A 144,179-nucleotide genomic window follows, 5' to 3' on the forward strand; every position below is an offset into this window, starting at 1 on the left:
ACTGGGCTTATTAAATAGTTTTATACTTCTTTGAAGTAGATTAGGCTACTTTTTTTTAAGACCCATATCAATTAAACTAATGCAGATTTTGCATATAAGCAAATCCAATATCTAGAACTTTGTCTCCTGCTTATTCATATTCCATTTTAAACCATGCTATCCATTAATGTATTGCATTTACCAAATGGTAAATAATTTCAGAAGCTCTAACGTTTCTCAGTGTATCATTAAAAATGTCTCTGACCTAAATCGTTTATTTGCTGTATTTTACAGAACTTGCACTTTTATAAAAACATCTTAGTTTCATGGTTAATTTCTAGTTAAAACTAGATTAACAAAAACTTTACTGTTTTGTATATCAAAAATACATGGCGCGACAAGTGAAAAAATATATAAAGTGCAATGTCAAGCAAATTAAAGCTCAGTAATTTTACACTGAAAGAGAAAACGTTCTGGTTCTAAAAACAATAATTCAGAAAAAAATGTTTTTAAAAAATAACTTAAATTTACTTTATATTCTCCAAACCAATATTTGATGAGAAACAAAGGAAGAACTATACATGTGGGCAGATATTTCCCTTTTGTGACTGAAGTGAGACAAGCGGATACACGGATCTAAATACTGCAGTCTTATGCAAGCAGAGTGTATTGGAAATCCCATATTCACAAAAACTGGGCACTTGGGCTTTTGTTTTCCTACAGCTGCTTAACTTGTGCTAAATTCACCCCCTTCTATGATGGAAATACTTTTCTTATATGAAATAATATGAGTAGCAGATGGCAAGAAAACATAATTGCTTTTGTCACAGAGTTTAAAATAAACGTAGTGCAATTGCCAGCTTAAACTGCTGTGGAACTACAGTGTTAGGTTTTCACTGGTAGAGATCTAAATATAAAATAATATTTCCCAAACCCCATGACTAACAAAGATAATGTCTGGTTCCTTGCAAATCCAGGGGTGGCTGGAAATGCCACTGGGAAGTGATGGGGCAATGCCCCCTTATGAAAGCCTACTAATAAAACACTCACTTAGGAAGTGGAAGAGTTGGGAAAGAGTTGGAAAGAGCCTCCTTTACCTGGGGGTCAAACTCACATTGGCCTGGTTTTAGGGCTCTTTGCTGGGTTCCAGCAAGTCTCGGTAAAAGGACTTAGTTAAGGTTACAGGGCTCTGTGAGAGCCCAGATGGGAGCATGCTCCCACTGGCTGGTCGGGGAGCTGCAGCACGGCTCTGGAATGAGGGAAACCACCACTTCTATTTCAGCTCTGAAAATACTGTAATTTATTGAGTGACCTTCTGTAACATAGAAGTTCTCAAACAGTTTTATTTTATCTCTGAAAGAAAGAATATTCTTCAAAAGAGCATTCTGTACTGTGGGTCACGAATGAACGCAGATAACCACCTCCCTCAAAGCTGGACACAACAAACGGAGCATGCGCTCCAGCTGACAGCACACAGACTATGGTGGTAACTCCCTTCACAACAGGTTGGCTACCCTGGATCCCATTCTGAGAAACCTCCTCCTCCCTGGGCCTCGTATAGGTAGGCTGGATTACAGGCTGAATACCATGTGCTTAACAGCTCTTACATCTGTCAGTAAGTGACACATCCAAAGAACTGACACTTCAGTATTACTAGAAACTGAGCCAACATCTTCCAACAGCCATGCAAATATGCCTAGGTATATATCCATCCCTCTCACAAAGCCCAATAGCAAAATTCTCTTCTCAAGCACTCAGAAAGGGAGATTCACAATGTCACACTCCCAATTCCAGCGGAAATAGTCACACAGAGGAAAACCCAACTGCCTTCGTTCTACAACCGTTACCTTTGTGAGCAGTCCTAGTCAATGCACTTACTCACACGAATAACTGCAACTCTCCAAAGAAAATCTGTAATGCTTCGAGGGCTCAGCTAGTTACAATGCTACCTGCATTTTGCTCTTAATTGTGTAACGAGACTTTTTATCAGGCTTGTAATTTAAAAAACAAATCCAAAAAACTTCTGTAACTGACTGCTTAAGATCAGTTTCCTCCTACTGGAATCCAATTCTGAACAACTTTGTTTCAGGTCTTACCTGACTGGCTCAAGCCTCTTTCGACTCATGTCTCTAAATTTGAGTCTGTCCTTTGGCCCTTTGCTACAAGTCAGTCAAACAGGAAAACAACCAAGCAGCCTTCTGTTCAACAGATCTGATTATTACTGTCTTTCAGTTAATTCTGGACTCTGAGCTTAAGACAGAAACAGCCAGAGAGATGGGAAAATTATGTGTGTGTCATTATTTAACAGAAAAAAAAAAAGGTGTAAGATGGCAAGATACACCATACTTGGCAGTCTGTATTCTGTTGACCTCACAGTGCAGATGGAGAGAAGAAATATGTGAGCAGAACTTTTAGTTTGATTGTTCAAACCCTTTTCATAACTGAACAACAAATCCTCCATGTAATCTTTTCCTGCATAACCTTCTGCTTTCATGAACTCTCCACGTAAGGTGGAGCAGATCACGTTGCATGATCTCATTCAGACTGTATATGATGAAGAAATATCTCAATTTCAAAAGTTATTTTCAAAAGAATACAATTTCAAGCCAAGCATTGGTAATTTAGGAATGTCTTCACAATCAGAACACAAACAAATAAAACTCAATAATAAAATTCAAGAGACAAAGCAAATACTGAACACTGAAGTAGGCATTTTCATGACATCATGGGAAATTTCAGACTAAACTATCTCTGTAACCAAGGGCAATATATCTTTTTTTCTTTCAGTAATCTAGAATTTGTATAGCTTTGTAAAGGTGTTTTAGGGTACTTCTGCCATGTAAAACAACATACCACTATTGTATGTGATTTACAATTCTCCCTCTCCTCCTTTTGGTTCTTAGGAAATCCCAAATCCTGTTTTATAATGTAGAATAAATGGTCATAAAATTGTACCAACATTATCATTTCAGAGAGGTAATAAGATCCCAGTGCTATAAAAGTCAGGTTTAAAAGAGTGCACATTTCGCAGTGATGTACAAACACACACCGCTTGTTTCCGTAATTTAGCCCTTTGTAAGTATTGCACCTTGTTAATAAGGCTACTGTCTATTTTCTTTTAACACTAAAAATTACACATAGACAACATCACTTGTGGCTAAAAAGCACAGTATTCCTAAAGTTTTTAGGTAAACTTATTTATTTCCTTGCATACTCAGAGCTCCCGTGCCTCCAGTTGCCTGGAGGAGTGTTGAGCGTACAGGGAATACAGATGGAACGATATCAATTTCTGTAACGTGACCTGCTTGTCATGCATTTTTTTCCTGATGTGCTCAAGTTCCTTTGATGGCAAAGAGACACCTTTTACAAGCCTTAGCAATGCTTTCACATGCTGAAATGTACAGTTAAACTTGTCTTCTTTCTCACTTTCACTTTGCAATGCAAAAAAAAAATTTAAAAAAAGGATTCTCTAGATTTGTCTGGTCTTCTAAATACAAGACAAATGGCATGTAAGCAGAAACAGGTCGATCGTCTTACAAAGTGCATGTTTCAAACAAAGCTGTACGAGTATCTGCTCTTGCCACAGCCTGATTTCAAAAGAGCATAAAAAGGTGTGCCTAACTTTAGAAACACTGGTAGTCTCATTAACAAACCCCGCAAGTGAAGTTAAAGACATACTTGAGTGCTCTGATGAATCTGAGCCTACATTTTATTGTGGGAGTACCAGTAGTTCTACCTCTGCCCAGCCATACCTGCTAATTTATAGATTACGTGCACCCCTTCCCTGAAAGATTTGCTGGCATCACTGGAAGAATTAATATTAAATACTGATACTAAAAATTCTGATGCCAGGTGCAATTTACATTTATTGAAGATCACAATATTGAAGATTCTGATTTTTATTCACTTTGGTATAAATATTTGGGAATTTGCAGAATGGAGTCCCTGGACACAGGAAAAAGAGCCGACAGGAAAAATTCTTACAGACCAAAAATAATTTGTGTACAAAGAAAGAAAAATTTGAGAATTTGCATATGTATTCCTTCCAAATACCAGGTAACATGGTTCAATAAAATATTGGTTTTTTGCTTGCTGAAGTAATTTGGTAAGAAGTAATCCAATTAGAGACAAAGTATGCTTTGACCAAGCAACGATATAAACAAGAAGCCCTTATATTTACAGTAGATCCTGAAAAGATTTATACAAATATGTAGATTTATATTATAATTAGATTATGGTTCAAGCTCATTTTCTGTATTTTTATTTCATCTAACATTTTTTTTTTGTATTTGGAAGTTCATAAACTATAGCGTTAAGTAAGACTATGTTCACTAATTAGTGCTTCCTGCTGATCTTAATAATTCAAGTAGTGACATATTGCTCTTTAAATTTTGCCTAGAAAAGAAAAAAAATTTCTTAGCCATCTTCCATTCAAATAAACGTACATCCTGCCTTTACAGCCCTCTTACGTTCCCTGAGGAAATTTGTATTAACTTTTTTTTTCTGTCTTCCCAAGGCAGTTTTTTATAAACATTTTAGTAACTTTTGTTTATCTGACCATTACACATCATATACTAATTGCTGCAGGGTATAACATACTAAGGTAAGGACTTCAAAGTCAAGCCTGAATTTTTTAAGAGGATTGGCAAATGGTAAACACTAACATTCAAACATTTTAAAATGTTCAAATCCATCTTTAGCATTGAATTATGTCAAGAATTAGGATTTAATCTTGAAACTCTGCCTCATTAGTATAATATTGTGTATATGCCCAAGTAATAGGAAAGCTGCAACAGCATTTCTATTGCTAAATTAATTTCCCTCAAGGGTATATTAGAGATCTCACATTCAGATTCAAACTTTCAAAAATTCTTGGTGTTAAGATGTGTTAAAAAAAAGCAGAACACTGACTTGTTACTAAATTTATTCGTTCCCTTACATTTCATCAGCTGACTGGCCAAATGAATTCTTGCTGTGAGTACGGGCAAGCACAGGAGCAAACCGTATTTTATTTTGCTTGGTGCCATCAGAAACAGACAGACTCCTGTTTTCAGGGTCTTTTTGGATTGCTATTAAAAATGGTCAGTGTGAAGAACAAAGAACAAAATTAGTGTTTTTCGCATTGAGGAATAAACTCAACAAGGTGCAAGCAGAAGATACACATCTTCTTTAACCTTGCATTTGGCTAGACATGAGGGCATGGTCAATGCCAAAGCACTGTAGTCGAAGATGGATAAAACAGTTCAAGTGGGCACTATCAACCATAGGCGTACATTGGGTTTTTTGCAATCTTGATGCTTTTCAAGCTTCACGTAGATGCAGACAAGGGCTGCTTACATCTAGCAGACACAGAATGTATTTAAACCCTCAGCTGGATTAATTTTTTGCTCATGACTTTCTAGGTTTTTTGCTAAAGGTGCCGTGAAACTCTCCTGAACTTACACTAGAACAAAATCTATGCTATGATGCTTTGCAACAGCCCACAGTTATCTACCAGAAAAATCCTGACAAATGCAGATTAAATCCTATACTCTGTACAGGTCTCAGTTCCAGTGCTACCACCTTACAGGAAGATTGAATAAAGTGTAACTATAAGACCAAGATGAGACTTTACAAACGTTTCCTTATCAAAATATTTCTAAGAAAAGGTGCAGCACAACTTTCTCCAACAGATGCCTGAAGTTTGAACCAACAGAAACAAGCCTCACTGGCAACCTCTGCACATGTCTCCGCACATGGCTAGCAAGCTTCTGATTTCATGTCCTGAGATGGTGTTTCAACATATATACAGGCAGGGGAAGAAAGCAACTGTTTTGTATTGCCACACTTACAGCGATTGTCCTGAATTCTCAGCAGGGCCACTCTAGCTGGTCCCAGACCATAGCAAGAAGTGGGAAAACCATCCCAATGGCTTGAATGAGAATGAATGAAAAAATACAAAGTCAGTGACAAGGACATCTGGGATATTGCTTGGAGCTGGAATCCATTCTTGCATGCAGGTTCTAAAAGAACTTCTGGCTAAAGCTTTGCCTCCTGTTGTGTTGCCTACCTAGTCATGACCTTAAAAAAATGAAGGGGAGAAGGAACGAAGAAAGTGACGTCGTGATAGCGAACGGGGGCACGGAATCTGAAGATCATTAGATAGCTAACGTTCCTATCAGGGTAATGATTCGGAAAAAGTAATTCAACAAATGACAGGCATTCTGCTCAGCTTATTCACACAAGCAGGGCTTACAGGCCTGGCTTGCATGACAACAGATACCTGCTAGGTGACAACTGTTATTGGTTAAAAGTAAGTATAAACCCGCAAATTGGAATGGAAAAGTTTTCGCTCCCTTTGCATCTGGTGTATCCCGTTACATTTGTGCAAGGCACTACAGAATCAGGCACATTGTTTTGGGTGGAAACCATTTTGTAACTAAGATGATCTGAGTTTGTAACGTCCAAGTGCTTCATACAGGAGCAGTTGGAGCACAGTCACATTTTAAAAACTGCCATTAAAATTTCCCACTTCGAAAATTATCTCCTTTTCCAGATCTTCAGGGGATGGGATAAATGGGGAAGTAGGAAATAGGTTTGTTATAGCAAGAAAACTCCTGAAGAGAAATATTGGGGATCTATACAGTTGATCTCCACTCTGATACTGATGTTGGCAATTTTTGTTACCAGCATCAACACTAGTAAGTGGTTAAATCCAATAAAGTAGATCCTTCCATTTTTGTATCTCAGGTGGAAGTTCTGGCTCTTGACATAAATGAACCCACGCCCAAACCCCTGTAGCACACAGAGACTGTGTGATGCATTCAGGCCGTTCTTTCTGACTTCTCCAGGAGGTCAGACAGAATGATCTACCTCCCACAGAGGCACCAAAAACAGGGGAAACAGCGTGTACCGATGATGACAAATGACCACAGCATTCAGGCTAGCTCTTCCTTGAGAAAAGAAAGACATCTGACTCTTTCAGAGAGGCTGGTGCAGAAGTGTGAGATGAATCGGATGTCAGGAGGACAGCAATGTAGCTTAAAGCAACACCAAAGCAGCAGACTGAAAAATGGAAGAGATTATTCCAGATTACGCTTGTACTGCCAGCACAGGAAAGGCTTTGCTGACATTTCTGTTCTTGCTGGGTGTGACAGGAGGGCGAAGGGGATCTCGGTGGGCGCCCAAGTGCTCATGTGACGTGAAGTAATCTGAGTTCAAAGCACCAAGCGACTGGTGAATGCTTCATGCAGGTCCAGATGGCCGTGCCGTCTCGCTATCGCTGGCCATGGCTGAGACACAGTAACTCGAGGAGTGTCTACTTTTGAATCAAAATGCCACTGCCATAAGATGCAAAACTGATTTAATATAAACCGCTGATTAAAGGTTGTGTAAAAATGCTGGTAATTTAGCTTTGTCCTGGCAGGATTTATCAAGTATCTTCTGTCCTCTCTTTTGTTAACACCAACTTTCTATCTTGTTTTGATGATTTCTGGCTTTTGTGCCTATATGTAACCCATATCAAATTTGTACCAGAGGGCAATCTGGTCTGGTGACAAAAACATTCTTCTGTGCAGAAGTTTATAAAGAATAATCTTATTACAATAATCCGTAAAGTGCCCTTGGGAAAGGTGCTCACAATGCCATAACACTATAGAAACAATATACAATTTGATACGCCATTTTCAAAAAAATCCTCCAAAGCAGAAAGGGAAAATATAAAAGGAGGGGAACAACAAATATATAGGTAAATACTGTCAGCCTAACAATAGTCAAATTAATTATGGAATGCTTTATAATTAGTCTTGGAGTGCTTGTAAAAATGGGGGGGGTAATTGGCAGGATTATCTTGGAAAAGTCCCAAATTCTCTAAATTATACCAAAGTATATACACCACCAGCAAGCTCTGTGTTTGAAGATGAAATGACTATGAATCACTATAAGGTATTTTACTAAGGAAATTGAAAAAATACAACATCTAAAGAAAAGCCATGACCCACATTTTACTAAGAGGAAAGAAGATAATGCAGTGGCTATGTACATCCACTGACCTTTAGTGTCTTGTTTTTTATATTTATAAAGAAAACAATCTTTCTTCTCCCTGTTGACCCCAGATTTTACATATATATATATATATAAAAAACCTATATAATATCTAGTTTTTAATATATATATATACACACATAAATACTCATACACACATATACGTGTATATATTTCAGGGTCTTACTAGATTTCAGAGTCTATTTTTCTTTTTTTTTTTTTTTTATGACTTAGAGAACAGAATTGGGCAGAAAAATCAAGTAATTGCGTGCCTGCAAGCGTATCTTGCCACTTGTGCATGTAAATTACACAATTTGTAAACAACTGCAGAAATAGCGTGCTCAAATTAGGCAGCTGATTGCCCAATTAACTTGTTCAAAGAAAATCAGATGATAACCTTCGGTAGCTCCTATTATAAATTTAACTTCTCGCTACTACTTTACTGAATTCATAGCGTATATTTTAAACAACTGCGTTGTTATTTTGTGTTTTTACATAGGCATAAGCAGCTATGCATGCTTAATAAAGCTATCAAGTGAACTTTGGACCATATTTTAGAAAGCTGTTTAGAGTCCCCTTATTTCAGTGAGAATGAGCCAGTTTACAGAAAAAAAAAAAAGAAAAAGATCTGGTCTAATTTCAAATGGTACGGGGAAAAAAAAACCAGGAATTTGTGGGCCTCCATGCCTCTATTAATAGGCAAAATTTTGCTTCTGTGGCTTTGTTTGATATTTTTGAAGTGTCTTGTTTTCTTTAACAGGCAAGTATTATTTAACCATATACATTCATATCCTAGTAAATCCTTACTTTATTTCAATGCAAAAATAATCATTAATTAATAGTAATTCGATACAAGTTGAGACAAAACACCAGCTTGCCGCATTGTGCTATATACTTTCTAATGGACAGAGAAACTGAAGTGCCCAAATCTATCCAAGTACTGCAAGTAGAGAAACTTGTTAATTCGTATATCAAAATGAGTTAAGAAATGGACTTTTACCATAAATAAGCTGCTCCTTTGCTGTTGCACTTCTCTTTCTGAGATGATGTTGTGGAAAGGGGGTATTTTTTTTTCTTTACGAGTCTTTTGCATCAAATAAATCTTAGCAACTTTAATAGGGGAAAAAAAAAAGCTAAGCAAACATTATCGTAATAACAATCTCTCAAATAAGAGAAAAAGGAAGCAAGAGCAGAACTGCTGGGTTGGATCATGTCCCTGAATAGTTTTACATAGAATCCTAGTGGCTGCATTTACCAGTTCTTTACAGGCCTCCTGTAGCAACAGACATGCTGGTCCAACTGTTTGTCCTCCCTTGGAAATGGGAGAGCGGTAAGAAAAGCTACTGGACCCCCATTATATTCTTACAGCTTTCAATCAAGCATCACTGGATTTCTTCCCTCAACTTCTCGTTGTGACAATATCTGCTGGTGACTTTCCACTGCTGCTTTTCTTCCTCTAGAGGATCAAAATCCAATTTGGTACTTAAATTACTTTGTTCCACTCCACTGGTCTGTGCCTGGTTTAAAAATCTTCCAGGAGCACTGCTTGTCCTCCTTGCAAGTTCAGACTTTGCTCTTCTCCTATAAACAAACAAACGAAAATCCCAACTCTTCCCCACATCCTCTTTCCAAAAATATAATCTAATCACGATCATTCCTATCAGGAGAATTATTTAGCAGTCTCCAGTCTTAGTACAGCTTTTGTCGAGAAAACTGTAGCTTATACGACTCTGAAGTGTTTATTAGAAAGCTTTCAAAAAGAAATCTTCGTTTCAGGAAAAGAAAAATCGTTCAGTTTAGCAAATACAGACGTTCACAGCACAGAGACTGAAATGGTTAAAAATGATCCTAAGGAGCAAGCAGCTCACAGAGTTAGCAAAAAAATTAACTTTTTCCTTTCTTTTACAGAAAAACACTAATAGCTGCTCTGGTTGCCATACTTAGTAAGACAGAATTTTGTTGTATGTATGTTCTTGGTTTTACCTTTTTTTTTTTTTTTTTCTCTATTGCTCCACACAGGTTTTGATTAGTGCTTCTCCTTGGCTACAAGTGCTTCACTTTGAAATACAAAGCTCTTTTTTAAAAAAAAAACCACCCCAAAAAAACAAAACCCCCAACACCACATCACTGGAGGGAAAATGGGAGGTGATACAGTGCAGCTGCAGCAATCTGGTTCTGCTGTTGTCCTCCCCCATCCCCAAATCCTCTGCATAATTGCAAACTTTAGTCGATGAACCTTTGGCAGGCCTTCTTCCATCGGCAGGCAGTACACCACATGTCTCTGTTCTCCATCCCATAGACCTTCCGACACTTTTTCCCCTCCCCTCTAGGCTTCCTGTCAGAGAGAAAGGGAAGCTTGTTAATGAGATGCTTTCCTAGCTTTGCTTTATCACCCTAAGATCAGGACAACAGTCTCAATGGAGCACAGCAGGCAGAGAACCCCTGGCATTTCAAAGGGATTTGGGTTGTTTTCCAGTCAACTGGGAGCTGATGGAGCAGACAGACCTATAGCCGTGACTCCACAGCTCTGAGGGACCTGTCCTCCTCGCCTGGCTTCTACAGCCTCTGCAGCAGCTGCTGAGCCTGCTCCTCTCCTCCAGAATGATCCCAGGAACATACAGCCCTGACTTCAGCCAGTGACTAAACCCAGGCTAGATAAATGGTACTTTAGCCACGTTAAGTGCCAAGCTGTCAGGGACAGTCATAGCTATTCTACAGCGCAGTCCAGGTCACGCCAAGCAGGAGTCCTCTTTGCTGTAGAGCTGTGGTACGAATATTTTGCATAGCTCTGAGCAGCAGACCTTGACTACCAGCAGGTAGTAGCTATGCAAAAGAGGGGAAAAGCTACCCGCTCCTCAGCTTGCCAGTCCTTCCTGCATGGTTTGCTCTGAGCTCACTGACTGAAAAACAACAAAGTGATTGAAATAAAGTTTTAACCCTTGCCCTCATTTGCAGCACGTTCACGGGTGCTTGTTCTCTGTTGTCCGCAAAGTCAGCAAGGCAGGCAGTGTCTGCTTCTAAAGCTATAACGATTGTCATGTTTTCCATCATATAACCCCATTCAAAAGTTCACAAGTTTACAAAATGATCAAAGTAACAGTTAAAATGGAACTTTTTTTGATTCAATACGTAGCAAGCCAGCAAACCTGAGGAGCAATGCTACAAGAAGTAACCCAATGCTCGCTACAGCAGTGCCATCTGGCCTGGCGTATTTAAATCAAATCACTGTACAGACAGAATTGTTTAGTACCTGTTTACACGCTGCATGGCACACATGGAATTGCCTGGTGATTCCTCTCTTGCATACCTACACATTTTTTGGTTACTGATCATTCGTTAATGGGCACAATCCACGAATTAGGAAGATCCTACGTTTGGTTTGTAGCATATGCAATGATCTGAGAGTCATAAAGAAAATGAAATGTATGAAATGTTCGTTTTGTCTCATTTTAGGGTACAGTCACCTTTAGGACTGTGAGAAATAAGGAGTTTCTTTACTGTAAGAAAGTTAGTGTCACAGTTTGATTTTTTTAACATAACTTTTTGAACACTTTTAAAGCAGGCTCTGGTCAAACATCAGTTAGCTTTAATGGAAGCGAATGTAGCTTATGTCTAGGAAGAAAAGGTATAAAAAGTTTTCCTTTGATCTAATTTATTGTAAGACATGGTTTCTTATAATTCAGTTGAAGCCAAATACCATACTGACTGAATGGTGATGAACACATAAGACAGCCCAGCCTTTCAGGGGAAAAAAGCAAAGCCATGTAATGCAGTTCAGGATGCTTCAGCTGGAGCAGTGCAGCTGGGCAGCGTTGCTTTACAGGGCAACTTAGATCCGCATCTGAACTCCAGACATGCCTGGCACAAGGCCTGCAGTTTTGCTTCACAGTCTGCCTTTTTCATTTCGCAACAACTCATTTCTCCCCCGAACTTTACCTTTGATGGTAATGAAAAGCAAAATAGGTCCCGAACGCTTACTCTGAAGCGTTCTAGTAAGAAACTGCCAGACAACTGCAATCACAGTTGGTGGTGTGGTTTTTCTGTTTCTCTGGCCACTGACATCTTATTTACCCAATGCCTTCCAGGTTCTGAGGCTGCTGGTCTGTCAGCAGGAGCTAATGGTCCCATACCTCAAGCCAAATGCTACTCTAGGCGGTGATGAAAGAACTGTGTGAGACTGTTTCTGCTCTCCACTCCCTGCAGGACGATTATGAGTTGGTGAGACCTGTCAATACAGACAAAAAAGCTGCTTATGAAGAATGTACACATATGAATGCAGTATAAACACTTTTCCCAGAAAATGCAATTCATGATGCATGGTGGCAAGGATACCCAGGAAAGGTTATTACATAGCACACAAACGTAAGTGAGTTGCAGATCTATTTAGAAGCATGTCCATTTAGCATTAGGTACATTATATTAGCTCCATTTTGTTTCCCTGTACTTGCAGTCATCCTAACAGAGCAAACCAGAACAGAGATCAGCATCACTGCAGGTTCTGGGAAATACAGAAAATACATTCATTCTTATTTAAGAACTCTGACCAGCTCTTACAAAAATTTCTTCCAATTTAAGCAGAGAAAAAAACTGGAAAAACAAACTCCGGCCCCTGCTGAGATCAATACCAATAACCCCCTATGAAATAAAGGGATTTCACATGTTGCTCCCATCTGTGACTTGGCATTCTTTGTGGAGAGCAAGGCTTGGAGAAGGGGGTTTGCTGCAGGGCAGTTACAATGCGGCCCTCAGGGTTTTAATGGGAGTACAAGGCAGCCCTTCTGATCAAGGCTGCGAGTAAGATGCACTGGATTATTTCCTTTATTCTGCACTGTAAACCTTCTCAGCAGGTGTCTTCCTTTGTGAATGTTCCCAAGTGAAGGGTGTAGTTTGGTCTGCTGAGACTTTCCAGGCAGCATTATTCGAGTAATAACATGGCATAAAGCTTGGCCTTAAATAATTGCTAAATTACTTACTGCTAGAATTTTATTTTGCTCCTGGGTTGAGGCCACAACCACTTTACATCTAAAACACCAGAAAAAATTTATGAACACTCATTTTTTGTTACGTACAGAACGCAGCAAGCTTCATTTGGGCGTCTGGTGCACGGAGTCACTGCCTCCTGCAGCCAGGAACTGCAGATATTGCCATAGTTCCCTGAACCGCTACGACTTTTCACTCCTGCCATTTTGAAGTCTCATAATATATCTGGAAGAATGGGAACTGACCTCACTTGAAGAGGGTTACTGAATGTGCTTTGATTTTTGATACAAAGTCTATTTTACAGCTACTCCACAGTAGCAAAAAACTAATACTTGTAATGGAGCGCAGACACTCTCAACTTTTACTCTTGGCTGGTAACTACAGAAATTTCTGATTTAACTGCATGTGCAGCTCACACTCTGAACAAGTTTAGACCATTACTGATATATGAAATATATCTCCAAAACTTGAGAGAAATTTCCTCTCTCTCTGCCTGCTTACTATAAGTCATGTTTTATATATCCAAAGACCACACTAGCTATTTCTGTCCTATCACTCCAGGATATTGAGAGCAGCTTGTTGTCTACTTTTTTCCGTATCTTTTATCAATCATTTCTCTTGTTTTACCTAAGAATGATTGAAACACTGAAGATAAAATGCAAAGCAATAACATTTTTCTAGTCTTTGTCATTTACCACACACTGCACGGTTTTCCAGCCATTACCAGCAACCAGAGATCTCCAGGCAATTCTGCTAGGGTTCTTAAGCATTTTAAAAACCAGAATATTTTTATATCTACCACTACTAACTGATACTCAACTTATTCCCTGGTTATCATTGAACTAGAAAGTACTTTGATGGCCTCCTATGTTATAAGCAATTATACTGATTGCTTCCAAACACAGAACAGGCTTGTGCAGTAACTGCAGTGTGCAGACTGCATCTCCCCTCACATTCTCCAGAGAGGGTCTCTGCATGATGGCTTCCACGGATCGGCACACCAAGGCAGCTAAGCTGCACTGAAGTTGAGCTTTGTGTATTTCAATATGCTTTGCAGCAGCTCTAAACAATACCAGTTAGCTGTACTCCTTTATAGGCAACACTAAGAGCAGATTAAGAGGAGGGCGTGAGAAGGCAATCCTCGCCCTCAGAGGCTTTTCACATTTGAAGTGTTGTCTAATGCAGAGAATTAATGTGAAACGATAATGTTTGTTTGAAGGGAGGACCTGGAGTTTCCAGTTACATCTCCTGGGGGAAACTGTGGTTACAGAGAAGATTTATGATCTGTATACATCAGATTATTAAAGATCTCTCCTGTTCAACTTTTCTGGGTCTTATGAGCAGGCAGGTAAAAAGCAGTATCACACAGGGAAGATCATGCTGGCATTCAAGAAGACTTTTCTTCTACATTACATAGAAGTGGAACTATATGGTCATTATGTTAAGTCCTCCAGTACCTCCACCATTGCTCATCCCACTTGCATCATTTAATTCATCCCCCTTGTACATCCCCATGCTGTGCCTCATTTCTTCTCCTAGTTCAGTCTCAAGTGGTAGAGCAAACATGAACTTGTTCTTTCTGCTTCATGCAGAGAATGGCACGCATAGCTGTGCCAACACTCAACCTTCTCTTGCACCTGCAAAGTTATCTTGTGAAAATGGTAAGAAAAAGTGTATTTCCCACCTGCCTTGGGAATCTAACTTATGCCTGATTCAGAGCACAAAGTATAAGGACTTTGGAGGTTCCCTTAATTCTTCTCCTTTATGACTACAAGACTTCTAGATAATGCCTACGATTAGATGCTGCGAATACCCCTGAGCCTAAAGCAGCCATATACTGAACCCTGACTGATCTAGCTGTATGTACAGCTTGTTCTGAGGCGCTGAGGAACTTGCTGATAAGCACACTCACTTTCACAAAGGCCTTTCGGTGCTGCTCTGCTGAAGACTGCCCGAAAGCGAGGACTTAATGCAAGTCATGATGTCTGTCTGAACACCCCAGTTCCCATGAGAGCAAGCAGGGAGTGTTCAGTGTCATCAAAATTCAATGTCCACAGGAATGAATGAAGAAACACTAAGGTGTCAAAAAATCCACAAAAGAAAACTATGTTGAAACTTCATCTCTCTCGCGGACTTAATTGTTGACATACAGGTCTAGAAAGAAGCCTGTTCAAAACCAGGATTCAACAGCCCTCTAATGGGTCAAGGACAGAATGGCCCCATTCCAACATCACTAGTAACGTGAAGAAATGTGTAGACCTACGCAGTTTTGCAAAATCTGTACTTAATCCTGTACTGCTCAGTGGTTTGTCCAGGTCAAAAAAGTATCCCAAAGCCATTTTAGAAAACTACTTGAATAAATATTAAGGGTCAGGCAAAAAGCAATGGTTTGGACTTACTCTCTGAAGTTCCCATGGGTGCTACAGATATGCATCTAATCTCAGGGACCATGTACGTATACTATTGCATGAGTTTACAGTATGCTGGCTCTGTCACATAGTCTGGGCGTAAATAAACCTCGTAACAGAAGGAGAAAGTCCCCTATACTATAGCTTTCCTAAAGTAGTTACACTCAGTGTAAGGGTGGAAATTGACAGAGCCCTGTTTTTATAAGGCAATATCTAATTTAGGTTGAAACAGGAGGAATGAAAACTTCATTTAATATACAGTCATTTAACATCACTTTGCATTTGCACCCTCACTTACTGCACACAATTTTCCACTGCAGGCAAGCCTTTGTAATTCATAAATTATCTCACTGATGACAGACTAGTCAAATGTGTGCAAACCTAGAAGGTGGGGTTTTTTTTGGTTTTTGTTTTGTTTTGTTTTGTTTTTTTGTTTTTTTCTAAACAGCCTTATAAATGTTAGAGATATAAAGGCAGTTCATACGGTTCCCTGAGCGGTTTATAATTCTGCCACCACCACTGCTTCCCCAGGTTTTTGTATTGGGATTATTTTAAAATTGTACTTAAATCATTGGCATCTCCACACAATTCTCAGAAAGTGATTTGGCATTTCTTAAATTCTTTTGAGAACTCTCAACTCTACAGCCACAGATCAACATTGTTGCTCGAACAAGTAAACTCAACACATACGTGACTAATCCTGTCCTCTTAAGTGTCAGATTTACAATGTGGCTAATTGCATTTTTAGATTCCCAACACTCCTGGCACCAATTTCTGCTACTCCACAAAAGGAGCCAGTTTCATAATTACTCCGTATCAACCCCATTGTTGGGAAATCAAATTCTCGAGGAACTTTATGGATAGCACGCTCTGTCAAGGCACTCTAGCTCAAATTGCTGCCAGCATGATGTCTTTCACTGTTAGTTGTTCCTTGATAGAATTTAATAAATATTCATTGGCAGAGCGCAGTGTAATTGATTCAGCCACTTTCACTTCTTATCAGCCCTGCAGGATGCCACAGCCTCTGCAGAAAATCTCCAAGATTTGCCAAAGGTTGACAGTAAGAAGCTTTGGAGATTCACTTGGTGAAGAGAAGGGAGAGAAATAGTATCTCTTATCGCCATGCGTAATATTCACTGTCAGGAGGAAAAAAGCTATATGGTTCTTTGGATGAGCAATGTGCCTTATATAACACATCTTAAAAATTCATAAATTCATGAAGTGTAATATTAAATTAAATGTTATGATATCAAAAAGGCTTATGATTAGAGAATAGCAATTTATACTGAAAAATGCTTTCCAATAAAAATTAGGATATGTTACGTTAATATTTATTTATATTTATTACACAGAAGACCTTCCACTACTCATAAATGCTAGGCACTAGGAGCCTGATCCCTTTGAATGCTTGATAAAGGTTTTTAACTCCCCCTACAGTATCCACACCTATACTGTGTTACATTTAGGACTACTGGAAGTCTACGTTTAAGCAAACATCCCACTTCTGCAGTCCTGTTCGTGAAATTAGGCCTTGTACACTAGCTTTTTTGAAGAAAAGGTGAGAGCTGACTTTACATCTAACACATACGTCTAATACCTCTTCATTAAAATGTGCCAAACTGCAATATCTATTAATACCAAAATGCAATATGTATTGAACATATCTTCTGTATAAAAGTACAGAATTTTCTGATATCAACAGGGACTACATATATGGAGACTTCGCATTTCATCTTGTTTCTTTCAGTTGCCTTTCAAATATGCTTCATCTTCAGAGTTCACTTAGGTAACAGCCCTACTGCTTGAATCCAATTAGCCTGTTAGCATAACCATCACCTTGCTGATTTTCCACCCGGTTTTGTAAGAAATCTCTTAGTGGCACAAAAAGAAGCACATAGTGCCAGGCTCTGCACCTACCAGAATGTTCTTTTGTAAACATAAGAGTTTAAAAAATATATTCTATAGATCCAATTCTCTGCTTGTAGACACTGATACAAAAAAAGGTATCTGTACTGAATTAAAGAGACCGGCAGAAGTGTTAAAATCAGCCATTCTGGCAAAAAAAAAAAAAAATATTTAATTTGTTTCTTCTCAGTACCTGTTATGTCAAACTTACTTCTATCATAAGACACTGTGAAACAAAGCAAAAAGTTCTAAAAACTTATTATTATTTTTTCTTTCTTTTTTTTTGATGTCATTCACTTACTGGAATGCCGGTGAAGGTAACTGGAGGCGACTGCCAAGAGATGCTAAAGCTACTGCCATTGGGAGTGAATTTTGCTGACCCTGGAATGTTCACTGGAGGAGTGGCCTGTGTGAAAAGAAAATATTATTCCAGTAAGAAGAACCATTCCTCTTCCAAAGCATTTCAAGGGATCTTTCATTCCTTGAAACTGTAAATCTATAAAAGACTTTCCGAGGTGGAAAAAATCTGCATGGTGACAAGCATTTTACCCTTATGAGAGATAATCATGGATGAGCCAGTAAGGAAGGGACGTATTTATATATCACTGTTCTTAAAACCTTGTTTAGAGAAAGACAATAGCTCTCACAAGAATCCACACAAAACCCCTAAAATCTAGATCTGATAAAAAACCACACAAAATCAAACATCATATACCCTGGAGTCCCTCCAAGGAAAAGAAACGGAGACCACTGGATGCCTCCGTCTATGGCAGTGATGCTCTGCGGGCTTCCGAGCCTGCTGACAGCTCCAAGAGAATCCAGACAGACACACAGAGTAAACAATCACTGAGCTCCATAAAATATACAAACCTCGCTGAAAGGCATCAAGAAAAATTTGGCAAGACCAGATGGTACCAGTAGTGCTTCATCACAACCCTGTTCAAACGGGAAGGAGTGAATGACCACGGCGCTCCTGCCAGAAAGAACTGGAGACAGCTGGGTGGGGAGTGAGGCAGCACTGCCTCCTCTCAGCATCCCACAAGGATACCAGCTCAAAGCTGGGGTCAGTGTGGCGACTTCCTTGGGTATTCGAGTAAGACCCGCAAGAGGAATCCTAGATGCTGAAAGTGCCCGCCTGTAGTTCCTCTGTAGTTAAATTTAACAGGTGCAGGCACTAGTTTCGTAATGCAACATGAAGTAAGAGAGGTTTAAAATTGCTGTGGGTCAGCAAAATACCATGGTGCTCAATTCTTAGTTTTCTCAGTGCCTAAATATCTACCTCAGACATGATCAGATTTAGACAATCAATTTGTTTCCCAGATGTGCATCTTCTTTCATCACGCACAACTGCCTTTTTCAGGCTAACATCTTAGACAATCTCTTCCATAAGGTAAGCAACCATAACATTACCACGAACTGAAGAGCTTCTATATCCCAATCTCACTTTGCTTAGAGACCTCCATCTAATTTCCAGTTAAAATATATTAATGGTTAATTTATAATTATTTATTGGTGTCAACATTGCCCTTATATCTGAAACAGCACATGCTTGTCCTCTTCCCTTCTCATGTTTGCCCTCTCACTTTCTTCCCAGGCAGCAATCTCATCCTCCCCTCGCCCCTGCTTTGCCCGAGCTGTCAGTCCCTGGGCTGGAGAGGCCCTCCATGTCCTCCCTGCTCTCCCTCTTCACTCCAATCACCTTCTTTCTACCCCTTCTAATTGGAGCCTATCATCCTCAGACTTGGTTGATCAGAACTCTGCTCAGGATTTCAGTTGAAGTTATCCAGGGGTCTTGTACAACGGCATTAAAAATCCCTGTCTCTCCTAGATATTTCTTACCCAAGAAAGCTGACAACTTTTCTTCCCTTCACAGACCTGTTGTTTTTGGCTCACAGTCATTCTGTGCTTGATTAATGAACACAGGTTTCCTCCTCATGTAATTTTCTAACTACGCCAGTTTAGAGCAGAAAAATCTCATTAGTTCCTAAGGTGCAGGACTCTGCATCTTCCACCATTAAATTGCATCCAAAACCTATTATTCTTAAGATCACCCAGTCATGTAAGCATGATATACAAATCCCTGTACTGCTGATGTCTCTTGAGTTCGTTATCACTGAAGTTTATTATAGTATTTGTCTAGTACCAAAATGATTTAATGGAAATGAGATCAGGCCCAAATACAGCTTTTCATTCACCTCCACTAATAACATTCAATAGCCCTTTCAAAATAACTCACTGCTGTTCTCCCTGACTTCCCAGCTCCCTCTCCTACACTAAATTTAGTCTCTAGCCTAACCAATACAGCCTATGTGTTTTAAGATCAAATGCTCTCCTTGAATCCAGAGGGATTTGTTCTTCTGTACTGCTTCTTTGTTGTTTACAAAGCTAACTTGTCCAAGGAAAATGTTAGACTGTTCTAGCATAATTTTTCTTTGGGTTCCTCCATTGCAGTTCACTTCATTTACTCTACTTTTCACGATTTCTTCAGTTATTCTTCTAAATCTTTCCTCATCCATAGGACCGGCTCAGAGAAGAGAGTTAGGACTTGCCTGATCACTTCCCCTTTACACCTTTCTTACTAGAGGTATTATATGTGTCGTTTTCCAGTCATACAGTAAATGGCAATTCACAGATCCATTTAGGATTCCTGTGACCCAGCTTTGGGTTCCATATTTTTCTCTCTTTTTTAACAGGAATCCTGGGATGAACATTATTCAGCCTCCCTTATCTGAGTTCCTTGAGCTATGAATTTTGCTTCTTCACTCCCAATGAAGTTATTTCCACTTTCATACTCTCATTCGTACGAGATGTTGTCTTCATCACTGCATTCCCATTCAATACTTTGTTTCAGTTTTGATACAGGTAATATTTTTATTAGAAGTAAAGAAAGTTTTGAAATTCTGTATGTGGCTCACTCCAGCAAGCAAACTGCAGGAAATCTGGTGGTATTAAATATGCTGTCATCACCTTCTCTTCTATTCCCTTTTACACAACAGATTAGTCACAAGAATGCTTAAATGCTACGAGTGAAATCTGGGCTCAATTCCTCCTCTTGCTGATGAGAGCTGAATCTCCACCTTGCCTCCCGGAGAGTGCTCTTCTTGCTGGGCCAGAGGGACCCTAGCACAGGATGCCACTGACCTGCTCTGCAGAGGCTGCCTCCTTTGCAAGGGCAACCTGAATGCTTGAGCAGGGACCCCACCTCCTGCTTCCAACTAGAAAGCCTTGAACAGTGTGGCCTGTGTCACTCCTCGCTGCTGAAATGAAGTACTGAAACCAGAGCAACTCGAAAAGGAGACAGGGCTCAGACAGTTGTAGTCTCGTGTCGTGGAATTCATCAGTTCAAATCCAATTCAAGCAGCTTAAACACCTGAACTAGGATTTCCTTAGGCAAGTGCTTTACTCAAAGGCTGCTTATAAAAAAGGATTGAGTGAAACTCCAAACTGCAGTGAAGACTGTTACGACTGCAAATCCCAAATGAAGCGAGACTCTTCTCGGCAGCCTAGACTTGGTGCCTCACTCTGGGAGAGGCGGGGCTCAAGCTAGACTGAGAAGAAAGTCTTTCTCCTAGCTGGCTTGGTCCCCAGGTTGGTGTGCTACCTGATACAGCTCCCAGCTGAGATGCCAAGCTTCTGCCCATGCCTTCCACTGTGCACAAGAGTCTAAAACAAGCCTGTGAATTCTGTGTGGTTCCTTCTGCCCTTTTAGTGGGTCTGCTCCAGACACATAACAAAAAGGTTTCATATGCACAATGCTGTATACAAAAGTTATTGCATTTGATAAATTTAAGAGAGTTCAATTCTCCGGTGCATGCACAGGTCATGGACCACACTACTTCAGAGCCTCTATTCTTTTCTCATATGGTATCCAGACCAAAACATGTCAAATTTTAGTACACTTTTAAAATTAATGCTTTCTGTCTGAACCTAGCTGGAAGTTTTTGGAATAGCAGTTTTTGGATCTGATTGGATTTTTGCCATTTGCAAAGCATTACCTCTAAGAGTAGGAGGATACCATATGCCTTTTCATTCTTCCTGCTCTACTTCACCTATGCAAACTGACATCTCACACTGTACAAATAAAGGGAATGAATTGTTCTGGCATCCCTTGGGTACTTGCCTACAGACACATCCAGTACAAGCAGAGCTGAAATGAAGACTCTGGGAGGGATTTGGATGACTGAATGAGAATTTTTACAATGCAGGACACCACATCTGAGCACATCACCTTGGGCCCTCCTTATGGTCAGCGGAGAATTAACAGTCGGATACACAGAGCAACCCTTCTCAACCTGAAGTATGCACCTACGTGTGGCTGGATAAATAGCACCCCAAAATCCACCGGCTACGGTGGGAGCACAAACAAACAAACAACTAGCTCAGAAGTGGACATCTAAATTGAAATGAGACGAATCCCTCGGGCTGCCCTGAAAACTCTTCAACCCATTGAAACTAGACTTGGCTTTTTAAAACCTAGACATTGTGATCTGAGATTTCTTTACACATCTATGACATTAGTGTAATCAATGGAGTTCGCTCTCACTAGTGTTACCTGGTAAGCATGGTCCGTGTGTACGAGGTAGAGGTTGGTAGGAGCTGAGCGGCTCAGAGGTGTCATCAATTTAGTCTCAGTTTTGGCACAGGAAGTTTCAGGACGGATTGCATCTTGGGTGGGAAAGGAAGGAGGAGATGCTAGAGATGGAGACACTGGGGAAAGACTGCTTAAGCCATCAGCTACTGAGTCCGTGTTGAGCCTGATTTCTGTATAGTAAAAATCCTCCTCTCCATCACTATAGTCAGACTCTCCTACACGTCTGTATCAAGACAAAGAATGAAGGACTGATTAAATGAAAGCAAGAACCCCAAAGTAAAATTTAAGTTCTAGATGCATGAGCAAATATATTCATACTGACAATAAATTAATATTCCCAGTTTCAACCCTACCTACTTTATCAGCATTCTTGCTGCAGGAAAGGGGCAGAGGAAAAGAAAATCATCTAGTCTGAAGGGAAAAGAAGAAGGAATTAGAATTTTTTTCTCTCTGTGTTATTCTTGACTAATTCTTTGACCTTGGGGCAGATGTTTAACTTCTATGCTTCAGCTTAAATACCAGCTTCTCATTCCTAACTACTGAAGTTAACAAAAATCTCAATGCACTTTGACTTCAGAAATCACAGAGCAGCCACAGAGGGATGGGTAAAGATAACAAACACGGACAAGATATACTTCACTAATGTTAGGGCAAACAATATGTAATCTTATCATAGGTTACTTAATTAAACCAAATATAGTTATGGCCATGGGTCACCGCAACTTTCCTTGGCATAACAGAAGAAGCTGCTGCAAAACAGTCTCACCATGCAACTCACTCAGACACAGGCAGAGAAAGGACATACACAGCATGGCTAGCCAGTGCAGGATTTTCTGGTCCTACTCTCCAGAAGCAGACTTACTGAAGGAGGAGATGTAAAAGGTCTAGTTGCCCATGCATCCCTGGCACTATCTGCTGCGTGTTTGAGTGCAAGTGCTGGGAGCGAAGCAGCGCAGTCAAAGCAGTAGTTCCCAGTAGGCTATATCTTATCTTGGAAGTCCAAAACAAACCACTATTTTAGCACATTCACAATCCACATGCTATATAGATGTAACTCACAGCTCATAAATGTGTATTTTCTCCTGAATCTTCCATATGGGAAATCTGAGAGCCCTAAGTGTTCTCCTGCCTGCATGTCCATATCAGGGCCTCTCTTTTTCTAGGCATGCATCACAAAACCAGCCCCTAGCCAGTTCTTCAGCCTGCTTGCCCGTATACCTTTACCTGTGGTCCTCTCACCACCTTACTCAATAGAACTTGTTAAGAGAGCATGGGTTCAGCAGGTTTTAAATGCTCTACCAGAAGTACCATCCATCCAACCGTAGCCAGTCCCTCATCAAAACTCCTCTCTCTGGCAAAGTGACAAACTACAAATTCCAGGGAAGTTCTGCTCTTTACTTCTCCCTCTCCCATACCACGAAAAGGATGTCCTCGTAATATACAGGACAAAGCAACATTCGTAACTGCATTCTGAGAGAGATTTTCTCTGTTTCTGATAGCCTCACTCTTCAGAGACTAAGCCCAACAGCAATTACTATGAACTTTGCAAGACTCTCCTGAGCTCCACACCAGATTACTTCCTCATGGCCACCTTAATTTTTAAGCACTGGGTAACCTAGGCTTACACAATAGAGATGTATTTCCACATACCTAATATGTGAAGACCATGAGTCCCCACTGTAACTATATACGAGACAGCTAGATCCCTCTGCGAGTTGCACAGGAGATTTCAGTTGCAAACTAAAGCTCTGCAACAAGCTTGTGTCATACAAGATTCATTCGGTTTTGCTTCTAGTCCAACTAACATATACGTGGAATTGCAGCTCAGTTTCTTTTTCTTAGGTTTCTTAGGTTTGGGGGGGTTTTTTGAGTTAATTTGACTCAGAACTAGCACAAGCACCTGATCCGATGTGAAACAAAGCTGGAAAGTATTCATGCGAGACCCTGAAACCTGCTGTCTTTCGCACAGCGTCAGCCTGGACGTGACATGTGGATAGCACATATGAAGTAAATGCCACTGAGCTGCGCTGCCGTTAGGGAAGTGCAGTGTGACCTAGAGCTGTATTTGACCTTCTAGTAAAGTTCACAAAAGTTCAGGAAAGAAAGTGCCTCGCTGTTGGAATAAATTCCTGTTCACCTTGATGCACTACTCTGCAATTTCCTCAGAAACCTAGGGATCTAATACAGAAAAGCCATGGACAAGCCAGTTCACCCCTCCGGCCAAGTGCGACTGTTCCCCTTCTATACCAAATCCTTTAGACTTCCGAAGAGACTGCTCTCTTACCCAAGGTGAATGGTCCGTATGTGTTTCTGTATCCCTGCAGCTGTGCTCAGTACCTTCCCACAGTTTTTCCACAGGCATTTGAACATCACCTTCATTGAGTTCTGGAATTATGAGTAGAGCAACATTAGTTGCATGGAACATAGAAAGAAAATCAAAACACCCAAAACAGATATACAGTTACAAAACACTGTGAAGGTTCAGAGCCTCTAACTCTGAATCTGTAACGATGTAATAGTCTCTGTCAACAGTGTCATCCTACTGAACTGAGGAGAATCCCAGTGAAAAGCCACAGGAGCAACTTGTGCCAAAACTGTACCTCTCTCTGCTCTTTGCAATGGCTTTTTCATTGTAAGTTCCAGTTCCTGTTTCCCCACTAAAGAAAGCAGATGATATAAAAACTTCCTACACCTCTTTGGAGCCTTTCAAAGAACAACCGATGAGGACTTATCGCTTAATGTAAGGCATCTTCTTAAATTAAGATCTTCTTAAATTAAGATCTTCCTAAAGCAAGCTCTTATGAATATTTCTGCTCATCAATTTTGCAACACAGAAAAAATATTGTGCCAGAAAACCGTAGCTTCGCAATGACAATATTCACCCATGAGCTGGCAAAACCTGCTTTTATTTCATTCAGAAGCTGCTGTGACCCTTACTTGGACAAGAGAATGAGAAGCCATCTGGCTGTGTTCAACTAAAAGAATATGTGTATCATCTAATTTTAATATTCTTGTTATAGTCTTTAATATAACTTCATCGGCCTAAACTGAGTTATCATTGATTTAGAGCGCAGACAACAAGGCTATAACCAGCCCAATCTTCAATATTTTGAAGACTGGAGAAAACTGGTCTTAATTTAAAGCACAGTATGTGGTAACAAACAACACAGATGTTGCAGAACTGTATAGATTTTTTTTAAAGCTAATTTTACCCCAAAATGAAATCTACTTTATAAACCTTAAATAAAAAAAAAATCTAAATAATTTGTAATTCTCAAAAATAATTTTCTTCATTACAGAATAATTTTCTTTATTATTAAAGAAACATGAGGAAGAGCTTCAAAATACTGTATTATTATCCTGTAATTTTAGTTACATGTAAGATTAAATGAATATATTCATATAAAGCTCAATTTAAAAAAAAGGGAACAAGCACATCCTTAGAGTTAAGTACACGCTTCTCTGTGTCTTGAACAAAAGCTGACTTGGTGCTTTCTTCAATTTGGACCCTTTGGAACTGCATGCCAGTGGATGGTAAGTTTCAGCATTTGCTAGAAAGACAATGATTAGAATATAATTTTTAAAAATCTCAGCTGATGGGCTTTTTAAAATACAAGTTGATTGTAGTAGCATGTTCTCATAGTTCCTTGGCAGTTTAACATCTCCTGTTTGAAAATATGGATGCTAAGGGCTTTAAGATTTGAGGTACCTGATCATATTGTTTGTATGAAAATCTACTGTGGAATAAATTGCATAAATTCCCTCTGTAATTTTTTGATCTGATAATACAACTACCATTCAAACAGATACAGAACTCTCTTTTCTTAAAATTAAATGTAATCTATCTAGCAAATTCTGACAGATAAATTTCTTACTTTTATAACATAATATTAAATACTATCATCAGTTTGAAAACCCACAACCAACCACAGCGACAAGATCAACACCATGCTTATCAGTTACATCTTAGGAATTCTGATGTGACATCATGAACACCATATGAATCTTTATGAACACAGAATGGTTTAACATTGATCTCCAGTTTGATGGTAAAACCAATCTCCTAGCTCCACTGTGGTTTTAGCTTTATTGTCAGTGTAAGGACTCTGCAAAACCCCAAGCGTTTTAACATAACCAAATGAAATCTCACTCAGTACAAATACAGAATATAAACCATGCTTCTGTTTCTGACTAGTCAAAAAATTGCCTAATCCAGTTCAATAATTTATTCAAGAAAATAATGGAACATAAATGCTTTGGTGAGGAATAACAACATTTGCAGAAACTTTTAAGCAAACAACTTTCTCAATGGGAAGTGGCTACTAACACGAGATTTTACAAACGTGAAATGGAAGAAACTTTAATGAGTAAAAGTAAGGTTACTGATCACTCTATTTCCACGCTTATTCCTTCTGATTTTTGCAGCCCCGAAGAAGAAATAACCTGAACATTTTTATTTCAGCTTCTAAAGGTGCGAAGCTGTACTCAGACAAAATCCCATGTTGGGGCATGAGAATAAAAAAGCCTGCAGGAAACGCAGTTCATTTATAAAACAAAGTTTGGCAAGTAATGTTATTATTTATCTAAATTAAACATTTGCCATACAGAGCAACATCCCTGCAAAACAGAACAGAGAGTCCAATAGATCTGTGGTGGGCACATAAACAGAAATACATAAACGCAACTTACGTAACAATAAAGATGGCAGCTGCAAACCCATCTGTCTCATCACAGCTGAGCAATAAGAGCAATGCTAATAAGCTGAACTTTAACTGAGAAGTAACAGGCCAACCAGCACACTTCTGCATTCTTACTCCTCCTGTCCCACACCCCCCAAAATCACCTCTTAGTTTAACAGTCAGCTCTAACTTCTAATTTGTTATAACAAACGTGTCCTCCAAAATAGTTTTTTTCCTTTTTAGCAAGAAGCACAAACATTTTACACCCCTCTCCCACAAACAAGGTCAGAACAGGGTGGGTCACCAAATAAGCAACTTCTGGAGCAAAAGAATAAATCTGAACACGTTTAAACAATCATTAAAACTTCTTCCTGCTGGTGACGAAGCAATTAACTGTCTCAGACTGAGCCAGAAACAGTGTCACTAAGATGAATAAATTCTCTGTTTTTTCTCCTTTTTACAAAAAGCCCTTTTTCATCTTGCTGTGTAAAATCTGTCCTGTTGTGTTGGGAGGGAAGGAAACTTGGACTAGTGCCACCTCTTTGTCTTCTTTTTCTTCGAGAGAAGCTTGCTTGCTAACATAACAGTGCTTTTTTGGGCTTAGTTTTGGACTTTATTTTTTTACACTGTGTTTTATTTAGTCTGCTTTTGCACTCCTACCAAGGATAAATTTGGCCACTGCTAATACTGTATCAAAAGCCATCAGGTTTGATCTCTCTCTCCTCTTTTCACTCCATATGTTTGCACAGAGAAAGCTTCACAGTATTAAGGTATCTGACACACTGTCAGACAAACAGCACTTTCAGGGAACAAGAAGTATTAAGGCCATATCCAGTTTTTGCAAAGACATGTAGAGGCCGCCTGTTGCATCCTGCATACAAAGAATTTGTCAAAGCAGGATAGAAATCTCTTGAATAGCCAGAGGCAACACCTTCTAGAAATCCCTCTAGTGTTTTCTGAGCAGGAGGCTCTCTAGAACCTCACCATCTGACAGCAAATATGTGGTGCTGATGGCAGCATGTGTGTGCAGCAGGTGACTAGATTGAATGAGATATAGGGACTAGGCTAAGTACCTATGTTAATTGGATGCCAAGGAGAGATACACATACAGAGCTGTTTGGGTGACCTGTTCCTTTCTCACAGCAAAATAACTCTACCAACATCCTATCTGCCCATGGGTACAGAATTTAACATGAGGCTAACCTTTCTCTTCCTAGGAATGGGTTCATCAAAGAGAAGGTTGCTTGTTTCAGCTTCATCAATACCATCATCTGGCTGGGAAGGTGTCCGAAAAGCTTTGAAGCTATCAGCTGACAGAGGTGGAGACGGGGTGGATGGGTTGGACTGGTCACTGGGAGCGTTCCAGCTCCAGTATCCACTGCTGCTGGTACTAGAAGGCACAAATCCTCCTTCTTTCCAAGATCCATTTAGGGATTCTGTCAAGAACAACAGCCATCATTACAACAGCATCATGTGTTAGGGCTAAGCAGCTCTCTTAGATAAGGCTTAGATGCCATGTTGGTAATTAACTGCACGTTCAATAAAGGAAAGTGAAAGCATTGGATGTAGACAACCACATCTATCCCACTGCACACAAATTAAATAATCCACCCTTGATTTTTCAGGTTTTTTAAAAAACAAAGTATTTTTCTAAAAAAAATGCCAGGTTTGGAAAAATAACCTGTTCTGGAGCATAAACCACAATAAGCAGTCAGATATTGCATGCATGATTAAGGGAAAACATTCAAATACATCCTCAACTTTCAGCAGGAACACACGACTGTGATGGAGCATCAGAGCAAGCTCCAAGCCACCACACGGCCAACAGGAGATCCCCTGGAAAGGGGACATACACTCTGAGCCCCAGGACACTAACTGGATCTGCAAAAATATGATTGTCATCCCAGTACCAAAACACCACAGAAAACCATAATTACACTCTAATTGTCTTCTCATAATCCCCCAGTGTACACACCTCTGCCTAACCTGAATCCCTAATTGAGGTGGTACGTGTCCTCGGAAGGATATCCATTTTTCTTCATAGAGGTGTATCGTGAGGCATCTGGTTTCAGAAGTGGGATGCATAGATGCTGGATCACCTCCATGCCTACTTGCTAGAGGAACCCGCCCCTTACTGCAACAGTTCCTCTGACATTAGGTGGTAAGCAGATGCTCAGACTAAAAGGTTACTCTACAACACGGTGGACAGGAGTAACGGCACTGCTTTTGCAGTCTGAGGCACGGCTTGAGCCATGCTTCATGTGCTGAGGTCCCCAGGCGTTAAGACACTGGCACGTCACTCCTCCCAATCCCTACAGGGCTTCTGGCAGGAGAGGAGTATGTAGGCCATCAGCTCAGCAAAGGTATGGCCCAAGCATGTCCTGTGGTGCAAACACAGGCGGCCCTGCCTGAAGCTTCAGGTTCTCACAGGACTCAGGCACATGTGCAGGAAAGGTTCAGCTGCAGTTTCTCCCTAGCTGAGGCACTGGAAGCTTTTCCCAATGACACCGTAGGTGCCTGAGTATTGTGCAAAACCCAACTTTGAGTTGGCAAGCAAATACCATCTTATCTGTTTGTGAGACAGGAGTCTTTTCAAGCCAGCGCCTGCCCTTAAGAGTTCTGCAGAAGTCACTCCTTCATTCCTTCTCAATTTCTTACAGATAAATTTAACTAATGACATCAACAAGAAAATAATGTCTACCACCTGCTACCAAAAGCTTAACCCAAAAACCAATGGATTTTTTTCTCCTAATTCAGTTGGTTTTGGACAAAACCCGTAATCATTAACATCAGCTGCTCACAAAATAGAATGCAGTGCTCCATCATGTAAGCACACACATAAAATACCCCGCACTTACTGATCAGGGCCACAGAGCATAAATGGGATCAACCTTCGCCCCCTGCCTCCCAAATTCCTCTTTGGAAAAGGACATATACATTTCCGGCAGCTAATAAGTTAACATATGAAAATGTCATGTTTTGGTTCATGATTACAGCCTTCATGTGACTATAATGGAGGTGGGTTTTGCTTCTTTCAAGTATTTGTACTTGAGTCTCGTGCCAAAGCCAAGTACATCTGGTATCAACTTGTGACCTCAGCACAGCTTAAAATTTCCACTTCTTCAGAAAACCAAAACAAACAGCACTCTTTCAACTACTACTTGCTGACACATTTATGGTGGTACTTTGTATTCTCAGCGTTTACAGCTTCTTCTCACCTTGCTGAGAAAGAGATGTAAATTAAGAACACGTTTAAAGTAGTATGGAAAAGACTGAATGAGGTTGACAACAGGAAAAAAACAAACACTGGTTCTCATTAATACTAACAAATCTGTCAATGTAAAGAAGTTTAAAATATAAATAAATGCAACTTACTCTTATTTTGGGGCTCTTTTCACATTGCTGGAGTTGCGTGAAAGAGAACCAGACCAAATATTACACAGCTGCAGGGAAACAAGGGCCAAACTCTGATCCAGTTTACATGGGTGATCATCCCCAGTAATTCCAGCACAGATCAGACTTTAATATTAATGCTAATGTTATTTTTTTTACTTCCAGGCAAAATTCCATTTGTTTAAACAAATGTTCCTTTAATTACACTGCTACTTACTGCCCTTTTTTGGAAAAGGATGTAGAAAGAATTAATCATTAGTACATTTGTAGCTCGTGTTACTAAGATCAGAGCCTAGCCTTGCAACACCAAACGAGCTTTAAATTATCAAATCTTTACACTTTTATTTAAGTCTTTAGAAAGACTTCACTCAGGCAAAACTAAGATATTCAGATGCCCAACACCACCTTCAAAATCTTGTCTGTGACTATTAAAACACGTGAATTACTTTTCAGGCTAGTCTTCCCCCGTTCGGGAAACAAGCAGACAAGCTATGTGAAGAAATATCAAACAGCACTCAGACTGCAGGAAGAAATATCAAAGGCAGTTAACAGCTACCATTTACCTATTAGCAATTCAAAAGGGCTTGTTTGGAAGATCTTTCCAATCAACAGCTGCTAGCTCATGTGCGCTGCCGCTCCTGGCAAGTGTCATCTGCTCAAACTGTCTAAGGTGACAGATACTGCCTTGCCCCACACCAGAGGAGCTCCCTGTGACTGGGGATGCAACATGGGACATGTGCGTGCCTCGGCCACCTCAAATCCCTGCCTGGCACATCAGCACAAATCCATCTTCGTCTGTGGTTTCGGCTGTGAGATGAGAAGCTAGAGAGCAGGTCTGGTTTTACCCTTCCATTGGCCTTCCCTAGGGGCTGGCAACCTCCAGCCGGGAGGCAGGACAGTCACTGGGGATGTTACTGCCGGCGGTTTCCCAGGGCTCCTCAGAGCAGTGGTACTTCAGAAATATTTTTGGTTTTCAACACTGGAAAGTACACAAACAGGAGCCATGGGTGTTCATGGCTAGAATTCCAGCTAAATGGATAAAACTTACATTTTCTGGAAAGAAATGGAAAAACCACACTATTTGTTCAAAAATATTTAAAGTTGGGACATTTGGTACAAGTTCCTTTTAAGAACATCATTCAGGGGATCACCCCTGCTTCCATGAGGAAATGCAAAGACTACTTCCCTATTAATTCGCATGTCTAAGTAGTCCTCAAATTCCTCCAATTATTTACAGTAGGAGGGCATCTAGTGTCTACTTAACAGTTACAAGTGGGTCAGAAAAGCCAGTCTTGCAAACAATGCTGAGACACCCTAACAAGGCTATCCTAATTTAAATTACTCATTAAAATATAACACTTTTAAAAATTTCTTGTAACTCCAGTCAAGCCTGCATAGATTAATATCTCATTAGCAATCTCATTATTACCACTAACTTTTTAGATTTATTGTTATTTGTGTGACTTCTGCTACACCATGAATGGAGTAGTCTTTTAAGGGATTATGGATTTGATGGTAGACCGTCAGAGAGTTACAAAGGGCAGAGGAATTGAGGGCCTAATCCTGCATCGGCAGAAACAGACCTGTCGCTGTGCAGACTGCTAGTGCACAGTGTCTCAGCCAAGCGCTGTGATCTGGAAGTGCTTTGCCTTATCATAGTGTTGAGTAAAATCTGATCTGATTTCCGTGGGGTGGGGACAAGAACAACCGCTGTCATGTTTACTGCATATGTGCAAATGCAAATAAGCTGTTTGGAAAATTAGCATTTCAGTGAGGTCAGGAGACATTCCACAGTGCTCATCTCCCATTTATGAAACAGGGCATCTCCCATTTCATAAAATGGAGCTGCTCTATGGAGACGGAAAAGGTTTCTTCTCATTTTTGCCAATGCTGCACCAAAGACCTTGACTAGGTTAGAGCAAAGCTCAGTATGATCCCCAGCACACATGGGCCACAACTCCTGGAAACAAGCCCCCCCACATACATGGCCTGGGCACCCCTCCCTGCAGCTCCTGCCCAGGCGCTGCCCTGAAGGCTTACCGTTGGGTCGGACAGGAGGGCTGCGGACCAAAGGGCTGGTGGATAAACTGGTGAGTACCATGGCTGCTGTTACTTTATCCATGTCCAGTTCTTCTGAAGATTTTCTGAAACACACGGAATGGGAGGTGGGAAACACATCAGCAAATACTTAAACTTTTTGAGTGGGCTGGTTTGTTTTTTTTTTTAAATAACAGACCAAACCCTAAGCCAGTAACCAAAGCAAGCGACCAAGCAGAGTTCTCAAAGCTTTTGTCTTCTGGCAACCTGAGCATACCCAGTGGCTACTTTAAGCAAACCAGCTCATCATAAATAGGAAAAGCAGTGAGAAAAGAGAATACATCTTTTTATAAAACTGTCAGCATTATTGTGACCCTCTATTAGTTTGACCCTGTTCCCTTTTTTCAGAATTACAGCTATTCATATCCTTAAAGCTAAGTGTCTAAGTTTTTTTTTCTTGGATGAAGACATAGAGATGCAAAACCAGGTAAGAGTACCAGTAACACTAATAACATACACTAATCTCTGTATGGTGAGGAAGAACTACGAACTGGAATTGATGGATGTGATTTTGTTATTGCTTCCACTTAACACTATTAACCATCCTGTACTCTCTCCAAAAGACTGATCCTAAATTTTTCCTAGTCAGATTATAAACTAATTATCTAAAATAATTAGTAAATTGACAGAAAATAAGTGGGGGTGGGGGGTGGGGGTAGGGGTAGTCTTCTGCAGGTGTGATGGGTGCCTGAGCCAGCGGGACAGCACAGCGGAAGAGAGGGACCCATCGCTGCCTTAGCTCAGCCTCACTGGGAACCGGCCCTAAGTCGCTTCTTTGATTCATGCAGTTAAGACCAATGAGTTCTGGGGAAAAAAAAAATAAAATCAGGAGAGAGGCAGAGGAGAGGGCATGGGGAAGGGGTGATAAGGCAGAGGAGGGCAGCCAGCTTTCCAGGGGAGGGAAGAGAGTATTTGGAGACAACAGATGCCTCCAGAAACCAGGCTTCAGTGACCCAGTGCTCAAGGAGCAATGTTTTTCTTAGACAATGCAGAATTTCCATTGGCTGTAAAAATGTACATGCTATCACTTTTTTTTTTCCCCAAAGGAACTTTTCCTGACAGGTGAGCAGTACAATGTACAATTTCTGAAGAGTCAACGTACCAAACCAAAACCACTAAATCCACTAGGTTTAGCAGACTTCAGCCTTCCCCCATCCTTGTGGGACAGTGGAACCAAAGCAGACAGCTTCTTGTAAACGTTTGCTTTCAAACATAATTGATCATCCAAGACCATCCTCTCATTTACTAGAGATGAAGTTAAATCTGTTCTTACAGAAGGACACATTTCTCCCCTCTATTATGCATTGCAGGGTTTCTAGAATTTCCTCTGTGCCTTGCCAGGAGCTCTACGTAACCATCAGGTTGAGTCTTTACTTAAAGCCCAATATAAGAAGTGTTCAGCTACCTGACATTTTCTGTCAACTGTTGATTGGTAACTCACCAAATCACCATGCTGCTTGCAGTCCTCTTCCTAGAATCCCATTTCACCCATCAGGTTAAAGGCTCATTAACTGGAAACTATGCTACAGTCAAAGCCTCTTGATATTTTAGTGAGCAAACCTCAAACTTGTCCATGAAACAGTTCACAGCTGCTTTCTGGCTGATGCAAGGACCCACGCAGATGCCAATGAACACTCTCCCATGCTGCACAACAGCTTAGCTCTCATGACTGTCTTTTGCAACACATCAGTGCCTGGGACCGACATGCTGATGATGGTTCCTGCTGCATTCTGATTATGTCCACAGAAACCCTCTTTTCCTTCAGCCAAGTTTTTTGCAAAGAGCAAGAGCAGCCATCTGGTCATCACTGAGTACTGGAAAGGTCTTGGATATCTGCTATAATCAGCCAATATCCATCACCCATCAGGTCCTCTCGCCTGCAGAGCAGTATTTCACTCAGAATGCCAAATTCCTCTGGGCTCAGAGGACACTTCCTCCGGGATGACGTGGAGATGCTACATTTTCTGGAGACGAACCCTGTCAGATGATTTTCCAATTACCTAATATCCCAGTACGAAAATCTACTCTCTGAAAAGCATTCAGCTGCTCTGTAGTCCACTCCTCCAAGACTACACCGACTGTCCCTACTCCTTTATCCAGTTGTGGATGAAACACTAACATTTGCACTTTGGCAGCATATGAGGACAAAATGACCACAGGCTCCTGATACGCTGGAGAAGCTGATCCCTAGTGTTTGCAATCAGCCTTCCCACGAGGCTCTTCTGTCTGTGTGGCAACAGGACTAACGCGCTCCTGTCCCGGCCTCTGCAGAATTGCAAAATCACACTACAGCAGTTGTTGCAAGTGTTTGCCAAGTTGGGGTCAAGATGTCAGAGTCGGGACCCAGAGCTAAGCCCAAAGTTCCTCCAAATAGTCTATAATTTTAACTTCTTCTAGCTCTTCGGTATCGACATTTTTTTTTCCCCTTCTACAATGACTCAGACTGCTGCTCTGAAAAACTAACCTTTGCTCGAAATAATTTTGTCAATAATGCCCCAAAACTGACAGCATTGGCATCTGTGCCTAAGATGTAAGTTTCCATAGGTAGGCAAAGGACAGGTATAGTCATGAGACCCCCCTCTGCCATTTCTAGCCATGTAAAACCACAAGCTTGCAATTACTGGAATGCTTTTTTCTACCTGATCCAATTTAACAAGTTTTCAATATGGAAAGCCCAAATAAACAAAACTTTGAACTTCTTCTCTGCCCATTTTGAATCACAGTCATTTTTACTACTTACTGCTCCTCAGCTGCATCCAGCAAACATGGAATGCTCTGCTTGTACTTCCCAGCCACAAGAATTTTAGCAGCTACAAGTGTTGGCTTATGTGACTCTGCTCCCAAACACATTTTTACAGTTTGGCTCATAAATGTAAACACACATATTTCATATATCACTCAGCCAGCACTGCTGCAGCAACAGCAGCCTTTGAGAGAGAGGGAAAGCATAAAACTGAAGACAGGAACCACTTAAGCCATCTGCATTTAGTCAGCATCACATGCGAGTCAATGCCTTAAGACTGCCCCAGTCTTCCAGCTTTCCTCACTGGAAAGTTGAACCTGCACACAGCTGTTCAACAGTATTTGCACTCAGAGGGGTGAATAACTTGTTCATTACACATCGATTGTTCACAAACCATTTATTCCACCACTGCTAAGGTGATTTTCTGCAGACTGAATTTATAATCCCTGATGTTGCTCATACTATTTTTAGGTGCAATGAAATCTAAATCAGTTGTAAGATCATCTACTACATCAGCTATAAAGATTTCTTCTCTCCTGTAATCTCACAGCCCAGTCTCCAAATGCCATCTCCCAACTTCTGCACCGATGTATTTGTGTCAGCCCAGTCTGCATTTGAGACCAAGCGGTTTGGGATTATTTCCAAGTCTTTGTAAATCCAAACACATGCCAATAGCTGAACTATAATGAACCAGCTGAGACAGAAGCAGCAGAAGTTAGAGGACCTTGGGGAACAGATATTTTACCACCACCCCATGTGTCTCAGCTTCATGTCTCCCTGCTTCCTCAGCAGGGAGAATGGTTTCATTTCATCCCTGCAATACCCTAACCTAGTCAGCCTAGTATTTAAAATTGTCCTTTTCTTTAATAGCCAAGCTCAAATTAAACTTAGTTACTACCCTCACTTTTGCTTAATCCTTTCCTTGCTTTTGCTGATGAATATACTGCTTTTTTGATAATCATTTAACAGTGTTAAGAACTGTCACATCTCCCTCAGTCAGAGCTCTCTGCGAGGAAAGGCTGGGTTTAAGCTCCAAAAGATGAGCAGAAGAGGGTCCAAGATGAGTCCAAGTGTCTCAAACCAACACAACATCCGATTCTCCTACTGTCCCATTTCCTCAGCCACTAGCTGACTCCTCCTAGGATCCGTGTTTCCTTTTGGGACTGGACCACTCTTGGTGCGACTCCTCCCTACTAGCAACTTTCTAGCAAGGGGACATCTTCCTGTCCTCCCTTCAGAAAGGTTCACAGGTCCTCTTCTGGCCACTGTCACCTTCGCACACCCTACTAAGTGTTATTCCCATCTGGCCACACCTATACCACACCTCTGTTTTTTCTTCTATCAGCCACACCATCATCTATGGTTGGAATGCTTTTTTTAAACTTTCTCTCAAAAAATCCTTAGAAATACATATTTTATTCTAGTTTGTAAGTCTTTATTACTTGCCTGGCTTAGATCAAAAAGTCTGCAATTCTTCCTCTTGGAAAGGCTGCATCTTAGGTCAGTACTTAACCCAAACATATTTTAAGCGTCCTGGAGAATAATCTTAGAGCAGAGAAACTAGTAGTGGTAGCAGGTGTTTTTGATAAAATTGACCTTATTCAAAAGGACAACTAAGTTCATTTTAAGCAAAGAAAAAATAAAAAACAAAGTTACTTTCCCTGCCCACAACTCCAAAGCTTTCAGTTAATTTCCTGACCAGCAACCTCTAAGTCCAACGCAGCACTGCCCAAAGCAAAGATGCACGGGTTCACCATATGGAAAGTGCCCTCTTATGCTCCGGAGCTGCCTCAACACAGCGCTTCTGGCAGTGGACCAGGCAGTGTTTCTTCACCAGAGCTCTACTCCCATCAAGAAGGTGAGAGGGGGGAGCAGGGGCTGCAGCATCCTGCAGCTGACAGGATCAGGCTGCAACTGGGTAGAAACTCCAGCGCTGGGAGATGACCCCATGGAGAAGGGAAGGATATTTCCAATTACTTCAAGTGGAAGTTGGCTACAGGAATTGACGGTCACAGACCCAGCTGCCTTCTCCAGTGGAAGTTGGCTACAGGAATTGACGGTCACAGACCCAGCCACCTTCTCCAGAACCATGTCTCCCTGCTGTTCCAGCGCTGTTGAGCTTTCCTTTCCTTATCCTACTTTCTAAACAATAACCACCTGAAGCCCATATGCCCTAAATATTCAGATTTCTTAAAAGGCTTACATTTTAATTTGTTTTGGCAGAAGCATGGGCTTACTTATTTCTTGCTGCTATCCTCACCAGAGGGACACAGTGAAAAATAAATAAAATAAAAAATTTTAACTAGGATTGACCAAGAACAGCATCAGTCAGGCACAAAATGCTAGTATGCTATGTCAGCTGGCTTCAGTCTTCTACCGAAAAAACAGCTTAGGACGGTGGTTCACAAAACACCTTGATCTTTTGTTAAGGAAGTACCATATAAATACGCCTGCATTAATATGTGTGCTGCTGGACCTTGTGCTAACAAATAAAGAAGGTCTGGTTGGGGATGTGAAGGTTGGGGGCAGCCTTGGCTGCAGTGACCATGAGATGGTAGAGTTCAGGATCCTGTGTGGAGGAAGCAGGGCAATAAGATCACAACCCTGGACTCCAGGAGAGCTGACTTTGGCCTCTTCAAGGACCTGCTTGAGGGTATCCCATGCGTTAGGGGTCTAGAACGTAGGGGCGTCCAAGAGAGCTGGTCAATATTCAAGCATTACTTCCTCGAAGCTCAAGATCGGTGCATCCTATGAATAAGAAATCAAGCAAAGGTCACAGGAGACCTACATGGATGAGCAGGGAGCTTCTGGCAAAACTCAAATGGAAGAAGGAGGTTTACAGAATGTGGAAAAAGGGACAGGCTACTTGGGAGGAATATAGGAAGGTTGTCAGAGTATGCAGGGATGTGACGAGGAAGGCTAAGGCCCACCTGGAATTAAATCTGGCAAGGGACATCAAGGACAACAAGAAGGGCTTCTTCAAGTACATCACCAGCAAAAGGAAGACCAGGGAAAATGTGGGTCCACTGCTGAATAAGGAGGGTGCCCTGGTGATGGAGGATACAGGGAAGGCGGAGTTACTGAATGCCTTCTTTGCCTCAGTCTTTACTGCTAAGGCTGGCATCCAGGCATCTCGGGAGCTGGAGGTGCAAGAGGCAGTCTGGAGAAAGGAAGACTTTCCATTGGTTGAGGAGGATCAACCAATGAGGAGGATCAACTAGAGATCATTTAGGCAAACTGGACACCCACAAATCTATGGGCCCTGACGGGATGCACTCGCAAGTGCTGAGGGAGCTGGCAGATGTTATAGCCAAGCCACTCTCCATCATCTTTGAAAGGTCATGGAGAACAGAATTGCTTGAGTCACCATCCCTGGAGAACAGGAGAGGTGCCTGAGGGCTGGAGGAAAGCCAGTGTCACTCCAGTCTGAAATAGATACCACAACATGAAAAATACGTTCTGCAGTAAGTAAAACCATACTGCACGTACTCTACACTCTTTAATCTCTTTCCACTGTATAATCTCATTTCAGGCCACATGTAGTTTGCCATTACGTCTTTCCAATTTTTCAGGCAGGTTTTGTGGTTTTTAATCTCACATTTTTAGATAAGTGGTTCCCATTGTTTCATTAAAATGCACCTGAAATTCAAACTTGACGTTATGAACTGTAAAAGTACTACCACCAGAAGATCTCCAGGCCTAACCAACACAAAGTGTCTCAATAAGGGCACGTGGTTGTTTGTCTCTCAAGAAACAAATAGGGCACAAAGCCATTTGTTCTCTGAACCATCTCTTATAAAGATGAAATATATTTAAGCCAAACACCAATCTTTTCTTCTTGCCTTTAAAACAACTGTTCAACAGTCTCCCTAACAACTTACTTTCTTCCACAGAAACCAAATGGCCACCTTCTTACTAGAGCTAAGAGGTCAGTCTTCTCATCCCATGATTTAAACATCTGCTGCACTGATATGAACTGCAGATACTTTAAAAATTGTGGATATGAAAACGGACACTACAAAACAACTGAAATCTGCCAAACCATTCAAGAAGATGCATGTGCAGTAGGGAAATGCCTCGGAAGCCTCTGGGCAGAGTAGGACCTACTAGGCACAAGCCAAAGGTGACTGACGCTGCACAGCCACGCCAAAGTGTCCCCGGGACTGCCAGCTTCCTGCGGCAGTCGGCACGTGGAAAGGTCAGGGCTTCCTAAAAGCATCGACCCTGCGCATATGCTGTATAGTGTGTGCGTGTGACTGTCCTGGAGACCACATGCAGGAATAATTGCACTCTCCACAATTCATGACCCCAAATGATCCCAGCACACAAGGGGGTCAATTTAGGTGCATTAAAAGGGAGGTATTGGGAATATTTATAAGTACTCCCGACCTAAATGTTTTTCCAAGATACTTTTAACTTTAAACGTTCACTGTGCTATTATATGTTTGCTCTATGAGTGCAGGGGTGTGTTTTTTGTTATTTTTTTGTTTATTTTTATTACTTGAATGCCTTCATTTATAAGAATGAAACCACTGACATAATACATGGTAGGAAAAGAATGCATCTGGCTTAACTCTACTGTCATCTTTAGCGTTCCTGTCTGAAATTCGACCCTTTTTTCATCACGAGAAACTAACTGAACGGTGGCCTGGAGGTATCAAAGGGAAACTGAGAATACGCTGCCCAGCCTCTGGCTAGTACTAGGTTCAGCTTGTTCTCTGGTTTCTTCTGTTAGATGGAAAAAATCTCCTTGGTAATACATGTATTTGTGTTAGTAACTGTCTATGAAGCCATAACACTGTTGTACAGTCTCAGTTATGTGGAATTTGTTCTTGTAGATTTTTAAATAACACAGCAGAGCATGCTTTTGCTTTTTTTTTTGTCTAAGAAAATGCTGCTGTAACAAATATTACAAGCAATAATTACGATGACGTAAAACAGCCAGCCACTTATTGTGGGTCTGGTATTATGCTCATGTTATCCAATCTCACACTTCCATAAAGTTACTTCTGATACTGAGAGGTACATGAACAACAGTAACAGTCACCTGAAGAAATCACAGCAAGAATTTAACCGTGATGAAGAGATCATCTTCATTTTGAAGATACCATACTGTCCCCTGGAAGCTGTATTCTGTATTAAACCACAGATGCACATTCTAAAAATTTACCAAGGTCTTACTGAATAGTTATAAAATGTCCATGTCATGGCTGATACTGCTAATCTTATTTCTACTTCTGTCTACCAAAGATGACACAGACAACATGGCATCATTTTCCATTACAGAATTCAATTCTCTTCCTATGCCCTTACGGAGAAGTGGATTCTTTTCCACCATCAGCAAACAACACACAACATTTTCTGTCTTTTTTTCTGTTTCCATACTATTAGCATTGTCCTCATAGTCTAGTTTCTTTCTAACAAACCTAGAAGCGGCTGAGCATGTGCAATGCTCCACGATAACAAATTAGAGCATTTACAAGTCACAGAGGTGTTGACATTTAAAGTTTTCTCTAAAATTATTTAAATAATTATTTTCACACACAACACAGCGAATTGCACCTCTTTCTTCAGAATGGAGGGAAGTCTCAGAGGAGCACTGCTATTAGTTTAGTCTTAAAATCACACCCACTAGAAATGTCGGCTTGGAGAGCCAAAGGGACTGCAAATGCGAAAAATCCCACTTTGCATACTGTCAGGCAGACGATCCATAATTTCCATAAATTCAAACATCCTCTCCTCCTCAACTTCTCCACTGTCATCTTAGTCCCTCTGTCTTGTGATGCTCTGCTCCAGTTTTCCTATACTGCCCTTTTTTCTTGATGTCCGACTTACCCGAGCACACCTGCCTTTTTCTACAGCCATCAGAGAATTTCTGGGAGAAAAAGTCCTGCTACAATTTAAGGAAAACTCAAAGGTGAAGACAAATAAAGCCATTAAGAAATAAATACATCTTCTAATAAAAGAGGTGAAAAGGAGTAGCTTCAGCCTGTGAGAGGCTGGCACGCAAGGTTTGGTGCCTGCTTAACATCCACTTTCATCAAGTCCTCTCTTCAGTGCTGGGCAACTGCAGCCACCTCCTCGCTGCTCTCCTGGGAGCCCCCAGTTAGGGTGTTAGCTACTTCGGACAAAACAGATGCAGCCTTCACAGAGAATGAGTTACTTCTCCATGCGTCACTGAAAGCAGCATTCACCTGACAGTAGTTTTTAACACAATACAAACATGACCACTCCCAGAGGCAGATTACACTGCTATCATCCGGTAGATACACTACGTTTTGTGCCACCCGGAGCACTGCAACTAAACACTGTCTTTGCAGAACATTACTGTGTTTTCAGAATTTACCATTATTACTTAAGGAATAAACTGTCTTTAGAATAGCCATAATTTCTAATCCCCCCTGTCCCAAAAAATTAAAGGCAACTGAATTTATTCTTTCTCCTTTGCACATCTCAATACAGACGTAAAAACTGCAATTACAGAATGGTTGGGGTTGGAAGGGACCTCTGGAGTTCACCTAGTCCAATCCCCTGCCAAAGCAGGTTCCCCTAGAGCATGTTGCGCAGGGTCATGTGCAGGTGGGTTTTCAGTATCTCCAGAGAAGGAGACTCCACAACCTCCTTGGGCAGCCTGTTCCAGTGCTCTGTCACCCTCACAGTAAAGAAGTTTTTCCTCATATTTACATGGAGCTTCCCATGTTTCAGTTTGTGCCCGTTGCCCCTTGTCCTGTCTCTGGGCACCACTGAGAAGAGTCTGGCCCCTCCTCTTGACAACCGCCCCTAAGGTATTTGTAAGTATTGATAAGATCCCCTCTCAGTCTTCTCTTCTCCAGGCTAAACAGACCCAGCTCCCTCAGTCTTTCCTCGTAAGAGAGATGCTCCAGTCCGCCTATAATCTCGCAGCCCTCCGCTGGACTCTCCCCAGTAGTTCCTTGTCTTTCCTGCGGCAATGCAGCTGCAAGTCCCCAGTGGAGCTGCCAGCACAGCCTAACTACAGCTTCCTCTCTACCATCACCTTTTGGCTTTTCGAAATAGATGAATCATATTATTTCTCTCTTACTTCCCTTCAACAATCTCTTCTTACACACACACAACCTTGATTCTCTTCCCCTTCTCAGCACAACTCAGCAGGTCACCGATTCCCTTGGCTTGCTTAGGGTAATCTTTGCTTTATTTCACCTCCAGAGCAAAGTTTTTAGAAGTAAAAGATGTAGGCAGGGAAGTTTTCCTGCATGCAGTATCCATCCCACCTCCTCCTACCTTTAAAAGCCCCTCCTTCGCCCTCCCAATCCCACCAGCATGGTCTAGCTGACACAAGTGACTATGGAGGCGTGTCTGACAACTTGTCCAGCAAAGAGCTCCCCTGGGCAGTTGGAATTGCTCTCTGTCCTCTACGTGACAGTCTTTTGCTGTTTGCAGAGCAGATCTTAGCAGATGAGCAAATCTAAGCCAGCATCTTTCTTTACAGCATGCTGTGAGTAAGGAATCACAAGTTGATCTTAGCAGGCTGTGCCATCTTCAGTTTGTGAAGTTCTTCCTGTCACTAGTGCCAAAGCACTCGGCTCAGACACTCGAGTCAGGTTCTCATCCTGGCAGGAACAAGCTCTGGTAGCGAAACATGAGAGCCAAAGCCCATTACAGCAGTAGTGTAATGATAGCTTGCTGATGAAAAGCACGACCCCAGACCACTGCAGCCTACCGTCTTGTTGTTGATGACGTCAAAAGTTTTGTAAATTATCCAAAACTCTCCCTTTTTTCAGGTAAGGAAGATGCTACTTTTACAGCCCTGATCACTGCAGCTGCAGCTTCAGTAGCAGGTTCAACTCACTCCTTGGTTTGCATTATCAGAAAGGTATTGATCACTGACAGCACACAGAGACCCTCTTCCAAAAAATACCAGTGTACTTCGAGCACTACTGCATAAGGAAGATAGGAAAAAAAGGCCCCTGAACTGCTCGACTCAGGGCTTTGAGAACTGTGGGACTCATAACTTGGCACATTAAACCAGATTAAAACAACATTCATGACAAACAGTTCGGAGAGGAAAGCAGCACTTCTGTGTTTCAGGGATGACTGCTAATAGTGAAGACATACAGGGCAGAGCCTGTTGCAGAGCCTGCATTATCTGCAATAGCTGGAAGTTTTACTAATGTTTTGATAACATACATAATTAAATTGAGATAAACTGGGAAGAGAGAAAGAGCACATGGACATGTGCACAGAAAATTAGAAAAGCATCATTTTACCATTTAAAATTATTTTTTTTTGTTCTACATCTCACGTTCCGTTCTCCTGCGTAGGACCTTATAGTTGAATTTTTGGTTCATTAATTTAATATAAAATAAGATAAAGAACCATGCACCAGATGCATTTGTCCTTCTCTTTAAAGGGCTATCTTAAAAAGAGAATTGTTAACTTATAACGCCAGAAAAAAATCAGTGACACATTTGTGTCTGTACATGATCCACAAACGGCATTTGCTAATAAAAGGTATTCAGCCATAACAGCAATATGCAGAGCATGATAAATCACTTTGAAGCAATCATCTATAATGTCAGCCTCCAAAAAATATTTCACAAGTAAAAATATTATTAAAACAATAACACATGCCTTAGGACTGATTTTTTTTGGTCTCGGTTTGCAACCAGGGCCATGTTTCAAAGAACTGAAAATAAACTCAAGGGCAGATTCAGATCATGATGGTTTCCGTACGCCTGCCTCCTCCTGCCCTCCCTGCTCACGGCCGTGCTGAAGGGATGCTCTGTCACAAGGGATACATCAACTGGCCGACCGGCAAGGCTGTTACGCAACGCGTCCCTCTGTGGTTCCTCTGCTGGCTTTGACTGCTCGCCTTAGGACAGCCAAGCGTGTCGGCATCCTCGCTTTGGATTTAAAAGGCTCTCCTTGTTCTTTAAATAACCCTAAGCATGATGTCTGTGTGACTCCTCACTGCCGTACCTGGCTCACGAAGAGCAGCACATGGAGTCCTGGCAGTACAACACTCACTGCATTGCCTCTGGGACTGCGGTACCAGGAACTGGCAAAACCCCACCTTTCCAAAGCAGAAACCCAGCAAAAACAAAAACAGAATGGGAGATGAAAATGCAAAGGCTTCATCCTCAACCGTTTTATTTGCTCAACTCTCCATCCAGGCTGGTGCCTGATAACCAACCACGTTTGCGGGTGAGCTGCACAGCACAGACCCCAGCCTAAGAGCAGAAAGAGAAAGCTGCTTCCTCCTGCTCCCACTGCTCCATCAGGGGCCCAAGCACCGCAGCACTGGGATGCACAAGACTCCCACTGGTTTGAGTTGGTCTGGTTTCTGTGCTTCTGCCTGGATAATGGATCTGTCAGTAACTGCAAAGGTTTGTCCCAGATTAAATAGCATTTAGCTAAACACACACCTAAATAACACCTATGCCTTAGCCAAAGAAGAATAATTAGAAAACACAGATTTTCAAATGGATAGTGCTAGGTGCAAATACTCAGTCAAATATATTAAAAAAAAAAAAAAGAAAGAAAAAAGCTTTGGCCAATTTCTGTAACTCACACCTTCTTGCAGCATACCTCACTCCCAAGCAACATATTTGAGACAAACTGAAACATTTATCTATTGATGCGAGAAAAGACAACTGTAGCATAAAGCTATGTGTGTTAGGGCTGTTTAAACGTATTCACGTGCTGCCAACCCCAGCAGACAGATGTTATTTTGGTATCCAGACTCAGGAGCGCATTTGAACCACCCAAATCACGATATGATGGAAGACCTGTCAAAAATATCGCCAAAATATTTCATGAAAATCTAAAGCAAAATAAGACTACGTTGTTGCATGTGTGCTCACAGTCATGCTTTTTCTAGAATAATCAGTATTTTGGGGCACAAAACTTAGCAACTTGGAAGCATCAAGTTTTTCAGAAAATATTAAGGCAACTTTTTAAAGAAACCAGAAAACTTGTTGCAATCAGCTGCTGCAATCAGACAACGTGATTGACACAGCCTCACGCATCACTCTTGAATCAGAGATGCGCAGAAGTAAAACTGATTTCACATTTTAGCCTAGAGGGCATCCGAGTTATACAGGGAAGCCCAAATGTCTAGTGCAACTTTGCTGCAGTGTTATTGCCAAGGCGAACAGCCAAGATTTTGGACAATACGAATGCAGTAATCAAAAAAGTAAGCACAGCCTTCAGTTTTTTGATTCATCTCATTTTTTATTCCTCAAGAATAAGCAGCTTCTTTCACAGTTGATTTTTTTAAAACTACCATTATTGAAAAAAAATCACAGGTGACTCACTAGAGGCAAAGAAACATCATGTTTTAAAAGTTGCCTTCACAAAAATTTTCACAAGTAACTTCCAGCTGAGAGTATAACCTAGCAAGCAAGGGCTGTGTTCTCACCAAATACAACATGGAACAGTATTTCTATAGTATATGTAATAGGTTCTCTAACACTGCAAAACACTTGCAATAGTCATACCCAGTATTTCTGAGCCATTATGAGTAGGTTGGGGGTTATTACAATGTCAGTTCTGACAAGGGGTATTTGCTTCAAAAACTGGGAGAAGAGAGACAGATATGAAAGAGAGAGACTTTCTCTAACTATTTCTAGCAGTGATCGGAATAAGGTCTGTTTCCAAAACTAATTTGCAGGGACAAAAAACTGTGGTGCCAATATTTACCTTTTTTAACCTGAGCCTCTCTTCAGCTTCACCTTCTATGAACAGAAGTTTGTAAAAACTGAACATTTTGAGGAGCTTTTTTGCAGCCAGAATTTTAACTGTACTCTTAAATCAAGCTTTAGAGTGATTTAGGAGTACAGAAAAATATTCCACTTTTTCTCCTATGAAAATTGTGATTTTTACTACTTTATCAGATGAAAATCATGCAAAAAAATCCGTGCCTTAGAACATGACATAGCAAAGCTGTATGTATAGACCGGAGGATTTCAGCACACTTACAGACAGCATTTTCCCATGCTAGACTGCTGGGAGAATTCATTAGCTGAAATTTCATTTCAGTAGCCCACAGTCCTCTGTACTAAACAAAAAGCAGACGTGATAAAAGGGGTACCCTTTTCCCCACCCCCATATTTGCACTCCAGAAATATTTCATGAAGTTATACGTTGCCTTTTTCTTCTCTTAGTTAAGATATAATTTGACAAGGGAAGTTTAACAAGTTGAACCATAGCTTGTTAATGTGCAACAGCAATTGATTACGTAATGCTTTTTAAAATTTATTTATAGCAGTGACAAGAATATAGTTATTGGTGGAAAGAGAAAATAAATACCTGGTCTACTCAGAAATCAGCTGACAGCCCTAGTAAGTTGCTATTTGATTTAATTTCCATTAATTTTCCACTGGAGAAACGCCCAGCAGGGAACACAAAAGACTCAACAAGAAGTTTCTGCAAATACTTGGCTCCTTTAGCCAAGTGATCCTTTTCCTTGTGCTGTTTCTAAGCCAAATGTGCTAAAATCAATGGGTTTGCACATGACTGGCTATTCCAAGCCTTGTGGAAACAGCCAAAATCAGGGCACCACTAGTGCACTGCATGAAATGCTTTGAGAAGTCCTCAGATTAGAAAAATCAAATGGTCACCTAATGAAAACTATGTATTTTTTTGGACCTTGACAGGCTTGAGAGCTGGGTCTCTGCGAACCGCATGAAGTTCAACAAGGCCAAGTGCAAGGTCCTGCACATGGGTCAGGGTGAGCCCAAGCACAAATACAGGCTGGGCAGAGAATGGATTGAGAGCAGCCCTGAGGAGAAGGACTTGAGGGTGATGGTTGATGAGAAGCTCAACATGAGCTGGCAATGTGCGCTTGCAGCCAGGAGGCCAACTGTATCCTGGGCTGCATCAAAAGCAGCGTGGCCAGTAGGTCGAGGGAGGTGATTCTACCCCTCTACTCCGCTCTTGTGAGACCCCACCTAGACTACTGCATCCAGCTCTGGGGCCCCCAACATAAGAAGGACGTGGAGCTGTTGGAATGAGTCCAGAGGAGGGCCACGAAGATGATGAGAGGGCTGGAGCACCTCTCCTATGAAGATAGGCTGAGAGAGTTGGGGTTGTTCAGCCTGGAGAAGAGAAGGCTCTGGAGGGACCTTCTAGCAGCCTTCCAGTACCTGAAGGGGGCCTACAGGAAAGCGGGAGAGGGGCTTTTACACGGGCATGTAGTGACAGGATGAGGGGGAATGATTTTAAACTGAAAGAGGGTAGATTTAGATTAGATATTAGGAAGAAATTCTTTCCTGTGAGGGTGGTGAGACACTGGAACAGGTTGCCCAGAGAAGCTGTGGCTGCCCCCTCCCTGGCAGTGTTTAAGGTCAGGTTGGATGGGGCTTTGAGCAACCTGGTCTAGTGGAAAGGTGTCCCTGCCTGTGGCAGGGGGGTTGAAACTAGATGATCTTTAAGGTCGCTTCCAACCAAAACCATTCTACGATTCTATGATTTTTTTCAAATATTTAACTTTGTATTATACTTGCCATAAATATCAAGAGTCTAATCCTGTAAAATACAGTTTGTGTCAAGAATATTACCAAAACCGAGTTTTTTTTTTCTCTAGAACAGAACCTCCATCCACACAGAAAATGCCTGTTTGGCATGTGTTATAGGATTAAAATGCATCTGTATTATGACTTTAGCCCTATAAAAGGGATGCGATGAGTTACTTCAATTCCATTTATTTATTTATTTATTTAGGAAAATTAAATGCAGGATCAAGCAATAGCTAAGTGGATAAATTGCCTTACATTTCCAAACCAGGAAAAAATGCTCCCATTAATTTAAAACTCAGTTCTGGAAACTGTGCACTAGAAATGGCCACATGAAAAAATGGCACATATGAAAATGTATATGTCAGGTCACTTCTAAATAATAATTTTCAAAATGAGAGCTCCTGAAATACTCAATAACTAAACAGGAGCACAAGTTAAAATACACCTGTACAGCACAACACATGTTTTTATATGTACAACATATAATACATATACATATATGTTCTATGTATATACATGTGTCAGCTCCAAGTCAGCTCCAAATTAGGTAGCACGGGTCCCAACAGGTAGGATGTCTGGCGCTGGGGAGAAGGCAGCACAACGGTTCTGCTGCTCACTGATAGTGTGACAGCTCAGGATTAGGCCCAGGCAATGGACCACCAGGCGTGATGCCGGTAAAGGAAGTTCAAACCTGCATCCCCCATCTCCCAGGCAAAGCTCTTACATCTGCAGGAACCTGGAAATCTTGACTGCACCTCAGGAAATCAAAACCCAGCCCCGAATTTAAAAATTGCATTCTGTTGAGTTTGTTAATATATGAAACCAAGTGGTGGTTTCCCTCCTTCCACCCTCAGGCCCATCTTCTCCCACCACACCTATAGTCAGCAGTATCTTAAAAAAACACAGCAAACAACAGAAACCACAAAATATTCAGAAGGATTTGGTTACAAATCTAGGATGCCAATGCCTGTATTTAAGTTTTTAAATGTAGTAAAACATCGCCTCCAGCTAGATTAATTCAGTTTTCTGGGAATAAAAAGGGGATAGTTGAGAGCACTGATTATTCTCACTCTCCTGCAAGCCACCTGCAATCATACTTGATTCGTAGTTTCCATATGCTTCCTTAGCAACCATAACTGAGGGATGCTTTTTGGTTGCAGCTCTGAAACCAATTTTGTATCTTTATCAGGGCAAACAGGAGAGCAGCACTACATCTCCCTCCAAGTCCCCATGATCAAAATCCTGCATTTTAACCTCAATGCCTAAAACTGTGCGTTTGTCACTGCAACTCCCAGTGCCGCCTCTTCTGTAGGATCTGCAAAGGGAAGTACGGGTTTCTGTCAAGAAGCACTACTTCTCTCTCAGAAGCCTTTCTGCATTTTAAAACAAATTGTCTTTAAAGCATCAGTTAAGTTTTACAAACCACTGCCACAAGCAATAAATGTGTTTTTAAAATGCTCCTTTTGAGGATTTTTAAACTAAAAACTTGGGATACACGACACTAAGTTTCAGTTAAAGGACTCATTAGAAGTACATGCAAAGCGGGCTGACACAGGGTGGGATTCAGCTCCTGCTCAGGACATCTATATGTACACAAGCAGACTACGTGCCTGCACTCCCACCACTGTCAGCAGAAACCTGGTCTCAATAATTAGCAGAGCACAGAGACCAGCCGTAACCGGCAGCATTAAGCTTGTACTTGCCTAAATTTAGGTATCCAGCATCTTCAAGATGCCCTGGCATATGCCCCCTGGCCATTAGCTGCTGCTCCCAGAGCAAGGTCTTAGGCAGTTCTTGGGTCACAACCAGAGGTTCACACAGGTGTCTCAAATACCTGGTGGCATGTAACACAGCACTGGATGCTTATGTCTAGCCAACTCCATCTCCCACTTGGTGCTTCCTTGGGTGAAAGATGAACTACCCTGTAGGTCAACTGGCCTCTGTATTGAGGAGATATCCTGATCACAATGACAGCTTACATGAGATGCTTACATTCCATCATCTGAAAGGAAAATCCCATTCTTACTAAGTTTTTCAGAATAAGAAATCTCCTGTATTTAATTAACAACTTTTACCAAGGTACTTGTCATTGACTGACAAGCTTAATCATAACTACATTCCTAAAATTAAGATACACTCTACTATACTGCAATATTTAGCTCTTTCCAGAAGACCCCCCAAAGGTACAGTAAAATAGTCCCAATTTTACATAAGGAAAGGCAAAAGAGCAAAGGAGTTGCCCAACGTCAGCTACACCATCACTGTCAACTGGTACCACCAATTCAGCAGCAAAACTCCGAACAGATCCCCCTCCATCATTACTCCTCGACCAGCAGCATCCCCAACAGCATTTCAAGGCAACTTTCCAAAGCAATTAATTAAGCTTTATCTCAACAAAACCAACGTGTGGGTTTGTCTCAACACTTCTAAGTTTGGGTAGCAGGCTTATTTTTGGTTTTGTCTCCGAATGAAAACCGCTTGCTGTTGTGAAGATTAGGTTCATCCTTGAGCATAGCTGTACATAAATGTGCTGTAAAATATGGGAAACTGAATGGTGTTTATTCAACATTACAGGTTTTGTTCAGAGGGACATGCTGGGTTGGTAATGCTGAAGGCATTCTGAGTTCACCTCTGAATAAGTGTATTTTGGCACCACTTCCATTCACAGTGGGAAACTAAAAGATTACTATTTTGAAAGTATACAAGTTAGCACGGTATGCAATTTGTCTGTTGTAGATAAAGCTGATTATAAGGAAGCGAGCGTTTACACTGCTAGCCTGTTTGCTTTACTCCAGATTTTCCTAATGCTCCAGGAGTGGGAGAAGGACAGGGAGCACTAGGCAGGCTCCCAGCTGAAGTACTTCATAGGCAAAGAGCTGTTACCTGCTGCCCATGCTTCCAGAATATTTTAATGAAGATTAAAAAAAAAAACATTTCTTCATCTATTTGAGTTATAGAGACTACAAGAATTACACTAAGTCCTTCTGCATCTTCATTAGCAGGGTTTTGTTATTAAAAACCTATGTGTACTACAGTATACGGAGAATATTCTTCCTTTCCCCTCAGGAAAGGGAACAGGTAGTGCAGCATTTCCCTACTGTAATTGGTCCCCGTGATTTTTAGACAATGATGATTTTCTACTTTGGCCACTTTTTGGTGAACTTACTGATAAAGCCAGCTTGGTCTTTGAACTGAATTACTTCCCCCAGCAACACGCTCTTTTAGTATCAGTCCCCAACAAAATATTCAGCTGTTTGTTCACTTTTAGGGTATTCAGCTAGACTCTCCCCCCAGACGCCAAACCCAAAGATGAAAGGGGGACACAGTGATATTAGAGTAACCAGGTGTCATTCAACCTCCACCTGTATTTCATTTCAGATTTCCCTATATTTTTATTGCTTGCTGTACTACAGTTACTAAGACATGTGCGTCTAAAGGAAGCGGCTAAAGTATCTTACATCAGGAATGAATAACGCTCTAAAGCAGCTACAGATAGTAGCAATAAATAGGGCTTTAGCAACAGAGAAGTTCGCCCTGTCCTCACCTCAGCTGCACTGAAGAAAAAGGTACCAGGTATCTACATGAAACCAAAACTATGTCGAACATTTATTCTGTGTTCTGCTTCTTAGAGAGGTCCCAAAGTATTTCTGAGACGCTAGGCACAATTCTGCTCTCACCACTTGCACCCCACATCTCAACCCAGTGCTTTAATCTTTGGAAAAATCTGTTGAACACGTTTCTGAGGAGAATTTCAGGGAACGTAAATATACGAATCCGCCAACACCTCTAGCCCACGGCTATGCAGGAGGCATTGTACAGCAGCAGCACTTCCCAGGTAGTTTATCTGATTTTCAACCAGCTGCTCTGACCTGTCTGCAAAATAGCATGATTTCTGTGGGGAATGAAAAAAAAAAATAACAGTAACAAAAAAAACCCCAGACTGGATCTTCAGCTGCTTCAGGTGGCCAACTTGGTTCACAACGCAGGCAGAATTTTAAAATTTGATTAAGGAAAATCCTAATTATCTTATATTTAATGTAGTCAAATTTCTGAAAACAACGAAGGGCAAAGCTATTTAGTACTCCGAAATTTTCTCATGGATTTTTTTTTTAATAAAAAAAAAGAGTCTAAGCATGGCTTCTAGAAATATAAGAATATGCTTGTTTTTCCTAACAGTTCAAGTTTTATATTTAAGTTCCTATTAGAAATGAAAACCCAGTTATAGAGTGGAATAATACAGCTTTGTTAATGCTACACTGTATCTAAACAAGAAACATATATACATATATATATTAGGTCTACATACCCACCTTCCACAAAAAGGCAACTCAGATTGCTGTTGAAAACAGCCGTTTGAAAACAACAATGTTAAGGAGCAGGAGTGGGGGGAAAAAAATAAAATACCTGCTTATCCTTTTGGGAATGGTAGACATGCCACTTTCTAACAACATTGTGGAAGCAAAATCGAGAGTTCACTCTTTTTTGTTTTGAACTGATGCTTGATTTTATTTAGCAGAAGCTCTCATAGGTCTTTAAATAATTCATAACGCAGCGCCTGTTGTTTAGTTCAAGGAGGGAGCTTGGAGAATGTTAATCAAACCAGAGATGAACTGGCACAGCTGTAAATCTGCAAGACCCCTCCCCGATGAGCTCATCCCCTAGCAGCGCAGATTAGAATGACATCATGCTTGCAAAGCCGCGCGCGCGCACACTCACACTCACTCGCTCCCCGTCTCCTCCTCCCCACGCAGGATTTCTGCTACTTTTGCACATAGCTTTTTTCCAAAAAAGATCATTATATACAGATATACCTAGGAAGAAGGAACAGAAGCTGGAGGACCTGCTGCTACATCCATGGGTTTTGTCCCGTTAGATCTGTCACAACTCCAGCACAGACACAAAAGATAAATCTTTCTATTTGGAGAAGAATGAAATTGCATATTTATCAGTCCAGCTCAAAATTACTTTAAAAAAGTATTAGAGACATGCCTTTGAATAAGATCCACAAGTACTTTTCAAAGGACTGCTCAATGCTTTCACTTGATTTTCATCCAGCACGCAACTTCATGACCTTTAGCTCGCAAAACCACTCTCAAAACCAGGTCTCAGACAGATGTGTGTGTTTGAAAAAGAAAATGTTCATATAGCCATGCTGTTGAAACCTCTCCTTTCTCTAACCCTGCTTCAGTTAGCCCAGTTAGCCATCAGACACTTAAGGTACAGATACAAAAATATGCAACAGAGGTGAACAGTCAGAACCTATTAATAATGGATAACTTCACAGACAGAAATAATGTATGGGAATGAAATGCTCGGAGAACAATTTTGATACTAACCTGCAGAAATCCAAGGTGTTTTCCTAATTGTCCATGAACAGAAAGGGCAGCTGCATTTGTTTACTCTTACGAATATGCTAGCCCAGGTCCGTAACAAGCTTAGGAACTTCAGCAAGTCCAGTACGCATTAATATTAACAAGCTCATTTAGGTCTATTTCATACTCTTCAATAATAAAAGTTATTATTTTACTGGAGAAGTTTATAAAATTACTGATTGCAGCAGAAAGCACAGCTCAGTTATCCGATGCAGTCAGCACACCGCTCAACAAAACAAAATTGGAAACACCTCTCAGTCTCGTAGCATCTACTTGTCTGGTAAACAGCCCATGCAAAGATCAGGTTTCCTTCTTTGTACCGAATAAGGGTATACTATATAAACCGCCATATGAGAATGTAATGGGGAAGAAATATAATCTAAGGAAAGTTTTAAACTTTATCACTCTGTATTCCTCATAAAACACACAAAAAATATGCTTTCTGCAATTCTGAAATTTTAGATACTTTTTTACTGTACACTTGTAAAAGCCTTTATAAAAAACAACGTAAGTTAACATACCCAAAGCTAAGCAATGTAGTTTTAATGTGCAGCCTTGTAGCCCAGATCAAAACCAAGGGACCAGGTTTCTGCTCTGTGTGAGAGTGACAATATGGCTGCAGGAGGTTTACAGGCTTGCCAGTTGTAATTCCAAATTGCTGGATTTTCTAGGCTTCATGTTGCCTGTTGAACTATGCTATCTAAAATCCACAGTTCAGAGAAAAAAAGGCACACAGTGGATTCCTGGTAACGTCTCAAGAGCTTTGCAGACAGCAACATACAGAAGAATTAACACAGGCATCTGAAGAAAAAGATTATAGCTTTTTAGATCACAGGAAAAACAGAAAACAAGAAGAAACCAAACACAGACAAGAAGCATCACACTTCACAGTGATGAAGGACGTGGGGCAGCAGGATACATTCAGAAGTCAGTACCACATGGCCTAAGCCAAGACCAAAGATGCACCACAGCAAGAGGGGTCTTCCAGCCACCAAGGAGGCATGGCTGCTCACCTCAGAGGGGAACACAACCAAGGTGTTTTGAAAGTGTTAGAAATGGCTGAAGAGCACTTGCAAAAAACAAGAAAGGAATCGGTCAGAGCACACAAGGAGAGTGTCTGCAGACAGGTGAAGGACAGTTCCAGCCTGACAGGACCTGCCTGGTGCCCCAAGCAGAAGAGGAAAAAGCCAGACTCTTAGGTCAGAGGACTTTTTCAGGTCAGAGGACTTTAGGACTATGACTTTGCATAGCGTTTTTAGTGTCTAGTACAGTGGTGTCATTCCTGGAATAGGACCTTTTTCAGATACTAACATAAAAACAAAACAGAAGAGTTTCATAGCTCACTGAACTGCAGAGTAATTTTTCTATGAATGAGCAGGAAGCCTCATTATTTCAAACTAATACAAATCCCAGACACATTTTCAGATAAGAGATTAAGAAAACGAAAATACATATACCCAGAAAAGAATAAATGCATCAACAAAGCCATACTTTAGCAACAGCACTGCACAGGCAAACGCGACTACAAGACACCAAGCCCAAAGCCAAGGATTGCAGGCGTCTCCCACAGGGGCTATCCAATGGTGCAGTTTCTAAGTCCCTGTGGTGAGAGGCAAGTGAACCAGGAGAGGTTCATACTCCAGGAGGGCACAAGAAGACAAGGCACAATCCCCTCAGAGGGGGAATTTCTGTGCGACTTGTACAAACACAGGATGCAGTACAAATGCTTTGGATCGTCCATGAATCTCCTTCCACTCCGAGGAATCCTGCCTAGCCTTCTCACGTAAACATTTGCATGGTGAGATGCTTGAGATTTCAGAAAATAAGAGGAAAGCAAGCCAAAATATCCCTTCTGATCCAAGCGCAGATTTTGAATCCTGTAAACAGACTTCGTATTATGAAGAACTGTTTGGAAATCTCCCATCTGAGCATCAGTCTCTGGCAATTAACCCCCAGATCCAAATTTTGTGGCTTCATTCTACCACAGTTTGAGGATACATACTTATGCTTCAATATTTACTCTTCTTATAATGTCAAACAGCTTGAACCTCTCTCTTCTCCCCCTCAAAATGGGATGTTTAGAATTAATCTAGACAAAGGCTAAGCAGAAAAAGAAAGTTTAGATGAAACAACAGATCATTTCATCTCTCTATGCTATTACTTTGCCCCAGAAGATGCTAACAGAATGTGTCACTAATGCTTCTGCTTAAAAACAGTAATTTTAGATTTGTAATTTAGAAAAAAACCTTTTTACCTAAGCTTTTCCTCATCTTCTTTCCATCTGCACACAGCAGCAGATTTAATGCAATTAAGTGACTAATGGCACAGAATTTTAGTCTTTAGTGCTTGATAAGCCTCTCCAAGTAGAAAATATGTAAATTAAGAGTTACAATATGGAAAAAGCTCTTTTGGCATGGAAGACTCGTATTTCTGCCACTTTCAAAAGACACACAGAACAATTCCCACTTGGATAGTCAAAGCGATAGCCACACTTTGATTACTTATTATTGATGGTTTTTTTTAAAATAATCTAATTCTATAAATACTTCTGAAAATCTATGGAATATAAAACATATCCTTTCTGGGGATTATTTCAATGATACTACTATATATATATATAGACAGCGAGTGTAACTTACTTACAACTTTTTAAATGATGGTTTAAAAAACCTCATAGAAGTACCATAATTGCATGCATGACTTGCCTATGTGGCTTTTTTCATAATGGTATGTACTAATTTACGTTTCTTTGATCTATATAACACAAGATCAGAGCCAAGGATCGCTGCTAGTTTTTCGCAGGCAGGGATCTAAACCTGAAGATGCAAGATGGGCAGGTACACCATCACCAGCTGCAAAAGGTGGTGCATACCCGAAAACGGACAGAGGTGGTCAATCTGTTGTGTAGCACAGGGCAGAAGTGGCACTTTAAGGAATATCTAAAGACCTGTGGAAGAAATCAGGTTGTGCACGCGATGGGAAACATGCAGCTTGGCACAAGGAATGTACATGGAGAATAAGCAATAAAGGAACTTTTGGATGAAAAAAACAGAAAGACTTTAAGAGCCAAGATGGTCAGAAGTAATCGGAGTTGGACAACACAGAAGGACAACTGGCAAAGAGAGGACTACGTGTCAGGTGAGAGGTGGAAGTAAAATCATGGCAGAGGGCAGAACCTTCACCACTGATGTAGGTCCCAGTGGACCAGAAAACACATCCAAAGGTGAAAATGGAAGGGAACAGATGCCCAGGGAACAAAACAGGCAGCCTGTAGGACAAAGCTTGACAGGATGTGGAGGCACCAGCAGAGGTGCTGAAATGCCAGCGGGCAGAGTGGAAGGGCTCCCGGGCTAGCGTGGGATTTCAGAAACATCAGAGAAGACAAAATCGCGCTTCCTTACCAGCAACTTCATTTCTCTGCTTGTACAGTTTCTCTTTGACATGCCAGTGAAATATTATAAAATATTACTAATAAAACAGGAGAAAGAAAATTAGCACAAGTCTTGTGCTGTCCTGGTTAAACAGGAAAAATTACCAATTCACCAAAGCACAGCTCTAGTCAATATTTTAAAAAAAGGGGTTTAAAATAGAGCCAAGTTACTGTCTGTTCTGAAAATGCTTATTCTTCAGCTAAATAGCATCAGCGTAATCAGGAGAATGCTAACTCTGCTCTTCTAAGCTCCTCCTGTCCCTAACATCTGCTGTAAAAAGAGGGGTTTACTTTGGTTTAATACAGCTTTTCCAGTTTCAATAAGATAAGGCAATACTGTATTTTGGGGAGCTCTGTTACTCCAAACTTCATCTAATATTTGCTTCTAGATAAACAACAGACACAACTGCAGGACACCAATGCACTACTTCAGATCATCACATCAGTCATTAAACATGACCTTTTCTTCATCTGAACCATGCACTTAAATAACCATTTATTTAGCTCTGCTTCCTTTGACTAACAGCAGACTGCCACATTTCAAACACAATTTTGTTTTCTTTGGACTCAGAGCTTTCCACTATGTGGAACAAGAAAGAGGAGTTTATCAGACTGAGATTAGAGTCTTTTAAGCATTTCCACACTATTCAATCCTTGCAATGGGATACTTAGGTTGGAGAGTCTTGTTGAACAAAAGCGAAGCACTGCGAGAGACTGGCACCGTAAGGTGTAGGAACGACTGACGCTGTACAGAGCCACTTTTACCACTGTGACTGACTTGTATTTTCTGTAGTACTGTTTCATTTATTTATATATACTTATAAAATACGCACACATGCTGTATAGCCCATTTTAAGTCTCCCAGAAGCTATTTTTCAGCAAATTAACCCAAAAAAAATTCTCTACAAAGCATTCGCTTAGATGCTTCTTCAGTGGACATGTAAAGCATGACCAAATTTGGAGCTGTATCACAACTGGAGATGCAGCAAACAATGGAAGATATGAATAAGCCAAAAAGGAAGATGGGAAAATTAGAACAAGAGTTTGGAAATTATTATACAGTTGAGAAATGGCCTGATGCACAAAAATTTATACCGCTTATATAACTTTGAGAAGCAATTCTTCTTCATCTTCTCTCTTACATCTGTAGCCTTAAGGTAAGGGTGCACAGTAAGAGAAAAAATATACATGATGCAATGCAGTGGATCTCAATTATCTAGCCTTTCATTTAGCTTCAACTACCCAACCACCTCAGACCCACAGCACACTCATGCACCTCACACTGTGGCTGGCAGGGCAGAGTGACCTGCGTGGAGCTGCACGGCAAGTCCTTGCAACCACCTTCCAAAAATGCTTCCAAATCAACTCCAGCTTCTGACTCAGTTACACTGATTTTTAAAGAAGATCTATGAGTGGGGGGGTTAGTATGAGTCAGGGGTTAGTACCGCTGCACCTTTCAGGTTTTTGTCCACACGGGCGTAAAGGCTGCATGACTAACGGTTAAGCCAGACCGCTCTCTGCAGGCACTGCCTTCTCCTCCACCCCAGGTACTGCCCATCCCTCAGTAACAACACTCCTAGAACCAAAATTTGCTTAATAGGTGATGGGTTAACAATTATTTGTTAATCACAAACTTTTTTTAAGCTCCTCTAAAAACCATCTCAAACAAATTCACTTCAGCCCAAACATTTTTGAGTTTGGGTTTGACCCAGAGGGCCGGGCAGGTTATTTATTGGGAGCATTTTAGCTAAATCTGTTCAGCAGTTTGAGCTCTACATCTATATAAATAAACCATTTTTTGCCATATGTTATACTAAAAAATTTTATGTGCATATAAAATCTGCAACGACTAAATGTGACTTATTCTGTCCCAAAGATCTCCTTGAGAATAAACGTGTTTGAAAAAAACTAGTTAAGTCTGAGCTCCCACCTTTCTCCTACGACCACACAAGAAGGATTTTCAAAGGCCGCGGAGTGTCAGCTGTAGAAAGTGGCCAGCCCCTCATGCTCCTTGGAGGTGACCGGCTGCATGTTCCCCCAGCAAGGCTGCTTGTACCTCATTTCTGTAACACATCCCAGTTACTACACACAGTGCTGACTTAGATAGCTGAAATAGTCTCTGGCAGCTGTAACCTCTTCTACAAGCACCAGCAGACTCTGAAGATAATCAATGTCCACAGGTGTTTCCTTTGTTACTTTTTATTTAATTGAAAGGAAACAAACAGGTAGATGTAATTAATCACTGGAGCGAAGAGATTATGTGGAGTCTGCTTCCCTTGAAGTTTTCCTCAGGAGCTGGAGTGACTTGGGAACCTAAGTCGCACTTTTAGTAATTCTTCTTGAGGCTTAGGTTGATAAGAGTGTAACTGCTGAAAACACAGTACAGGTGCTTTGAACCCCCCCCACCTTCTAGCAGCAGAGGAGTCACCCACTCATTCCTGTGGCCTGAGCTATAAGAGAACATCAAACTCATGAACATGTGTTTTCTTACCCGAAAAATGTCCTCTTCTTCTGCTATTCACTTTTACATTTGAGGTAAATGACGTATAAGGGTTGGTATCACAGATGCTAAGCTCTTCATAAGGTAAGCTACAAAAGAAGAATGACCGATGCTTTCATTCTTCTTTTAAATCTCTACCGCTGTAGAAACACATTCTTCTGTTTGAAAACCAACCTGACTGCACAATTGGCTTTAAACCAGATGAAAAAACAAAAATATCAGTTTTTTATCCCCAGATCACTCTTAAAATTTGCTGTTTAACACTTCATTTGGACTGACCAGAGACTGGCAATAACCTAAAACCGCTACACGCAGCAGGATGCATAGTCGGAATCCACTACCAAGGCTACAACTCTGTATTGTCCATCTAGACAATTCACTTACCTCGAAATGTGCAGAAAGTGGGTGATTCCCCATTTGACAAACTCATGAACTGGTCTCACCGCAAAATGTCCCGTACAACTGCAAGTCTGGGGGCTCAGCACCTTTAAGAGCCATGCGTTACATGACTTGAGTTAATCACCCAAAGATAAAAGGTTTTAAGTAAATAAATGACGTTTTAAGAATTCATGCTTTTGACTGTCTTTTGAATCCAAATATGAGAATACAAAAAGCATTTTAACATCTAAGAGAGACCACAGGCTTTTTTTTTTTTTAGGCCATTAGGCACATAAGGTAGGAACAACACAGATTTTTTCATAAGAGGGGGTGTAAGCTTTTATATGGAGTAGAAGGTATTTTGCTTTGGGTTTGGATCAGTTTTTTCAACTCGACTTTGAGGTGGGATTTTGAATGAGGGACCTCAGATGGGAAGTATAAATGTGGCACAGAAGTTAGAAACAGAAGCTGGCTGTTGGGAGTCAGAAGAAGAAGAAGGGCAGGGCTGGCAGTCAGGAAGTCTCCACTTCTAAGCCTGGTACAGCTCCTGCCTTGCCGGGCAGCCACTTCCTCATGCTGGATCACTTCTTGAACATCTTTAAAGCGGTTCTGCTTACTGTTCTCGGTTATTTTAGAACATGTTAGTGTCTGTACAGCACTGAATCATAAAAATGCTATACTAAGCATTATTATTTTTATTGTCAAAACAGTTGCTATCCTGCACACATTGAAGCAGACTTGATAAATTTTGAAGGTATCACCATTTGAGTAATTCTCTTTTTTTTTCCCAAAAAATAGTCATCTCCCTGTGCACGCATGAAGCTTAGTTACAAAGAAGAAAGCATCTTCTCTTCTAAGTTATACGGCACACTAATAAAATGTGCTGCAGTACACAAGTGTGTAACAGTGCACGCACACGGATAAGGGAAAGTACAGGGAAAACCATTCATATCAAATGTAGTTAGCAAAGCAGCCATTCTCAATGATAAATTTTTGGATGCCATGCCATGGATGATGCACCTGAAAATACTCAGTAGGAAATGATCCTTCGCTTTTAACAGAGGGTCATCTGTTCAAGCATCCCCAGGTCTAACTTCAACCCAATTCCCACAGAAAACAATTACAGTATCCTTGGGACAGGAAGGGAAAATAGAAATGACCTCTGAGACTCATGTAAACCACAGACTTTTTGAAATCATGATCACAAGGCTCTACAGGTATGCATATATATTTTGTATATACTATACATATATATACTTATACAAAATGAATGCTTCATCACCACTGTTTTACAATCTGGAGACTGTGAAAACCTATCTAGTACATCGCTATTCAAACAAATAGCGATCAAGTTTCAAAGCCACACAGATGGACGGTTGCCAACCTCCTCGTTCCTTTAGAGAGTAAAACAATGCATCTGCTTTATACCTGCTGTAAACAAACCGTGTTCAAAGCACCAAATCCTCAAACCAAGCCTCCCCCCCTCCAGCGGCACTCTGCTGTTGGGAGTCTACGTACATTTTGGGGAGCACAGAGGGAAGGAGACATGGGCAGAAGGAGCAGCTGAAGTATATTAAGCATTATAAAAAAAGAGACAACTCAAGTTTAAATCGCAGAGCTAGCAGCAGAGATAAGACTATTGCTTTTACAAGTGAACAACAGATCTGCCTTCTCTAAACTAGTTTTAGTGCCATCCTTCAGTGGACAGAAGTGGCGTTTCTGGGCTTTCAGCCATGCATGAGCCACAGCAAATTGGGTCAGGTCCAACACTGAGCCCATACAATGTATTAATGTGGAAAATATTACACTCCCTTTCCCAGAAAACAAATGATGGATTCAGTTTTCAGAACCTGTTACTTCTATTAACACATGAAAAAGCCAGCAGTCTCACCCAGTTATTCTACTCGCTAACCTCACAGAGGTACTCAGCTTGACCAGCTGTGAAGCTCCTCTGATCTTCTTTACCACTAGTTTACCTTTTATGTTAAAATTGGAGAATAGAGACAGAGGGGGGAAAATAATAATAAAGCCACAGAAAACGTTGATGCTTAAAGGGCACAATCCACAAATAAAGAGCAACACAGAAGTCACAGGAATCTTCGGTTCCTGCTTGTGACCTGCTCAAGGGTTTCCGCTACTGTGCATCTCTGCTGACCGGCGTCAGTCCCCTTCCCTTCCCATTCCATCCCATCTCCAACCTGACCCCCGGTTCCCCAGAGGGTGCCTCAATCCCTTGCCCTCAGCAAAGGGCCAGAGCCTGAACACATGTGCCACTGTGAAATGGGATGTTCACCCATGGGATGTTAATTTTCAACTTTATTCATGCAACCTGTACTAAATAGCGATGGGATAAAAGGCATCCCTTTCACTCACCAAATAGAGACTCTCTTCCACTATGTAAAATGATGGAGCGGAAAAGAGGGAAAAAAAAAGGAAGGAGGTATATTGTTCTCCATGCCAATTGGGGTACAGCGAAGAAGCAATGGATGTAAAAAGCAATGAGGGAGGTTTTAGCTGTAATGGGAAAAAATTCTAGCAGTAAAAGTATTTAAACCCTGGAACTGACAGCCCTTCTGAATGATGACCTGTCAAAAGGTACCAACTTTTAAGAACAGATTAGACAAACAATTATCAAAAGGGATATGTACCACTGATCTTGCTGGGAGACAAGTGAAGACCTACACGACCCATGGAGGACCTTCCACCTGTATTTTTTGCTGTTCCAATGCTATAAATCAAAATATGCCAATATCTATCATATTTTCTAAACACATCTCTGAGGCAACAATATTTAAGCTACCAGTATAATAAGTGAGCAATTATTCAGCATAGATGATGATACAGGAAATCTGGCAATACACCAGAAATAAAACATGCGGTCATGCATCTCCTAAAAGATAAGAGTTTGGGAAAATATTCAACATATTTTTTAAAATAAAACATGGTACAAGTTTAAGGTTGTTAAAATCTGTTCAAACATTTTCTATTAAAAGAACAGCAATTCTCTCTATCAACAAGACAAAGCTCTGACTTAATGACAGCATATTAAGTTTTCTCATCAAGGTAAACTCTAACATAAAACAAGAATTTACTCTATGTACATACATACACAGACGTTTCAAAGAAATAAATAATTTTTTACCAATCACAGCATAGCTTTCTGTAACATCTTTTATAAATCCCACAACTTTTTCTATGCATGTCAGGTACCGCAGATGATGGTCAGACCTTGTTTTCATTGAAATCAATTAAGGAAGATGTATGGTAGCAGAGCCAATTTGCTTCAGCAGAGCTGTACTTGTTGCAAGAGCCCATTTGTGTTTGCAGCTTGGCAGTGCTCACTCCATCTCCAGTTCTTGTCCTCTAGAGGTAGCTGCCCTACTGGGTAATGGACAAAGCTTTCTGACAGCCTAAAAAGGGCCTGATTTTGTATGCAGGCAGGAACCAAGGTGCCCTCAACCCCGTAAAACACGATCTCCATATCAGGTACCCACTAACATTCGTGCAGAACCATCAGAATGGGGTCCCCATACTCCTATGAATGGGCTCCTGTAATGGTCTGGAGGAAACTATGTGCATTTTGGGCTCGAGCATAGTGTAAACAGAAAACAACTCATTAGACTTAGCAATATATACTGACAAAACTGGTTTAGGAACCGAGGAAATTACTCATCTATTCATAACAGTTGTTCTCCAGGCTTTTTGTTGTCTTACCTTTCATTTGGCTTGTGGGTTTTTGGTTTGGGGTTTTTTGTTTGGTTTGTTTTGTTTGGGGGTTTTTAGGGTTTTCTGTTCTGTTTGTTTTTGGTTTTTTTTTTTTAAACTAGAAAGATAAGCTTCTTCAAAGTCTAGTGTTTTCTTTAGGTTGTACTGTTTACAGAAATGGTTAACAATTTGTCCGTCACTGCTTATATAAAGAAAATAATGTGCCTGTTGTTTGTGGCCTCACCACAGGTGTTACTCAGCAAATTTTAATTATCCTGTTGGTGATTTAGTGTTGTATAGAAACATATCCTAGCATGTATACACATCTGCCCTCGCTCATGAAAGTTTGTTACTTTTGGCTAGATCACAGAAATGAAGATACCACCAAGCAAAGCAGATTTTGAACTTCAGTCTGTTGTTCACTCTTCCCTCCCCCAAACAAAAATTGGATATAATCAGCTGATATAACAGATGTCGGTAACTTGACAAAAATAGTAATGAAAAAACGACAATTGGGTTCACGTATTTAGTTAGCCAGATTTGCTTTCTCCCAGCTACTTCCTTCCCTCCACAAGCTTGCACTGCTCTCAGGAGCCTTCCTTCCCAATGCGGTAGGGCAGGCAAAGGTGGTCTGGATATCTTCCAAGCACACAAATACTCTCAGCGCACAATACAAAACAGGAGCTTTTAACCGTGTAATTCCTTAATTCAGGACAATACAATCTATCCCAAACATTGTTTACAGAATACATCACAGAAGCACGAGGAGAGAGTCATTTCAGAGCATTTGGAAGTACATTTTTTGGAGAGGAAGAAAAATACATTTCTCATTGGAAGTCAAGGGAAGGTTTTAGAAGTCCAACTGTGAAAAAATGTAAAGAATTTGAAAGAAGGTGAGGTTTGGAGAGTCGCTGGTGTTTTTAAGGGATGGCTGGAGCAGAGGCATGCCCACAGAAGGAACAGCACAGGGAGAACAAGTGGGAAGAAGAGAATACACAGCAATAGATAGGTAGGTGGGAGGCTGTAGAGCACAGTGAGTCAACAGGAGATTGTACAAAGCAGAAGGGCAATCTAGGCCAGATGCTTTGTTAAGTTCCCGTAACATCAAGGGATACACTTAGCTTGGACAAGTTTTAATTTTAAAAAGTAGGTAAGAAAAGCAGAAACACATAGAATGGCTTAATATTTGCCCCTCGATGTAGGGACGGACAGAAGGATAGGTTGTTTTCAGTTTTGAAGTCTGACTGAAGATTTTATCTTCTGTATTTCCTGTTTTTTGATACATTTGATAGCAGGTAAATAAGCCATACTGCTAGGACCACAGAGAGGCAAATCACAGTAGAGTCAACAGTACTTTAAAAGGCACAGACGGCACTGAAGGACTGTGATGAATTTGAGCTCGTTTATGAGGGTTGTATTTTACCAGACACATACAACAAAATCTACCTGGGAGCCAGGGCCTCCTCAGCTGTACCCGAGCGGTCCCCTCCATCTTGGGGCGATTTCACGGGTGAAATGAGGACAGCATCTACTGCTGTGAACCTCAGCTGCAATCATGGTGTTGTGTTGAGGGGCGGCACCTGCTGAGACCTCAATCCTTGTCGCACAGAAGGAAGCCTCTGCCGTGCTGGGCAGCGCTGGTACGTAGGACATCTACTGACCCCTCACAGCTTCTTTCACAGCAACTACATTTTTCCCTGGCTCGTAAATCCAGCTCCCCACCGCAGATATGCTGCCTCTCTAATTCCTCTGCCATAATAATGACAAGCAACTCAATTAATATTGTGAACAGTTTGGATGTCTGTACAACAGGTTGCCAAAAAAAAAAAAATAACCCAAGAAAAAAGAAAAAAAAAAACAAAGATAACTAAGAACATTTGCTGCATAACATAATTCAAAGCTTCTATCTGTAGGACGAATACAAGCCATATTATTAATGTTACACATTATGTCTTATTTTCAGATGTGAAACCTTGATTTTGTACTGCTTTAATGTTAATTATTTAAAGTGTAGTATATATCTAGTTTATTTTGGTAAGATCCGTATTACACATTCAACGTAGATTTTTCTCTCCAAGCTTCTTACTCAGACCAAAACATAATAAAATTACAAAATTGCTGCATTCTCCTGCATATATTTGCTTCAGAGATTAGCAAGAGAGAGTAATGTATCTTCCTCTGTAATACTTTGAACTTCTGTCAACATAATCATAAAATATACACCACAAAATATAAATAAATGTAACCACAAGCCTTTTTATTGACATGTTTTAAAGGGCTTTCAACATCGATAAGATTTTTACTATCGCTGTTATTATTATTCCTGTGATCTAAAAGTACTCTAGCTGGGTACCAGAAGTAGAAACACTAGTTTAGAAAGGTTAAATATCAGCAAGGTATTTCTCAGGATGCCAGAGATGAGTACACAATTATGTCACACACACACGTGCTTATGCTCTGATTTTATATATATATATATATATATATACATATATATGTATGTATGTATACACATAAAAATAGTAGTTAATAGCTACTCTGCACTTACTATGAGAATTACACATCTGTAATCTTGGAGCCAAGGGCTTGGTGAACCCTATAAAAGCAACCACCATTATGTAAAATAAACTAAGCAACATCGAGAAGCAAGAGGTAGCATGAGCATGCCCCATACTAATATCCCCGCTACTGCCGATTTAGAGGAGAGAGGAGAGGAGAGGGAAGAGGGAAGGCCAAATCATTTAATCCAAGAGAACATTAACAAAACAAAGATCCAGAACTTCAGGATGCAGTTCTCAGGAGTTAACAAGCTAGGAAAAAACAGCCAAAATATTCTTTCTAAATTATCGGCACAGATATATCAGGAAGCGGCATCAAAGCTTTTTTCACAGACACTTTTCATGAGAAAGAAATATCAAAATAGGCCCAGCACATCCTCTTTGGCACCTTTTACCTCCACGCCCAGCCAGGTGAGGAATTGCCTCGCACCAACCCATCAGGCACACAGTGCTTCCCACTCCACGCAGTACGTGGCACCATGTGTGTATCGGAAAGTCCTAAATCCCTTTTTTTTTAAATCTTACTTCACTACCTGTCTCAGCTTCAGGGGAGGAACAACTTGGACATTCACGGTGAAAATAAAAGCAATGATCCAAATTAAGATAAATGGGGAAAGCAGACAGATGCAACAGGGAGCTTAAGTTTGGGAGCACAGTATGGGATGAAGAATATTCTTCATATACAAAATTAAGTGAAAGACTACAAAGTATTTTAACGGGGGCTTTCCTGAGGAAGGCATTACCTAAACACAGGCTTTAACTTCATTGCAAAGCTGACCACAATGACAGTACCTCTGCTGCTGTTGGAAGTATCACCCTCTGTCCCTACTCAAAGAAATGGCCAGGACATTAAGTTTTGGGTAACAAACCAAATCAAATGAGGAGCAAGAGTATTACAACAGAAGAATAACTTATTAAAAGCATCAGTTTGCTATTGACTCCATTTATCATCTGGAATATTGCTATTACTAAAAACATCTATGTGCCAACACAGTAGCAGCCTCAAAGCAGTATGCCAATGCTGACACTGCAGAGGACAACTATTTCCACAGGACAACACAGTTCAGTTGTCCAGCCACATGTGGGCTTCTGGTATACTCCTGCAGAGAATCAAGGACAACCCCCAGATACCTAGAATTTAGTATAACATATAATTAAAGAAAAGAAACACTCTGCTGCTGTATTCTGGCAATATTATTCCACACTTTTTCCCTCAGTTCCCCAAGGAGGCTATTTGGAAGATGTGGTTATCAAACAAGCCATTTCACATACACAGCCACTAACAGTGAATTTTTATGCCAAAATGAGAACGAAATTATGTTTCTAAATGTTGCTTCTATACAAAGTATAAATACACATTTGTTTGGGAACGTTAAGTGTTTTTAGCAAAATGTCTCATTTCATTTTTTACTCTGTGGATGGAAGAGGAAGGTACTTCGGGATGTACTTTCTCTGCTGGGATCACTAATAGCAGAAGTGCATGTTTCACACACAGCTTCCTCCTGGACCACTAAAAATGCTACTACCTCTGTTCTGTTCACTGGGTACCAAGCACAGACGGCCCGAGGTTACTCGGCAGACACAGTATCAGATCACCTGCGGGAATTTCTGTAGCAAAATTTAAAATACAGACCCATGCAAAATCATAAAACTCCTTAGTGAGCTTGACTAGCGTACTTGAACAAAGACTATTTTTTATTGTTGGCTCGAGAAAACTGTGAACTACTCACTCAGTATGTATTAAAAATACACTGAACCCAACAGGTTAACTCTTGTAAGCTCCCAAAAAGCAACCATTCAGCTGGGTATGGAACTAGGCTTTCCCGAGGGAACAAAGCCACACTGCAGGCCATGTGCAGGACACGTCTCGTGCAATACAACGCCATCGAGTGCTGCTTCGGTAACAAAGTCAAAGGATATTTTATTTGGAAAGACTAGCAACTTACCAAATATCGTAGCTGCTTCATGCAGACCTTGTGTATCTAGCAACACTTCTGTTCCACCGTTATCCCAAAATGATCAGGGAGTAAAAGGAGTTGGAGCTTATATTAAACCATGCAGATTACTAAAACCACAAGATGATGCAGTTCTGCTTCAAATAAAAATAACCCATTAGAAAAATCTAATTTATGTACATATCCTAATCTAGACATTGATATTACAAAGGGATTAAGCGCTCCATCCTTTGACAATACTCCTGTTGTCACAAAAATTGAAGCAGTAATAGGCAAAACAGGTATCTGATGCATATAAACCATCATACAACAGAGATTAGAAAATCTTTCTTAGAAAAATTCATTAAAAGCACCTTAAATATAGCCTTTCATCTATACAAACCAATTATAAGCTTTACGTACCACATGAAATCAACCCAGTTAGATGAGTTTCATTGTAGCGTAGTTGTCTCAGGGATACAAACAAAACACTGAACAACCCTTGTACACATAATGCAAGCACATTACTATAAATGGAGAGAAGTGACACTTTCTACTGTTTTCATGGAGATTACGTTAAAGGAGCTAAGACAGAAATTTCTAAAATTATTTACAAATAACAATCAGTGATACAACTTCCCTCAGAAAGGCAGGCTTCATGTCTTTCCTGACCTCAACGATACAATGTCAAATACCACTGCATAAACTAGAATATTTTGACTTTATAGAATTTAAATAAAATTATAGCTATGAACATAGCTATGATGTATGTAATCTACGTAACCACATACACGGTAACCCATTCTCGCACGTCTCACAGATACACAAGTTATAAACCATGTACCCATTGACTTCTTTCTTTTTCTCAGCACAGATGGCATTTCAAGAGGAATGTTTTTTTGTGCCGCAGCTAACACAAACCACAAAGAAATTACTCTTATTGAATATTGCCTGCTGTTGAAGAGTGTTTTGAAATTACACTCCATTTTTTAAGGGAACTGAAGAGCTGAGAACAAGCCGTGCATTCACAGCAATGGCTAACAGATAAAGCAGCAATGCTGACTGAATGCAGCTCTTCAAGAACCAGTGCCTAATGGTCACTGCCGATTAAGGACACATTTTTCCTCTGTGCCACATTAGAGGAATCCATTGAAATTTGCTTGGTAATGAGATCACTGTCCATTGGCAACTTCCATCACACTGATAAAATTATTTAGCCTTTTGTCTTGGCTACCAGTGGAAGATTTTAAAGAGAAGCAGTTATACTTCTATAGATGAAGATAAATCTTTCTCAGCAGTGCTTTGAATACAGGATTTTCTAGAGAAAGAGCAAATTTATTTAAATGTGTGTATATACATATGTATGTGAATATATATGGAAAATAAGGAGGTGACTGGTGACAGTTAACATGGCTTCACTAAGGGCAAATCATGCCTGACAAATGTGGTGGACTTCTACAATGGGGTTACAGCACTGGTGGATAAGAAAAGAGCGACTGATGTCATCTACGTGGACTTGTGCAAAGCATTTGACACCGTCCCACATGACATCCTTGTCTCTAAATTGGAGAGACATGGACTTGACGGATGGACCACTCCGTGGATAAGGAATTGGCTAGATGGTCACACTCAAAGAGTTGTGGTCAACAGCTCGATGTCCAAGTGGAGACCAGTGACGAGTGGCATTCCTCAGGGGTCAGTATTGGGACCAGTCCTGTTTAACATCTTTGCCGGCGACACGGACAGTGGGATTGAGTGCACCCTCAGCAAGTTTGCTGACGACACCAAGCTGTGTGGTGTGGTCAACATGCTGGAGGGAAGGGATGCCATCCAGAGGGACCTTGACAGGCTTGAGAGCTGGGCCTGTGAAACTGCACGAAGTTCAACAAGGCTAAATGCAAGGTCCTGCACATGGGTCAGGGCAAGCCCAAGCACAAATACAGGCTGGGCAGAGAATGGATTGAGAGCAACCCTGAGGAGAAGGACTTGGGGGTGATGGTTGATGAGAAGCTCAACATGAGCCGGCAATGTGCACTTGCAGCCCAGAAAGCCAACCATATCCTGGGCTGCATCAAAAGCAGCGTGGCCAGCAGGTCGAGGGAGGTGATTCTGCCCCTCTACTCCGCTCTCATGAGACCCCACCTGGAGTACTGAATCCAGCTCTGGGGGCCCCAACATAAGAAGGACGTGGAGCTGTTGGAATGAGTCCAGAGGAGGGCCACGAAGATGATGAGAGGGCTGGAGCACCTCTCCTATGAAGACAGGCTGAGAGAGCTGGGGCTCTTCAGCCTGGAGAAGAGAAGGTTCCGGGGAGACCTTCGAGCAGCCTTCCAGTACCTGAAGGGGGCCTACAGGAAAGTGGGAGAGGGGCTTTTTACAAGGGCATGTAGTGACAGGATGAGGGGGAATGGTTTTAAACTGAAAGAGGGGAGATTTAGATTAGATATTAGGAAGAAATTCTTTCCTGTGAGGGTGGTGAGACACTGGAACAGGTTGCCCAGAGAAGTTGTGGATGCCCCCTCCCTGGCAGTGTCTAAGGCCAGGTTGGATGAGGCTTTGAGCAACCTGGTCTAGTGGAAAGGTGTCCCTGCCCATGGCAGGGGGTTTGGAACTGGATGATCTTTAACGTCCCTTCCAACCCAAACCATTCTATGATTCTATGATATTTGTATATATGCACCAGCAAAATCTTCTTTTGAAAATAATAATTACCTAAAACAATACAGACTCCAATGTTAGGCAGTAGGACAACTTAGCATTACCACATTTAACTGCACAATCAAATTCTCATGCTTTTATTTTTCACAGGAATTTCATTCCCTGGGAATGACATTGCAAGTCCACAGGTAAAAAACTGGACAATAATATTGGTTAAAAATCCAGATGGCTGAAGTCACCAGCTGGTGTTAGAGTTCCCTCTCCTAATACTACTGCATGCATCAGAAGACAGGGTGAAAGCTGAAAATTATGGAAACTGAGGAACAAGGAACTAAGAGGTTCATGTGATGACCAGTCACTACAAAAAGCCCAACCAAACAGAAAGCCACTTATTCATGAGAAGTAAGCTTCATCCATATTCTCGCTAGGTCCAACACTCTTAAATCATATCCTGCTCTCACGGGATCAAGTATAATAAATCAGGCTCAAAGACCGCAACCACATGTAGCTGCCATTATACCAAATTGTGTGAAAATCACTATCAAATGCAAAACATTATGAGTAAAGAACAGAAAAAGCACTTTGCTTTATTCATGAGATTAATATTTCCTCTGATTTGAACAGTACTGGGAAAAAATACCTCAAGAGTAATGTTAACTCACCCAAAATTCACACTTTAACAAGAATATTGTGTTGGCAAACTCCTGCTAGAGAGGCCAGCCAGTGCATCTAAGACTGGTGATGAAAGAATAAATTGTGTTAGTCACATAACCGGTTCCACTACAAGTTGCAACTGATTGAACATGATGGTTGTGGGGATGTCAGTAATACAGTTAAGTACGAGATACCGCAAAACTCTCAGATATGCACACAGTGCAACATAGAGAGAAACGGGGGAACTGACAGAAGTCCACTGAAAAATAAAGATATATTATGCATATTCTGAGTAAATTTTTCTACAGCAGGGGATGTTACACCTTCTTCTTCAAATGATCCTATCCAACATATTGCTGTGGCTCGTTGGCAGTGGGGACTTCTGAATGTTAATGCCCAAGTCTGTACCACCCAGCTATGAAATCCAATCTTCTTTATAACAAGCTCAACCATCCCTATGTTCAGCCACTCCTTGAATGGGACAGTCCTACCGAGTGTGTCCTCTGTTCCCCAGCACTCTGTAGACTTGATCCATCTCACCACTTGAAAGGTGAGTTTCCAACAGTCTGCAAGCTGTCACAAATGCTGACATCTGTCTCAGCATCGTGAGAAGCTGGTTCAGCTATCATGGCAACAAACACTACGCACACCCAGGCAAGTAATCTGGAAAATGACATTCCAGTTAAATGAGCAAGGTGACTTTTGGAGGTCTGGTTTAGCTCTGCAGTAGCTACCTGCAGAGTTGTTATTTGCAATTTAATCTACACTTTTCAAAGAAGCTTCTACTACACTGCTTTTGCATGCTGCGGGCAGATCAGAGGCATCTAGAGCTTAAAGCACATATACAGTCCTCCTAGAATGCAAAGAAAACTTAGTATTAGAAAACAGCATCAAGAAACATATAGTTTTTTACTTCAAAATGTGCTAACAGACAGATTCTCTGATTGCTCTTTGGATAAGCCTCTTTTTCCCATTAGCAGTCAGATCCTAGAAAGCACCACACCTTTTAGCAGCAGACCATGACGAGCAGTTTACCATCAATATTAAACATAATCAAGCTCTAATGACTGCTTGGGTGAAATCCAATCAAGCTGCACACTGATTTAACTTAAAGAAGTCTAGTCAAACAAAGCAACAATTTACTACTTCAATAATTAGCTGGTGTGGATATTTGGAGAAACTGCTTTTAAATGCATGGCATTGCCAACTACCAACATTTTTACAGAAGCCCTGAAATATGGGAAAGACTCTGGGAGTAATTCTCACTACATGGAAAACAACCGTTTTCAAAGTTTCTAACTACCTTGGATGTACAGAAAATAAAACTTAAGAAAAAGGAGCACTCAACCTACAGGGTGGTGAAAAAACTTGGAGAAAACCTCACAACTCAATGAAGTGCTTTTGGGCTAGAAGGAAAGCTAGAGAGCTCAGAAGCTCGCAAAGCTACAGTCAGTAAATCTGAAGCACAACCTGGTTTCTTGGCCTTTTGTTTTCACGCATTTGACTGAAAAGCCTCAGCAGCGAACAAATACTTGATGCCCTCTGAAGCTGCCCCATCAATCCACTCTGCTGAAATTGTGAGGCATACAGGAAAGGAGCTCCCCCAAGGAGAACTGAGGAGCCTTCTAAAACAGATGGAGAAGCATCAGAGAAGACAATCTCTGAATAAACATCATCTCTGGATAAACACAAAAGCACAACTCGATCATCCAGTTCTTCCCTCTTCGAGTAGATTGGGAAGTCCTCCTACTGAGGATATCGTAGTTAAGCAGATACTGCTTTTGATCTTGAAGTCAGGCTCCTGGAGAGTTTTGGCTATGAAAATATGCAAATGTTGCCATTGAAATGCACGGTGCATAATCAATCATGCCCAGCAGGCCTTACGGATCAACAACACACTCTAATCAGAAGGCTGCCCAGAGCTGCGTTCCTGGAGAGACCAGGCAAGAAAATCATTTACGGATGAAAATGCAGCACTACCTATACTGTTTCTTCATCATGATGGTCAGAAAACACAGCTGCAATTCATTTTGCCCCAGTTTTCTGTAGCTATTCTAGAAGGACCTAAAGAGGCAACAGGGGAGAGAACTCCTAGAGATGTTTCATTCACTTTCTTTCAATTGTTTCACATATTCTTTCATTAAATTATAAACTAATTAACAGATAAAGTACAGGTACATGAATAAAAATTAATTTTGCAGTATTTGGACAACTCTTTTTTTGCAGAAAAGAAACAGAAAATAGCAAAATCCAACACATTATTGTCATGGCAAATGTCACTGCTTAATAGCAGTGAAGTAGAAGAGCACAGGAACTAGAAGGTTTTATTGCACAATAGGTATTTTCACACTATAGGAAGTGCTTAAGCAGCTGAGGTTTAGCTTTGGCTCGTCCTTTAAGAGCACACACTTAATGTACAAAAATTTAGGCAGTTAGAAAGTTTATATTTCTTTCTTTTTTTCAGAGAAGGTAGGGTACAGGATTACTGGGGAAAAGGAGAACGATGTGACAAGGGGATAATATAAATTTCACTATTTTGAGGTCATCTAGCAAAAGGTTAACAAAAGCAAAAATATTCAAACACTCCCACCCATCAGAGGGGTAGAAGCGATGCCTGCCTAGTTTCCTCTTTAATTCTCTTAACCTTTTGGATGTTTCCAGTTACTCCCTTCTGGGACACCAGAAAGGACACCACTTCTGACACTAATGCATATAAGTTTTGAAGGGTTTCCAGCTACAGCTGGTCAAAACACTTCTGTCTAAAAGGACCTTTAACCCCTTCACCATATTTTACTCAAAAAAAGGAAACATCATCCCTTGCTCTCCATCACCCACCCTTCCATCCTCATTCTCCAAGAGGCAGAAGCCGTTCCCTGTGTGCCTGACCTGCACTGGATCCCTACATCATGGCTCACGCTCTCACACCCACCACAGCAGCAGCCCAGGCTTTTTCTTGTCTTGTTGACTTGCTTTGGGAGTAAGCGTGCGTTATGGTAAGTAACTGATGAAAATACAGAAACGAGCAAAAAGGCTCTGTTAACTTCCACACCGCTGCCTACTGGGGACATCATCTTTGATTACATCGGACAGATGTAGCTGCCTGAAACACTAGTAGACCTGTGCTTGCTTCTGCCCACAAGACAAGGTGATTAGTCCCTCAGTGACACCATTCTCTTTTTAGAAAATGACCTTTCACAACTCAGGTCCTAGGGATCTGGGCAGTGCTTGATCACTCATGTTTGAACTGGAGGTCAATCTAAAGCACAGTCTCCTCTATCGTACAGATAACATCTCAATTCTCAGAGATAACTGCAGTTTATAGTCGAGTGGTCAGACCCCTTTCTCCAAGAGAGCAGTCCTTTATGCATCAAAACTACCAATTGTGGGGATCTGTCCCCTTCCTTTTGGGCATTGTCTCAGAAATCGTATACCATGTGCTCGGGCAACATCTTGTGGGGACTGCCTGGAATGCCTCATCTTGGCAACGCTCGATGATGCAATAAGCTAGGCGCCCCCCCTCCACCGGCCTCCGGATGTGTGTCTCCGGCAACCGCCTGGCAAGGGGCCAATCCTACGGCGCAGGAACCGGACATGTCCCGCCTTCGGACCTGTGATTGGTGCGAACTGTTGACTGACGGCTCCAAGTCACATGACTCTGCCGAAAAACTCTATAAAAGAGGCTGGATCGCTCGACCACGCGGGACCCTCACCGCCATCTTCCAACTAGCAACAAAGGATTTCCCGCAGGACGCCGCTGGATCTCAGGGTGGTGAATATTCTTTCTCTCTCAACTGTTTTCTCTGTTTCTCTCTTTCTTTTACTTCTCTCTTTCTCTTCCTTGAACATTGAGTTGCCTCATTGTTGGACTTAATAAAGTCAGAGTTAAGTTTGTTGATACCGTGCCTCGGTTGTGCTTCGTCCGAACTCAAGGATCGCGAATCTATTTTATTTCGGGTCAGGATTTTTGGGGGTGCTTTACCTGCAGGCAGGTTAAGCATACCGGGTGATATTTTGGCGGGCTCGGCGCACGCGGGCTGTCTGCATTGAACCAGGCACGCTGCACGTGGGCTGCACTGGAATTATTTATATTTTGGCGGGCCCTGCGCGCGGGCTGTCTGCATTGGACCAGGCACAATGGGGGGGGGGGGCTGTCTGCATTTTATTTCTAAATTTGCTCTGGAGGCGGACCTAAATCCGGAACCCAACACCAATAAATTTAAACTTTAAAGGGAAAGTACGGAATTCAAATTTCCTTATTATATTAAATAATTAATCTAGTCAAGCTGAACAGCTTCATTCATGCTCATCCGAGTTGCAGCAATAGGTAAGCTATTTAACTCATATAAATTTTATTCAAAATGATCAAATGAAGAAATCTGAAAACAGACTTAGTGCTGTTAACCTCTCATTTCATTTTTGCACTCCAGAACATAAAAATCAGTAAGAAAAAGTCATGGTCTCCTCCTATTTTAACCCAAAAGACTATTCCAGTACAACACATAACAGAGAGAGAAAGGTCTGCAGTATCTTTGCCAGATGAAATAGAATATGTAAACAATTAATTTTAAAATTTAACGTAATTTCAATACTAAAATTCTCCTCCATGCAATAAAATATTTATTTCAGGTCTGCTACGTTTAGCCTGACACTTTTACTTTAAAGAGCTGCGCTATGAAGCACCTTCAACATGCCAGGACTTTGATGGTTAAGACACCTCTGTTGTACACCAGAGATCCCGGTTTAGGTCCTTGCTCCAAATACAACCACAAAAGAACCTGAACCCACACCTTCCACGCTCCAGGCAAGTGCATACCTGTTGGGCTATTAATTAAATCTAATTAGCCCAACAGTTACGCACTTGCCTGGAGCGTGGAAGGTGTGGGTTCAGGTTCTTTTGTTGTTGTATTAATTAATTAGATCTACCTCTTCTTTCCAGATTTCATTAACAAACAAAAAATTCTGAAGTGTCTGTGATTTCCATTAGTTTCCTGTTTTCCTGCATGTGCACGTGAGATGGTCACCAGCCTGTCCCTGCTCTATAGTTCCATCTACTATAATTTCAGCGCACCTGAGAACCAATCACCCAAAACACCAGGGATTGACTCAGTTAAGATATTTTCGCATTTCTAAAATTTCAGAGTCTATAAGCAATAACAAAAGCCCTGCAGCTGAATGCCTCAGAAGCAACAATTATTATGCCGGTGTTTTCTGAACTGTTAATTATTTTGGATACAGTGCCTCACAAAGATTTTCATTCTTATTCACTGAGATCCTTAAAAACAGGTAGGATGGGATGGGCTTGGTTTCATTTTGTGGTCAAAGTGAAGTATATTTATCCATGTTACCAGCTCTTTTGCAAACACTTTTTCAGAGCTTTTATGGAGATACTCATATGCCCTTATTATCAAGGATTCTGCAGTATGATAAACTTCTCAAAATCACTTATACATTCTCCCAGGTTTAGTGGGATACTGCAAAATTTAATGTTACCCTTTACCTTGGCATCTGAAGCTCCAGTAAGGTTTTAAAACAAAATAAATAGCAAGCTTCATTTCCATAGCATTTTTCTACTTCAAAACAACAGCTGAAAGTTTTTTGTAAAGAGGGCGTATGTAGCAATAAGAAACTGAAGATCATATTAAACTCCTTATTTCTCCCACGCTTTTGTAAACATCTGATTAATTCAAGATGACCTTCCACAACCGGATACGACAAATAATCTGTGAAGGCAATCAGCAAGCTGCAAAGGCAGATGGATGTTCTCATCAGAGGAGAGGACAGTCCACCCAACAAGCCCTGCCAGGAGAAGAACAAAGGAGGAATTCCCCTCTGGGGAACACATAACTCCATCAGCACAGTCTTAGACAGAAGACTGGAAGGGGCTTATAAAGAGGCAGGAGAACGTCAAATGCCTGGACTCTCACTTCTCAGAGATCATGAGTTAAGAGATCAAACTGTGCAGAAGAGGAAGAGAGACTGGGCATTCCCATCACTACAACAACAAATATTTAGCAAGATGTCCAAGCAAACGTTTTAGCACTCTTCCTGTCCCATGTGGACAAATGGCCCAACAAATCATCTCACATTAAAGGGGAAACAAACTTGTCCTCAGAATTGTAGCAATAGTGACAAAGATGTTTATCATACTATCAAATTTAGACTCTAGGTTTATTGTCTACTTCATTCTCTAATTCTGCTAATGCAGCAGCTCAACCTGCAGGTCTGCAAACATGCAACAACATAGTATGATCATTTACCTGTTCACAACAAAATACAGGAACAATGAACAATTTTAGAAGACGCTTTTGCAAATGAACGTATCTCCTACCATCTTACGTATCTTGTGCTCACAACTGGTGTCACAATTAAGAAGGCATTAAAGATGTTTATTCATTCTCTTTTCCACCTTGTTGGGAAAAAAATGTCCATCCCTCCAAGGAGGGATGATCTTGCAGTTACAGAAAAGGGGAGCTCAACTCCTTCTTCAGGTGGATTATCCACAAGAAGCCACAAAAAAAGGCACTTAAATCCTGTACCTTGGCTGCCTGAATTGTAAAATGGAAATGCTAACATACCGTTTGAGCAAGAGGTTGGACTAGATGACTTCCTGAGGTCCCTGCTGACCTGAATTTTCTGATGATTTTTTGCTTTAAGACACATAAGCATGAATGAGAGAAGGGCACTCAGCCATTACAGGGTTGATTACTGGTGAAAATCTCAAGTAAGTATCCTAACATTTTCAAGCTTTTCATGCATAGCTTTTTACTAGGTATATGTGGGGGAAAAAAATCCTGTCAAAATGCTCGTGAACTTTGCAGTTTTCACAAGTGTCATCTATGAGAGCCAGAGGAAAATGACGGTCATCCTGTTCTGGATGATGTAGCAGAACCTGCTGGTTTATGTTGGTTTTTAGAAAGCAAACAAACCAAAAAACAACAAAACATCCAGTTTGACTAAAATTTTTTAAGTGGCACTATAAACTCGGAAGGCATTTCACTGAATATTATGTGCAAGTGAATTTATCAGGCAGGTTAAGAAAAAATCTTTGCGGAGAGACTGATGCCAATATGAAATCACAAACAACAAAAACAAAAAGAAAAAGCACTTGTCATCTTGCAACACAGAATACGCAATTTGTTGTCAGTTTTTCACCTTTGACAGAAGAGAGTCTGTTTAGTATAAAAGAAACATATCCAGTAATGCTAATGTTCAGGATGTCCTAGAGGAGTCATTCCCTTTCTCTCTCAAAGCAGGGAAATCCTTCCCCAAAGTTCAAGGTTCTAGACTCTGTATTTTTGAGTCCCTTATCTTTAAATCACTAGTCAGTATGAAATTATCAGCTTCTCCTTCTCTTACTATTATTCCACTTAAATATCAGGGAGGAAAAAAAATAGACAAATAAGCCTTGCTCTGATACACATCAAGTCTCAGATTAAAGAACAATTATTTTTTCTCAAAATAATTCCCTATAAATACCCTATAATTAACAGTGTAACTGTCCAGATGCAAATGCTGAAGACACAAACATTTATGTGCATTCACAACAGATCCTCAAGAAATAACAAATTAAAAAGCAATACCAAAATCCCCGAATCTCCATTTTGTACAAATTTGTTTTCCCTGCATTGGCCTTTCCTCACCACTTTTTTCTATTAATTCATTTCATAGACTGCATTATGATCCAGCCATATACCTATACAGGCATATAACAGAACATAAGATACTACATCCTCACATGCAGCATAAGTCACTGCACACTCCTGTTAAGCATAAAGTGGTTGCAGGTATGACAGTAAAAAATTTAAAAAAAAAAAAAAAAAAAATTGCTAGCAGGTAAGATGATTCTGTGTCTAATTTAGAAGATTACTTCTTGGGGTGAAGCTGGGTCAACAATCTCTTCCTGTTAAGACATGTCCTCTTCTGAGAGTACCTCAGCTGCAGCACATACTAAAAGCAAAAACATTGCAAAAGCAATACACAGTCCTACACTGCAGATGGTCTCAGTTTCTGCTACTAGTCTTTTCAATTTTCTAGCAAACCTCTCAAATAGTGGAGTTGTGATTGACTTTGGACTGCTTGGACACGAATACCAGTCTTATCAGTCTATAGTACTGCTTACCAAACTTGCCTCTAACAACCCATTTAAATTAAAAAAAAGGCAAGCAAAGAGAAAAAGCTTAAAACAAAACACAGCAAAAAAAAAAACAACTCTCCTTACCTTGCTGGAGGCACATCAATATTTGAAGAAACAACCTTGCGCTTCTGTTCCAGAAGACAAACAGAACGAGTGTTTTCCTTTTCATACTCATGAGCTCTGTTTGGCTTTTTGGTCTCTGCTGTTTTTAAATCTTCCTCCTTTGTGGTGAACAGGAGAAACTGTTGGTCTGGCAGTTTTTGACTGATGTCACTTTTTACATCCTCCTGTTGAAATGCAGGGAAGGTCATTTCACGCTTGATGCTGGCTGCCTGTAAAATTGAAAGCAATTATTAAATTTTCTTCTAATTCCCCTAAAATGTAGTAGAGGAAACCTAATGCCCACAGGCATTTACTTCTAATTAGTTCTTTGAATCACAGAATACCATTTCTTTGCCCTTCATAAATTCTGAAACTGCCATTAATTTCTCAACAGTGTTGAAGACCATCCAGGAAAATAAGCAATTCTTGTCCATTTAATAAAGCATTCAGTATCTCTTAATGTTAAATCGAAAAGGTATTTGAATTGGAATATCAGCAAACACAGTTTATAGCACATATATTTCATGTACACACATCTGTGCTGCATAACTATGCAAAAGAAATCCTAGTTGCCCTCCTCCTAAAATTCCAGGAAAAAAAGTCAGAATTTATCCAGATAAAATATCACCAAGAAATTAAAGTGCTTCTGACAGCCACTTACTGGATTCTTTAACAGTTGTATTTGTAAATGAGGGCTTCTCCAGGAGCAGAAAAATAATTTGCTATGATCCCACTCAGCTGCCAGAAGGCAAAGGGGAAGCAAGTGCTGCCGGCAGGATCTCCGTGAGGAGCCCGTCCAGCAACGAGGAGCACGGACACACACAGGAGCAGTGTCAGGTTGTCCCTTTGGCTGCCAGTGCTTCCCAGCTCTTCAGGTCTGCTGCTTCCCATAAGCAAAGACTTCCTAAGCAAACAGGTATCTTAACAAATACACTGCCTCTCTGGAACACAATGTGTTGGTGTTTATAAAGCAGACTATTGCAGGGTTGCAGTGAAGAGCATGGAAAGCCAACAGAACCAAGCCACTCCATCTTCCCAGCAAGCAAAACAACACCTAGGATCTATTTTTTCCTCTGAAATGCCATTCCCTGGCCAGCCATGCTTCCCCGCCTTCATGGGGGCAGACCCATCTCGCAGGCTGTTGCAAGCCTCTCATCCTGCCGGACGTCGGCCGAACTCCTCCAGCCCCTCACCCTGCTAGCTTCCTAGTGTCCCTGCTCACCAGAAGCACCTGCTAATAGAGGTATTTCTAGATATCTGTGCCTTTAAGATCAGGAGCTTCAACTGCCTACTTGCCAGAAGTCCCGGAGATGCAGTAGGGTGGCAACCCCTCCACCCAACCCAAATAGCAGAGCAAAATAGGGCCCCACAAAAAGGCTGCTTGTCCCACCTTGAGCCGAGGCACTTCCACGCCACACATGCCACCTCGGAGAAATCCAGAAGCCTTCTAGGACTTGCAAACTGGATTTTTAGATACTTGTAAATTACTGCTGATCTTTACAGTGGAGAAACCCAGGATGTGTCACCCTCAGACAGTAACAGCGCCAATACGCTGAAATTCTTATGTAAACTCTTCCAGCTTACTCCTCCTCCTTTTCATCGTCCAAAAAAAAAAAAAAATGAATGTATATGTGTATATATTTATGCATAAAAATAAAAATATATTCTTCTCCCCATATATCTCCCTGTTTACAGCTTTCAAACCTTGGCAGGTATAAAAATTCTGCAAATTATTTTAAGTTCCCAGGAAAGACAATCTTGCCAAGGTAATTTTGTTTTGTTCTGTAAAGTACATGTTATCGCTAGCGCATAAATACTTAGGACCAATGAATTTAATTGTCTCATTCTAGTGTTTCTACAGAAGGCTTTTAGCAGTTGCTTCAAGAACAAAAACTAGAATTGTTACTTTATGAATGCAAAAAGTAGGAAGCATTAGTCATTTTACACTTCTTCACACACGAACAGATGACACATCACCAAGAAAATCTGCATGGAAGACAAAGCAGTCAGCATGTGATCACATAGAATTAGAAGAAGACATATAAACAATATAAATTTAATTCTGATTTAATTTAAAAAAAAAAATCCCTTAGATTTACAGTAAGCCCTTTTCTGAGGGTCTGAGGATCTCAACAGATGTTGAGTTGCCTTCAATTTTCATCAAAATTGATTAGAAGTGATGCACTAAAGCAAAAAAAAAAAAGCCTAAAACAGCCAAGTTCCAATATCCAGCCCCTAGAAATTATATGATGCCAAACAAAGGTATGTATAAGACTTGAATTCCACTCCCTCCATTGCCGTATGGTCTTCCATTGCATGACCACATGTCTTATCCTCCCCCCCAGGACTTCCACCATATCTGGTGCAGAGGACAGTGCTGTGCAGGGCAAGAGCAGCTACACCCGCTGAGCATGGTAGGGTGCTGGTGTGCACACGTACAAGGCAGGACCCAGCAGTTTCCTCCTTGCTCTGCACAATCCTTAGTGGAGAAAGCACTGAGAGCACAGCAGAGGGACAGCCTCCCTCCTTCCCTACTCTCCAATGTCAGACTGAACATGATATTCATCGGGATGATTTTAATTTTTTTTAACCCAATAAATCCATGATTTTATCGAAGAAAAAAAATATTTTTTCCTCAATTTATGGAAATGTAATATTTTACTCCGTTTCAGCAAACATATTGTGCCATACTTTTTTACATTTTCTTCACAGATCTAAATAGTGACAACAAAAGGTTGCAGACTCAGACTACAGCTGTACAAATGAAGCCTAAAATGTAAAGAGCAGAATACTTGTACTGTGATACCAGATAGTCTATTCATATATATCAAAACTATTCACATCCAGTTCAAATATATTCAAATAACAGCTTGGTTTTCATGTGTCAATGCGCCATAATTAACAGCCAGCCCCACGCAAGTGCATGGAAGCAAGGAATGACAAAAACCACAGAAGCAAGTGCTCAGGTTGCAGAGCAGCCACCAAGCAGTTCAGGTCCTTTGGCTAAATGGCCAGAAGCAGCAAAAGACCAAATCCAGTGCTTAGAGTAACCCTCTTCCGCTCCTTCTCAACAGATGTTTGGCAATACTAACCTCTTTCTAAACTTTCCCTTGAGAGCAACTGCAGATAAAGAATCCTTTCTGCTTTAAAAGCAGCTGATCATTAGAAAAAGCCAAGAGTTTCCCTCGGTGGCTACTCTCCAGTAGCTTTCTCCTGCTCCACAGGCAGTTTTTCTATTTTAATTCATCCATGTCTATGGGAGCCATTTCCACTTGAGACACCTGCCCTCTCTGGAGGGGTACAGGGTCTTTTGCTGGAAATCCAACCACCTACACAAGCAGCCACCGATGTGGGGAGCACTGAGAACCACGGTCATTTGACTGATGAGGTTCCTCGCTTTGTGGCAAACACACTGACTAACTAACAGGACCCCTCTGCTTTCAAGCTCTGCTTCCCCATCACTCACAGCTCGGAGATAACACGGAAAATTTCCAATATATCTTTACAGATAAGTTAACTGTTCTGTCATATCTTATCAGGAATTTTTTTTTTGTCACAGATCCTTCATATTCTTTTAACCACTTTGAGGCTTGTGGTGGTCCTCTACGTCCATAACATGTTTCAGTAAAAATTTTGTGGAAGGTCCAAGTCCAAGCAGACACATCCTGTCTTGCAGACATCCTGATGTTAACACCGTAACATAAATTTATTTCAGCTTACTTCCAATACTTCACTTTTGTCTCGCCTTAGTTGTTCTGATTATGTTGTTCCCTAATGGTTGGGCTTTTCTTGTCATCATATGTCTGTATTTGCCACCTTATTGCATTCAGTATCAACTGCTGATAAAAACTTACACAGTTTTTTCCATACACTTGATTAATCACCGCTCGTACAAGCCATTTTATAACAAGCTAACCTTTTTTCTATGCAATTCAGTGTGTAGCTTCACCCTTAAGCCATTAGCAACCTTCAGCTTACTTTCAACCGAGTCCTTTGCAACCTGGCCTCAGGCAACTGACATTGCTTGGAAGTTCAGTCACAGAAACAGGAGTTATAAACCACCTGCAAATTTTATAAACCAGCTTTGTTTCTGTCTGCAGTTACCCTCACCTGCCTTGGACAACTCCCCTCCCATCACCATTGGGCAAGGGAAATTTTTGATACGCTGCTTCTTGGAAATGACAGCTCAGTATTACCTGCGCCTCTGCTCCCAGAGCTCAGCTCTGGCACTGCCCCACATTTGGGGTCTGATCTGGCTTTACTCCTTTCACTGCTTCTCAGCAAGCACCACCCTTCTCACTCACTCTCCTCTGAGTTTTCAACACCTAATACCATGATCACTTCCATGAACTTCTTCAAAGGCACGAGCCGGGTCACAGAATGGCCCTCCCTTGCTCATTTTGAACCATTCTTACTCGCCGAACGCAGCGCCGTGGTGCTGCAGCAGCCCTTGTCTGGCACACCAAGACAGGTGCCGCTTCAACCAGGGAGTTTGTTACGCTTCCTGCAAAAACCGAAAGTCATTTCTTGCTTTGGTTTCTAAACAGAAACTTGATTAAACAAAAAAAGGAAAGTGTTTTTGTTTTGAAGTTGTCAAGACAATGGTATATATTTAGGTTGAGGGTTTTACTTTTAAGTTAAAGTTCTTGCTTGATTCACTATTATTATTTAAGTGATGAAGCTTAATCCTCCACATGACAGCTAAATGATTACCACAGTTAATATTTTCAGCAGTATGTTAATGATTTTTTCATTGCAAAAGCCATCTTAACTTGCCTATATAAACTTGTATTTGGTGGTATCTTGTCATAACCAAGTTGCTAGTCCTGAACTCCACACGCCCCAATCAAGACCATGCGTTGCAATGGAAGTCCTGCCCAAATTAAAGCCTGCTCAACATCGACACAAATTTTGAGGAATTTAGAGGAATTTTTCTTTATTCTTTACAGAGGATGTACAGACTGCAATTTTTCAATAGGTTAGGCCTTAACTTCTCTGCAGTCAATTTTTGTTATGCCCAAAAGCACATCCTGATAAGATGCTCACGTTGCAGTCAAACTTCAGTCTTCTCCAATTTCAGCTAAATTTTGGCTTGGATTTTGCTCTGAACAGCAAAAAAAGTATTGATCAGACAGCTCAAGTATTGAACTGCCTAGTCAAAAGATCAGCAAACACTAGAATAAGTAGACCTATCATATTTATATGCAAATGCAGACTTACATTTGGCAGTCTATATAAGTCAACTCTTGAGTACAACCTGACTGTGCTTCAGCATCTTCCCTTGCTTCTGCTGCACTGCTGCTTAAAAACTGAAGTTATTTATTTTCAAATAGCTCATTAGAATTTAACAGGCATTAAGATGTCTGTGTTTCCTATACAATAGAAAGTATTAAACTCCCAAGAATATAAGCATCATTTAGCTGTATGTGACTCAAATGTATAGAAATATGCCTTCAAATGTAAAACTGACTCTCACCTATGTTCTTTCAGATTTCGTGGGTTTTTTGTGCAGCACCTGTGGATCCAGGTGGGCACACCAGGAGCACAGACCTCATTTTTAACAGGCTTTGTAATGGTCTACACAGACAGACAGCAACAGAAAAAACTATTGAAAGAACTGCTATGCCACACACCATGCCTACTTTGCTGACGGTTTTATAAAGAACTCAGGGGCTGATTTACGAACGAGGAGTCGGGCAGCGGGCACTGGATGTGATGGAAGTGCACAAGCAGAAGGCAGCTGCCCAGCGCAGAGCATCGCTCACCCAAGCGGCACTGCCTCCAACCCTGTGACTCGATGCAGCGTCTTCATTGAAGCTACGCCGATTTATGCCAGCTGAAGAAGACCTGGCCACATGTGCGACTGCAACTGCCTGCCAAGAAGCAGGCCAGCAAACAGAAGGCCGGCAGAGCGAGGCTTGTGTCACGCTGGCAGGCAGCAGGACAGCAGCAAGAGCCCGGCAGGCTCCCCTGATCTTCTGGGGGGACACCAGTTAACTCCTATTTCTCGTCACATTGTCTACTGGGATTCTGGAAGGACTTGGATGTCTGAGAAAGTCCCCTCCATGCACAGTTTGAATCCTAGAGGCCTGAGTAAATTAAATAATCTTGCAACTATGGCCTATTTTGTGCCACTATGTTTTGTTCGTACAGCTAAAAGGAGCTCATTTTACAACAACTGCAATAAAAGTACCTCTAAAAACAACTAAAAATGTTTTGCGAGGGTGGAGGGAAGTATCTGTACAAAAGTTGACTGCATTCAAAACTCCCTATAAAAAAAAAACACACTAGTGGGAATATGCTTTGGGAAACTAGCTGCTTTAAAAAAAAAAAAATAAAAAATCTTATCTTATTAATCCTGATGCCACTGCCATGTTTCCATTTTTGTACAAACTTCCTTTTCTCCCTCAATCCGTAAAGCTATATTTCCTTTACTTCAGCTACAGGCCACCGTAACTGGACTCAACCCCAGGGTCACTTCGTTCCAAAAACAACAAGATCCCTCACAAGCCACACGGGCTGCTTGCCAGATTGGGGGGAGGCAGGAGAGGAGGGAACATGCTAATTAAAAAACACGTACAAAAAAAACCCACCCCAAAAACAGTAACCCAACACACTGCTCCAATTCTGGGTGAATTTGCACTGTCAACAGAGAAATACTTTTAACTTAATTGTGAGTCCTAGGCCTACGTACAATATCAACACTATATAGCTGTTAAAGAAGATACAGATCAGGATGAGGATTTTTGATTTCTGTCTGATTTACTATGTAACCAGTCGGTTTAATTCCATGAAAAACTCTTTTGATTAAACAACAATTAAAAAACACCGACAGCTACAAGACAGTTTAGCTCCAGCCAACCTGCCGTATAACTCTGTTGTTTTTTATAAACAATTTCTTCATTCTGACTTTGTGACCATCTCTTTCCATTTTCTGAAGTAGATGTAAGCATGCTAAGTGTTAGGGACTGCCAATAAAACATTCATCTCGTAAGCAAACAAAAAGCAACAGGATTTTTTTTTTTAAACAAGGCTTTAGCAACATTTTCGACCCACTACAGAACAAATATGCAGCTCAGTGGGGGAAGCGAAAGAAGGTATCAATATATTTCAGCCTAGCGTGTTAATGGAAAACAATAATGAAATTTATATACTTAACATGATACACATTTTATAAGTTCAGTGAACACAACAGCCTAATAATTGCAATACTCTCTTCAGGCCAGCCTGAACAGCCAGGCTATGCTCTAGGGACAGGGATAAGCCACTTTTCTGAACAAGAAAGAAATCAGGAATAAAGTTCACAGCAAAATGCAACGAGCAGCAATGAGAAACACTGAACTTAATACCAAGATAACATCATGCAAGTAAAAAATATTTAAATTAAATCCCCAGAAGGACAAAGCTTTTGGTTTATTTGTACTACTTCATACAGTATTTCCAGTTCAAGTTCCCATAACTGAGGTTTTTTATGTAAAAAGGCTCTAATTTTTGCCATCCCAAAACGGCATCCTTACTGGAAAGAAAATGCATTGAATTTCCATTTCACGAGAAATCTCTATTCATACTAGAATACAAAGAGATAAGACAGATTCTCGTAATGATGCTTGGAAATAATCTGCCCTGAATTTCAATGTATTATTACATTTTCGAGTATACTTTGCATTTAATTACTTGCTTCACCAGCGATTGCTCATTACATATAAACCATGTCAATTTAATCACTCTAAGCATTTGTACACTGCTGCTCTCTAACAATATGGAAGATAATGCATTTTAAGGTCACCTTAAGTGTTCTTTACAATATATAGTATGCATTAATGTATAGTCACGTAGTATTCATTTTCAACCAGGCTAGGACAAAGTCCCTATCTTCACCATTTGACTGAATATACAAACCATCCATAGAATACTTTTTCTAGATATTAAAATACAAATCTAAACATTTGTGTTGCCTGGATTCACAACATGGTGTTAGGCAGCAAGAACTGGAGTCAGCAAGAAGTTTCTACCCTTTCATCATCACCTGAATGTCAGTGCTTACCTGGCTAAACATAACTCATCTACAAAAACCATGTACCCCAGCACCAGCCTAAGATGTTTCTGAATTACACAGCATCTATCCAGATGAATGACAGGAACTTCCACTCCTGCATTTGAAATGCAGTACCCATCCAGGTACCTGTTTTACCCCAAATAAAACCACCAACAACTTATGACATCTGAAATTCTGCACTAACTGGCACAAGAAGCACAGATGTTATTAAAACTGGACAGAGAGGTGTTACTAAGATTACAGGGGGAGACAGCAAGGAACACTGGGAATCCATAGCCCTTCCCATACACCATTGGCAGGTCTAAACAAAAATTATTCAGAGGTATTTGAGCCTTTTTCTCTCCACCACATGAACAAAGGGATGAAGATGTGAAAGTATGGCAGCTTCCTTTCCCATCCCATATGCAGCCATGCTAAGTTCCTTACAGGAAAGTACATGACATGACTTCTAAGGTAATCAGACACTAATTAGCAACAATTACCAAATATTAATACTAATTATTGAATGCGTGCATCATCAAAATTTGCTTGCAACGTTTAAGTCTCAAAGAAATAAATCCGTGCTCTGTATTCTGGATATGCTGCACATGGCAAGTGGACACCTTGTAGTCACCGCTCTGCGAACCCGGCTGCGTTCGGATGATGGCCCCCGGGCATGGCATCTCTGGAGGGATCTCAGCAGAGGTCTGTCAGCCCTGTTTCCCTTTTCTTACATAAAACAAGCCCCTGAGAAACACATTGCCTCTAAAAATCGAGAAGCTAATTTGGAAAGCCTTAAACAGAAGGGAAGTGGAGGACCATAGTTGCAAAAAATAGGTTCGTTTTTCATTTAGCAATCCTGTTGCTGCACTTCAAGCTTTGCTAAACATGCTCACTGGTGAGTGCTCAGGTACTCCACCTGGCTAAAAATGACTTGGCTGGCCAAGAATGGGCAGCCATAATTGCCTTCCCAATTATCAGTTTCACAAACAGTGAGTTTAAAATGAACTAAACCAATTATCCCATTTTCTCGCAGCAACGTACGTGCCTGGCCGTGCAAGCAGGAAGGGTGTCTGCCAGGCAGTGCGTTCCCCTCGCCTCTCCTGCGGCAAAAGCATAGCGAGCAGTGCATCAGGGCAAGCTGTGGCCACGCACAGGACAAAAGAGGGACTGGAAACGTGTGCCCTGGGCTGGCCAAGGAGCACTGAAGGACAGGAGAGGAGGATACACCTAGGTCTTGCTGGCCATCTCTGGGAAAGTTTAAAAAAAATGGAACTGGAGTTTAAATGAGCATAGTAATGCGGGGTAACAGGGAAGTTCACACAAACTTTTTTGTTCTTATTTCTATTACATTATTGGTTGTAATTACAAGCTGTAATTAGTGAGCACCATCAAATGAGGTGTTCTTACTGCACTGGCTGAAGCTCTGAAACCTCATGTTTCTATGGTATGCCTATAAACACCTATTTTCTCTGAAATGCCAATGTCTCCTACTTGTAAGAGATACAAAGAGGGTCCTAGAAGCCAGTGGGAAAATATCTACTGTCTTTGCTGCCCCTAATTCTGTCTACGTTAAGAAGTTGTACACAACAGCTTAAGTTCTAAGTAGCTTAATACAGCCTTGTGTATGAACTGTCTTATGGACAGAAATATCAATCTGGCATGTATTTCCCAAATTTCATATGCAAATAAAATATCTTTAATTTCAACTATTTCAAGACCCTTACTGAAGACATATGAGAAGCTCCACTTGTTTCTCTTTTCATTTGCTGGTGGTTTGGTATCTGTAAGGATGGCAGCAGTTCAAAGCAGAAGGGAGAAATACCATCACTTCTTCTATCACCTCATTCAGGATCAAGCAAGCAGAGCTCCCGTGCAAGAGGCAGCGGGGAACTCCCCACACTTAGTAGAAGATTTTGGAAATGCTGTCTCACTGCTCCTCAGTAAGAAACCCTTGTTCTGTTCATCTGCATTTGCAAGCCCTCATCCTCTGTCTGGATAGAGATATAGAGGAGAGTACGTCTAGTGAAAAGAAAATCAGATTAGCTTTATTTTCAAGGTCTCTTGCAAATAAGGTACAGAGAGGTGTGAGATTTCTAAGGTCAGAAGCAATTGTATGACTTTGGAAGCAGCCAGCCAAGATGAGATGACGCTGTGAATGAAAGCTTCAAGGGCCAGTGCTGATCTCCGAAGCTGAGAGCCTGGAGAAGACATTACAAGATCGGGATTAAGCACACATCCTCATCTCCTCTAACTGATCTTGAGCCTGGAGGTAGAAAGCACGGTCCTTCAGAGGAGATGAACAAGCAAGGAGCATTGCCTCCAGTTAAGAGATTCTCCCAAATCTATGTTCGGCTCCAGACAAAAACATTTAGCAATTTTCCTGTTCAGAGTGGGAGAGGTGCCAAAAGAGGAGTTTATTTTTGGGTCTGACTACGCAGAGTAGTAGTATCACAGAGTTTCACCTCATTATCCCTGGAAGCAATAGAACACTAGTAGAAACCTGCAGAGGCCAAAAGTGACCTTCTCTTCCTCAGTCACTCCAGAAACCAGCCCTCTACTTAACCACTCAAGGGATGCAACAATGTCTCATGGGAGAAGAGCCTTCACAAAGACCCTGAAGAACAATCCAGCCTAAAGTCAAGCATAGCCCAACAGGTCAAATGGCTGCTGTTCTCTAAAGGAGGAAGGCCTGCTCCCCTTCTCACCTTCCTTTTCCTCCCTATGCACGCTCTAGCTGTGTTATCCCATCTTTCCCTCTGTACTATCAAGATGCTTGACACGGCCTTCCCTGAGTCACCTTAACTTACTGAAGTTAGAGAGTCTACAGACTCTTTGCTCCATATCTTTCCCGCTGTTTCAGTAACCCACAAAAGCACACAACGCATTCTGGCGCAAGCCTAAGGTAGCTAGTACATGGCTGGGAGCTGGAGGAAAGATGGAAAGACGGAGAGCTTTACCCTTTTTGGAACTGATGAAACACTAAATCATCTCACCATGGCTCCACAAACAGTGTCTGGTTTTACCCAGTGCCCAAGCACAAAGCATGCTGTGCTGCAAAGGCTGCTGCTACAGCAGAGGGACCCACCAGCATGGAAAGAGAAACACCCACAGGACCAACCACTTCTCTCCTGCCCTGAGAAAGTCCAGACAACTGTCTAGAACAGCGGTGGCCACGCATGTTGAAGCAAAATATCACTGTAAATCCTTAGCAACCACCAGTTCACCCTTATTCATTTTTCTGCTTTTTCCATACAGCTCTGTAAGCCAGATGAGGACCACTTTCCACAGCCCTATGAACCATCAGCTACAGAGGAACCACCACTAACCTAGACCTAAGAGCAGCAAGAACTGCATCACAGTGTTCTCTTTAGAAGTGCTTTAAAGTAGAAAAATCAGATTTTTTTTTTCCTTTGGCAGTTCTTACATTTGTCACAATTACATTAAAAAAAAGAGACTTGTTGAGAAATATGAGGTCAAAAGCATTTTTGATCCAAAAAGAGTTCTTTGTGCCAGTTCAAAGGGATATGCATGTATACATAAAAGATCAGGTTGGCTCAAATGTTTAGCTTGCCAACTTTACAAGGTCCAGTTTACAGAACGTGATCGTACAATTTGTTCTTTGTGTCAGTATGATACAGGCATTAGCCACTTTATCTGCTGAAGCAGAAAAAAAAATTTAAGTAACCATCCAGACTTATGACTGCTTGTCGTAATTGTGCTGCCTATCTAAAGTTCAAGTAATCTTTTATCCACTATGTTAAAAAAAATACATTAAAGATGGTAAAGCAATGAGCTATATAATTTCACACTTCAGTATCTAATTATTCAGGCGTTTTACCTTCCCTTTGATTCTGTGTCCAGGGATCCCAACGGTCTTCTGTAGTCTGAAGCAATACTTAAAAATTGTTAGGACCGCTGTGGAGAGGTTTTAGGAGACCAATGGATTCACCCTTGTGGTTACATAATTGGGCTGAAATCCCAAACCTGTTTAAAGTAGCAGGACTTTTCCATCAACTTCAGCTGGGTCAGGATTTCATGGAAATTTGATTCTTTATGTTTTGCAAAAACACCACCAACAAAAAAAAAAATCTGTATTTTTATTCAAAGTTCAAGCAACAGAAGTGGTTCAGTTTCCTGCCTTCATTAGTTTTGTTGTCAAACAACAAATACCACCCACACACGTACTTTTTAATACAGTGAGACAAATGTCACCGCAATCATCGTTTGGGATTGGAAAGTTTGGCAAGGTGCCAGAGCGGTGAAAGTGATCCCACAACAGATTGTTCAGCAACAGCGGTAACATTAAATTCCTACATGCTCTATTCGGCAACACGCTACAGTGAAAAACGTCAACACAACTTGGTGAAATTGAAGCTGATCACCACAGGAGCTAATGAATGCTCTTTTTGTTCACTCTATATTTCCTGTTCAATTTTTGAAAATAAACAAAAACACTAGTAAGAGTTTCTCTCTCAGCCTACCCTCCTGTAGTCTCTGGTCTGGCCTCAAGCAGCAGGAATGGTCAAGCTGCTCACTATTTTTAGAAATAAGCAATTCAATAAATCACTTGAAAGTATTACAAAGCCAATGGGCACTCTCATTCTGAGGAAAAAAAAAAATAAAAAAGCATCACTGCTCAATCCACAGCAGTATTTACAGAGCAGATGCCAGTCAGGACCAGCATGCTCCCTACTGCCCAAGCAGCACAGCTCCCATCTTTGAGATGGCCAAGTGGCACAGTCTGAGGCACAGATTTATCCCACAGTCTGCTAAGGTCTCTCTGGTACTCTCATGTCACTCGAATTTCTAATCTAGCAGCTGGGAGAACACAGAGTAGGACTCAAGGGTTCAAAGCTGATCTACAGGACTGTTACGCTTCTCCATAACCTTGGGTCAGAAGCAAGGCTGGAAGAGCACAGGGTCAGGAAAGGCACAGATGGTCTGTGCATCCGCACTTGTCGTAGGACACACTACAAATGTTAATTAGCAGACCATGAAAAGCACTTTCTCAATGCTTACTTCTGTCTTCAAGGAGGAGGACCCAGGGAACTACAGGCTGGTCAGGCTCACCTTGATTCCCAGGAACACGATGGAGCAGCTAATCCTGAAAACAATTTCCAAGCATATGAAGGATAAGAAAATCTTCATGACCAGTCAGTATGACTTCATCAAGGGGAAGTCATGCTTGGCCAGCCTGATTAACTTCTAGGATGAAATGACTGACCTGGTAGATGAGGGGAGAGCAGCGGATATTCTCCATCTAGACTTCAGGAGGGCTTTGGATACCATCTCCCGTAACATTCTCATAGACAACCTGTTGATGTATGGGCTGAATGAGCAGACAGTGAGGTGGGTGGGAAACCGGCTGAACAGGCAGGTCCAGAGTGTGTTGATCAGTGGCACAAAGTCTAGTTGGAAGCCTGTAAATGGTGGTGAACCCCAGGGGTCAATATTGGATCCAGTCCTGTTCAAGATCTTCATTCCTGATCAAGGCAGAGTGCATCCTCAGCAAGTTTGCAGATGACACAAAACAGGGAGGAGTGACTGATACACCAGACGGTCATACTGCCACCCTGAGAGACCTCGACCACCTAGAAATGAGCCAACAGGAGCCTCCTGAAGTTCACCAGGGGGAAATGTGAAGTCTGGCATCTAGGGAAGAACAACCCCAGGCACCAATACATGCTGAGGGCTGTCCAGTTGGAAAGCAGCTTTGCAGAAAAGGTCCTGGCATCCTGGTGGACATCAAGTTCAAAATGAGCCAGAAATTTGCACTTGTGGCAAAGGTGGTAAATGGTGTCCTGGGCTGCATTAGACAAAGTATTGCCAGCAGGTGGAAGGAGGTGATCCTGCCCCTCTGCTCAGCACTGGTGAGGCCACATCTCGAGTCCTGGGTCCAGTTCTAGGACTCACAGTATAGGAGAGACATGGACATACTGGAGGGAGTCCAGCAAAGGGTCAGCCAGATGAAGGGAGGTTGCAGTGGAGTGGGAGTTGGCCTCTTCTCCCAGGCAACTAGCAATAGGACAAGAGGACATAGCCTCAAGCTTTGCCAGGGGAGGTTCAGGTTAGACATTAGGAAGAATTTCTTGTCAGAAAGGGTCATTAGACATTGGAACGGGCTGCCCAGGGAGGTGGTGGAGTCACCATCTCTGGATGTGTTTAAGAAAAGACTGGACATGGCACTTAGTGCCATGGTCTAGTTGACATGGTGGTGTCAGGGCAATGGTTGGACTCGATGATCCCAGAGGTCTCTTCCAACCTGGTTGATTCTGTGATTCTGTGATTAAGGGACTGTAGCATCCCTAGGAGGGAAGGTTGAGAGTGCTGGGACTGTTCAGCCTGGAGAAGAGAAGGCTCAGGGGGATCTTACAAATGTCTATAAATACCTAACGGGAAAATGCAAAGAAGATAGAACCAAGCTCTTTTCAGTGGTGTCCAGTGACGGGACCAGAGGCAATGGGCACACATTGAAACACAGGAGGTCCTCTCTGAACATCACGAAACACTTTTTCACTGTGAGGGTGACCAAGCGCTGGCACAGGTTGCCCAGGAAGGTTGTTGAGTCTCCCTCCTTGGAGATATTCAGAAGCCTCCTGGACATGGTCCTGGGCAATCAGCTCTAGGTGGCCCTGCTTGAGTAGGGAGGGTGGACTAGATGATCTCCAGAGGCCTCTTCCAACCTCAACCGTTCTATGATTCTGCAATAAAGACTGAGAAGCACATCTCTATCCACCGGTACATACTGCATACCTGAAGGCAGCCAACTGATCACTCTCAACTAAACTCATTCTAGACTGAAAACAGTCTAGCAAATAAGGATCAAAACTGTTAGTGGCTCCACTGTACCTCTTTATTCTCACATACTTACAGCTTTCTAATACAATTCCTTTTAAAGGCAAACTGGTTATGCTTGGTCTGCATCCAACAAACAACAACAACAACAACAAAATCACACCAAAAATCCTCCGCAAATTACTCCCATTCATTCTTTATTATGGGAGAGTAGAAAAAAAAACCACCATCTTACAATCTCACCACCCCCAGCTCTGCCTCCCATAATAAATACTACATATAATTTTTTTTTTTTTTAATAAGGAAGAAAAAAAAATCCCAAGTCTAGTCGTGCAGTTTCCACACCAACTTCACTAGCCAGGTTTTCACTCAAGGACTATAAGAAACGCAATGAAGTTTGAAATTTAAAAATGAATTGAGTTTATCTACTTACAAAAATATGGCTAAGCTGCTCGTGTTTATCTGCCTCTCTTGTCTCACTCTTCAGCTGTCCCCACAGTCCATCAGTATCCATTCATTATCTCTAGTGTTACTCTTCAACTTTGCAGAAGAGAGCAGAGCAGGATCACGCATGTTCTGAGTCTGTGCACAGCCTAGCCTAACAGTAGCCTGCTCCAAGATCACAACACGAGTTGTGGTGTTCTAATAACTGGTAGTATTTATAAAAATATCATTATTAGTCAGAGAGGGAACATTTCAATTTACTCTTAGGTTAGCATGCAAGTTCCTAACGTGTCTTAGAGATCTCTCCACCACTAAGCGCAATCTTGTACTTGAAGTTTTCATTTTGCAAATTGGCCGTTAAAATACATTTTCACACACATATGAAAGCTGAATTAAATAGCACTTTGCTAATCAAGCAAAAAAAAAAAAAGTTTGTTTTGCCCAGGATGAGCCTGTAGTCCATTCAAACAGTAAAGCTGAAAGTTTGATTTAAAGAATGACAATGAATTCACACCTGGCTTTAGAAAGAATGCAGAGAAAAGGAACAAATGAACAGAGAGCGAATTCAACCCAGGCAAACAATGCACATAATAGGCAATCGATTTCTTCCAGACAAACTCTCAAGATTCTTCTACATCCCATATATCACTCACGTGTCTATCTTTAAAAAAAAAAAAAAAGAAAAAAAAAAAACTACCCAAAACAAACCACAAAAATAATGTCCAAAAGCATAATTAACCTGGACTCCTACCAATATCTGCCATCCCCACCCTGAAACCGCTGGCACGGACTTGCATGGGCTCCGTACTTCGTACTTGTTGCAAATTCCACTTTGCAAAGTGGGCAAAACTGGGCCCGATGCGCATGAAGTTGAAGTCTTGCTTACACAGCTTGGGCTTTCACACTCCTCCTGCATCACAGCACAGTTCTCTGGGCCTTGAGTTTTCAGACTTATCATCTACTCATTTCCCACGATTTTGGGAGCTGCATATTTGCAGGAACAAATCCATTTGCGGGAAATTCATCCTTGTGAACTACCAAGAAGTGCTCACACACAAGCCAACATCTGGAATGGATAATTTCACGGGTGCTTATGGTAAGGTAAAGGGCAGAGACCAAGGAAACATAATGCCTGAGGAACAGGAGCAGCCCCCATACTCAGCTGGGTTAGGTATGTCCTGTGTCCACACTCTGAGCCTATGGACAGAAAACAGGCTGGAGACAAAGTGGCAGGTCAACTAGGCTAAACAGAAGAAAGCACTAACCCCTGTACTATTTATAACAGTAGAGAAAACATTGCACCATATTGGCAAGTTATCACAAGCCCATGTTCATTACCAGCCCAAATCCTCAATCACAGCACTTTAGTAGTTTACAGGCAAATTAGCGTAGCTCTGTGACTCGCAGCGAGGCTTGCTCACCAGCATCAGATAAACTCAGCATCGCAGACTGCTGATGGCCCCTACTTCATAACCTTCTCTCCACACCACCAAAAACAGCAGTTTCCATGGAGTGAATTAACCCCACAGTACAGTACTAACGTGGCTGTTTGTGGTATCTGAACCAAGCTCCATACAAAAGATTAAATAAACAGGACTGCAAATTAATCCACGCTTCAAGACAAAGTATTGGTAATTATGCTATTTATTCTTTTTCGTTTAATTTCAAATGGCTGAAAATCTAGATGCAGCCAAAGCAGCAAGTATGGGTTGCAAAGAAAGAGTTTCACGTGCAAAATGAGTCTGTATAAGCAGCACCTTGGCGTTATTTGTTTTCCTATACAGATGAATGAACTAGTTCTGACAAGATAAGAAATCCCAGCACTTCTAAACAAGGCTTTACAGGCTCTCAAAGCCTTTGTGGCTACCCTGCCATTACCCACCAGCAACATACAGCACGCACATGCCTCTTCCAGCATCGTGTTAGAATAGCAGGGGGAAAAGAGAGCAATAAAAGTGTTATCCGGTGTCCTCCACTTGGATATCTATGAGGTTACAGCAATGTAAAGAAGCAATTTTTGTATCTTCCCCATGATCAACAGTCTCTCTCTCTTTTGCCCTGTTCTCGCCTACCAAGACTTTAGAAATTGGAGAAGTAAGATTTGTCTTTATAAAGTACTACTTCCTCCCTCTCTACCCCCACGCTTAAGAGTGAGGGTCAAAAACAGACCACCAGTGGTGCAACCACACAGTGGACTTCTTTCTGGTGGAGACAACACGGCTATGAGACCTGACGGCGTGGGTACGTACGTGTGTGTCATCTGTTTCTACATTACACACCAAAACACTGCATGCTGCTTTTTATTTGCATTATCTGGATAGCATATACTGCAAAACCAGCACCTGGACCACTTTGCTTTAAAGACTGATTAAATTCTGAAGCTCTTCAGGATGTCTCCTGTTCTGAAGGGTATTGGACGCTGCAACAATTTACACTGTCTCAGCATTGGACACCCCTTCAATTCCCTTTGCTCCCGGACCCCAACTCAGAAGGCCAGGTCCTGGAGTCAAATGCTGCTGACCCCATGCCAACTCTCCGTTTGGCAGGAACCCCATTTGACAAACCACAGTCAGACCGTGCCAGCCCTATTACCCTCCTGCAGTTTTGCAGTCAGTCCTCTGCATTCATTTCATGCCCACTTGGAAGAATCCTCAGATTAAGCTTGATGTGCTCCTACATATCAATCTCTAAAGAAATATACAGAAAGCAAAGACAATTTCTTTAAAAGGTTGTAACAGTTTTCCTAGTTTATAGTACTTAAAATTATAAATACTGAAAGCAAAAACAAGGCAGGTCCTGACGGTTACAAATATTCTTCTGAAGTTGGTAAATACCCGCATCTGGTCACTGAACTACAGCACTGCAGACTACTTGAGAGTTTATTAAGTATACTGAAAGTAGCCTAATACACATTACTCCACTCATCTCACCTATGAGACAGATCTACCTTCCAGGTAAGTAAATACATGTGAGCACAATGTTCTTATATGCACATACAGTCGTAAATGCAAGAGAGAAATACCAGCGACCTTGATTTATATTAACAGACCTACTACTTGAAAACGTGCTGAGGGCTGACAAAGAGAACAGTACACTGATAACCTATGTTACATGCAGATTATACCTATGTAATCCAGCTGGTATTCCAGATTATTGTGCTCCATTTGAGAATTTCACACTTTTTACCTATTACGTACACAGGGGAAGTTTCTCTAAGCCTCCTCTATCACTTGGAGTTTCGGTGCGATGGGGAGACCGATGGGACCAGAAGCCCATTATGGTGCCCTTCATCCTTAGGCTACCAGTCAAGTGTCAGCAGGTTTTGTAGCAACAAAGTTATCCCATCCTGGGAGCTGAGTTATCCCTGCCGGGCCTTGGTAGCACAGACATTCTGACCCAGCCAGACCATTACCACATCTCGTAGCCTTCCACAGACTCACTGAACAGCTACGAGGGCAGGGTCCAATGATCCAGATGGGTCAGATTTATCCTGTCACTGCTATATCAAACTTGCTATGAAGCAATATGGGGATAACTTGTATTTCTTCTGCTGCTTTCCTTTAGGGACTTTTTATGCTGTTTGTGTTGGTTTTGTTTCCCTTTTCTTTTCTTCTATGGATACAGGGAAGACCCCAATGGTAATATGGCACTACGACTAGAACAAACCTCATCTCTTGTTAAGAATCATTATCTAGATTTAAAAAAAAAAAATCCATCCAAATGGATACCCTTTAAACTTTCTAACACATTTATTTTCCATAACCAGTGCACACCTATCACATGAATCCTCTGTAGACCTACACACAGACTTAACTCTACTATGCGGGTTATCCCAACAGAAAAATAATTACAGAAAACCCCTCATGGTAAAACAATTAAGCCTAAGCCTGCCGGATCTCAGCCTGCGAGCGCTCAGCAGGTTGCTCCAACACGCACCAAATTCAGAGGACTCTGATGGGTTTGAATCGGGCCCCTGGGCAGTATCGCTGCACTCAGAAACTTTTCCCAAGTCGCCCATCCAGGTCTCCTCGCCACGGCCACCACCCCTTGCAGGAGCCCTCCGGCGCCCTGCCCAGCACCCCGTAACCCGCACACCCCACGGGCACGGCTCTGGTCGGCAAAAAACCTCTGCGCAAACGGCCAGGTGGAACAGCCCGCACAGCCCCGCTGCCGCCCGCTTTACCACGGAACGTCTGTCTGCTCAACACTCAAACTACTTCAGGCACCGGCGCCTCCCCACACGCGCCCCCTTCTAGCCGCGCAGCTGCCCGCACCGGCCGCCCCCGGAGCCAGCCCGCCGCCGCCTCCCCGGCGGGCCCCACCGGGCACCCGCTTCCTCTGCGACTTGTTGAGCGCGGGCCTGTCCGCACCCGGCCCCCCCCGCAGCACCCCCGCCGCCCCCGGGGGCAGCGCCGCTGCCAGCTCGCTCCCAGCGCCGCCGCCAGCCGCCCGGCCGGGGCGGGGCACAGCGGCCGCCCCCACCGCTCCCCCGACCCGGGACACCGGCCGGCCCGGCCTGCCCCGCCCCGCCAGCCCAGCACCCCCGCCCGGGCCCCTCCGCCGGCACCGAGCCGCGCCGGGCGGCTGCCGCCACCGCCCCGCTCCCGCCCTCGCCCTCCAGGGACGCACCTTCAGGCTCCCCCGGAGGGGGCCCTTGCCGGGGCCGGTCAGCGCCGGGGGGGGGCTCCCCAGGCCGCCCTCTTCCTCCTCCTCTTCCTCCTCCACCTCCACAACCACGTCCTCGTCTTCGTCCTCCTCCTCCAGCGCCGCGGCGGAGCCCTCCCGCCGGGGCGGCCTCCAGCCGCTCTCGGGCTTGGGGGGCCGGACCCCGTCCGCCTGCGCGGCCGCCGGCCCCGCGCTCAGCCGCCGGCTGCCCATGCTGGAGCGCTTGGCCAAGCGCCGCGCCTGCATGGTGCCTCCGCCCGGCCCGGCCCGCCTACCGCCGCGCTCAGCCCCGGCTGCGGGAAGCGGCCCCGCCGCGGGCGCGCAGCGGCAGCGCCGAGCCCAAGGGGCGGCGGCGGCGCTCAGCGGGGGGCGGCGGTGGGTGTGTGCGGCGGGTGCGCCGCGGCCATGGGGGCCCGCGGGCGCGGCCGCCCCGCCGCTCGCCCACCTGCTCCGGCCGCCCGCCTCCTCCGCCGGCCTGCCCGCCCGGCCCGGCCCGGCCCGGCTGTCGGGCGCAGCGCGGGGTCCGCTCCCGCTCGCCCTTCCTCGCCGCCGCTGGTCCCCGGCACCAAAACCCGGACTGGATTCCCGCCGACCGCGGCTGCGCCAGGCGCTGCGCGGGGCCGCGCTGCCTCCGCCCGCCGCCGCGGGCGGGTTTCCGTGCGGAGCGGCTCCGGCCCCTGCCGCCCGCCCGCTTCGCCCCGGGAGCGCCGAGGGGAGCGGGGCGCCGGTCCGCCCCTGCCGCCGCACCCCCGCCGGCGTGTGGTCTGTGTAAATGGCGGGAGGGCCGGGGGTGCCCGGCAACCTCGGCGTGCGGGACAGGCTGCCGGAAGTCTCGGGCCTGGGTGAAATAAAATTATTTCATCTCTCCCCAAAAAACATAAATGGAAAAAATGGTCCTTTGGGAAAAAAAACTAAGATGAAACGGGGCTTTTTTTGAGATGAAAAATTGAAGCAGAGCTACCTACAGTCTGTTGAGGAAAGTATCCAGGATGGTTAGGGAAATAATTTCCAGTTTAAATTGTAGTACTTCTGTGCTTTAAGCTTTAAAATACCTTTCTGAAAAGTTTTTAAACTTAAAATAGTTTCCAAACAGCATTTTAAGGTATTGCAGTCATCATTTAAATTTATTATAGGTTTCTATACCAGCTATTAAAGCCTCCTGAGATTGAGTTATACTTCAGGTTGCCACATGCTTTTCCCAACCTCTTCCTCTATAAATAAGTTTCAAGTCTGCAGGTACATGTTATTTTTGAGCCATATATATATATTCTTTTCCATTTACAAGTGAATTACAGTAATTTCCTTTGCAGTGTTCAGTACCTTTCTCCCCACACATTCTGTTGGAGAGATATGCCAACGGGCCAAATGTACACATAACATGTCAGCAAGGGGCCAAGCTTCATCTCCGATGCCCGGTTAATTTGTCCCTGTCAAAAAATAATTATATTTATTCATTTTGGAAAACGGCATGCAGCACTTTCTATGCAAGAAATTATAAATACAGTACCCATTCTTAAAGAAATAATTAAGTTACTTTTCATGTCTTAACTATGGAAGTTGTTTCAATTTTTTCAACCCAATCCCAAAAACCAGTTGTTTTCATTAATTCTTTCAAGGTTTTCAGAGACCGTGCATCTCTGAACAAGATCTGCAACAGAATCGCTGGCAAATTCTGGCATACCAGGTCTCCCAGCAGTATCTCCCAGAAGGGTCTAGAGCAAAAGTCTTATGAGGAGCTGCTGAGGGAACTGGGGTTTAGTCTGGAGAAAAGGAGGCTGAGGGGAGACCTTATTGCTCTCTACAACCACCTGAAAGGAGGTTGTAGCGAGGTGGGTGTTGGTCTCTTCTCCCAAGTAACAAGTGATAGGACGAGAGGAAATGGCCTCAAGTTGCACCAGGGGAGGTTTAGATTGGATATTAGGAAAAATTTCTTCGGTGAAAGGGTTGTCAGGCATTGGAACAGGCTGCCCAGGGAAGTGGTGGAGTCACCATCCCTGGAAGTATTTAAAAGACGAGTAGATGTGGTGCTTAGGGCTATGGTTTAGTGGTGGACTTGGCAGTGCTGGGTTAATGGTTGGACTTGATGATTTTAAAGGTCCTTTCCAACCAAAACGATTCTGTGATTCTATGATTCCATTTCCCCACCCATCTAAAAGTGACGTTTCCAGACGTTTTACTGCGGCTTTGGTCAGCTGCGCTGCAATGCCAGGTCAGCCCATCTCACAGCAGAACAGCAGTCAAAGCCCCTGGCACATGCCACCACGAGATGTTCCATCTTTTTTCCTGCCACTGCATGAGTATTTAGCTTCTCGGTACTCGGTTAGTGGATCAGTCACGGGTTTTTGAAGCTGGTGTTGCGTAAAGGATAGATTTGTAGATGATAAAAAAAAGGATAAATGGTTTTTAGTTTTATTTCTAAACTGAATGTTTAGAATTAAGGTTTAGATTTGGCAAAATGTAATGCTTCAGTTTTGCCTTAAACATGAATTCCACCATGAATTTAAATGGTATTCTCAGTTCCTTCATACTCTAGGTCAAGGGCATAGAAATGGAATAATTCAAATACTTCCTAGTATACCCATTTGAAATATTTCATATCATTTGAATACCACCTACATCTATTTGTGATCTTCTGTAGTGGCCTGTCTTCACAGTTACCTGAATTATAACCACATTCCTGAAGGTCCCATTCCTATCTGCTGCATACTAGGATAAACGTTGAGAGACTTCTTTGAGGTTTGCAAAGGTCTGTATGTTTTAATTGTAGCAAGAACAGAATCAAAATTAGAAATTATAATTCCATGTTACCAAATGTGTTACTGCTGAATTGGATTATATGTGCTAGCATGAACACTGCAAATAACAGAATGGAGACCAAAGGATCTCTTGTAGAAAGTAGCAACGATAAAGGACAGTTGAGCTTGCACAGACGTGTCTGTTGTTAACTTCCATGACACCTCACACTTCAGCCTTTATTTGAACTCTATATTCAGCCCTTTCGTCAGGTTAGTTCTGGCACCCGCTGTATGATACAGCTGACTTGACACCTCTTGCCCTGAGGTTTTGCTGAGTGAACATAAAAGCAGAGATAGTTAACCAATAATCAAGCTTTTAGTTGTCAGTTCAGCAACAATTGTTTCAAAAATTACAAGCTGGGTTCTCTGTTTTGGGAGCATGGTAGCAGGAGGCAGAGACGAGAGGCACAGACAGGTTCTTAGGGACACATAAAACATCCCAGGCCTGCCTGCCTGCCTGCCTGCAGGAGGCTGCTCCAGACTCCAGGATGCTGCCTCTTCTCCCCCAGAACTCCGTCAGGTCACAGCCCCTCAGCTCTCCAAGCAGAGCAGGACAGCAGCTGAGCCCTGGAAAAGCTGGGCAGGGTGATGAAGGAAGAGTGTAACCAAATTCTGGTGGAGGGACAGGAGGCAAAATAATTTTGGGATGAGGAGGGAAAAGGAATGGCAGTCCAAAGTTCACTGGGCTGATGAGCAGGGCAATCCTGGGAAGGGGTTTAGAGAAGAATACTGACTTTTGATTAGTAATCTGAGCCGATAATGCTTTTTACTCCTGCTGGGTTTTCAAATGCAACAAGAAGCCAGTGTTGACAACTCTACAACAGATTGGTTAAAGATTTCTAGCACTTCCCCAGCGAGCCAGATTGGAGCTGTAGTAAGAATAACTTCTCTCACAATATTTGATACAAACAAAAGATAGAAATGACTGTTTGCTCCATTTCTTCCAGTCTGTCTGACTTGCAGTATGAATGGAGCTGAAGCTGAACCCATATTGCCCTTTCAGTGCTTCCCAGGGGAGTTAAATTATGGAGAAAGTTTTCTAAGGACAGTCAGGGAGTCCTAGATACAGTGCTCTTTAGTATCTTTACATTCAGAAGTAGTTAAGAGTCAAACACAAGCCATAATCCACTATCACCCATCAACATTTTTTCCCTGAGACTCAGTCTTAGCACTCTTGGGGTGAACTGCTGAACAATTCTGGCCCATAGCCACATCCTGACATCGAGTAAATTCTTGTGATATACAGGGTAATATGGTAACACTTCGCTAAACAGAGATATCTCATGATTGTACTACAGCATAATACGCCTCTAACAAAAGTACAGGCTCTGGCTGTAATAACAACTGTTTACATGTCAATGATTTCCAAGCTCATTAAAAGTTAACGCGCGCATTCGCACTCCCTTTGCGTACACAGCTTTCCAACACAGCAGAAGCGTCTCAGATGCTTCTTTGCCTCTAACCTTAGCAATCAGTTCATATTTCCAAAAACACAATGTCTTTCTCTCTCTCTCTCTCTCTCACGACATATGAGACAATTGGTAAGTATATATAAGCATGTATATCTCCCTCTGGAAGTTCTTCTAGAACAATCTGTGAAGGTGAATTACAGTGACAGCTTTGCAGTTCATCTTGAATAACTATTGTCTCACTTCTTTCAGTAAATCCACTGGGCAGTTCTGTGCACTAGCCAAAGAAAAAAAAATGTAGCTTTCTCTGGCAGTGCCTTAACTAGTCTATACTGATTAATGTCTGGTGAAGTTTTCTTATGATACATACTTTTTCCAAACATTTTATACAGTCCATCTCTCAGTTAAGTATTCATCTCATTTTTAAGGTAATTACTTACTGATCTGTTTGACACGTTGTCCCATCCCTCTGCTGCTACTTTATACTGTGATCGTGACTGCAAGCGAAGCTTGCCTGACACCAGGTTAGGGAAAGAGTCCCTTGTGCTTCAAAAAGCAGAGATTCTTCCATAATACTCAGGGAGGCACTACTCTGTAACCACCTCACTTGCTGGTTACAGCACTGCTTCCATCAGGAATGGTCAGTCAGCAGTGCAGCTGCCAGCAGCAACAAGCACTAGCCACGGCTGACAAGCACTAGCCACGGCTGACAAGCACTAACCACAGCTAACAAGCAGTAGTACGGGCGTGCTTTAGTTTGCCTCACAGGAACAGTCGGATACACTGCAGTGTGCATTTTGCTGAACCACCCAGAATCCTGTCTCGGCTAACTCTGTGCTATTTTTTTCCCCTTCTTTTTTTTTTTTTTTCCTGATGTGCCTGCAAGGAAATAATACATTTCTTGATTTATTTTCTTTAGTCTCTGAATATTTTTTCCCCATGTCCATGAATGCCAGCTTTTTATCACTAGAGGCAAGATCCCCTCTGCTCCTACCTCCTCCCAGACTGATGCCCTTAAAAAAATCTAGCAGCAATAGGAAGCAAATAAATCCTCAATGTTCTGCCCATTTAATCACCTTTTTTTTTAAACATAACCTGCTCAGTAGTCATTCACTTTTCACTTTTTAGTGTGCAACAAATGTATTTGTTTGAGCTTTAGTATTCAAACCAGCATGTGCACTAACCATGTGTGTGTTCCACTTCTTTCATAATCCCAGGCATTTGAGCCCTTGCCAACTTCTTTATTTGGGGACCTGCCTCCTCCACACCCCCTTTGTAAACTTTGCATTTGTTTTGCTTTATAGTGATCATTGAAGTTCTCACTCCAGCTGGGAGGACAGTCAGGCACCTTCAAGAACAAGGGAATGATTGACAATATTAGGCAGAAAATTGTCTACCAGATGCTGCTGAAAAGGAGAGGTGGCAACCTTCCGACCCCCTTCTCAGTAAGTGGAATCATCGCTTCTGTGACATGCCTCTGCCCCACTCATCAACCGAGTGGGGAGCACAAGGTCACCTCTTCGTCTGGCTGTTGTGCAGTGAAATGCCACCCTGCAGACAAGGCTATGCCTTCCACTTGAAGGAGGTTCCAGTGCCAGCCATGCATTGGAATGAAGTGGCAAAATTCATCAGCCATTACGCGTTACTCTTTTCAGTTACTGCTCTGAAACATCTACTAGTTCTGAATAATCTTACCGGTATGGAAAGGAGTTCCAGAGAGTCCATCCTTGGACTGGGAGACAATGAACATTAACCCAAACTGCATGGCTTTTTTAAAACCCCTCCCCAAAGTTTCTGCTCTTGCCAATAAATATTTCACACAATTTACACATTTATGTCTCTTAAAACGCTTTGTTTCACAGAAAAACAGGTCAGCTCATCAGAGTTTCATGCTAATACTTATACAATGATTACAGTTCCCCTTTTTTCAAATTCAAGAGTTGGAGAAAGACAAAAGGATAAATGTGAAAAAAAATTCAGACTAACATTGTCCTATTTAACTAGTCCAGAGTGACCACCAAGTAAAAAAAAAGGGAGAGAGGGAAAACACTTTTTTTTAACAAAAGCAGCACAGGGCAAAAAAAAAAATCAGTCTACACTGAGGGCAGAAACACAGAAAACATAGGCCTCTGTAATGTAAATCTCTGAGCACGTAATAGAAATAACTATATATACATGGGGTTTTTTTTTTACACAAAAAAACCTGGGGGAGTTTCAAAGTTGTTTGCGCTTACTCATGCATGGTAACAGCAATGCATGTGAATAATGACCCCTAAAATGACACCAGAATTAAAGGAAGGATACAGAAAAGGAAAGATGATAATTGAAATACTGTTTTAAGTAAGTCTTAATTAATTGTCTTAATTTAGGTGGAACTTCCCATGTAAGTTAGATAAAACATATATTAAGAAAACTGCAAGACTGGCATGTCTACTTCCTCTTTCTCTACCACTGTAACTTGAGGATCACCCACAGCTCAAGGATTTTTTTCATTAATCAGCTGACAGCCAGGTCACTAGTTTGAGATGTAGGAGCCATTTTCCAGGTTGTACATGTTCCTATTTTCTAGTGAGTGCAGAGTGTTCATTAAAGCTAATTTTTTACTTTGATTTTTTTTTTCGGGGAAGCTCCCTGACAGAAGTTTCTCTGGAGGTGCTCCTTGCAGTCAACTCCTTAGGAGTCGTCACAAAAACTGAGTTTTGATGGCCCATTTTTCCCCTAATAAAAAAAAGCTGAGAAAGATATCTCTATAGATTGTTCTGCTTTTCTCTGTCCCCTTTTGAGAACGAGCTGCCCTGTTCTCCACGGGGAAATCCGGTTGACCTTTTCCTGCCTCTCCCACCCTTCTCCCCTCCATAAAAAAACCACCAACCAACCAACCAGAAAACCCCAGCCCCTCCCCGGAGCTGGAAGGGCAGAGATAAAGCGGACTCGTTTGGAAAAGGGACTTTCCCCCTTTAGGCACATGCCCTTGGCCTGTCACACCGCAGATGAGCTAAGGCCGGCAACCGCGGAGCTGCCAGGCCACTCTTCCCACCAGCCCAGCGCCGGCCCTGGCTGAGTGAGGGCCCGCCGAGCTCCCGCAGCCCCGGCTCCGTGCTCCCGCCCGCGATCCTGTTCGGCTTTTGCCTCAGATCTCTCCTCCTGCCGGCGGAGCGCGGCCCGTAAACGTGCGGCCCTGTCAGCGGGGGCCGCCATGCCCCCCCACCCGCCCCGCTGCCCGCCGCACCGCGGCCGCGCTGCCGCCGGCAGGGCGCGGGGCGCTCGTTGCGCAGCAACGCGGTGGGGGATCGGGGGGGGGGGGGGCGGGGCGGGGGGGTGAGGGCGGTGCTCGCCGCGCTGAGGGAAGGCGGTGGCGCCCCGCCGGGCCGCGGGCGGCGGCTGTGGGGAGGGCGGGCGGCGGGACGGCCGCGACACCGCCCGGTGGCTCGGAAAAGGAGGCGCTAAGGGCTGGGCTCCCGGCAGGGAGGGAACGCGCCCGCCCCGGGCTCCCTCGGGGCGCTGTCCCGCCGGTACGAGCGACTGCGTGTTCCTTGAGGGGGCGGGCGGGCAGGCTCGGCTCCTGCCTCCGGCCCGTGTCCCCTCTGCAAACCTTCCTTCAGCCCCTCTCCCTTTCCCTTGCGAGGTACAGTCTTTACAGTTGGTTATAAATAAACATCTTAAAGCCCCCGTTACTGAAGTCGGAGGATTGTGTAAGACTTTCAGTTTCCTTAAAAAAAAAACAAACCCAAACGACAAAATAAACCCTTTGTAATCTTCCTCTGTGAAAAAAAAAAAAACTTTGGAAACTTGATACAAGTGAACAGTTGGGAAATCAGAAAATACGTAAAATGACCCAAACTTAGCTCAACCACATCCCATGATTGCTGAGCTAAAATTGATTAACTGGGAGCCGATGGCTTGAATTAGACTGGGACAAGTTGTACTCCAGCAGTTACTTGTTTTACAGACATAATACAAATGTTAAGCATGTAATGTTGAACACATCATTGTGGGTTTTGGGTAGAATACGCTTAGTATAAAATGCAGTCAAGGTCACAACTAATTGCTGTGGCAAGTTCAGTTCTTCAGCTGCAACAACCCCACCCCAGGAACTTAACAAAAGCTCTTAAATTTCACATACTAAATCTCATTTATTTCTCTGGCTGGTGGTTAGGGCTCTGGTTTTGTTTTGAGAGGGAGGTTCTAGTAAAACTGAAAAACGGGATTTTGAAGTGGCAGTGTTTTTCTTGTGGTTTTTAAGTGTAATATTTTGGCTTGAATTTCTAAGTTCTTTTAATTTTTGGTTTCTAAATGATTGGGTTTTGTTTAGAAACACTAGGGCTGTTCTGCTTTGCTGGCTTCCTTTGGTAGAGGTGTGTTATATTTTAATCCATGATTTGTGTAAGCAAAAAGAAAACCTTGCGGGTACTGAAAGTGTTACTAAATACAAAGGGTTCTTTTCCAGTGTTTATAGAACAAACTTATTTGTGTATAAACATATTTTTTTTTTTAGATATGAATGAACCACTACTCCAGGCTTTGTTGTGGGAGGAGTGGAGCAGCAGGGTGGTGGAGGGAAGAAAGGAGCACAGGGGGTCCTGGAGGCTTTCCCTCCTTTTGGTGTTAAAAGATATTTGGTCAAAAAGTGCTAACATGATGCACAGTTTTGGTGTAGATGGCAAGATAGTGAGTTTCGCTTGAGCTACAGTTTAATGAAGCATCTACTGCCTTGTCCGAGTTAGTCATTTGGAACATGTTACTTAGATAAACCCAGTCTCAAAGCAGAAAACAAAGGCAAGAGTGAGGAGGCTCAGGGAAACACAACATCGAGAACGAGCACCAGGAACGGCGAGAATGGCTATAGTCACCCAGGAAGGACAGCAAAAGAGGAGTGGAGGTGCAGGGGGATAAAGTAGTAGGAATGGGAGAGTAGCCCCGGGGCAGTGAATGATAGCAGACATACTGATGAAATTAAGAATTTTGTTTCTAATATTTATTTCCTTGCTATTTTCCCTTGAACACAACTCTTCTTCATATGCAGTTTACTGGGACAGAGGAGTAGTAGGTAATCAAACTGACATTACACCCTTGTGAAAGAGGCTTGGGATAATTACGCATGACACAGGTAAGTGTCCTGAAGATACCTGATACAGCTCTTGTTAAAACTTTGCATCACTTTCTCTTTGTGTCTCTATTTCTGTGGTCACATTGCCCCTTGTGCTGCTCACAAGTTCAGCTGTCTGCAAAGCCCAAATTTAGGAGACTTCAGACCTAGATTACCATTTTCCTAAAGAAGCATGAAGTTCGTCTTACAGAATAATAGACACTGATTTTAAAGGAGAATTAACCTCTTGTGCCACAGAGCATTAGGTGAGCAGCCTGTCACATGAATTATTATTTTAAGTTTAATAGCTAGCATGTAGCATAGTTCTTTCAAAAAGATTAGTTAACTGACACCATCTATCCCTGCTAGTTATCTGCAACTAGATTACAAAGAATGATACTCCGTTTGCACATGCATTTTGCAAACTTACTCCTCAGTTGTACTCTTTCTTTTGCAAATTGCAGATATTGAGATGAAGGGTCTATAATTTCCTAGCTTGCCTTTCTCTTGGAACACTGGTGCTGCACTGGCACGCATCCACTTTGCTGTGACTTCATTTGAATACAGCAAATTCTTTATTATGATTAACAAAGGGTTGCTCTCTGGTCTGCTTTGAATCTCAGTCTGCTCATGGAGATTAGTGGGTTTTGAGCAATGCCAACTCACTAAATATCTCCGCTTCACTGATCTCAAAGACATTTGTGACAATGGATTTAGTAGTCATTTTCATGCGTGTTCTTGCCTTTGAATGGATAATACCTTAGTAGTTCTGCTTTCCATTGCTGTTTGATTCTCAATCTCATTCAAAAGGGTTTAAATTCAAAACTTCTATTTCCTCTTATGTTGTTTCTTTGAGATACATAAACACATCTGTTTGTGGTTTTAATCCTTGAATGCAGCCCCCCCTTTTTGATTTTATTTTGGGTGGTAATACATTGTAAATGTCTATGTATTATCTCCCTCTTCACGGTAGAAACAGGTAAAACATTCTCTCCCGAGGCAAGATTAACAGAAATTTTCTTCAGTTGAGCAGGAAGAGGCTGGTGGTTTTAAAGTAGGGGAGGGGTCCCAGTTATGGCCACATATCCTGATGTGGCCATATGTCTGATTTGGCCACAAGAATTAGAGAATGGGCAACAGCAAAACTTTAGGTGACATCAGATCAGCAGCCCCTTTTATTTTTTCCTGCCAATGTCTCCATTAACCTCTTCACCTGTTAGCAGGTAACACATACCTCATTTAGCTGTTAAGTCTGACTGAAATATTTGTGCCAAGTATGCTTTTTAAACTGGGATCATTTCTCTTCAAGTCATCTGTTCAGTATTGTTTTCTTGTAAAGGTTTCTCCTAATTCCACTGCAACATAACAAAATATCTTTTTCCTGCCCCAAACACATGCCTCAACTTTGTCTTGAGTTACTTAGAATGAGTGGTATTAGAAATAGATAGGTATTTATCTTTTACAATGTAATCACGAAATGCATGCAGTGAAATCTAGAAACATTAGAGACATCCATCATCTTAATTTCTAATTTTCCAATTAAGGTCATGGGCATGAGCCACATTGTATGTTGCCACTTACAGAGGTTTTCTTTTATACTTGTAGCCCCTAGTCTTCTCTAGGGACTCCTGACCTCTAGAACATTTGGGTTTTAAAGGTCACCTTGCCCCCAGTTTTAAGAGGGATTTCTGTTCTGAAATGAAGATACTTAAGAGGTAAAGTGCTCTTGTGTAGTCAGAGCTCAATGGTTGTGAATACCTTACATTTAAAAATAAAACAGTTATTAGCAAACTCATCCCTGTTTTATACTACTCATTGCAAAACAGTCACACAGGTAAGGTTTTCTAATGGGTAATGATGGTACGGTATTGTATATTATGGTGTGGTGGTCTAGCTACAAAAAGATCTTCTATTTGTGTATTTGTGTTACTCCAGCTGGAGCAAGGCACTACCATTATTGTCACCTAAATCATGAAGATGTGTTCATTTAGAGAAATCCCTTGGGGAAACAGGGCCTTATGTTGCTCATTGATTTCAATGAATAGAACTAGGCAGTAACAGAGAAGTAAAACTAGGGGTTAAGCTTTTTTGAGGAAGGAGTATTTGCCATTTGGGGTTTATTTTCATTCATGTTAGTAAGAAATACCATGTAGCTAAACAGTGTCTTACATTGATGTTCATCCTGTTACTTCTGTCAATGCATTGAACATAACCATGTATAATAAAGCAGGGTTGTGGAATGACAAATTTTAAATTTTCTCAGAGAAAGGTGATCAGCCTCTTTCTCCTTCCCAAAAATTTATTGAGACAAGGAGTATTATTTTATCTTGATGTATTAGGCAGAAAATTATAAACCCTTCAAAAATACTAGGTTAAATTTCTTTAAGCAAACAGACCCCAAAAGCCTTGTGTTGCTGCCAGGTTGAACTCTAGACTTCTCTTTTAATTGCTCCAGGAGAACAGCAATTAATCTCCAAAGCTGGGTTTGGTTTCAGAAAATGGATGAGCACAGTGAATTCCTTATTAAACTAAAGAAATTTACTAAACTGACTTTCTGAAAAGAATAAAAGCAAAAGTGTTCTGAGCTCTTAGTTCACGAAAAACCCAGATCCACCAACACAGACATAAAATAGGCAAGAGAAGTAGAAGGTATTAAGTAATGCTGAAAAAAAAATGCAAATAGACCTTGATGGTAGTTTCTCTACAGAGAAGTTGCTCCCAGTTCAGGATTTGGCTGTTGTACTCCCAATCCATGCGCAGCAAAGGATGTAATTTATTAATAGCATTTCAGAGGCTTCTTCCAGGCCAATCTTTGAAGATCTGTCCTACTCAGTATCTTTACCTGCATTCTAAAGGCCTATACTGTCCTCTGAGGTACCACTTCCCACTGATGAATCCAGTGGATAAGTCAGGGCATTCGCTTCTGTACATAACACACGCTCTGATATCAGTGCACAAAAGCAAAGGTGGTGGCGTAAAGATCTTGCGAGAAAGTTATGTCAGTGCTGTGCTACACTCACAGCAATAAGCCATGAAGAACATGTTCACCAGTAGCAGCCTGCCTGGGAGAATTGCTGTCACTTCTCTCCTGCTCCAAGTGCCAGATCAGCCTGAGCTGTGAGCCACTGATCACTTCCACCATGTGCTCATGATGTTGGGTGGGAAAGATACCGCAGCCTTGGGCTGTTAAATCTTGGGCAAAGTTTCACTAAAGGCAGTGTCTGAACTGCCACCCAGCAATGTGAGGTCGCCCCTGTGTCATTACTTGCCCAGGGATGTACTAAATCTTATCATAGAATCATGGAGTGGTTTGGGTTGGAAAGGACCTTCAAAGGTCATCTAATCCAATGCCCCCTGCAATGAGCAGGGACATCTTCAACTAGATCAGGTTGCTCAGAGCCCCACCCAGGCTGACACTGAATGTTTCCAGGGATGGGAGAAATCTTGCTCAGTGGGATTTATATCATTATAAAGTGTTAAAAAACTAGCTTTTGGTTTTGTACTCAGACATTTTCCTGTGGCGTGACCCTGGTCTTTGCTACTCAGGTAAGCACCTCCAGTTCTTCTTACCAGACCCAGTGTTTCCACATACTTGCTTTTGGCTGTGCTCCACTGGGATCACATCACCTTACAGATTTACATAGCTTCCAGCACAAGTCACATTGTGGCTAAAACATCTTTCAGCTGCCAGCATTTCCCTCTAAGGTAAAAAAATGCAGACTTCTAGTTCTTGAGTTCTAGTTATGCTCCAGCCACCTTAATGTTGGTACGCTGACCTGTCCTGAAGGTACCAGCAGTGGCAAGAGATATTATTATTTTGGTGCATTTGTTCCCTCAAAGCATAATTAAGCAACAAGTTTTGCGTGTAGACGTGCACCAACAGGGGCTAGGCCTGAAATTTTTCCATTGATCTTGAATTCTATTCAGAGTTACTATCGGGGAAGCAGCTTCTAATGCATGCACAGAACATTTGCTTGATAATGAAGAATTTAAAAACCTGTCCATGAAACTTGTTAGCACTAGATGAAGCCAGAAGGATTGTCACTGAATCTGCCCAAAATTCCCACTGCTGAAAAAGAGCAAGATGACTGAATAAAAGGCAAGGTTTTCCAGGTTGCCTGTCAGCAATTATGTGGTACAGGAGATAATGAGGATGAAACTAATGGCATTATTTTGGGGCCAGAGCTAAAAAAAAAAAAAAAAGCGCATAGTTCATCACAGGGCTAGTACTGTATAGTGATTGATGATTCTGTAATCAGAGCCTGCATGGAGAGAAACAGGCCGTAAATTAAATGATGGAATATTTCACAAATGGCTTGCAATTGTAATGCAATGATCAAGAATTTACAAAGACTTTATACCCCTTTTTTAACAAGCTGCAGCATTTCTAACAGAAATAATTAGGGTTCTGACAGTGTATTCATTTGAATGAAGGATTGAGTTTGACAATAAAAAATAGCCTGTAATCTGTGTGTCACATGCAGCTTTCTACTGACACACAACCTCATGGTCTAGTGCACCAGCATTCACAGCAAATTAGTCTCACTTTTACTGTATTCTTTAACCATACCAAGTGGTACCTGGAGAAAGAAAGTTCTTTCACTATGGCACTGCTAGTTAGGTAGCTCTTACAACTGAAAAATTGGAGAATAATTCAGTGATAGACTTAAAATCAATGTAACACTGTGGTTAGAAGTTTATCTTTTTAGACTTAGTTGTACAGAAAAAGGAAGAGGAGGAATCAGTTTCTTTTTCCCTTTTGAAATCCTGAGGTTGGCAAGCCAATTGGCAAGCCAGTGGCTTCCTCAAGCAATTAACTGCAATTCCTTCCTGGAAATCTTCCTGCTCTCTAGAAGCAAATCATCCCCCTTAGCTTTCCACAGAAGTGGAAAAGTGCATATTGAAAGTAAATTACAGCATGCATTTGGGGAGATGAGTAGAATTATGGTCAGGAAACTGGACTAACATGAGCAAACATGCACCAAAGAGCCCATGCTGATTTGAGCTAAGCAAAACATCTCTTCTTTTGGCCAAAGTCAGCTCTATCCAGCACATGGGCAGACTAGCCATGCACTACACATAACGCCTCTGACACCTCTAGGAAACAATGGGTCTGTTGCAGCCTTCCAGGAAATCTGAGATGTCCGTGAAGTTTTGAATTTATCTTGCCTGTGTTCCACACAGCATATGTACATACTCTATTTGGGAAGTCCCCCTGGCAGCAGCCCTAATTCTTTCTAACGTTAGGTGTCACAGTGCAGCAGACCTCTTTTTTTGAGGCAATCTGAGATGAACCACAACTGCCAGTTCTCAGAGGTTCTGGACACAGTTTTTAACTGGCTCATCAGAAAAGTGGGCAGTGTTCTTATCCATCTCTTAAGCAATTGGTAAATAGAAAAGGATCTTCCTTTCTTTGGTGGCTTGTGTGATCATACAGTCTACCAAAACACCGTTTCTGAGTTACTTAACTCAGTTACTTAACTCAGTTACTTCACATTTTTGGGGCCAGACTAATCATTTCAGATTCAAGGGGAGGTAATTCCAGCAATGATAACTTCTGGGCATTCAGAAACTGCTCTCAACTGAGTGTGTGTTCAAGTTGGGGCAGCTCTTACCTTGGGGACAGTGGCATCCATCCTAGTGAGAAATGTATAAGCCTTTTTAATACCTTCCTTTGTCATTCTGTTTTAATAATGACTTGTAACAAATTTCCTAGCTCTTAAATACGTGACAGTGTTCTTGTCCGTTTGTGGTGGCATATTTGAGTCAGATTTTTCTCTAACGCTTAGAAGGAAGTGCACACATTAGCATGTGGAGGAGATGAGACACCCATTCACAAGAGCTGCGTTTCTTGGCTAGCTTTTACACCAGTGTGGTTATGAAAACAAATGAAAATGTGTCTGTGCAGTAGCCATCAGAGCGGATTTCGGTGGCTGTCCCCAAGCTTGCGGGGATTAGCATGTGACAACTCTAACTGTGAAAAGGGACACACAGGAAAATGACACAAGCTCCTGTCTGTTGACCCCTGATTTTGGTCATTAAGCTAGTAGGGAGAATTTACAGGATGACTGTATGCTTCAGTGCTCTAAGGATTTTTTTAAATATTATTTTGTGCAATATTTTTCTCTTAAATCTCCCATGTGTTATACATACACACTTGCATGCACATACCAAATTTTCTGTCGAGATACCCACTAAATAAGAAGCATTAGAGCTGTCACTGGTCAGGATAACACATCCATTAAATAGCAGCCCTTTTCATGTAGGCTGGTTGAGGATGTCTTCTAGACCACACTCCTCTAACTTGAAGATACTAAGCGGTTCACATGTGGCTCTCTCATGGACAATTTTTCCTTGCATGCTTGTTTTTATCTATTTCAGTATTACTGTATTCAGCTTTGTTTTACCATACACAAAACTCACCAAATAATAAGTATGCCATAGAGTTAGGGAAATAAATGCCATTAATGTTCATGAAACAATCAAATACTCTAATGATGGGCAGGACAGAAGCACCCAACAAGGGACTTAAGCGTTAGGTTTTCATAGCAGGATTTGAGAAGCATGTGGTAAACAAAGGATGAGGCCACATGCAAAAACTAAAATAGTGACTAGCTGCTCATTAAGTGAGTATTGACCATTCTGTGCACTGGGTCAAACAAAGGGCTAGTGGTTAAAGACAGCATGTGACTGTAATTAAAGACTTTTATACGACATAGGCACGCAAGAAGGCCAAATTAGGCAACCTTACCTCAGGCTTTTCCTGACTTGCCAGTGTTCAGCTTAGAATCACTACACTGCCCTTCTGAGACAATGTTGTGCTTTATGCTCCTAGTACACGTGGATCCCTCAGCGCTATCCTAGCTGGAGTTCTCTGCTAGCAGTGCTAGCAGTACGTGTAGTAAACTGCTACTGCTAGGTTTGCTTCGCCTTGGATGTTTGTCTGCTCACCAGTGGCTGAGTGGCTCACCTGGTTGGAGGATTAGGCTACAAGTCATAGGCACGAGTGGGTGGTGAAGAGATGAGAATGATATGTGACCCCCAGCACAGTGTGTGCAAACGTGTGTGACATGATGGGCAAACCCAATAAGAAAACAGCAATGCTGACATCAGGTGCAACCACGCTTCCCTTACAGCTTAGGCAGTGGGTTTCTCCAGCCACAGACTGATCCTCTTTGGCACTGTATTTGGTCATAGATTGGCTGTGTTCATTACAACGCCTTCCAGGAGGCGTTTTATGCAGTGAAAAATTACTTGCAAGGGATGGTCCTAGCCAAGGAATGGTGCTTGCTGGCGACTATTACAATGGTGGGGGGTGGAGGGGAGCAGGAGCATTCAGTAATTAGTGTGTGCATATTGTGAACTACTTCATGAACTGTCCTTGGTCTCATCTTGGTCTTTCTGAAACAAGGAGATGAAGTACTTCAGTGCAGCTTACTAAGTTAACAAGCACTGACTTCACAGTGCTTTGAAGCCCAAATCCTAGCAGCACGTCAGAGCTAATGATACAGAATCCACGTGCCACCTGCAGAACTGTTCTCTAGAGCTGCAGTCGGGGAGCAGCTAGAAGAGATCTACATAAACTGCCCTGTTCAGTTCCTGGGAACCACCTGTGGGATATGTTGTGGGAGCTGGCCTATTATCACCACCAATAACTGGTTTACTGATAGTGTGCTGTTAGCCCAGGGAGATTCTTCTCCTCCACACCTGCATTGTCCTCACTCTTCTGTGGGGCTGGGAAACACTCTTTTCCCCCGTTAACCTTCAGAGATTGGTTCTGAAAACTTCTTTTCCTTGCAGAAGTGGAGTCTGATGAGGGGACCACTGTGCAGGACTGGGCTGGTGGAGGTCCCTGATGGACCACCTCCGTGGTGGATTACATGGCTGGGGAGATGCTATGCTGTATCCACCTACCAAGCCATCTTTGAGGGTGAAGGAACTGATAACAAGAGCATTCCCCATTGCTTCACTCTTTGCATGTTTCTCCAGAGAACCCACATCACAGTGAGATGTTGTATTGCTTAACTCTCTCCCTGGAAATTTTAATAAAAGTCAGCAAACAACTGGATTTGTCCTATGACCACAAGGCACTCCCAGGTGTGCATCAAGCAAGCTAGATAGGCCTTTTGTGGAGAACATGAAAGCACAATGGCGCAAAGCGCTTCTATCCCTTATTAGCTCCCAGATGTGGCCAGCTGGGCACTGCTGCCCAACAAAAACAGTTTCCAGCTACTGCAACCAAAAAAGTCTCCTCCGGCCCTGAAATCAGTGGTCTCAGTCATATCGGTGGCAACAACAGCTGTGCCCGCAGTGAGCTCAGCAGAGCCAGAGTGAAATCTGGGTAACCACCAGAGCCTATCCTAAAGACACTGAAATTAGAGAAATCTTTTCATTTCCAGATTTGCACAAATAAACCAATCCGTTAACATTGAATCCAAGTAGGTACAGGTACCTACTGTGCTTTTGACTTGTCATGAATATTTCATGTTTTCATGACGGTTTTAGGGCTAGAGACGATTTTGAGGGGTGTTGAGCCAACACTTTTCATACATATTCAGTTTATTTACACTGCGGCTTGTTTTGTATGTTGCCTACAAAATTATGCGTCATAGAAGAAAAGCCTGGCAACACGAGGGAAATTGTTGTAAACAACCAGAGTAAGCACTCCAGCCTGGGTACAATAGACATGCTAGAACTCAAAATAGCACCAGAGGACAAAAAAACAACCACCCTTAACAAACAGTAAGAACATTCTTTGTTTTTAAGAAACACTGAGCATTGTTTTCAGTTTCTAGATTAAGCCGAACTGCCAAAAAAGCCTTTGTTACTGCCTAAACCAAACTCAAGTTGGGAAGCATAGTCAATAATTATTTCACTTAAGAATGTACCACCAAAAACCTAGGGGTGGGAATGCAAGTTGTGAACAGTTGTTTGAAACGAAGAGCCTCATCCTCTCCTTGTCCTTTGTCTCTTTTTTTTTCCAGGTGTAGAAATAGCAGCTTTAATGAACAGCAATAGAAACTGAGTTTGAAATGGAGAGCTTTTGGCAGCAGTCCCCCTTCCCTCTCTTTTTGAGATCTTTAATGCATGCCAAAGCTTTCCTCTTAACCCTTGCCAGGGCTATTGAATGTTGAACTCACTGTTTTGAGCTTAAAACCTCCCAGAACTCTGAGACATCTATATGGAGGGTGCTTGTTGCCCTGCGTATCTGCCAGAACCCAAGACTTGAATTTAGTCGTAGAGTCAGCTTTGTAATGTTAGAAATGAAAATTAATCCTGACCGTGTTCTGTCTTCTGGCCTTTTCCCTCCCCTCCTGGCTCTTCCACCCCATCAGGCACAAACAATAGGGTTTCTTGTACCCTGCAGTAGTCACGTTCTTGCCGTTAGGAACAAAAGACTTGGCAGTCTCTCTGGATGGCCATGCTGGTCCAAAATTGTCTCTGGGACGCATGCTTTCTTTTGTGCTCAGTGGAGTGAGGGGTACATCCCTTGCAGCACAAATATTGCTCACAATAAAATGGGCAGGACCAGAAGCTGTTCACTAGCCACTGTTATTACAAGCCGGTGTATGTTGTATAAACAGTAAGTGTGCTGAAGCTGTCCAAGACCATGGACTCTGGGGGTTGCCTCTCTTCTCATCCTTTTACTACAGAATCTGTTCATCAGGTACAGAAATGGGTTAGGGAATTATTGGCAGCTTAATGGCACGCTTTTTATTTCTGCCCCAACATGGAGTGCAATTCATGAATTGAACAGCCAAGGTACCTTTCTAGTGCATGAGGAAAGCTACGTGGGGGCCCCAAAACCTACATATCAAGGACAATAGCACCCTCAGGAGTGCATTGAGAAGAGCATGGAATGTCCTGGACCCTGTGGAGGCCATCGGTGGATTCAGAGCCAATCATGCCAAGAGCTTTCAGCTGTCTAGGAAAGACAGAACACTTTTTCAGTATAGTGAGGAAAGGCAAACATACAACAGCAGTTACTGGTTAGGCCTTCGGTGTCAAATCCACAAGCTGGATGTAGTAACATGGCCCTGTTTCAACAGGAGAGGTGAAGCGTTCCCTCACATCACGTAACAGTGGTTGGAGATAGATACCTTCTGGAGTCAGAGAGGTGGGTTTAAAGCCTCTTTGCCTGGGAATACAGCACATCACCTTGCCTAGCATTTAACCAGAAAACATCCCACCTTCTCTGAATGTGACTGTGGCTGTTTTTATGCTGAACTCCATGACATTGAGTGGCATTAGGTGTGCTCAGAGCATGCCTGCTGGATCAGTGCCCTCAGAATAGGATCTGTCTAGGTTCTGGATCCCAATGGCAACTACATAATTAAATCAGGCACCTAATTACTTGAATTAGATTACTGCTGGAATGGTCCAGTTGGTGTGCAAGCAAGTGCTCAGAGGACTTGCAGGTCAGACAGGGGAGCATGTACTGAATTTATGTATTTCTAGGGCTAACCAAGCAGCTGCTAAACAGCAGTAGGTCTGGATTGCACTTTCAGATTTTGGGCGATTTTTGGTATCTAAGTCATCCCTTGGCTCTAGCCCCAAGCCTAACATGACTGAAGTCTACCAAACTGAATATCTCAAGCCAAGAACAGGAGCTGCTGGGTTAGCAGTCCCCCTCAGTGAATGTGTGCTCAAAAAAAAAAAATCAAGCAGATGTAGGCAAAGTCTGTCTGAAGACAATTCCTGTAGTTCATTCACCTGCCTCAAGCTGTCCTCTCCAGCCATGAAGAATAAGTGTAGCAGTAGCAAGAACCCCTTGTGATGTGATAGCATTGTCATTCTTTTTCCTCTGTTGAAAATGTGGAACATTACAGTGGAACAGGTGAATTGACTTCATCATGAATTAACTACACTTCAGATGGCACTATCTGACTTGCCTGGCTTTCAGCGCTGCAACTTTCTTCTTCGTGCGGTATGAAAATTGCATGTGTGTCACTGGAGACAAGTCCCTCAATATGCAGTTTCTGTTGTTAGTTCTGAAACACTAGAAGGAAATCTGGACTTCACTGAAATCAATGAGGGTTGTCCTGGTCTGACCGGATCTTCATCTCAAATGAGTTCAGGCACTCCTGTAAATCAATTCTGAATGCAGTCTGAAGTGTTACATAGCACTTCATGTTTCTCAATATAGCATAATGGAGATGACACGTGCTTTAAAGCACTGGACTTATGCAGATTTGCCAAGAGGGCAAGGGTGCACAAATGGAGGCATTTTTAACTGAAAGGACATGTGCTCCCCATATGGATGCAGTCATGGTTGCTTAGTCACAGAATCACAGAATGTTAGGGATTGGAAGGGACCTCGAAAGATCATCTCGTCCAATCCCCCTGCCGGAGCAGGATTGCCTAGACCATATCACACAGGAACACGTCCAGGCAGGTTTTGAATGTCTCCAGAGAAGGAGACTCCACAACCTCTCTGGGCAGCCTGTTCCAGTGTTCGGTCACCCTCACTGTAAAGAAGTTTTTCCTCATATTTATGTGGAACCTCCTGTGTTCCAACTTGCACCCATTGCCCCTTGTCCTGTCAAGGGATGTCACTGAGAAGAGCCTGGCTCCATCCTCATGACACTTGCCCTTTCCATATTTATAAACATAATGAGGTCACCCCTCAGTCTCCTCTTCTCTAAGCTAAAGAGACCCAGCTCCCTCAGCCTCTCCTCATAAGGGAGATGTTCCACTCCCTTAATCATCTTCGTGGCTCTGCGCTGGACTCTCTCTAGCAGTTCCCTGTCCTTCTTGAACTGAGGGGCCCAGAACTGGACACAATATTCCAGATGCGGCCTCACCAGGGCAGAGTAGAGGGGGAGGAGAACCTCTCTTGACCTGCTAACCACACCCCTTCTAATACACCCCAGGATGCCCATTGGCCTTCTTGGCCACAAGGGCACACTGCTGGCTCATGGTCATCCTGTTGTCCACTAGGACCCCCAGGTCCCTTTCCCCTACGCTGCTCTCCAACAGCTCTGCCCCCAGCTTGTACTGGTACATGGGGTTGTTCTTGCCCAGATGCAGGACTCTACACTTGCCCTTGTTATATTTCATTAAATTTCTCCCCACCCAACTCTCCAGCCTGTCCAGGTCTCTCTGAATGGCTGCGCAGCCTTCCGATGAGTTCATACTTGCACTTCTCCAGAAGGGAATATGTGCTAAGTATTTCTTCAGGCTAATTTTTTCATGCTACAAATAGTAGTTGTCATCATCTCACCCAACACGCAGGTTTCAAGACACAAGCTGTCAGAACAAACTGGAATGGTTTGTGTTTGTGAAAGACAACTACCAGGAAGTACCTGCCTATCTTAGGTTGGTCCCTGAAACGGGCTGGCAAGCCCTTAATATTGTCCTCGGCATTACCCACTGACTACCTCAAGGAGTTTGTTCTCAGTACATTGAGTGTTTGAGACTCCTTTGAAGGCACCTAACTCCATTAGTGGTACAGGGGAGCCAGACGCTTAACTCTTAGTGTTAAGCATCTAGGCTGTAATATCGTCACACGTATCCTCCATACATGTTAAAGTATTTTTTTTTTGAAAGCAAATGGAAAGTTGCTCGGCTTGGGTCCAAAAAGGAGTAATTTGTATTTTGAAGATTTTTTTTAGATTAACCTAAAATTACTTAATTTCTTAAAAATATGCCTGTACAGCCCCCTCAGGCACCAGGATAGTCATCTTGGTTTTAATTTTGTCATATATGTGGCTGAAAGGTGCAGGATAACCCCCAGGCCATCTTCCCATCATGGATGGGGTTTCTGTTGCTGTAGCACCTCATGGTGTTGTTGCCTCCAGCTCACACATTTCCAGTGGTGGAGTTCTCTGCTTCCAGACTCTCTTCTTCCGTAAACCACACTGAACTGACCACAAACAACTGGAAATCTTTCTCAGGATGGGAGGCTCTTCCCCCCATTTTCACGCTATCTTGAGTTTTCTGACAATTTTCACTATAGGCCGTTGCTCGGACAATCCAAAGTGGAAAAGTGCATAAGAAAAGCTTTGAAAAGGGAAGTTAGATGATCTCAAACCTGTGATTCTCTGTAGTCTCCCCCCGCCTTGATACACACATGCACACACATAATTCAACAAAAAAACCCCACCTAATTATCTCCCTTATGTGTGGTAATTACCTAGTTTGTGGCCAAACCACAGTGCTGGCGCAGAGACGTACCAGTTCCCTCTGCACAGGCCTGCTTGGCTCCAAGGAGGCTCATTAGCTGGGGCTTGGTACTAGACCTGCAGGACCAAGGCTGGAGCTGTGCTGAGGCGGCTCAGAGGATGTTACACTATGTGCCAGAGCCAACTGTATGTCGTGTTAACATGGGCTGCAAACATGAGGTGCAAGTGCAGCCTTAGAAAGTTCAGGTTCAGGTTTCTTTTTGCAGGCTCCTATCATTTCACAGAAAAATTGAAGAAGGACTTTTAGGATAATCTGGCTTTTTAGCTTAGCCAAACCCTTACAGAATTTTATGGGACAAAGGGAAAACACAACGCTAGCCTTAGAGTTTTATCCTTTTTTGTTCAAAGATTAACTGCATAAATGTGGATCATGTATGTGCTTCTCAAAACAGGTCACAAAAAACTTTTACATAATAGAAACGGTCCAACTGTCTGAATACACAGATTGCTACCAGATTTTCCTTACCAGATCTTCCTTAATTTTTCTTCATCTTGTGGCAAACTGTAAGCCTTAATAGTAACAATCCTTGTTATTATTATATTATCCTAATAATCCTTAATTACATTAACTGATGATGGGATTTCCATTCTGTTTCAGTCATATCTGTAAACATACAGATCTTGACTACTTTGGTCAATAAGCTCTTTAGCAGGAACTATTTCAGAAGTATCTATCGTAGCTCTAATAGGCTTTCTAGCACAACGACTCACACGCGATCCCTGGTTTCTGCCTGAACTGGCAGTTCTCTGTTCTCGCCTATCAGTCCTTCCACAAAGGCTGCAGAGAAATTCCAGTTGTGTGAGTTATAGGAGGGGTTAATCTCATTTGTATAATAACCGACTGAGAAGAAATAGTGATAATAGTGATAGCTGACTCTCGTCAGCTAGAGTGCTAGGAGGAACAGCCATTCATGAAAGATCATGTCACTGCAATTTTGGGCTTTTGAAACAAATCTGTCAAGATACATTTTCTACCGAGTAATGTCAAGCCACTCTTTAGCTCCAACGCTTTCTAGTTCAATATAATGCTATGCTCCGTGAACACAGGGTGAACTGTGAGTCTTTGAGTGAATATGTACCCAATTAAAAATAAATTGAGTGTCACACTTCACAGGGAATAATTCTATTTTAAACACCAGGTGTCACTGCAGTATACTCCTGATTGCACACCAGGCTCCCCTTAGGTTAAAGCTTTACTTCTAAGCGATATCAAAGGTTAGTGGAGAACAAAGATGCTCATACTTTCTGTTCCCAAGTGTGTGCGTGCAGCTACATGATTAGCCAGAACCTGGGCAAATTGTTCAGTATTTCAACCAGCCACATTTATAGTTCTGCGTGCTTGGCCTCAAACCTGAAGCTAGACATTACAGTAGAACTATTTTATGGCTGGTAGGAACTGTTTGGAATGAAGAATGAATAAAAATTAGTATCTGTGATACAGTTCTCTTGATAATAATAATGCATGCATTTTTCAGAAGAACAGCCTGTATTGGGTAATATTCAGCAAGTTACTTCATAAAAAATGTATATCAAATTATGTACTTTGCAGCTTCTTGCTCCATGAACAAGTGTTTACTAAAAAGCTATCTTTTAAACTATCAGATCCTGAATTATTGTTCACATGCAATTCTTCTTATTTTTACAAGTCCCCTATTTGATCTATAACCTTATATCTTTGAGTATTCAGATTAAACATTAAAGAGACATTACCTTGACAGTGAATAGATACTATTTGACTGTGCCAGTCTAATTTTTCAGCCTCCCAACTCAGCATAGCTAATCCGTGGCTGCACTGTGAATTTTCCAGGAACCTGTTCATTAGTAACTAGATGGTATTAAATGAGTAAAGCTGCTCTTATCTGTAATTAAAGATAATGAGGGGGAAGGTGCAACTCACGGAGAATGCAAGTCCCAGCAGGCGAGGTACCATTTCAGCCTCATACTCTAGCGTACAAAGAAGCCTTGCTCCTGTGGCATGCATAAACATTTCCTTCTGTTAGACTTACATGCAGAATCTGTGTTACGTATTCAACTGTGGTCCTAATTCAGCTGCCTCTGCAACATTTCAGGATGTGCTCAAAGTATTTCTGCACAAATTAGAGTCTTGGCATTGACAGAACAGTGCAGCAAATGGCTGGGGAACATTACCTGGAGAGTATCTTTCGCAAAGAAAAAGGAATTGTATGCCGTGGCAATTTCAGAAGATAATCCAAAGGCTGGTAACTGCAGCCCTTCAAAAATACTGAAAGCTGCACAGCTTTCAAAGGCTCAAATCCAATATTCTTACCTGCATTAAAGAGGGTAGTGCCATTATATTTATGGGAGTTTCTGCTTTAGTCTAGAGACAACTTAAAATTGGTTGGCTGTTGTGTGCATGCTTCAATCTTGACAGGATTGTGGCTTTGGGAGGAGTAAGGTGCTGTATAACACAAAGATGACTTAATAGGTCTTGTCAGATAATGAAATCAGCACAAAATGCCCAGAACAAACAAAATTCTATCAAATAATGCAGATTTTAGGAGCTGCAGGAGGAAGTGACTACAAGGACTGAATAAAATATTTGTTAAGAAAACAACAAAAAGAGGCACAGGTTAAAAAAACCAAACCAAACCAAACCAAAAGACAAAGTTTATTTACTGTGTTTTATTCTGTCTGGCTACTGAATTTATATAGAGATTTCAATCCAATGAATTTTGCCAGGATTTTTGAATTAAACTCATTTCATTGCAATGTAACATGTTTCCCATTTGACATCATTTACATGTATTTCTAATAAATTCAAAAGTTATTTGCAAATATATTAACCAGAGAAAATGGCAGAGCCTCTTCTAAAAGCTTTCAGAGAGTACAGTACAGAATCTTCAGTTTTTTTTCTGCATATAAACAAGTAAATATTAGGATATTACTGTACATAAATAAACCCTGTATTTTATTTTATTGACCTATGTTCTTACTTTTAGATAACTGGCTCATATGTTTATGTATTTATTTTCCCCTGAAATATTTACATAAACCTTGTCTACATTTACAGTAAATAACCATAATTACCTACCGTGCTTTCAGCAGCCAAAAGCTAAATTGGCTCGAAACATCAGATGAAGATTCCTGCAATAATGGTATGACTAAATTACATCAACTCCTGTATACTAATACCAAATGTTGAGAGGAATTTCATGGCATTTATCAATTTACAAAATGCAGCTTAGTGTTGGATCTGAACTGCTCTAACAGTAGGATAAGCCCTGCAATTACAGTCAAGCTACAATTTGCGGAACAAACATTCTGCAAAACTACAGTATTTCAGTGTCTGCAGTGGTGTTAATAAAACTATATTGATTTCAAACAGGTAGCAAGCCAAATAACCCATCATGTAGCAAACAAGCCTCAGCTCGTGCCATCTCAGAAGTCCGCATGCACTGACTCCAGGTTTATATAGTACACTCATTGCTTCGAACTGCTCTCACTGCCTACAGATCTGCACTACACAGTATATTTAACTGTATGCACACTAAGACAGCCAAAGACGGTTCTAATCCTCTCTTTTCAGAAGCTCAGACTGGTCTGAGGATGTTTTGCAGTTCTGCATCAGTGACCAGAGAATCAAATGGTTGTCCAGAAAACAGAGTTTGTTGCTAGAACATTATGTAAGAGAACATTGCTGGAAAACCATTATTCTAGTAATAAATATTTTTTCCATTATAAAACAATGGATAAAATAAATGAAAGTGTCTGTAATTACAAATATTTATCCACTATGTTCTAAGTATGCAATGTACCATATATAAAGCAATTTTATGCTGAAGCTCCTATAGCACCGAATTTAAAGTGACTCCTACTGAGACATGTTTTTAATAATAGCTATTAGAGATAATTACCCATAAACCAGACTATTTTTCATTGTTCCTATGGAAGTCTCATCAATTCAGTAACATAAAAGAAAACATGTTTCACTGAAAATACAAGCTAAAATACCTAGCACCAAACCAAACTTCTAAACTCTGTTTTAGGGTCCAATCCTGCACCCTTGTCTCATGCAAATAATTCTATTTAAATAAAGCAATCCAGGTTTATTTTTTTCCTAAAAACCATCTGTGCCAAGTCCAGATCTACACATGGTACTTATATTAGTGCATCTACATTTGTCCATTTTGGGTTTATGATAGAACAAAACCATGTATTTAGAATGTATTTATTCATTTCATTTCTGTTGATATGGAGGCTTGAGAAATGATCAGCAAACTGCATCATGGTGGGGCAGAGAGGACTTGCCCCTGCCTCTTTGGGTATAGGGAATACTGAGAAGACTAATCAATTCCATCCATCTCCTGTGAGGTTCTCGGCAACTTGTCCCTTAACTATAACCTCTTCTACTGTAAAAATATTTCTGAACAGGGAGTCTGTGACATGGGTGAAGCGCAGATATAACTTAGCTATTGTTCCTTTTACCTCTCCCTAGCTGTTGCAGTAGGCTGTACCTGTCTTGCCCCGACAGTAAATGCTCTTTTTCTGGGTTTGCAGGTGGGCTCTTAGCACACTTTCATCTAGAAAGACTAGTGAGACTGAGGAGAAGCAGCTCATATCCCCCTTTCTTAAGTTAAAGGGGACAGGACTGTGAAGCAAAGGGCCATTCCTAAGTAGTCATCGCCACAGAGTAGAGACAAGCCCTGCTGGAAATCATGAAGGTGGTATGTGTGGAAACTCAGGAGCCACCAGACTGATCCAGGTGCTCATCCAAAGACTTGTCTGCTGGTAGGATGTTCTGAGGAGAGTGGTTATGTTCTCAAAATAGCCTCAGAGATAAAGACCAAATTCCAGTATCCTCAGACATGTGAGAAAGAAGGTTCTTGTGCTGTTAGGTGTTTTTTTTACTAATACATTTAAACATTGTACCAGTTCACCTCTTACATGCATCTTTCCACATCAGTTGAGTGCTTGCAAGCTGCAGAACTGCTTGCCTTGAAAGAAAGTGAAGACCTTCACAGAAGTCTGCAAGACACAATGTGATTTCCCCAAAACATCTGACTTAAGTCCAGGCTCCTAAATCTCACAGGCACATTAAAAAGGTCCCATTCAGAAATGTTACGGGATGCAGTTTCTGTGCCCCCTCTGGACAGTTGCCATATTTCATCAACGACAAAAGAGATAATCAGAAGGTGACGTCTGAACATGGCAGGGAGGAGCAGTTCTATAAATAAGAGGGTAGTCCAATTCCAACCTATGCTGAAAGTTAAAATGTGAGAGTCTCTTTGTAGAAGTCAAAAACATCAGCACTGTCTTTTTTTTTTTTATAAGTAATAAGATTTGTAAGGTTTAAACCCCCCTCCCCAATATTACAAGATTAAAACGACAAACATTGGTAACATTGTCTTGTAGTGAACGGGAGACATTCTGAAATCTCGAAGCATTTTGAAGTCAAGTGATACATACTTTGTAAATCATCTAAGCAGATTGTTGCATTATTATAAACTATAAGAAATAACATAGCTGCCCTCTAAACTGAACAAAGAATCTCATTTTATATTTTCTGTTACAAACATATGCTAGTTAAAATTAGACACTTAATTTGCAGTGACAGAGACCTTGTCAGACTGTGCTATTGTAACAATAAATGAACATCACAAATGAAAGCCAATATTTAGGAATGTGTATGGCAGGAGAGCACCACACACAGCAGACAAGTTGCTGTGTACCAACAGTGAGCATCTTTACATTTACAGGAACATCTTTATTTTTAGGCACTTTGCTATCATGTTTGCAGTGACTGTCCTTCTGGCCAGTTTGAAACTGAAGACCTCTAGAAACAAAACCTCACAGCTTGAAAAAACAGAACTGTAAGGTTTATGTTATCTATAGACTGGGCACAGGCCAATGGGTATGTGATACAAAGATAATCCATGCATTTACTATGGAAATCAGGGTGCCAGAGTTAGCTATGTGAGCAGGTCAGACCAAGTAGAGCATTAAATTGTTCTAGTGATTCTGCTTACAACACCTGAGCCAGATCATTTAGAGTTAGCTTAAATGTATCTACACTATGTAGACACTCTTGCTGACCATTGGCTTACATGTAAAGTAAGTTTTATCAATTAATCAATGGAACCTTGTATTACAAATAAGCTTTCATCTTTCTGCTGTCCACAGGAAAAGAACAGTGTCTAGCGTATGTGATACCCTAATGCACTCCTGGAAAATTATCACATAGGCAATTAAGTTGTTTAATACTTTTTTTTTAAGCCTGGGATCTTTCATACTGACTGAAAGGGGGTTCTCTCTCCTTCAAGAAAGGGAACCCTGTGTTTTTATCTCTGTGATGTTCCATTCATAGCATTCATCTTTAGCATAATCCTCAACATATGTTGCCAGCTTATCTTTTTTTTTGGAGGCTGAGAGGCAATGTCTTCAGCCATGACCATCCCAAAAGAGAGGCTACAAATCAACTTCAGCACCAGGGTATGAAATCATATTAATAACAATTATGCTTCCTGCTCCCAGGAAAAGACCTGCTCTTGAAAGTTTTCAGCACACCACCACAGGAGCATCTGTCAGGCTGAGCATCTTTTTGTATTCTCCTGTTTTGCAGCAGACTACACACATCAAGTTACTTGTGAGGCATACAACAGCCTTACTCAGGCATGTTCCAACCTAAATAACACTTGTCTGAAATAACTGGTAATTTGCCTAACAGCAAAAGTCCCTCATTGGAGTGTGGCCCAAATTAAAATGTTTGTTGCAGAAACAGATTTCTTACAGTCATATTGCAAACAAATGTATATGCACAACAGGAGACAGAAGAAAAGTCCTTGAGTTGGGCTCTGTGATGTTTCCAATCCCTCACTGCACAGATGAGAGTCATGTCTCTCACTGCTCTCAGGCCAAGGTGCTTGGCCTGAATGGCAGCTTTTCAACACCTGTGGCCCAACCTGAGTGTGGGATGAACAAGAGACAGGGCAGCACCGTCAACCTTTTGTAGTCAGAGTAACACAGTTAACGCTAAGTTCTGGGAAGCAGACAATACTAGAGAGAGCACACTGTGTCACAGCTTTACACATCAGCTTTCAGAAAGCACACTGAAACCATTTATCCAGCATCTCATAAAAGCACCATTGAAAGGTTGAACAGAGAGCACCGCGTATACAGAATTGTGATCAAGACAGCGGACAGGAGCTGTTCAGGGAACCATGGAGAAGCAGGCAGCCCAGAAGAATCCCTGCAGGATGGATTCCCTGAAGGCACGATAGATAGACGAGGGCTTAGAGAACAAGGCAGCTGGTCCTCAGGCAGTTGCTACTGTGGGGATGGTCCAGCTCCGGGTGACTCATGAATGGGAATCCCCACATTTACTCATCCCTCATCCCATGAATCCTGCTACATGTAAGCAAGCCTGCAACTGATATTAATAAAAGGATGAAGGAACTAACTATTCGCAGTTGACAAGACAAAGACCACCACCTCCCTGAATGCTCACTGTTGAAAAACTTAGGTTCTTCAAAAGACTGATAATTCTTATTGCAAAGCTTAGTGATCATAGCTACATTACTGGGCTTTTTAGAGGATGTTTGTGTGAGACTATTGCTATTGTAGGGCTAACTGAGGTCCAATACATTTAATGTGTCTCTATAAAGCTGTTTTCAACTCAGACAAGTAATAGTTGGGGTTGTCCCTTTGTACTTTTGAGTTAAAGAAACACAGTGTGGAAAAAGAGTATGGAAGTACTAGCTACTTAGTAAAAAAGGCACTATAACTGATCTAACCATGGTAATTAGGTACACGCCTGTACTACAGATATCTGTAAAGAATTTATTTCTCTCTGTGACTGAGAAAGCAATTCTGCACTCATCATGGTAGAAAGGGGCGACGGGTTTATGTATGGGATTAGCACTGGTTTAGGTATGTGGTGAGAACAACTCCCACAGGAGACACAGGTTCATGGAAGAGACGTCCAAACCGCATTTCCTATTTCTACCAGTTCCCAGAAGGAAATCAGAAAAGACCTTTTCACTAATGCAGTTATACACACATTACAGCTTGTCTTGGCCTTACTGTGGCAATTCGATGTGAGATCTTATTATACAGTTGTGCCAAAAAATGGAGGCAAAGAAACAGACTGTGAAGCTTCCCCAGAAAAGATCACCAGGTAACAAATACTTCATTTTGGATGTTGACATTTTATTTAGGGATATGGTAAAAGAGGAAAAAATAGCAATGAAGAGACAGCAGAAGAGACTCCCTTTTATTTACAGTCAGATTAATCTGTTTGGGGATTACTGTTGGAAAAGTGTTTCTATCCAATATATTAGTGAAAAGGAAGCATTGGCAACAGCCATAAAAGAACAGATCTTACTTCTCGGAAGAGGGAACTAAAACGGAAGCTTGTTTCTTTGTCAAGAGATGTAATTTTTCACTTAAGAACCTTGGAGAGAATTCTGTAACATTTTTCTTTAGCATTAGACTATAAAATGGAGATTGTAGGGGAATTATGGACTCCCCTGTGCGTCCTTGTTCAGGAGGGTAATTCCTTTTTGCAGCTCTCAAGAGTCCAGTGTGTGGGGGTCTCAACGGCTGAGGGCAGGTACACGTCCTGCAAGCAGCAATCCAAAATCTGAGCCCCTTCCCCACCAGGCTGAGCGTCTGGTGGACGATGAAAAGGTTGTGACCAGCTTGAGAGTCATTTAAATGGGAAGGAATGTGCCAGCACCACAGGACTGCAGACATAATACCAGGAGCCAGTGCGAGGCTGTATGAGGCAGGTTAAAAATAAAAACAAAAGAAAAAAGAGAGGGGGAGGGATTTCACTGTGGAAAAGGGAAGTCTGGGGGTCTCAAGAAGCAGCTGTCAGAACAGGGGAAAGAAAGGAAGGAAGGAACTGAGTCTGGCATCCCTTCCTCCAAACCAACACTCTTGATCCTGCTCTGAAGGACCGCAAAGAGTGACTGGGCAGCCCTCCTCCTTCCTTTGACTTGCTGATCTTGATGGGTGCACATCTAGTGTGATGCTTGATTTTCTTCTTTCGCACCTTAAAATTTTACAATCAAGAGTTCAGTGTTATTCTTTGCTATCATTAAATGGCATTACCTCTTATCATTAAACTGGTCTTGAAATTGAATCTGGTGAACCTGGCAAACCTCCTGTTGCTACTGTTTCTCCAAAAGCAGTCATCCATGTAATGAGTAAGACAATCCTTAAGGGATAACTACATCTTGAGATGTATTTGAGAATTTCAGGAGTTGAGGTATGCCTGTCACTAAGTTGCAGCAGTCAGACTTAGGACTACATATATAAACCCATACCCCTGAGCAAGGAACAGACAGCAAACACATAGTTAAAGACTGCAGAAATTCACTAGACTTAGCACAACAGATCTTCTGAAACATGGTGCATCTTATCTTTGGCCTTAAACAGTGTGAAGTAAGAGAGAACAGTCAAAGGTGAACTTAATGAATTCACATTCAAGGGAGCAGAAATAGAAACTTTTTTTGAGGGAAAAACTCCAGAAAGGAAGACTGAAGTCAGCTTCAAAAAGCATTGCAATGAAGTGGAAGCAAAGGGTTTGCTGCAGCTGTGGAAGCATGGCAGCATGGTCAGCAACAAGATGGATGTAGACTGGTCTGAACTGCTTCTCCTCAAAGGAAGAGAGTCATAGATCAAGTGTGCTGCACTGCCGCATGAGGTCAGGATACATGAAGTTTGAATCACCCTGTGGGCAGAGTTTGAGTGCACACTTGCACTGCTCCTCAGAGCTGTACTACTCACAGGCGAAGCCCATAAATCAGTACACTTCTTTCAATTATGAAGTTATTTCTAATAAATATGTGTAACCAGATGTGTGTTTGCTCTTTATAGTACCAAGTAATGTTGAGTGCTGGCCAGTGATCTGAGGACTCAATTAGGTATATCAAAACCCAGTACCAACTGAGCTGAAACTGAACCTGTTTTGGCTACTATGGAATAAGCCAACCTCCGTTTATGTACTGTTTATTTTGACTTAAAAATAAACTACTCTTCAAGCACATGCCAGATACTACGTATGTGAATGTATTTGAATGTTACCAAGTTTGGACTATAATTTATACTTGTGTCCAAATTACATGTGTATGCTTATATACATGGGGATATATGCACATGTGCACACATAACTGTGTACAAATGCATATCACACAATGCCAGTTCTCTACTGGTGGATTATTCTTGTACTGTTGTACTATTCATTGTACTACTCTGCATATCACACAATGCCAGTTCTCTACTGGTGGATTATTCTTGTACTGTTGTACTATTCATTGTACTACTCTTGAAGAAAACAAAAGTATCAACCCCTTACCTACTTATTTCATCCAAGCACTGTACTTTGTTTTTAATAGTAACAGAGTAACTTCGTATCTTTGAAAAGCCAGTGGCTTTCAGACTGCTTGCCACAGCCCCAAGAAGTTCTCGGTTGCCCTCCTGCTCCTTTTAGCAGAGGAACAAGCAGGACCAGTGGCTATCTCAGACTAAATCCCACTGTCTCTTCTGCCTCTTTTTTGCCCTTTAGTAGTGTTCTTTTACATAGACTCCATTATTTTGAGCTTTAAAACAGCAAGGCATGTTCCACTTCCCTGCTCGAGAAGAGAAAAAAGAAAAAAAGGCAATTGTTCATTTACATACTTCAGAAATAGGAAAAAAATTTAAGAATGGGATTCCTCCTGTTACATAAAACAGTAAGTTAATCTACAAAAACTTTGAAGATGAAAAATATGTTGTAAAAATAAAAAATATCATCCACTCAACACAGTACATAAATTTTCCTGTGTAACAAACTAGACAAACATATTGAAATATTTTAAGTCTTAAAAAGGGGAGAAATTCTTCAAAAAATGACTCAACACTATTAAGGTTAGACTAAACATTATGCCAATGCATTCATTTGCACAAGTTTTTGCAACATGACAATTGTCAATGGCATCCTGGCCTCTATTAGGAATAGTGTAGGCAGCCGGTCTAGGGAAGTGATCGTCCCTCTCTACTCGGCACTGATGAGGCCGCATCTTGACTACTGTGTTCAGTTCTGGGCCCCACACTTCAAGAAAGATGTTGAGGTGTTGGAGCGAGTCCAGAGGAGGGCGACCAAGCTGGTGAAGGGTCTGGAGGGTCTGACCTACGAGGAACGGCTGAGGGAGCTGGGGTTGTTTAGCCTGGAGAAGAGGAGGCGCAGAGGTGACCTTATTGCAGTCTATACCTACCTGAAGGGAGGTTGTAGTGAAGTGGGAGTTGGCCTCTTCTCCCAGGCAACTAGCGATAGGACTAGAGGGCACAGCCTCAAGCTTCGCCAGGGGAGGTTCAGGTTGGACATCAGGAAGAATTTCTTTACAGAAAGGGTTATTAGACATTGGAATGGGCTGCCCAGGGAGGTGTTGGAGTCACCATCTCTGGATGTGTTTAAGAAAAGACTGGACATGGCACTTGGTGCCATGGTCTAGTTGACAGGGTGGTGTAGGGGCGGCGGTTGGACTCGATGATCCCTGAGGTCTCTTCCAACCTGGTTGATTCTGTGATTCTGTGATTCTGTCTGGTGTGTGTATTCGTAGGTATATGTGTGCATGTGAGGTGAACGAAGCAAGAATGCTAAGGGTGTCACTTGCTATTTTAAAGTGGTATTTCACAAATAATCAAACAAAAAACCTACAAATACCAGTACACATCTCAAATATTGCAAGTCACATTCTACAGCCCTTGACATTAAAAAAAAAAAAAAGCCAACAGAATTAATTCAAGTACATTTGGAGTAGGTCCCTTGTGAAGTGAAGCACTGTTGTTTGCACTTTAGCTGCAATGAATGTGGACAGAGCTCCCCCAAAGACACAGAAGTGAGCACGCCTTCCCCAGCCCTGCAAAGTAAGTCTCAGTTGACATACAATGATCCGGGATTTGCCCAACGTTCTGGATGCCTGAACTTGAATGAAAAATGATACTTGAAAAACACTTTGAAGCAAATGACCTAAAATAATCTCTTAAAATGAAAAGTTAGCTTTGCGTAAAGGCAGTCTTTTTGGTATGTAATCGTATCGGGACGACAAGCATGGCACGCCTTCCCAAATTCTGGTCGTCTTGGAGCTAACAATCAAGAAGCCTTTATGTTGTCCTGGTCATCATTCTCACCTGATGTACCCTTTCCCGTGAGCCTCCATCCACCACCCAGAATAACCTAGCGGGTATCACACCTTTGCTGAAATGTACACCGCTTCTTCACAACTTTTGTTCTCTACTTAGCTTTGTTCCTCAAAAGGAGAAGCACTTCCCTCTCCAGGTTTCACATGTTCCTTTGAAAATACCAGCGGAGAAATCTGCCTGCCTGGGTAGTTAAAGTCTGGTGAAATCCCTGTGGTGCTGCAAGTCCCCTATGCTCTCATAGTCATTTTCTCCTGAAAGAGCAGTGTGGTTTGTGTTAGGCACATACAAGGTCCTGTCTTCTTTTTGGCTCACTGACTGGATAGCTTCATAGTCAGGCTCCAGCTCCCCGTTTGGTCTGTCTGCTGATTGAGGCACAGTGGTAGTATTTAGGGTGTTTTCAAAGTCCTTCACACTTGCATAGAGGCCACTGCAAACAGACGGGGACCTCTGAGATGCAATTTCTTGAATACAGGTGTAAGGAGAATCCAGTGCCTTGATGGCCTGTCCCGGCTTACACACCGACGAGTACATGGCTGAGATCTAGAAAAAGGAGATGCTTGCTGAGTATTTAAGCATGGCATAAAGCTTGTGTGCTAGTTTGTACCCCTTCCACCACAAGGATTTCGATTACTTAAGAAAAGACGGGATCTTCTAATAAAAATGTATCCTTTCTTTAAAAAAAGAGGATTTCGTACAAATCCTTTCTTTTCTGGCATGCATTTATAAATGTATTTTCTTTCAAAAAAGAATGCTTTATAAAAGAAATTTATAAATGTAAAAATTCTTCGAACATAAAACCCCTGCAGGCAAATTAGACCCAGGACAGAAGGGAATGCCTTTGTGAGCAGGAGCTCTTACAAGTTTTGCTATGGTCCTGGAGCCAGCTTGGGCTCAATGGGGAGACAGGCGTCAAAGGGATGATCAGGTTTAGCTGCTGTAATGCAGAAGGATCCTGTCTGATCCTTGGGGTTTTAAAAATTATTATTATTTTTAATGGTAGCAGCTACTTTTCTGCTTTTAGAAACACCTCAATAGGAGAGTAGTTATTTGTTGTGTTTATAGGCAGGACCAAGGAATCATCAAGTCATGTGAAAAGAACATTAAAAATCAGGAGATAAATTACCCACACCATTAAATAGCACATAGTCAGTGCCAATCTTGATACGCAAGGTCTGTTCTGTTGACTAAACTCTGCCTACAAAGAGGAGCTGCTTCTCAGTCACTGTGTATCAGAACTTAAGACTAGAGACTGAAACCTCTCAGCTACTATAAAGACAAAAAAGGGAGCCAGAGTCTCACTCCTAGCTCTAAAAATCCCTGCTGAGGAGGTAGTATGCTTAAACAAGCGCATGAAGGTGGCCCTTAATGAAGAGGTGAAGGAGAAGGCCGTGTCCACACATGTCCCTCTGCTCAGGGCTGGCTGGGGCTGGCATCAAGTGCAGGCAGCCACTCTTGACTCCCTCTCCCAGTCCAAGTGGGTACAACCCCTTGCACAGGGCAGACGGCTGAAATTCCCTGCACTGCTTCTCTGGTACCTAATACCTCAATTGCAACACAGCTCTTCTGTTACATTTAAAGTATTTCTCAAGCATGCAAGGCCACTCTGGATTTGTATTAATCCAATTCAAACAGTAGATTGGCATGAAAATGTCCATTATCCTTAAGCAACACTGACTGATGCAGATGAACCAGATCGCTTCTGTTAATTCTGTATTTTTTAATTTTTGTTTAATAAAGACAGACATCCAATTGCAGATGGCAATACTTCTTACTTTTTACTGATTTCAGCCAACAAAACAAAAAAATGGCTTTTCTGCTCATCCATACTTGAACCCTTTCCAGCATTACACTACATGAACTCAGTTCAAGCATCAATTTATTCATTAATGTCTGGGAGTGCTTCTCCCAGCCGAAAGCATTAGCTTGCTCAGCTCATCGCCAAGTTTGTGTTTATTTTTACGTCCGGAGAACATATTTATAAATTGCATGGGTGTACTGGAGATGACCACAAGCAACCTTATATCTGTTTAACTTTTCTGTCTTTGTTTCAATCTCCTCAATTTATTTGACTAACAGAGATTTTAAAGAACAGTTTATGTTCCAGTGCTTTTATTGTGCTTCTGTTTATTTCCCAGAGCCCCAAACACTTTGCATGGGGAAGGTGGAGCATGCTTCAAAAGGCTGCTGTATTATTCTTTTTAAGTAGAGCTCATCATCCAAATCAAGAAGCTGCCCTAACAATCAGCTAATTGTGGCCTCTTGTTATTTTCTGACACCATTTTTAACCTATTGGCCTGATATAGCCAATATGCTAGAATACTTCTGATTTTAGGGATGTGGCAGTACAAACTCTGTGCAGAAACTTCGGCTTTCATTTTCCCTTCAGACAAATTTCACCTTTCTTAGATCCCTCTTAATCATGCAGAGCTTATGCTAATTTCTGCCTGAAAAAAGGTCTCTAGCTAGTTATTGAATTTCGTGCAAAAAACCTACCTCATCTTCTGTAAGAGATGGATCTTCCTCTCGAGACTTGTAAGACATCGAACTAAGCCTCTGTAAAAAAGGAAGAAAGAAAAAAAAGGCTCATTACCAGTCAGCAGTGTGAAACCTATAATAAGACCCTCCCATTACAATCAATACATTATATTTTATGGTCATTTGCTCACTAGTTTCATTTTACACAGCTAATATCCCTAATATCCAGAGTACATCTCTGGAAATAACAGCCCTGAGATTAGTAGAGCTTTTTAATGTATCTGCTCTTGTGCTGACCTGAAAAGTGTAAAAATAATGTAATGGTTAAAATAAACTCTGCTGCACTGTATCCCTGCCTTTACACTTCTAATGAAGCAAGAAAGAGTCTGCAAAGGCTTTTGAACAATTAAAAGTCAGCTGTTGTGACACACTAGTTGGCCTTCCATGTGATTTTCAGAACAATACTCAACTGGCACCTTCCTGATGATTGTTACCCTTCAGTCAGTGGATCTTGGAAGTGCTCAAGGGAGGTGCCGTGTTCTCTGCCCCCACAAAATTCAGCAGCTGTGCGGAGATGCACAGCAGCACAGCCTCACAACAGCTCAGACCACAAACACGGAAAAGACCTGCTGCAACCCACCCTGAGACGGGCAGCTCAGCCCTCAAAGCATCTGGCTGGATCCAGCTCACACAGCAAAGTTACTACAGGATGGAGGACTTGGTTTGGAATCAAGTCTAACTTCAAGCATGTAAAGCATCATGTAGAAATTAGGTCACGAAACATTGGGAGAAAAGCATTTTGCTCTTATGAAAAATGTCTTAGGACCTTTACAGCAACGAAGACCCTGGCTACCTCACAGCGGCCCTGTGATTCCTCCCCCCTGGGGTGAGAAGGCTTTGCTGGACTCCTGCTCCACACTGATTCAGAGGGAGCCTTCCAGCACTGTTTGTAATGGGCTGTATTTTGGAGTTTCACGCAAATTCTCCACCTAAAATACTTCAGACCTCCTCCAGTGCAGACCGAGGTGGAGAAGTAGAGCTATTTTTAGCAGAGGCAATCAAATACCACTTCCAAGCACATACTAGACACACAAGACTTTTTTTATTCCACAGAGGCTCATTACAACAGATTCTTTCCTACTTCCATTTTTCTTGGTGTTTTTACTTCTGGTAAATACCAAGCTTCAACCCCCTGGGGCACTTCTGATGAAGACCCTGACCCAAAGCACACTGAAGTCTGCCTGCTGCTCCCCCGGGGGCTTCCCTCACACCTAACAACTCCCTTGCTTCTTTCTCACTGTCTGGAGAATGCGCTCTTTAACCTGTGGTTTGTTTACTCACCAAAAGAAAAAAAAAAGGACAAGTTAAACGTATTTTGTCCCTTTATTAGATCTGCTTCACTATAGCAGCTCAGTTTAATCTTTCTTATTTGCACGATATTTTTTGTGTTGAGGAGTAAGTACTAATTTCATCCTTACATGTTAAAACAAACGTGCTCGCAAAACTCTTCAGTGAAGTTATTTTCTCTCATCAGTGTGTCTATAAGCACCACATGTCAGGACTCCTACAGTTTCCCACTCAAGTATTGACAAATACCCCAAGGTGCTGGCAATCCTGTTCTCGTTTCCCTGGGACCCAGCGTTCTTTCTTCTAAATGTGAAACCCGTGACACATCAATTTTGAAGGATATTGTCATCTTGGAAACTGAAAAAAATACTTGCTCCAAAACATTTTGTGGCTAGCAATATCATAAATTATGCTTGAAACCTCAACAGCAGCAACACGAACAGCATGTGTCCTTATTTGCCTTCCACTTTCCTTTTGTTCCTCAACAGCACTTGATTTTTTGCTCTTTGGCTCAGCTGCTGCTCGTGACTCAGGCACCAGAACAAGATGACCATTCTCCTCTGGTGCACTGGTAAGAGATGCTTTGCCCATCCTCAGGCTGCGCAAGTCTGAAATCAGATGGCAGCAGCCAGATGTACACCTGGAGAGCATTCCTGCCAGTGCTCGCTCTGGAAAGACCTGGGTGAGAAAGGAGATCTGTAGTTCCTTTTTTTTAATTAAAAAGGAAGAACTAAAGAAAAACTATTCTGCCTCTCCAGTTTTATTAGAAGAACTACAGCCAAGTTTTTCCAGGTGACAGAGGCCTGTAAGAGGCCTCGTGCTATTAAAGGTGTCTTTGTTCACGAAAACCTTCCAAAGGATCTGGCTGGGTCACAGCCAATAACCAATTTAGATAATTAATTTTCACCCATTTATTGCATCTCTGGCTCTTGAAAGGATCCTTTATCCTTTGCATGCTGTTATATACCAGAACGGTCTCTGGCTTGGTCCACCTAACTCTCTCCCAAGTGAGTATGCTGCAGGAACTGGCAGGGGCTGGGGATCACCCTGGCTGCCCTCTTCTACAGGGTGAGACAAACAGCCTGGACACGGGCTGTTCGCTGTCTCTTGGCGGGTACAAGTCTCAGTTACACAAGCAGCCTCCCTGCCTGTCCCTTCTTTGTGCCCTACTACAGCAAAGCCTAATTGTTTTGAGAGAGACTTGCACTCCTTACACCCAACCTCTCTCTTCATCAGGGTTAGGGCAGGTGGTTAAAAAGTTCGGGATACGGATGTCATGCTAAGCAAGGCAGCTAAGTAGCCTCACAAGAAAGGAAGCAAAAAGAGACACCTATGGAGTCTGTTTAAGTAAAAGAGTTATCAGTATAACATACATTTCCATAAACATCTTGGTTTTGGTTGCCACACTGGAAAAAACAGGCATTGCTCTGCATTGTTTGAAGCAGCAAAATAGAGGGAAAAATTATCATCATCACAACAGAAAAACAATCCCGCAACCACCTCCCCACACAGTGCCAACAATAATGACATTTATATATTCCACCAATTACCATTTCCAACTCTGCTGCAGCTGTAGCTCTCAAGGACAGGACAGGCGCACGCTTCGATGCATAATGCATGTACCTAGCAGCGAACGCGGGAATGATGTGATACTGCCGAAGCTTTAACTCGGGATGGCTTTAGCTCTGAATAAATTTTAATTAGACAAACACCTTTTTTCTGGCACTTAGGGGACTGCATGTGTCATCTCTTGATTAATCCTTCAAAACCTGAACCATTTTAATCAATTCCCACTCCTTGCAGTTACTGACACTGTATACACGGTGTGCTGGGGAGCTACAGAGCAGCAAATGCTTTTTCTTTGTATCGGTGCCTGGGAAATACAATGATTTTCTGCAAGTCTTTTCACACCTGGTAGGAAAAATGTCACCGTTACGGAAAGCTGTTTCTCTAAAAGTTTAATTAGAAATTACACAGGGCCTGAATCTGGGAGGGGGGAGTGCTCGTGGATTACTGTTGACAATCACATCTTAATTTTTTACTTAACGAGCTTGCTGTTTGTAAGAATGTGCACTGAAGAGTCCAGATAAACAATTTTTGTATTATGAGTAGTCTTCGGTTTATTCATTTTGACTCTATTGTGCTTTATAGGTTACATGGTTAGTCAGTTATTTAACAAGGCATTTTCCTGCCCTCTGCCTGGATTACTGAAATACTTCAAATAAGAGAACAACCAGAAACAAGTAACAATACCTCAGCTCCGCTATGATTTTTCAGGTAAATATTTACATTAAAATGTCACATCACATCTTAAGGATTTTTTTGAAATTTTCATCAATACCTAATATTATTTGATGACTCAGACACCAAAATTATATTCATCTGCTAAAATCACAGTTCTTTCATTCACAATTAAAAATAAGTTATCTAAACTAGTTCTGAAAAATGCAAATTCAACAGTTTAAGAAAACTCTGTGTAATGATCTGAAAGCATCTTTGAAATTAATTCTGGTGAAAAACTAAAAATGGGAAAATAACTTGTTGACAATGTCATCATTCTGTTTTTCAAGGAGTTCACCACTAACTTGTCTCTAGGCTGGGAGAAAGAATAAGCTGCTGAGAAAACATAACTTTTGGCTGTGATTGCAGCAGGTAGAAATTCATTACTCTGTTTACACATGACATACAGAATTTGACAAATAGAAAAGCCTACAGTTGCTATCTCTCGCTCTTTCTGTCCCTCTCTCCTACAGAGAGACACGAGATGAGTGGCTTCAGGCCGATGCCTAACATTTGCACAGCTCAGTCAAGGCGGCCCAACAAAGGAGGCACATCTAAAGTTACGGCATCCACCAAGAATGCCCCCCCTCTCCTTTTTGTAAATTGAGGTTTCATTAGAAAAAAACAAGGGAGGCATTCTGAACAAGACATAGATGCTGACAGAATACTGGATACCTATTGTAATAGCTTCCACAAGTCTAATACCATTAAACAAGTAAGCAGAGGCCTCCTATGCAATTTCTGGATAATATTTGGGAAAAGCCCTAGGAAGTGCATACTGCAACAATCCAAAATACAGGCTGCAATAGAATGAATACATGCCTATAATGCAAAGACTATAGTGTACATTTTCATATTTTCATATTTTACAGTCTTGCATCACCCTGAATGTTTTTTTCCTTGGCATTTTTTTGTTATTAAAAAAAAACCCCATCCTCTCCCACCCATATGTTCTCTGTCATTTGGCTGTTTGACAAGGACAAGTATTTGCACTATTTACCTTCTCTGGTTTACTTGCTCCTTCTGTCACTTCTTCTTCTTCCGCTTCTTTTTCTTGCACATTCTCATTTTCATCAAGAAGTTTCATGGGTACCGGAGGAGGAAGCTCATCCTCTACATCTGGTGTGTTATCAAGAGGGCTTTCTGAATTAGCACTTTGGCGGCTTTTTTTATTTCGGTCAACAGATGCATATTCTGCTGATTCAATTCTGCACTCAGGAATTGGATTCTGACCTTCAGAAACCATCAGCAAAGCCTTTGATTTGCTGTTACAGCTCCCTTCTATGCTGGCTACTGCTCCAACATCTTTAATTTCCTTCACAGTTTCATACAAGCAGTCTTCAACTATGTTCTCCTGAGAGGAGCTGTCTTTCAAGACTTCATAAGGCCCTTCCATTCCAAGACCTTGATCATTTTCTGCATTTCTAGCTGAGACGATGGTTTCCATGGTGTTAGGAGGAATACTGGGTAGTTCCCGACTCTGGTGACATTTTATAGACTTTCCAAGACTATCTTGTTGATCTAGCAGATCAGAGACAGACATTTGTACTTCTTCATAAGGCTGGATACAGGCAGTTGTACTGTCCTCTGAGAGTACTAGAGAAAATTTAAAGAAGTATTTAAAACAAATGCGTAACTATAAGGTGAGTGCAATTTGGTACTCTCTACATCACTTTGGTTTTGTGTCTCATTGGAAAGGATAAATGATACTAATGCCCAGAAATGTCTAGTGGTCATCATACTTTTTGTTTATCAAAAGGTTTCAGTTACAGAGATTTCTGCACTCTACTGTTAAAGTATCTTTCTCACAACATCTTATATACTCTTTGCACCCCCAAGTCACAGCATTCACAGTAAGAACAGGGGATGGATGGGTAGGTGCAGGTGTGCACGGATGTTCAGCTGTACTCAGTTATACTGAATTCTTACAGACTGCTCAGTAGTCCCAGATGGGGAATGCTGGTGGGAGGTCTTGAACCAAGTGCCTTTAAAAAAAGGCCGCCTTAGATTTCCCTCTTTCCATTTCCCTATCCTTTGGAATCAAAAAGGAAAGCATTCTTGCTTCCTCTCTACCCAGCCCTCACCTTGTTTAACATGCTGGCCAAATTCTTATCTGAATCACACCTCACTCAGCCCTGCCACAGTCAGCCTCACTGCACGCTACACCAGAAGCTCCTCACTGGAAGGCTATGCCATACTTCTTAGTCTCGCAGCACATAATGTAGGTTGACAACCTACTAACGAGCCAGCCATATGCACAAAAGAGAAGACTAGACTTCAGAAAGTAGTGTGAGGCAGAACATGCTATTTAAGTCCCAGAAGAAGGTCACGTCACTGTCACTGGAGGGTATTAGGGACAGAAATCTATGGGACTTCTCATCTTACAGTGCCCATGTATGACATTTGCCTGCATTCAGGGATGTATACACGGGCACATACAAGCATGTCTCAGGTAGCATATGGTATGTAACTTTACGTGACACCATTTCTTTGAAAAAACACTTCTGAATAGCTTTTCTTTTCTTGGTACAGTTCCTATGGTACTCTTTCAGCAAAATCAACCCATTCTTCCATTTCCTTCGGTGTGTTTGACATGATGACGTAAAGCGTTGCCAAAGCAATCAGTACCCTTGATTTTGTGGTTGTGATGCACGTTGCTTTCTCTTGTGCTCAGGGCATGCAGACTCACGCAGTCAGCATCCGCAGGGAGCTGTACCCTGACAGCAAAACTCAGGATAGAACTGGAGGTGTGAGATGGTAATCACTGTCTGAATGGGAGATGGAAGGAGAAGAAAAGGAAAACATCCTTCTCCATTCACTTGGCTCCTGCATACAACTAGGGAAGAATAAATGGAATAGGAGGAAGTGTCCTATTGCATCCTGACTAGGGCTCAAGGTGTCCTAGTCACTACCCAGGACGCCTGCAGACTTCCTGAGGAACTGCAGGAACCAGCCTGGAGAAGCTGGAACACGTTTTCCCCTTCTGGTGCTTGCTCTCAGGGATTTCTGTGCTATGCAGAGCACTGTCACAGGCCCCAGAGAGCACCCATTCCCTTCAGCCTCAGGGGGATAATCAGCAGTAATGAGAGCGCACCCATCCGTGCTCCTGTGGTTATCGGTAGTAACGCAGAAGGGGTTGGCGTAGATAAGGGGTTCGAATAGATAAACACAATGTTCGCAGGTTGGGTAAAGCGAAAACAACCAGCATTTGATGGTGCTGCTTCCATAGCCCTGCCCTTGCTCAAAAGGCTAGCAGAAACAGCAGAAGAAAGAACTATTAACAAAAAGAACGCCTAAAGTATAAATAAGAGATTAAAGCACACTGGTTCCTGTTATTCTGAAGGGTTGTTATGCAGAGTGTAAGCTGAGTAGTATCAGGCAGTCTGCAAACTGTCTACTGGTTGACAGCATGCCTTTTAGTAGCAGCTTTGACAGCTGCATGTGTGGTGTCTCATGGCACAGAGAAATGCTTCCCTTCTTGGGGGTGTTGTGCATTGACTCCCTTGGTGAGCCACACACCTACGTATGCAACAAGCCAATGGATGGGAGCAGCGATTAGCTGCAAAAACAAAGTTTAAGAATTCGTTTGAATACATGACTCTGAGGGGTAAAGATTGAAGAGCTTAGCCTCTGGCTGCACAGTGAAATGAGGAGGTAGGAGATGAGGAGCACAGCCCATGGTGTCAGTGCCTAGTGTGGAGACAACATTTGGCTCCTGGCGGCTCTGAGCTGAGATCAAGTTTATTTTTAGGTGTAGCTGAGTAAAATATTTTCCAGTGATACTCCACTGTGAATCATTTTGAACGTTCAGCAAAGCAAAGACTAAGCAAAAAAAAAAAGGAAGCCTATTTATGCTGCCTGATTTCTAAAATACAAAAATACAAGCGACAGTGTCACACAGCACAGGACTATGATCCAAAGCTGTAGGCCCTGAAGGAGGACCTGAAATATTTCCACAGCCTCCAGGAGTGAAGCTCTGAGGTACAACTATATCTTCTGGTAACATCCCAAGCCCATAGCTGGCCGAAATTAGTGAATGCCGCAGTCTTTGCCTGATGGCCTGATCAATCTGCAGGTGTACCTTGGTGACGCAGAGGAGAACCACTGCACCTTCCCAGTGTTGGCTGGCATGGAGGACTGGGAGCCAGGGTGTAGAGCACGCCTGGCAGGGAAGTGGAGATGCAGCCTAAAATGCCAACATCTCCACGGGATGGGCTACTGACTTCCCAGCAAGGCAAATGTGCTCAATGCGGTTTTTAGCTTGATCATAAGTTTTGTGTGAATTATGTCCTGTGCGAAGAGGACTGACTGCCCTCCAGAGAGCTGCATGCCCAGCCACTGCCCTGGGATACAGCAGCTGACCTGGTGTCAGACCTCCAGAGGTGAGCAGAGGGAAACAGGGTATTCAGACAAATGGCATGACTGTGTGCTTGGAAAGCTGACGGCTAGGAACCTAAGACTTGAGGGATCACCAGTGTGCAGCTAAGGTGGGAGCTATGAGCAAGGGGACAGTGCCACTCGTTCATCCCCCCCGCCTCCAGGGGCTGCGACACTCACCCTCACCGTTGCTGAGTGCCCCATTCTGGTCACTGCTCGGAGGGGGCTCTGTAGCCGAACTGGTGATCGAGTGGCTGAACACCTCCTTGTCAGAAGGCTGCAACACAAATTAGTGAGATCTAATCACTGTTGGATAAGAATAAATGTTTTCATAAATACATAGGCGACGAATTTCTTTCTGATCTTGGGAGCTCTGACTCACAGGTATTATTGGCAGGAGAGTCAAACCATGCCAACTACA

General features: G+C 41.9%; 2 protein-coding genes across 2 annotated transcripts in view; both read right to left on the reverse strand.

The window, feature by feature from the left end:
* Window positions 1–9,663: 9,663 nt before the first annotated feature.
* Window positions 9,664–98,911, reverse strand: ZNF704 (zinc finger protein 704). The gene is made up of 9 exons (XM_068397309.1): window positions 98,626–98,911; window positions 78,702–78,949; window positions 31,998–32,101; window positions 27,768–28,000; window positions 24,170–24,270; window positions 21,847–22,108; window positions 17,596–17,700; window positions 12,132–12,226; window positions 9,664–10,336 (listed from the first exon to the last, which is right to left on the reverse strand). Exons 1-9 carry the CDS (start codon window positions 98,905–98,907, stop codon window positions 10,225–10,227), a joined length of 1,542 nt encoding a protein of 513 aa, XP_068253410.1. The 5' UTR covers window positions 98,908–98,911; the 3' UTR covers window positions 9,664–10,224.
* A 34,551-nt stretch (window positions 98,912–133,462) lies between these two features.
* The window catches only part of PAG1 (phosphoprotein membrane anchor with glycosphingolipid microdomains 1), a 13,699-nt gene continuing 2,982 nt past the window's right edge, over window positions 133,463–144,179 (reverse strand). The window contains exons 3-6 of the mRNA XM_068397038.1: window positions 143,939–144,035; window positions 140,382–140,977; window positions 135,773–135,832; window positions 133,463–133,819 (exon numbers count right to left, since the gene is read on the reverse strand). Coding sequence (XP_068253139.1) covers window positions 133,469–133,819; window positions 135,773–135,832; window positions 140,382–140,977; window positions 143,939–144,035 — 1,104 coding nt within the window. The 3' untranslated portion in view covers window positions 133,463–133,468. The remainder of the gene's footprint in view (window positions 133,820–135,772; window positions 135,833–140,381; window positions 140,978–143,938; window positions 144,036–144,179) is intronic.

The sequence above is a fragment of the Nyctibius grandis genome, chromosome 3 (genome assembly GCF_013368605.1).
Source record: "Nyctibius grandis isolate bNycGra1 chromosome 3, bNycGra1.pri, whole genome shotgun sequence".
Taxonomy (NCBI): domain Eukaryota; kingdom Metazoa; phylum Chordata; class Aves; order Nyctibiiformes; family Nyctibiidae; genus Nyctibius; species Nyctibius grandis.

What these genes read in the sequence shown, in the direction of transcription:
- ZNF704 (XM_068397309.1), bottom strand. Translation starts at nt 98,907, where the DNA reads ATGCAGGCGCGGCGCTTGGCCAAGCGCTCCAGCATGGGCAGCCGGCGG. An exon ending in ATTGATGTGCCTCCAGCAAG is followed by an intron (nt 32,102 to 78,701) that starts GTAAGGAGAGTT and finishes CGTGTGTTTCAG; the next exon opens with AAAATCTTCAGAAGAACTGG. An exon ending in AGAGTAGCATTTGGCTTGAG is followed by an intron (nt 10,337 to 12,131) that starts GTATGGGACCAT and finishes TCTCTCTGACAG; the next exon opens with GAAGCCTAGAGGGGAGGGGA.